Source organism: Rhododendron vialii, chromosome 10a, assembly GCF_030253575.1.
Source record: "Rhododendron vialii isolate Sample 1 chromosome 10a, ASM3025357v1".
NCBI classification, from domain to species: Eukaryota; Viridiplantae; Streptophyta; class Magnoliopsida; order Ericales; family Ericaceae; genus Rhododendron; species Rhododendron vialii.
The window spans coordinates 34,044,678-34,166,573 of record NC_080566.1 but is presented as its reverse complement, the minus strand read 5'-3'; the positions used below and the strand labels follow the sequence as shown (position 1 = coordinate 34,166,573).

Here is a 121,896-nt window from a genome sequence, read left to right as displayed (position 1 = left end):
ATTCACCACTGTTAGACACCGCCGCGTGGTGTCCAACGCCGAGAATGATTTTGTGCACCCTCTCTAAAAGAGAGTGAACATTACCCTTCCTCTCATTGGTCGAAATGGTGTAGGATCACAGAATTTGGGGTAGGGACCACAAAGATTTTGTTGTCCTTGCACCTATAAATGTAACGATTCTGTGATATCCCTATACCATTTCGACTAATAAGAAAAAGAATAATATTCACCCTCTTTTAGGGAAGGTGAACAAAATCAACAAAATCATTCTCCTTGGGTAGGTTTGGATCGATGTAGAGGCCAAGGCCATGATCCTTAAAAAAAAAACAGATAGAGCAAAGTGGCCAAAAAAAATAAAACCTCCAATGGAATCCAAAATAGTTGGAACAGTTTCCCACCAAGGCCGAATTTATCCAATCAGAAAGGAGATATAAAAGATTGAGCTGGGTAACCGGCGTTTTTTGCCCAACCGCTTGATCGATCAGGCGGCGTTTGGAAGCGTGGCCTCCCGACAAGCTTCACTGCTGGTGTCTCAGTTATCGCCTAACGGTTTGGTTGAGTGTTCGCGACAGTTTTTGGGTTTCACATCTACGGTTCGCATCTCCGGTGGTGTTGGCGTGCAGTGGCCTCGTTGTGCATCTTGGTGGTGGTGGCAGGTGGACGGCGTAGGTCTGAAATTGTATAGAAGATTAGGGTTAAGCTTACAATTTCTTGGCCTGGGATTAACCTACTTTGTTGGGTTAGTCCATTTTTTAGTTTATTGTTTAATCTGGACATTTTAGGCCCGCGGGTACTGGCATGTATCTTTCATCCTTTGATTGGAATCCTCTTCCCCTTTCTTCTATTAATAAAATTTTATTTTTGCCGATAAAAAAATTAATAAGCGAAAGAATGTTGCTAAATTGGTACAATAGAACCATAAAGAATGGTGAACTCATCCAATTACACTTTCTGAGACTAGGAAATGGGAAATCATACTCCAGTAAAAAAAATATATATAAAATAACGCCACAGAGGCCGCGGCGATCGCGGCACAAGAAGCTGAGTTTTTCTACCTAACAAAACTGTGCGAACCTTTTCTTCATGTGCAAAGGTGGCCGCCGTATTCTCTCTCGTATGAGAGAAATTCCATGGAACACCCCTGTAAGCTCCGGTAAAAGCATACTCATATGTAGCTATATCCTATATATATACACGAATCGTACTCTTAGTAGTAGTAATTGTTGTCGTTGTGGTTTACGGTATCCTTGCAGAGCATCGAGCGCACTGCCATTATGGATCGGGGTGGCTCAAGGTCTCTCTCTTGCAGTGCATTACCGATCAACTGTTGCATTTGTGATGCGAATGTGTCGTCTAATATCTGAAAACTCGATCAAGAATCCTCACATTAGTACTATTTGAAGAAGCAAAGAATAAATCGTTCAATCAGGGTAATAAAGAACCAACAGTAGAACAATTCATCTCATGTAAAGCCATGTAAAGCAACTCGCCACCATAGTATGCAACAGTAGAGAAACCCGCAAACTCAATTAACCTCATTCCGACAATGAACTAGTGCAATACTCAACCATGAACATGCAAATGTTCAATGAGCAATGTATCGCCCGTTTCTTGATGTGATTAGATGTAGGACATGCGATATGTGCGACAAGGACAATAATACAAAATTATTGTAGCCCTCAACAAAGCTTAATGGAGAAAACGTATTCATGTAGCTGACCACATTTGATTGGGACTTAAGGCTCAATTTAGTTGGTTGGTTGGTTACTACATGCCATGTGGCATGTCAAATGCACATTTATGTCTATCAAGTGACCAACTTCTTGGACACTTCACAACTACTCGAACTCCAATATGTAGAACTCTCTCCTCCTTCCCACATTCTCGGTCCTATTTGGGGATTCCAACCTTTTAAGGAACATGCAATTAATGTTTTTGAATTCAAACTTAGTTACTTAATCAATTTTTCCACTTTCAACTACCTGAACCCCAGTTGGCATCTCCTGGTCCTCCCCTTGCGGGAGGCCACGGTTCGAGCCCCGTCATGGGCATTTGGGGTTCAGGTATGGATAGCCTCTGAAACCCCCTGTGGACTAACTTACTAACCCCCTGCTAACCCCCGCTGATGTATACAATATTGGCACACAAAAAAGTACGCTTATAGCTATTTATAATGGATAGCTTGGGAGGTTATGTTGAGAGTCATCACCGACTCTCTGAAAGTCTCTGCAAATCCATCCCAACACGCTAAAACCGTCAGAAACAATGGAAAGCACTCTAGTTGGCCCCAGCATGAAAGTTTGTAAGACAAGGAATTACTTTCCTACAGAAGACCCAGGGTGCTTACCGAAACTGCAACTCGCGAACCCTTATAACAGGACTTGTTTTCGTTTCTATTCTCCAAAAACCTCAGCATGTCCTGTGACAAAGAGGAACAAATTACACACAAGATGTATGGAGAAAGTTATAAGTTTGTAAAATTGTTACAATTGCAACTTACCTGGCCCATCCGATCCCAAAAACCTCGGCAGATTATAATGAATATCTGTGTTTCAACGACGGTATGAAGGTGATCAATTGTCTTCATCAGGAGATCCTTCAAAGGCTGCATTCTATTTCTTATATCTGACTCTAGTACAGAATATTTTGACTCTTGGATTATCTTCTTCAATTTTGTTTCATTCTGCACCCTCGTCTATGTAACAGAAAAGAGACATGTCAGAAACTGATTTCCCAAACTGAATGACAATACCAAAGTAAACACCAAACCGAAGAAAAGAAAGGTCATTGGTTCCACTATAAAAGATGAATATTGGGCTCTTAACAGTAAATGTTTATGTATGAAGCGCCTTTATCATAGAGAGATACCTACATGCTACTTCTTAAAAGGATTTTTCCTTTATGTGTAAGACCACATATTGGCCAATCTTAGTTACAGTTTGTCTTTTCGGAAAATTGACCTCTAGAAGCAAAATTCATGCACAGAAAAATCAAAATGAGCGGTATATGATTGGAGAAGTGATACTAGTGCACTCGTATCTATCAGGCTCCAGTCAAGACATTGATGTTCGAAAGGCATGCATCCAAGCAGGTCCTGTTCAAATTCTAGGTGGTAACAATCCAGGTTTAGTTACTAATCTAAGCTACCTTGGAAACAATACCTATTCAACGAACACAAACCGTGCATGCAATAGTTATAGTGAATTATGCATGTAGATATTCTTCCATTTGATAAAAAGAAGGAATCGCATAGAGGAAATAAAAGTCCACTTACATAGAGTCTGGAATCTTTTTCAACTTGTTGAGAATGTCCTTGTGTCGAGGATAAAACTAAATTTATCGGGCATGGTATCTGATATTTCTCTCTTAAGAACAAGATATGAAAGCAAATTGAACTATTGTAGTAGTAGTCATTCTGCTATGCTATACACACTCTTCTAAGCATATTAATGTATGTGTCAAACACTCAACACCCATATGTACAGGGTCCGTGTCTGATGTAGAGACATGTTTAGTTGGACATTCTCTTTGCAAGCATATTCTACAGTTGGAATCTTCCCAGAAAAACTCATGTATTATGTATGAAAGGCCCCAAGCCACCTTGTAAATGCTATTTACGCAAGAAAATAAAACAGGTAGGCTATATTAATAATCTGTATCCCTGAATGAGAATAAGATGAATCAGACATACCAACACGTATCATTTGTACTACTGGTGATTGTCAACTCCAAATTATACACTTAGGTAACTTAAGTAGGGAAAACAAAATAGCCGATAAACTAGCAAATGTAAAAGTATTTTGAACTAAAGAACTTAAAAATAACGTATAATCAAAGAGGTAGTTCCGGACTGAAGAGTACCCACATTTTCAGCAAGTTTCTCCACAACTGCTTGAAGGTAATTTCTGAATTTGGTTCGAAGCATTACTGTTACTTCACTGAGATACTCTCCAGGGGCTGCATTTCCACCATCAATAGTACAAGAACCCCATGACTTCAACTGAGCTTCTATCTTGGGTCGCAGGACATCAAGCATCCATTTCAAAGAATTCAAAAGAATTCCAAGCTGAAAAATCAGGTGTAAATATTGTAGCCTGTAGCCTGTACAAAAATGCATAACCTTGCACAGTTGAGAGTAGCTCACCTCTTCAGGGACACTATACGGGCAAACAGTCCCTGTAGCGATTTTTTGTACGTATTTGATGCCAAATTTAATTGGTGATAGATTCTCCTTCAATGGGGATATAACTTCGGCGTACTGCTTGTCCAGAGTGTCCACGATGGCTTTTTCAACATCTGTGATAACCTTTAGATAGATACAGCACAAAATCACAAATTAGATTCTTAAAATTGTGTACCTGGAAGTATAGTGACAACAAAAGAAGGAAAATCTTTACTGGGATAGAACAAAGAGTTGAACTGGGAGTCACCTAGGTTGGTCAAGACTCAAGCCCTACTGTTGAAGTCATATTCCGTCTTAAATTTCATTCGTCTGCATTTCTCTCTAGGAGAAAATAGCTTAAGAAAAAGGAAAAGGAAAAAAGAAAAACTCATGGGACCAGAACAATCCCAAAAAATCCTCGCGCAACAGAATGCATGGGGTAGGTGGAGCTTCAGAATATATGTATGGGGCCTTGTTTGGAGTTGTAACCAAAAGTGGATCTTAGCTCAGGTTGAAGCCTTCTCCACCCAAAACATACAAGGTTAAAAATAGGAGAATGAAGAGCACATTTGTGACATACTTTCTCCAAAACAAATGTGTATTCTGGCCAGCGGCAAGTGATCACTTCATATTCACTCAACGTCTCCTTCAGCTGATCATACATATCATCAACAAAAGGAGTTGTGGAATGTTGTGTTTGATTATTGGACCACTTCACCTGGAAGTAAACGATTTTGAGTCAGTAATCCAGCATACTTACATGGAAGAAACGCTATTCAAAATTCATATTGTGACTGCTTTTTTCATGGGTCACTAGCCATTAAAATAGGCATTTAAAGAAGTATATTACGTAATCAATCACATAGCAGCTTTATCTCTTAACCTGAGCCACAGTTCAGTTTGGTCCATCTTTGAGAAAAAGAATAAGAGACAAAAGGGTAATGCTGGAAATAATGCCTTCAATTGATCGTCCAAGGGAACCATGTCACACTGGACCATGCAATTAAGACTTGTATCATGTACCTTATCAAGCTTGCATGATTCAAGCAAAGCAAGACGCTTATCTTGAATCCAGCGGGTTATATAAAAGTGGAACAGCTCTTTTGCATCAACTCCACCTTTGGTTGGACTGTCAGAAAGTTCGTTAGACCAAATTTATGGACAACATAGAAATAGAATAAGCATAATAATTACCTGATATTCCATAAAGCAAGATCCTTTTGGAAATCAGCTGCAGCAATGACTAGATCTGTTACAGAAGGTGAGGGCCCATTTGGTGGACATGCAATCAGGAATTCACGTAATCTTTTGCAGAGCTCCACGCTGTATATGGAGGACAGCAGACTAGGAAGTTCTATAAAACTGGAGAAGATCATTTAAAACAAGCAGATATTAGCCTCGAGAATCAATTACTCACATTTTGCATGAAAGAAAATTATGATTCAACAACACAAGCACAAAAGACAACCGCCAAATAACACATCAAAAAGACAAGGAATAAAATATATTAGGAAGACAAAAAATTAATAGGAAGGATTAATGCTGTGAACGTAGGAATATATTTTAGAGTTTTTAGCGTTCTTGTTATTTAATATTGTTGTAGGGGTAGTTTAGTCAGACAGTTAACTAGGGTTTTTCTATTTAATCACTTGTATCCTTTGAAATCATGTTATGCAATCATACGACATTCTTTTTCCTCTCATTCGCAAAACTAATCAAATGCTTCATATGTTATTGCTGGAAATAGGGTTAAATCTCACATAAAAAATGAGATTTGCTCTATCTCTACAAATGTGCCATTCAAATATCGAGGAAGTATCCTCTCTAGCATCCAGGCGTACCTCCAGGTCTCTCAATGTCTGATCTGACGTCTACAACTCTCCATTGAACCTCTTGACTCCTGGTCCGCTCCCTTCTAAAGGATGCGCGACCAATACATTAGGGAGCAAGACCAAATTTTATTCTTTGCGAGATATTTCAAGACCAAATCAGGGAGTCCAGCAGAAACAAATAAGGAAATCATCGCCTAAACAACTAATACTTTAGTCTCCAAAAAGCTAATAATCAGGGAGTCAAGCATTAAGAACTAAGGAAATCATCTTACCTGGGAAGCACATCCAGGTTGTGAATTTGTATGTCAGTATAAATTTCATTTTTCATACTGAAACAAAGAGATTTCATTTCCTGGTAAGCCGTGGAAAGAGCCACAGAATCCATCAACGCACTCCCAGTGTTGCTAGAAACAAACTCATCTGTTTCTAACAAGTGCATTCTGGACCTCTTTTTGGCTGCAACCTGGGCGGGCAAGAACAGTTCAGAGAGAAAATTAGAGGTATGATTTGCGAATGTAGAATCATGCAGTATTTAGTAGCAGATACCTGAAAATATCGGCAAAGTTTCAACTGTGCCTCAGAAGAGAGTATGTCATGCATAAGATTGTATAGCTTCAGAGCAGGTTCTAGAGCAGGTGCAGCCAATCCAGTTGCAGGCTTGAAAACATCCACCATCCCTGATTCTGATGATTCATCCAATGATTTGTAGTTCTCAAAAAGCAGAGCCAGAATATCCTCAATTCGATCATGAACTTCCCCCAGTATGCGATTCTGGCAAACAATACATGAGTTGGTCATAATTTAAAACTCAATCTGAGATAATATGCCAACCATGCAGCTTATTTTAATACTCCCTCCCCGTCACATATTGCAGGCCATGGATTCCATTTTGGGATGTCCATAATGTATGTCTATTTTGGAAAGTCATAAAAAATATAAAGATTGTAAGCTTCCAAAACTATGTCTTTTAAGTAGCTATAAACATACAAACGTGAGAGGGATAATGCTGTAATTAATGCCTTTCAATCTGAATTTTGATGCATTAATGATTAATCACATATCCCCTTACAATGTTGGAAATCCCCAAAGGAACCTTCAATATGGGGAGGAGTCATAAAAAAAAAAAAAGAAATGCAAGAAAGCAAGAAGCTTCCTAAACTAAATGACTGAAAAGATGAGGCACAGAGACATAATTTTCTGTTCAGAACAGTTCCCTCCAAATTATAAACCTGGAAAGCAAACACAAACTAATTCCCACCTCTTGATGACTCAATGCGCCCTTTACTCTGCCCTTCATAATGACAGGTGCTAGCAAATCATGCACCAAGGACAGACAGTCTGCAGTGGGTGTTGCCACATCCATTATATAAGAAAGGTATCTGCAAGACAATGTGAATTGTGACAAAAATGAAAAAAAAAAAAAAAAAACTCACAAGGTGAATTTACAATCGTGTACAACAATCCACTGTGTTTATGGGAACGAATTCAAACTCGATCCTCAAAAAGGATTTCCCAATCAAACTACAAGGAAAATATCCAACTACGTCAAAGTACCTTAGCCTAGTGTATGCATCTGAAACTCCATAGTAGGAAGCAAACTCAGTAACTAACCACTTCCATGAACCATGCAGCAATAAATTTCTTGGCTTAAAATCCTGAACTTTCATTGCAACCTCCAAAACCAAGTCGTATGCCACTGTTTCTGCAACAGAGCCACACTAAGGACAAAGGGGAATGAAGTTAGCAGCATGAAGTGACCTTGGAAGCCATAACATGTTGCTGGTACTGCATATAACGGCTATTGTCAGTTGTTGGCTTCATTAAGAGTTCATGATAGCCGGCTTCAGACTTTCATACGGACTTTCTGCTCAAAACTTCTTTTATTGGTCAGAAGTTAGAACTTGTGAGGAGGATGATCCAATTCACCAATTTTCATTAAATTCTCACATTCCAGCTAAAAGATAGTACTACTCAAAATCTGGGTTGTTAGCATTCCAAAAATATTCTCAGTTTAACAGTTCATCGACTATCAAAGTCCTGTTTTTACCTCCAAAAACTTTAAACTTGTCAATTTCCACCCAACCCTCAGCCATTCCCTTGCCTTTACCAGTTTGACTTATACTAAGAATGGCAACAACAGAAGCAATTTATAGAATTTGTAGGACTAAATCCAGAAATCTACAGCCTAAACTTTTGAAATCAAAGCCATGGGTCATTTTTCCATCAGGAAAGCCAAGAAACTTATACCATGTAGAAACTTAACAGCAAAATTCATACGGATGCTAAAAGCACCACAAATCCACTTGTGGGTTACTGTAGGGTAAGTTTCATTGAGGAATCCTCCTACAAAATTGTGAGTAAGCCATTGTATAGGAGTAGCAAAGGGAGATCAATCTTACACAAACATGATGCAGCAAACTTGTAGTTACAAATCTTGATTTCAAAGCATTGGCGATCTAATGCAGGTAACTTAAGACACAAGGTAAACAGATTAAAAGCCCTAGGGATGCCAATAAAGTGCCAAAAGATACTACACAAGCATCAGTATTACTTCACCATAGATCCTCTTGTGGGCTAACTTCAAGTTTCATATCCTTAGGAACTCTGCCATGAGAATTGTGAAGTAGACGAGAATGCAAGTAGCGGATAGTGGATCAATCCTACTCAAACTTAAAACCACTAAATATTACCATCAATTATCATATCATGCAAGTTGCCAAACTTGTAGTAGTAAATCCTAATATCTGTGCCTCCTTAGCGAGGCATTTAGTCACCAACCTTGTTGTCTCATGTTATCTGAGAAATTTCAGATATCCATCATATCATTAACTAAGTACGTAGGAACACCGTGTACCTTAGGATGATTACTCTCATCGAGACTGGTTGTGTAGCTTATGTACAATTGAATTCTTCCAACCAGTTCATGCTCTGGCTCCTGATATATGGACCACCACCGAAGCTTGTCGCCCTGAATTCAACCATCATATAAGTAAACATTTAGCCATACTTATCAATCTTCCTAACCCTGACAGTTAATTAGTGGGACCAGGGACAGGGACCATACAGGGTCTTCAGCAATGGCGGCCACCTGAGCTACGACACGACCACAATATTTTCCCTTTGAGTCGTGAACTTCTAAAATCAGATCATCTCCTAGACCATCTGGCAAGCTGTATCGTAAATGCAAATATATCAGTATAATTTGTGAACACTCCTGTACAAGCAACATTCTCCTGTTAGCAAGAATCATCTTTCAAGGAAAGAAATAAGAATAATTTTAAATAGAAAAGAACTTCTCAATCAGTCTTTTATAACTATTTTATTAATTGAGATGCAACTATAATCCTTTCTACCAAAATGTCTATAAAATTTTATGGTAACGAACATAAAAAAAAGAAAAAGAAAAAGAAAAAAAAGAAAGAAGGATGATTAGGTGGTCTTTTGTCTGTTTATTGGTGTTGGTATATTCTTTTGAGTCTTTTCTATCAGAATCTAAGTGGAAGAGTTAATAGTATTCAAGGTTATAACATGAAGCTAAAGGGATAATTGACAACATACAATACATGGGTTTCACCAGAGCCGGGCTGCATTCGAACAGCATCCTCTTCAGATGAACTTTTCAGCCTCAACAAACAAGAATATGTTTCTGGCAACAAGAACAACAGATTTTACGAAGTTGTTCACAAAAGCAAAGCAAATCAACAAAACATAACAAAATCAAGAAGGATGATTAGGTCATAAGAAGTTAAGCACTCAACGGTTTGTTTGGAACCTAGGTGAAGGAAAAGAGAGTTCTAATAATTATTTTCCGTCCTAGTTTTGTTTGGTTCTTAGTAGAAAAAACGAACAAGAAAAACTCGAAGGAAACCCAATGAAAAAACACTTTTCCTTGTGAAAAAACCTTTTTCTTCCTCTTTTCCTGTGCTACTAACATTGCCCATCATTTTTTTCCCTTCTCTTTAAAACTAAACAGAAGCAACTGTGTTTCTTTTCTTTCTTCCCCACAATGGGGAAAGAAAAAAAAAACTATTTCTGTAGAACTTCTCTTCCCTTTTCTTCCTCTTCCTTCCCCTTTCCCTTCCACAAGTTCCAAACACGTGATTTATTTGAGACGATCCAATCTAATTTTGGACTCCTATAGGACCAATGTGACTAGAGTATTATGAAATGCCTATATCAAAGTAAGAGACTAAAGCTGAAGAAAGTTTTTCGCAAACCTTGCACTTCTTCATAGGAGGATGAAGTGTTGCAGAAATTGATCACTCCGGATTTCAAAATCCCGGACACCTCCTGTACATACCTTGTGCCAGCATGCACATACGCCAAGCTCTGGCGTGAAAAAGAGCTGTTCGCAGGAATTTGTGGTGGCACACGAACTTGACGAAGAGCTCCCCATCCGGATGATAGAGTTGATTTTGCATTGGACATATGAAAACGAAGTGATTCCATTTTTTTTTCCATAGGAGGTTTCAGAGATGAAAAACTGCACCCTATGGGCAGATCTGACGCCAATTTTACTTTTCGAACTGCACAATGGCCGCAACTGCATCTTAGATGTTAAATCTCCACCCAAAGAAAGACAGTTATATTTAGAAGAACAATGTAGTACCTTGCACTTTCATTTTTCCAAAAGTTTTCTTCGGCCTTACAGCAGCTCCCTCACTGTTTAATTCTTTAGCTGGGTTGCTCAGTAGTTCTTCTTCTGGTTGTAGCACTACTTGTTGTAAACTGTGTTTATCAATAAAAAATAAAAGATACATTCGCGAGAAATATCTTCAAAGTTCAATTTAGAAGTATGGTACAAGATTGAAAAGCAATGTGCCGTGCATGCGACTCGGAAAAAGAACAATTAAGATTTGTATGCCAAAAGCAGCATTCTGCAATTCTGTACCAAAACAGAAACGAGGAAAAAAGAAGGTGACTAACTTACCCGAATGTATTTCGCAACAGCATACATTCATTCTCTAAAAACATGGGAGCTTCCTCACAACCTCTGGCCCATGAGTAAAGACATAGCCGGACGCATGCATCATAAGAAATCACAGCACACCACAGACCCAGTCCACTATATCCAATTCAAATGGCAAATAAGAACAGGTGATGCAAGCAACAAAAATTAATCAAAAAGTTAATTCAGCCATATTTAGCGTATCTAATGTGGTCAGTTAGGATGAGCAAAAGATTGCAAAATTTTTGGTTACTACATTTCATTTACCTCGCATGATATGTGGGGCGTTGAGCTGGTAAAGAACTGGAACATGTTGCAGCTTCTGCACCACCACCAGCACTATAAAGCATAATGAAGAAATAGTATTTATCATAGATTCTCCACATACAAATGAGAAGACATACTCAACAGGCTTGGAATGTCTGGCCTTTTTTGGACTTGTTTTCATCTGTACTGAATTTTTTAAGCTCACAGTCAACATTTTAGGGATTATGGATTTGTCTTTTTCAAAAATACTTCATACTTCTATTACTTTCCCAATCCCTTGCGTTGAGACAACTAAAACGTACAAATTTGGTGCATAAAACTATACAGAAAAGTCTTTAAAAAAAAGAAAAAGACGAAACTAAGCCGGACAAAGTTTAAGACATGCACAATTATCATTGATTCATTTCACTCACAGACCTACGAGATCGGTCATGAATTCTATTTGTGGTAGTATTGTGTACTGTAGTAGCTGCAGGAATGCTCCTGTTAGGGTTTGGTTCATCTGTTGTTGAAGAACAATATGAACTATCAGGGCAAGGTGCACCATTTGCAACAAAAGTTGGGATTTGATCAGCAGCTTGATTAATTTCCTCGGCAGAATAAGCACATGGAGGTGCACTCGGGATACCATCAAAAAGCACCTTATTCTGCAACCTTCTGCCATGAGAATCCTGAAACTGGTTCGAGTACAAGGAAAAAGTGGTGAGTACAAGGAAAAAGTGGCTAGTACAAGTAAGGGGAATAGGAGCATGGTATGCCATATGCCTTAACTTGGTACAAGCTATTAGAGATTGTAAAATAAGGACTTACTTCTTTCGAGCAATCAACATCCAAAAGAACATGAAATACTATTTCCAACTTGTTCATGCAAAATCCATTTCTAGGAGCGTAATCATCATTTTTTGCCATTTCCTTTGTGGAAACTCCACCTACTCTAGATTTTTAGGCTTTGTACGTTTGATTTTTCGAGGAGAAAAAAAAAACATTGATGATTGGTTTGCTCTTTGAAACAAAGGTATAACCTGTTTCAGAACATGCATGCCAAAATGTATTTCCCTAGGATAGTAGGAATCAGTAAATAAACTTGGAAGTTGGATGCAAAATAAACAAAACAATTAAATAATTGATTTGCCTTAATCATTTTTCTTATGAACCATTCAGATATCTTGCACGTTGACCAGAAATATCATAATCGAATGCCGTAATAAAACATTTAAGTTGATAAACTACCACTGAAACATTTCGCAGTGTGACTCACGTTGATTCAGATGACAGGAGAGTAGTGATTATTATTGGAATTGAGAGTGATTACCATAACATCTGACTACACCCAGAATCATCAGAAATATTATATTGCCTTAGAGAAAGCGCTCCAGAAAGTTCGGAAAGAGAGAGAATTGAAGCTAAATGTTAAGAACAGGTAAATGAATCTAAAAAGATACTACTACACATCAAATGACGTAAGGGTCCATTTGATTAGGAAGTCAACAACGATGGAAACTGAAAATGGTGGAAAGTGAAGTAAAAGAAAGGGAAAAGAAAATAATACTTATATAAGCATTTGATTAGGTTGAAACAGTCGCAGAAAAGTTTTGCAATATTTCCATAGTAGATTTTCTGATACCATGGAAATCACAAGAAAATACATGTACTTGCCTAAACAACCCCTACATATTAAAAACAACTTACGAGTAAGTCGTTGAAAAGATGAAGAAATTTCGAATTTTAAATTCCTACATAATTTCATCAGTCAGCCCAACAATCAGCCAAAACAATTATAAAGAAAAGAAGTTCCTCTACATATTTTTGATTCAAAGTTGACTATCTTTAGAGGAGATCCCAATCTCTTGAAGTATTTTCTGGAAGCTAGAGAGAGAGGCTTTCATCATCAAGAAAAATGTTATGTGTGGCTTTCCTTTCGTATAGATTGGTATAATAAAATAAGATACACCGCACTTGACATACAGATATATGACCGTTCTCCTATTTCACAGGGAAATTAAAATCTCCCCGCATATTATGTCAGACCAAAAGCTAGGTTCAAAAGAAGGCTTGAGAGGGTTGTACAAGAAACTTTACTTTCTAGAAATTTGGATTTTACTAGATTTTATGAGAAAGTATAGTAAAGTGACAGTTATATCAGTCAAGTTAAAGGTCTCAACCAGCCAAAATAAATTTAAAGAAAAGAAGTTCCTCTCCATAATTGTCATACTATGTTGAGCACCTTTAAAGGACATCCTAATCTCTTTTGAAAAACATCCTGGAAGCTAGAGAGAGGAGCTAGAGAGAGGCTTTCATTGTCAAGAAAATAAGGTATTCCACACCTGACATTCAGATATTGGAAGAAGAAGAAGAAGAAGCGAATAAGAACAGCTGGGGATAGGAGGGAAGAATTCAAAAAACTACAATGACCATTCCACTTTCACAGGGAAAGAAAAAGCTCTTTTTGGATATCGTGGGAAACCAAAAGCTAGGTTAGAAGGCTAAGAGGGGGGGGTTCAATAAATTTTACTTTCTAGCACCTTTTAGGATTCTCTTGCTAATCAAACCAAACCAAGCCTTGTGTCTCAATCAATTGGGGTTGACTACTAATCAAAATATCAAACATGGAAAAAGTTGAATTTCTTTCTCTTTTCTGCATTTTGCATCATTATCTTGCTAATCAAATATGCCCCCAAGGTAAAACAAATTTGCATCAATTATGGGAAGAAGCATGATAAACCATATCTAGTATCTACAAAATGAATCTGTACATATAACTGAATTAGGTATCCAGTTCATAATAGTCTAACCCAATTCCTGTCACAAAAACTTTTCAAAAACTTATGCATTGGATTCTAAAAATCATTAGTCATCAAAGAATAAATATACTAACCTGTTTGCCTTTTGTATTCTCATTTGGCTGCAAACGAACACTCTGATAGTGCACTCGAGAGCTAGTAACTGAATCCAATGAATCGCCATCTCCAATACCATGGCCTTGTTTCCGCACACTCACAGTTGCATAATTAGCATTTCTATTGACATAATTGGTATGCATTGGACCGACCCCAACTGGGACTTTATCATCTTGCGGTGAGGAATCAAGAGAGTATCGAGCACCATAAACCTCGTCATCATCAGAATCAGAACATGTATCCATATCCGATCCGGACCCACTGGCAATTGGGACCGCTTTTGACACCGGAATAATGCCCGATGGCAAATGCCCACTTTGGAACTTAGCCGTAGATGGCATTTTGTGACTGAGGCCGTATTTCCCAAAAACAGGATCAGAAAATGGACTGTCTCTCTTCTTGGCAAAACCCTCCTAATTGGATTTCAAAATTTCAAGCCCATGAATAAACTAACACTACCCTTGTGGCATCAAAATAACAACACTATCTGAAATACTAGAATCTAATGGTGAAATCAAGAATTCAAGCCAAAACTCACACTACCCTTTGGGCATCAAAACAACAACAATCATAGAAACAAAATACTACAGAAACACATGTGCCCGGAACCGTTTGATGCGTGGGATCCATGTTCACCATGTATGACCCAAGTGCATTGGGTTATTCCCTACATATTTGTCTCCGGATCTGCGTACGGACATTTGTGGCCATATCTAAACTCGACCCAACATGCTAAAATCAACTAGTGATGTCAAAAATGCCAGCCTATCAATAAATTCAATCTATCTGAAATGCTAAAATCTAATGGTGATGTAAAAAGTTCAAGCACGTCAATAAACTCATGCCCACGCCCACACCCACACTACCCTTTGGGCCGAACAGAAAACATCACATAAAATTCTAAAACTTAATTTATGATATGAAGCTCACCTTAACCCATCTACGGGCACCATTGTCACGAGCTTCAGCAAACATTGTCGATTAGGGTTTTGGTCTCTTCACCTAAAACCCTCAAAATGTAGAGAAAGAAAACCCGGATGAGTATCAAAACTTTTACAATACCAAACCAATGGGAAACAACCCATTTGATTATTGTTAAGCAATGTAAAGGAAAGGAAACAAAAAAAAAAAAAAAAAAAAGTAGATTCTTTGCAATGGATCCTCTCATTCAATTGGAAAGTTGGGTAACAAAATTCCATAAATATACAGGCAAAAAGGAAAGATAGTAGGAAACATTACTTACCTATGTGTGGAGAGAGAAAATCACTGTAAAAGACACAATGTAGTATCACAGTGAGAGAGAGAAACAGACTGGAAGTTGAACAGACTACACGTTGAACAGACTACTCTCTCTCTCCCTCTCTCTCTCTCTCTCTCTCTCTCTCTGAGTGTGCAACCTTAATTGTTTCTCTCTCTAAACATTTGCTGTTTTTAATGTTTGTGTTGTTTGTTTCCATATAAATGCGAGAATTCCCAGATGGGTAATGTTCCAAACGTGATTAGGCATGGAATTAAAGAGGAGATTTATTAGAGGCTTTTTGATTCACCGTTTACAAAAAAGAGACGTTGAAAGAACGATATGTACGGGAAATGGTTGGATAACGGCGGGATCTGCAGAGATAGACGGAGACGTGCGCTCAACGTGAAGGGTGACGTGGCAAAGCGAACGTTGATCTCATTCCACTCAACTTTTTCTCTAACTTTTAATATCGTCCTTACTTAAATTTTTTTCGCATTTTAATTTTGCACCAATTGTTGATTCTCGTCTCAACAAGACGAATCGAAAAAGTTCAAAATTTTTGTTTTTATCCAAATATTTTAAAAAATAACCACTTTTATGCATTAAAAAAAATCTATTTTTCTGTATTCTTATGGAGCCCACTTCCACATAAGCATGCGGCGGACCGAACGATAGATCCGTGCGATGAAAGTAGCATCTCTGAACTCCGTTAGTCCGTTAGCCTCTCTCTTCCGGTGAGCCAAATGAGCGGCGCGTAAACTTGGGGGGCCATGAGCCAAGCGTGACTATCTTTTCTTTTCTTTTTGAAGGAAACAAAAACAGACTCCAATAAAAGGGAATTGGAGGGCAGTGTTGCGCAGAGTGCCGTGCACGATAAATCGTCACCGCTCCGGTCTCATTTTGATGATCGAAATCGTTTACTTTATAGAATTCGTCAAGTAAAACAAGTGTATTAAAAATCAGCTCGATCGAATATCGTTGAGTCTTTCATCCGAACATTATTATCTTGAAATTATTAAGTGTACCAAAAAAATTGTGGATTTTATCTAGTGTTTCGGATCCATTCGTTTCAAGATAATAATATTCGGATGAGGTACTTAATGATATCCGATCAAGCTGATTTTTTATACAATTGTTTTACTCAACGAGCTCTACGAAATGAACATTTTCGATCGTTGGAACGAGACCAGAGCGGCGACGATTTACCGTGCACATTACGAAACTGCGCAACACCTTCCTTCCGTCCCCCATTGAAGTGTGACTATCTCAAAAGAAACACAACTGGGATTTTGCTGTATCCAAAACTAGGGATTGATTCCTTTCGCTTTCGTTTATTAAATGACTAATATATCCCCTTGAGGTATGCTTCGTGACTAAGCAATAGAGGAGGGGAAAACCCAGCTGTGCCCTCCATAGACTCCAAATGGCCCTTGTTTCGGGCTCTTATGCTGATCCAAACCGTTTATATTGTAGAAACTGATGCAATTAACAGTTTGGTAATAAAATCAAATTGATCCGACGCCTGAAACTTTTTGACCATTTTTACGCATTAAATGAACAAATAGAATACAAAAACTAAGCAGCTGAATATTTTTTAGTTAAGCTATTGATGTCCGATTGAAATAATTTTTTACAAGGTTGCTAAGGGCACGACCGCGTCAGATTCTACAAAGTGAATAGTTTGAATAATGTTTCCGGACCCGTATGGCAGTGTAGCAGGCTGCTATCCCCGTGTCCCTAAAAATGATTAAAAATCTCCATCGAGTTCAACTTACATTTCTTTCTAACGATTCCGGATTTAATTTTCAACCCATAGAAGAGATCATTTACATCGTATATGAAATATAAAGCACAAACACGGGACACTATATCAATTATGAGAGTCCACGCGACAATCAAACTCAATAACTCAACTAATACAAGAAATAAGCCCACTATAAGATAGGAACAAAGAAAGAAAGGAAAATTGTTCTAAGAGAAGTACACCCACATACAGATAAGAAGATTCGTACTCCTGACCTTCTAGTGAGAAGCAAGAATCTTGGCTAACTGAACTAGCTCCGGTTGGTTAATTCCGGATCTAATTTGATGAACGGAAATGTAGGAGTTTTTTTTAAACTCTGAAACAAGTGTTGGAATTGTTGGAGTTCATTTTCTCTCATCCATAAGTCTAGGTGTCTAACCATCTCAAAAAGTATTGTCGCTCCACACATGATGGGATTATATAAATTTATATTCACTCCAAATAAATTAATTCTGATTTGGTGTCTGATTTTTAAATATGAACGTTATCCAAAATCGTGATTATTGATATACCTAATAATTAGGTAATAATATGTAGACAAAAATTAGAAACAAACAATTCCGATCATCAAAGTAGATCCAACTTGAATCCAAAAATATCAAAACTAGGACAGTTCAGTTTCTTCCCACACCAAAGAAGACCCACACCCCTCTTCCCTTTTTTTTGCGGGAATGGATTCTGCAAAAAAACAATTAAGGGTTTTGTGTTATTTTATTTGCTGATTGAATGTGCAAATATTTATTTTGTTTCCTACTTTACCTTACCTTGCATGGTCTTTTTTATTTTTAGAAGGAGACCTTTGCATGTTCTTGTTTGCAATGGAATCTACTTTAATCCTTTAAATATATGCACAATAAGTCATAGTAAGTCTGTAGAAAAGGTTATATTAAAGGTACAATAATTGTAACAAAATTCTCAAAAATTGGTCAAAAGTGATACACATTGGGTGCCTCAATTTAGGGCAATACTTTAGGAATGTCTCCACCTCTTCATCTTTTTGAAATGTTTTCATGACGAAAAATTCGTACCTTTAGAAGCTCGCAAGATTCGATCGAGAGAGATCGGGTTGGCCGCAACCCGAATTTGAGGGAGATAATAAATACTCCTAGGAAATAGACACTGTCGGTACATTTTTTTTTGCCACAACAATAACAGGTGAACTCAGTTCAAAAACTACACCAAAGGTGTTCCACTTTTGTGGAAAATGAACTTTTTGAAAAAGAAGGCAATTTCAAGGTCAAAAATCATGTGTTTACGCAAATAATTTTCCTACCAATATGGATCGTGTTTGATAGATCTCATTAAGATCTTTTAAACGGTGCAAAAATAATTTTCCTACCAATATGGATCGTGTTTGATAGATCTCATTAAGATCTTTTAAACGGTGCAAAAATATTGAAAAAATATTTTTCATTTTCATTATATTTGAATTTGAAATTACCTTCTTTTTCCAAAAAGTTCTTTTTTTGGAAAGTGAAACACCACCAAACCCATCACACCAAACAGAGGTGATAGAAGCCTTACAAACAGGGAGAAATCCCACACAGGGGACACCAAAGAAAATAACCAGAAAAAAGAGAAAAATCGGTAACGGAATCGGAAGCGGACGGAGTCCGCCGTACCGGAGCAAACTTCATCCTCCCACCTAGATCTCCCACTCTGGCAAGAGGAGGATGCCTCTCGCAACCATGATCTGCAAGGCACTACATTCAAAAGCCGTCGGATTGCAAAGCGTAGGAGGGGCTGCGGATGGTGGTTTGGAGAGAATGATGGAGGTGAAAGGAAGAAAGAGAGAACACTCTCGAGACCTAGAATCGGGAGATTGAAAATTTTCACGAATGAGAGAAATCCCTCCCCTCCCGTTACCCATTGAGACATAAAACCCAGAGGGGGAGGGGAAAGAGAGAGATGGGAGGCGGCGAATTCTTTAGGGTTAGAGAGAGAGAATTGAGATTGATGTTATTAATTCTGTCGGTACTTATTTGCGAAGCCTAATACTCGTGACTTGAATTGCAAATAAGTTGTAGCAATATGCATAAAGCTCCTGACTGATATTCCCTATGTAATTTTTCAAGTCACAGGAGATAATTAAAAGCAAGATTGATTAATTAATCCCTACGGGTTGAGACAGTTGTCACCTGATAAGAAGCTTTTGATTTTGGGTGAAACTAAGAGACGTGTTATCAATTTATGTGATGGGTCAATTCATACGGGATTTTGTCCTAATTTTTCATCGGACTCCACAGTAGACGGTGAGATTAATGCCGTAGATTAATCGGCCTGTTAGACCAGACGCGGGATTATTATAAAAAGTAAGGATTAACCAAGAGAGAGGTTTGTCTTTGTCTAAGGCTCGCGCCCATAACAAGCTAAACTGGAATCTGGGTGTTGTCCCCATCCGAACTGTCCATGTTCGGCAATGGACGGCTCAAATTTCATCTCAGTGGACAGCTGAAATTTGTTCGGCGGAGATGAAATCTAAGGCATCCGTTGCCGATCATGGACGACTCGGATTGGGTGTCCCTTAAGGAAGGGACAATAGGATCCCCGAATTCGCACTTACCAATATACCAAGTCTTTTTTTGAAAATGTCCCAATGTACCAAGTCACAACCATATAATGTTGAACGATTGTAACCGTGGAAAACAACTTCACTTATGCAAAATCAACCACTTTGCATTTCTCAATCGACGTAATATATATATAGTGTCACATCCACATTTACTCATTGGTAATCACTCTAACTAACAAACCGCGTTACAAATTAAATGTATTTTTTTTGTTGTGAAAAGCTTCTATTTACTGTTGTTGGCAAGTTATACCTATCTCAATTCTGTTGATGTTGAACGATTATAACCGTGGAAAACAACTTCACTTATGCAAAATCAACCACTTTTGCATTTCCCAATCGACGTAATATATATAGTGTCACATCCACATTTACTCATTGATAATCACTCTAACTAACAAACCGCGTAACAAATTAAATGTATTTTTTTGTCGTGAAAAGCTTCTATTTACTATAGTTGGCAAGTTATACCTATCTCAATTCTCTTGAGGTGTGAAATCATATTCAGTTTCAGCGATTTCGGTCCTGATCGTGGTGGATTCGGTCCTAACCGTCATGAAGAGAAAGCAAAATCCTAAAGTTGTGTATTTACGGTCCTGACCGTGGAGAAGTCGGTCCTGGTCGTGGTAATTTCGAAGTTTCAATCCTGACCGTCGGGTACGCGAAAACACATGTTTTGAGCAGTTTTTAGGTTTTTTTGTTGAAGCTCTCTCTTTTAACTTTAAAAGTTCGGTCTTTCTATTGTCAGCCCAGTGAATTGACAATAAACACACAAGAGAATAAAGAAAACACATATTTCTATATATTTTTTTTTACACTTTTTAATACACATTCACACTTCTTATTGTCAGCCCAGTGGGCTGATTTTAGATTTTTCCTTAAAAGTTATAGCTAGTCCACTCTAAGTTGTAACTCTCTCAATCTTTCATCATAGTGAAACACTTCAGCACCAATTGAGTACGATTAAATAATCAGCTTAAGTCGGAACTGAATAAATCATCTTGTTTTTCCTTTGCTTATGATTGTTTTCTATTCTTCGATTGCGTGTGTTTGCTTGTGGGGGTAGATGTTCAAATTCCCCAACAAATTCCTCGTTCAGACTTTCAGGACTATCCATAGACGATGACAAAAAAAATATACACTCCCTAACAGAGAGAGACAGGAGGGAGGGAGGCGCAAAGCTTTGACAAACCCTAACTGAGTATATATAAGGGTATTTAAATTAGACTGGTTTTTCGAAATCCAAAACCAAAGTCACGATTAAAAAATTAGTTAAAAACTGCACTAATCGGTTCGATATGATTCGGGCGAGATTGCCATCCTTTAGCAGCCCCTCAACACATGCATGGTAGCCCTTACGTCGGTGTTGATAACCATTGTTGCTGCTTTCAGTAACCATGGTGATTTGTTGCTGCTTTCAGTAACCATGGTGATGAACACTGTAAACGTTGAAAGTATTACTACTACAAAATTGTCTACACAACACAAAGATTGACCCCTTTTGCAGCTTTTTACTTTGTTATTTTTTTTTCATTTTGTATTCTTGTTTATGCTCGGACCTTGGTTGTTTTTGGGTCTATGGACCACGCAATTTACATACCACAATTTTATCAACATAAGTTGTGTTTCCTACAAAAAAGATCGACCCAAAATGCAGCCAACACAAAGGATTGTAATTAACCTTTGATTGTAAAACCATGCACTAGATGAGGATTGACCCAAAATGTAGCCAACATAAGTTGTGTTCCCTGTCCTTAGCACTGTCTAAGACGTTCTTCAGCCCAAGGTTAATTTGTGCAATTCTCCCAGTCAGTTAAAATGACAGTTCGTAATATCGATTCATTTGCCCGCAAGGAACTGGACGAACAAATTTGAATACGTTCACAAAATTCTAAAGGATAATCGAAAATAATTTGGCAAGGACTTTGATTGTCTTTTTCAAATGTACAAATGATAGACAAAAACCTACATATCCACAGGCTGGCTTGAAAAACTGCCAGTAGCCAACTACACAACATGTTTTAAGTTTCTCACTCTACATTTGCCCACTTCATGCAGCAGTACATGGTCCCTCCCCAGGTTATTGTCAATCATCATTTCAACCAATAACCTTTTGCTTAATTTCTTCGATTTCGGCAAACAATTCCTCCCTATTTTCCTGCAAAATTCAGATAAACCAGTCGAAGTCGTCCCTTGAAACCCGAGTGTAAACTCAACCTAAAGTACACAGAAAGGCTTGGCCCCGTCCCGTTTGGAGACGTTGCCACAGCTGAAGAATGGGAGACTACCTTGAAGAGTAGATAGCGGGTGCTGAACCAGATCGTGTAGGAAAGACCCACAACTTCCATCACTTTAGGAAACTGATTTAGATTATCAAACAAAAGTTGTCAGTACAGAACCATTTAAAACACACCATTCCTGGATCCTTACACATCGTACGAAATGAACAAAATGAACAACACCGACACTCACCACAGGAATAGAGTCAATAGCACCAACAACGGCCGTTGCCAGCCACAAAGCAATCAGGGAAACAACATCTACTAGGAGAGCGGAGAATGCATATTTAGAGGCAAGCTGCAACCAATAAGAAGTATGTCATCAATACGGGGCCATCAGTAGCTGAGAAATGCAAATATACAAATTCTGTCCAGATCAGATTATGACTCTACAAATTCGGCAACACAGCTTATTATAAACTTGACACGTTTACTATTCTTTGGTTGGCATAACACATTCCATTTCTAATGCTACAGAGGCAATGAGCAGCCATTGTCATTAAAACTTATACAACATGGATTCTCAAAAGTCTATGAAGTACCTGTGCTGCTCGACCAATATTGGGATTAGAGTATGGGACATGTCAGATATTATTAGTTGGACAATGACCAATAAAGCATAGTCAGTTTTTAAGTTTACTAGAGTTATTCAAGTTTCGCATTTAACTGTGAATGCGTTATGCATTTCAAACTCTCATGTTATGCATGAAATTATCTTTGGCAACTTGTAAACACAATTGCCTAAAGCTTTCTGCTTCGTGATCATTCAATGGGAACTACATAATTCAAAGAATAAGAATCTGAAACAAGCCTCCAACATAGGATGTTGAGAAACGAAGTGAAAGAATGTTGTCTACAGACTCTACAAAAAAAAAAAATTTCCAAAAGCCTATGAAGTAGAATGTTTCTTTTCTCTTGACTTTTAACCTTAAGTATTATTAATCTGGAACTTCGAGATACATATGCTAAAACTTATAGAAGTACCACAAAGGTAGAATCGGGGTCTCAAATAGAAGAGAAAATCCAAGACAAAGTACCAATATTCAAATGGGATATAGGAATGAAAAATTAATGAACCATGGGAAGAGAGGATTTAAAAAATTCTAGGGCGAAAAGATTTTATGCTCAATTTGCAATTCACGATTGACCTGCTTGAAACAAATACATTTTTTAACTTTATTAAATTAAAATACCCTCTTCCGACCAAACACTATTTGTATATTGTTGAAGCAACACAACTTACTGATAACTGATAAGACCAAAATAGATAGTCGAATTAAGAAAAGACGGAACGGAGTGCCAAGGAAAAGATGGCCCCTAATAGATAAAGGCATAATAACAGAATCCAGCGAAGTGATTTCAAGAAAAATATTCTACCGAAGAAAACCAATAAACCCATCCAATGAATAGCTTCATAAATTGAAAATAGAAAGAGCCTTAAACATGGAGGATAAAATATTTGAGTGAAGCAACTTGAAAAATGAAGCAATATTGAACTTCAAGGCGTAGCAAAACCCATAGCATCAAGAGCAAAACAAGAAGCTGTAGCGTTGGAGGAGGTGGGATGGAGATGGAGATTGCGAATGAAATGACGAGGCTATTAAACAAACAAGATTGTGTTGCACATTGCTCAAATAACCACCAAGTATCAGCTCTAAATACAGGATTATGTCTAGAATACACTGAACTCTTTAGCATGCAAAATTGGGAATCCACATTCCATACCCAAAAAGAGAAATTAATCTGTAAACCAAACTGGTGACACAACTATCACAAAGCAAAGCAAAGCGAATCAAAGAAAGAAAGCCGAAACCAAAATCGGGAAAGGAACAAGAAAAGTAAAGGAAAAAGCAATTTTCATCATCACAGGACCTTTAAGAATATTCTAGGAAATAACTGCAACACTGTCACACTTAAGTTCTCACTCATTATTTTTTTCAATCGGAATTTCTAAAACTGGACTAACATTCCGTTGCTCAGGTAACCGCTCAGGATCGACATACTTGTCGACATTCCATCAAGCTTTAAATCAAAGCTTTCAATAATCCAAGTTATCATCACAGCAACAGCTTCTTCCTTAGGATGGTTGGCAAGACAATGACTAAAAATATAAACAAAAAACAGAAAAAATAAAACAAGAAATCGTTATAATGTCATCAGAGTGGATTTTGGACATAGGAGATCGAAAAAGTAGACCAAGGCACAAAGAAAAAAAGTATTCGTAATACATAACTGTTTGCGTAAAATAAGCGAAATGAGTTCCAATTATCCAATACCAGAAATACCGATATATAACGCAGATGTGCATGCCTAGTTTCTATGAACTTGTTATCAAATCATCCACAAGGATGATTCCAGAAGTTTGGAAGAAAAAAACAATACTCCAAGTAAAAACTTTGTCACCTAAAAAAGGAACGACATATCCTATTAAAATACTTAAAAATAACAGGGAAAATCATCGAGAAGAGAATACATCTGAGGATACAATAATAAAGGTGACTCAAAACAGGGGGAAAATTAGGTTGCTCAGGTAACCGCTCAGGATCGACAAGATTGCCGACACTTCATCAAGCATTTGCATACTTTCAATAAGTTATAGCATTCATCATGGCAACCAATTTCATTTTGAACCCCAAGTAACCAATATACAGGGGAAAGACTAACATATGTCGGACCCTCTGGACACCATTGCGACATCCGCAAGTAAACGGTGGGATTGATCTTCTAGAATTAATCGAGTTGCGCGTAAGTTGACTAAACATGTGAAACAACTTTTTCACATTTCAACAAGTATTTTCTACTGCATTTGAACAGCAGCCAAGGGCCGTAGGTTCAGAGAACAAAGTGAAACTAAGATGTTACATTGAGAGATCAAAATCAAAACCTCTTCAGTTCAGGTCTCCAATAATTTCTCCGCATAGAATTTCTCGGAAGAACGAAAGTATTGTTTGATCATCATTAGAGGCATCACTCAATATCAGGCCATGGAAATACGAAATACTAGCCCAACAAAAAAAGAAAAGAAAAGGAAGGAGAGGTAGGTATAAAATCAAAATCTCGACGAAAAGCAAAAAAAAAATAGATCTCTTCATAAGAGATTTTGCCACGAATTGAATCGAAAAATAGTCTCTTCAGTTCAGGTCTCCATAAAGCATTCCGCATGAAATTTATTCTCAGAAGAACGAAAGTTTATGTTTGATCATCATCAGAAACCAATTCAACAGCGAAAAAAAAAAAAGAAGAATGAAAAACTCAGAAATTTTGCAGATGGTTGATTTAGAAAGATAAAGATGGCAACACAACATAGAAAAGAAGACCCAAATTATAAAGTCTTCCTATACATGCAACAAAGAAAGCCCAGAGGGAGACAAAGAAGAGAGAGAGATAGAGGCTTAACTTCTTCTTTTTATAAGCTCTCGTCACTGGAAAACCCTAGGCGCTGTTGGTTTAGGGTTTCGAATGAGAGGTTAGGGCTGAAGCCTAATACCACATACATGGCTTGATTGGGATGGGCTAAGAATAGCCCATTTCGGAAGAGGCTCACGAGTCACTATGCACATTTTTTTTTTCCCACTAACCACTATGTTAGTTACTTCTATTTCACCATCATCTTTGTCCTGTTTAAGTTGGAATGAGGGATCAGAACTATCTGTTCCAGACGGGGATTGGACTGACGGGTGAGCATTGAATCCTATTGCAGTGGTATCTCCAAGTATTCGGGTCATCGCTGCATAGTGTGGGAAACCTTTTTTTCCTGAAATGCTTGGCCTTCTTATTAACCTAAGTGAAGAACAAAGTGGCTTGTATCAGACTTAATTTATAAGCATGAGTAAAATAAAAAGAGAATAGGTCACTTCTAACCTTATAGAGCTTCTCCCAGAGGGTATCATCAGCAGTAACAGTACCTTTTTCCGCACACCACCCAACGCCACTTTGGTCACAAAGGCTCTTAAATTTGGTGTGCATAGTGCGTAGTTGGTTGAACTTGTTTTTTATTTGAAGTTCAGAGTATTCGTATTTAGCTTTAGCAGAAAGACTCTTCTCATCCTAGCCCAACTTTTTATCTGAAAAGTCCCAGTATCTCGACTACCCATTGTTTTCACCTCCTCCTCCATAATGTCAATAAAAAAAGCTTCATTTTTCTTCGACCACAGGGAATCAGCTACACCTCCCACTTCAACATCATCATCATCCTCAATCTTGATACTTACATTGCCTTTGGTAGCCATTTCCTATTTATAAATCACCCCACAATTGGTCTAAATAAGATCTCAGATTTATTTGGGCAAAGTAGAACTATAGATTCAAGAAATCTCATTGATAAGTCGAAGGTGTCCACAACAATAACCATCTAACAAAATCAGGTACATGATCCGACAAATCACCAAATCCAGATTTCAAAAAATAGCTAATAAATCAATTTTAGGAAGCCAATTTCTAATCCAGCAAAAAGAAAATTTGAGGCAAATCCACATCAATTCTGCAAACCTAAATACAAGCAAAGTACTTGGCAAATCAACTGGTAATACGGTTACAGATACAAGCAATAGAGTAATAGAGTAATATCTAACCAGAGCACGTTTTCTCAAGAGAACGGTAATGCATATCAACTGGTAACGAGATTGGAGATAATGTAACAAGCAATACTGATAGAGAAACTGTACGATAAACGAATACGGTTACAGATATATGTGTAATGCATCTAGAAATACGAATCAAAAAAACGATCAAACAAGTGACGAAATCCGAGGAGTGTTGTACGAAGACCGATCGCATCCTAATCTAGCAGTTGGACTGCGACCCAAGCAAGGCACATAGAACTCCAGTTTCCCAGCGTTGAAACACAAGAAACCCCAAAATCACCAAGTTAAATCAATAAGTTCCAAAGTCTACAAAGAATAATTGCTCTCGACTTCAACTTTGCGAATGACCAAACAGATATTTAGATCACTAAGAAGCAAAACTAAATTATCCAATTTGAATTTGACAAGCATGAAGATAATTGTACTGATTGTCGGAATATCATAACTGAAAAATCACTTTCCTAATCCCAAACTCTTATCTAACTAGATCCAAAGAAGGGCGAGAACAAAATTGATAGAGACAGATCGATCGATCGAGAGAGAGAGAGAGACCTTTTCAGCCGCTTGAAACCAGTGGGATCGAGAGAGATCGATGGATCTGGGGAAGGCTCAAATGAGATAAGGGAAGACTCAGATGAGATAAGGGAAGACTCAGATGAAGACTCAGATGAGATAAGGGAAGACTCAGATGAGATAAGGCGAAACAAAACGCGCATTCCAGATTTGGTAGCCGGTTTTTTATTTTTACAAGAAGTGAAAGTAGACTTTTGGTACTTTCTCAATTTTCAAAAATTTAGAAAATTCATTTTAATTTTTAAAAATGAAAATAGACAGCCAAACAAACTTTCGGTTCTAAATTTTGAAAATTTTGAAAATGAAAACAGAAAACAGGAAATGAAATGGTTACCAAACAAGACCTTAATGTTCCTGACAAGTGATAATGGTTAACTAAAGCATATTAATGCCTGGGGTACAACAAGGGCTGGCTACAGGGCTGGTGTGAAGGGGGTGGAGCCGAAGATTCAGATCCTTGGAAGGATATATGGTTGTTAGGAGGCGCCAATGGTAGGTCTCAGCTCTCGGGTGAAGATTGAGGAAACAAGGCGAACTGTGGTACAAATACACCTTTTACATCCTCCCGAGTCCTTGCGACACCTTAAGAACAATTCGGGTCCATTGCCATTTTAATCATGCACCAAAAAGTAAAGATCAGCATAGAATGGAATAATTATCTTACCTAACTATTCGCGCAAACCATGGAATCTTCTACGACAACATTCACTAGGGAATAGAAATAAACCTCCATATCAATGTTATCTAGAAATCCAAGTGCTGCAGCTTGCCTATCCACGGAAGAATCTTGTTCAGGCTCTTTCTCTTGCACAAATTCAGCATACGATTTCTTTCCAAATGGTTGAACATCTTCCAATGTTGCTACTCCACGTTCTTTCCCAAGATATTGACTTGGACCACTTGATGCTTCTTCTGAAGATGTTGATCTTAGAGATGAGTTGGTGAAATAAACCATCCCTGAAAAGTAAGCAACGGATACAATATTTTAAGATCCTCTATCCTTTTCTGTATACAGTTATTTAGAAGCATATAGAGAGTAGACTTAATGCAACCAGAAAGTTAGAGGCCTTCAAACAACCCAAAAAAGCTAATCCCCTAAATAGTAGAGGAGAGTGTTATTCCATTGCCCATTTGAACAAAACCTCTTGCGTAGGAAAGCCAAAGCAACATCCATCCAAAATTACACCCACCCCTAATCGGTTGCAAAAATTTTAAAAAGATGAACACAATGCGAGAGCAAACCTGGATTGGTGCGACGAATCGAGGTTCGATTGAAACGGAGAGGGGTTTCCGATGGGAGATGAAAGTTGTTCGAAGTGAAGAGTGTGTGGAGGGAGAGATTCGAGGTGATGGCTTGAGAAGTGCAGAGCTCCATTTTCGGCGGATTTTGAGCCACGACCAACTACTATTTTCCTGTCTCTATTTATAGGGGAGAGAGGTCGAGGTCGAGCTAGGGTTTGGGTTATGCGGCGGCTTGAGGTTGGATATGGATTTTTGAATGAAATTGCATCGACAGTACCCTAGGGTTTACAGCAAGAGAAACTTTAATATATCCCGGGTACATGAGAGGTGGTGGTGTGCCTCTTCGGTTTGTTTTATTATTTCGGTCATTTCAATCACGTTTTGATGATCAGTTTCGTTCATTTTGTAGAGTTCGCAGAGCCACTAATCTAACCAAAAAATAAAATCATGTTCATCGGATTTTAGTAGATACATGATCGGCACACATAAAAAATTAAAGAAAAACAAAAATTGGATCCAATTTGTAGAGCTCGGCGAGACATTAATCTTATCAAAAATCATATTCATCGGACTTTAATACATACATGATCGGCACAGGTGAAAAATTAAAGAAAAAAAAAAATTGGATCATGTTATCTACTAAAATCCGATAAACATGATTTTTTACAAATTTAATGTTTTCGCCGAGTTCTACAAAATGAACGGAGCCGATTATCAAAATGTGCTCAAAAAATTAAAAAATGAACTGAAAAGGGACATCACCACCCCTCATATACCCAAGATATATAAAAGTTTCTCTGAAAGCAAAGTACATAAAGCTCTGCTAGTCTAAACGAAATTGTATCAAGTTCCTTGGGATTAAGGTGATAAATGAACCGAGTAGCTCGCCAACTCGTCTCATTAATGCTTGGCTCAAACTTGAGTTTTCGGCTTATTTTCGATAAAAGTTTGGCTCATTAAGCTCAGCTCGGCTTGATTAAAGAGGCTCGTTTAATAAATAACTAAGTTTTAGCTCGTTTAGTGGCTCGTTTGCAACCCTACTTGGGGTGCGACTAATCTAACAACCTCTTTGAATGGTGAGTTGAAAAAGGAAAAGATGAGGGTTTCTCCAACCCCAAATTTCATCATTTTTAGTGAGATTTTTTCACCTTTGAATTTCATCATTTTTAGTGAGATTTAGTGAAAAATGGGAAAAGTGGACCAAAAGAATTATTCAAGTGGGTGATTTGACTAGAAGCAATAATCATTTCTTTTATTTTTCATGAAATCTTTCCATTCAAATGGGTCATTAGCCTCGCACCATAGATTGACTAGCGAATGCCCATGCCTGAAGGCACAGTGCGACATGTTTTGACAGTATAAGTATAAATCTAAGCACACCAGCCAGTGCTCTGCATAATAAGTGAATACTTATGGATCTGAAACCTCGCAATTTAACGTACTTGAGTGGTATTTCTGCACAACTAAAAAATAAATAAACTAATTTAGTCATTGACTATGGAAATTAAACCTCCAAAATCACAAACGAAAAACGAAAAACATAATTTGTGATGTTCACAATCCTACTTTCAGTCTAATATTGAACTTTTGACATCATCTCTCCAATCAAAGCATACAAACTTAGATCATTTCATGTACTCATGAGGATTCTATGATTTACAATGTGACAGAAATGCACTCACTAACAGGTCCAATAAGGCAGCTCTTAATCCTAAAAAATCCAATACTTGTGTAGCAATCAGTTACCCAAGTGGAAAAATCAGTTCATCTATCATCTAACTATACCTATGACAAACTCCAATATCTTCAATCAATTGCTTTGCTACGTAAGCAAAAGACCTCAATGCTAAAGTATACTAATAATCTACCCATGAGTCCATGACTATGATAAAATCGAATGATTTCAATCGAAAGTTATGCCAATAGATACGAATTCGACTGAATTTCACCATAGGCAAAATAAGGACTAAACTCTTTTCTGTACATTCATCGACGAAATCAAATGAGAGAAAAAGAAAACGGAGATCAGACTTCGTTGCTAAAGTAAGCCTTGCAAGTTCGGAAGGACTTGGCCAGAATGGAATTAGTGGCAGCCCGTAGATTTATAGCTCTTCTTTTCCCAAGGGAAAGAATTCAGACCCTTGTTTTCTTCAATCATCATCACTCACTCCTAATTCAAGTCTTTAAAACTTATTTGGTCTCTCAGCCCCCTCGACTCTGCATCATTCGCATCGGAATCACTTCCCAAAGAGCTCCCAGATTTAGAACCTGCACACAATCCCTCATGATCATGTAACCACTCCACAAAAAAATTCACCAATCATTTCCACAAAGGAAGAAAATAAGGAATTTTAGATGTTACCACTTGATAAGGATGAATCGCTGCATGAACTGCCGATTGCATGACCCTTATTATCATGACCACCACCACCGGCTGCAGCGCCATCATCCTTCTCAATCTCCACTGGTGATAAGCGGGTCATTGGCATCTCATCGCCAATGTCAATATCTTCCTCCCAGCATCAATTTTTTCACTCACATAAACCTCCTATTAACAACATAACAATTATTAGCAAAACTTTCAGTGCCAACCACTAATCACAAATCAAAGCAAAACCTCTGTTTTTAACCACATTGTGCGCATGACAATGTAGTCAACAATTCTAGTGTTTTTAGCATATTGTTTGTGCCTGAAAACACTTGAAAAATATACTTCATGAGCAATACACACAACCCTGTGGTTTGAGAGTTCAATGCATAATGTCATAGAAAATAGAACACACTACAGTTCTGAATGAGAAAGCAGTAGCATTTTACTTCATCACCTTTGAGTTAACAGTAAAATGCATAGGAGATAACAACCAAAATAAGATTACCATGGCTTCCAGTTTCCGGAACATGGAGTAAAAGACTTGGCAATAAAGCACACAATACAAAAAAGGCTTCAAGTAACCAAAGAATTGGCACAGAAGGACCGAAAAATTGCTACGTAACTGATGATACTTAAATCTATGATCAGGAGCTCGCTGCATTTTGATACAAAATATTTGAACAAATTAAAAATCAAAGTAAGCGTCAATACCTTGAAGCCACATAGTGTTCTTAATCCTAACATCACTTCTCATCTGCGTCCCTGGCTCATCTACAAATTACAACAAAACCAAATCAATCAGTTAATTCTTAAAAAAAAACTCGTAAACTAAGAAAAAACAGTTCTGAGCTAAAAATGAAGCCGCATAGGGAAAGTATAAATTCCCATTTAGACTAAGAACATCAGTATGTATTTAAGGAATCCTTGAGACATTTCATCAAACAGGCAGTGAGCTATCAATACACTCCAAATCAGAAAGTAATGCAGTTTGAGAGAGAGAGAGAGAGAGAGAGAGAGAGAGAGAGAGAGGGAGGCAGAACCTGTAGCATGCTGATGTCGTTCTATGACTGAGGGAAACTTTAAGAAAATTGAAATCAGAAGAAACAATTTGGTTACAAATAAAAAGACTGCTACAGGTAACCAATAAATATAGTGTATTCGATTAAAGCTGGTGCATTACTTATGGAAGCTTACATTTTGATTTCTATAATACTACCAAGCTTCCACTTTGTGTACATAAAGTTCAAGAACAATACTCGGAATATTTAGCAACCTCTCCGATACCTAGTGTATTCAAAACCCCAACCTCTCTAATCCCTAGTGTATTCAAAACCCAACCTCTCTAATCCCTAGTGTATTCAAAACCCAACCTCTCCAATCCTTTTCAAACCCTTAAAGCCCACTTCATAAGTCTTCTAAATAACATCCACTGATGAGCAATACACGGATAAAACAGACCCTAAAAACCAAAATAAAGATAGAAAATAAAAAAACAAACCTTGATATGGAAAAGCTGCAGCTTTTCCAAATGGATGACAGAACCATTTCTACATCATGGTGAATAAATTGAACTGGTTGATACTTTACCATACCATCTCTAAACTACTTTAGGTTTTACCATAACTTCCAGTCAAGTAACATCTAGAGTTTGCTCTCTTCTTCTAAAGCATAACATCTAGAGAAATGGGGAACTGGAGAACTAAAGAACAAATGCAAAGAAAGCAACAATTTTGAATCCAGGACTGATTTTGAAATATAAAACACATAAACAAAAAATAGTCATGTGCGATCAATTAGGGAATAATCACCGAGGATGTTCTGATAGCGAGTGGCTCTGATGGTGATCTCAATTCGCATTGGAGTTACCCTGACCTCCGCTAGCTCTCTCGTCAACACGTCGTTCAGCTCAGCAACGAACTGTAAACAAAAAAGAAAAAATAGTAGAACTAAACATTAAGCTAACTTATAAAGGCACCTCATGTTGAAAACAGTAGAACTGAACACTAAGTATCTAAAAATTAGCCTTTTTAAACTGAGCACTAAGGTAGTAGTAGAACTCAACATGGGCAGCTTAAAGCATTTGGTAGTAATAGTCAAGGATGAGCCCAGGAATTGTGAACTACAAACCTATTCATGATGCACAAAAAAGGATAAGCATCAGCCCTTGCTTGCAGCTTGAGTGTTCTGTTCTTCGGTAAAATCCTGATCAAGCTATTATATTTGGTCTCAAAACAACTTTAAAAAATAAATTATATTTGGTCTTATTTTAAAGGATAAAGAAGCAGAGAAAAAAAAAACCACATAGTCAAATCTATGCGCAAATGGAAAGCGATTATGAAAAACAAAATCCATCGATTCACGCATTTTTTCAACACTTGGTGGAAAAGTGGTTACCTTTGGCCTCGGCTGTTCCTGCTACTTGGGTGAGCGTAATGTTCGATCGGTGGTGCTCGGAAAGAGAAGAAATCCCTTGGAGAGAGAAAAATCTTACCTACGACAACATTAATCAAGTATTTAGTGAACAAACCCTAGACTCGTAGTTTTTTTAGTGAAAGATGTGAATCATGCAATACTGAGATTTCAAACCTTTTGAGGTGAAGAAGAACTATATGCCATCGAATCGAACTTTGAGAACCTCGATCGCACCGGTCGACGGTTTTAGTGGTGTCCAATCGGGATCGACAGCAGGTTAAGATCGGTGACTGGTTCGAGAGAGAAAGAGAGGAAGAGCCAGAGTGGAGCGGCTGGGATTTGATTCCCGAGGGCTTGAGGCGGTGTGGTGGGTGTAAGGGAGAGAGAGAGAGTCGGGGATCAAAGAGAGAGAGAGGGAGAGGACAAAAATGATATTGGTACCGACCCCGTCGGTACCGAAATCGTAGGGACGGCCACGCCGGGCCGTCTCCGGTTCATATATACACGAAAAAAGGGTGTTTGGATCAAGCACCTTACACACCTCGGATGCCGTTGATTCTCGCATAGTGGCCCCCTCGTTTTTTTTTTATAGAATTTTTGGACTGTTCGGATCGGGCCGGAGACGGTCCGGCGCGGCCGTCTCTACGATTTCGGTACCGATGGGGTCGGTACCTGTAGCATCACTCGGGAAAGGGAGAGTCGAGAGGGTCTGTGGTGGTGCGGTTGGGGTTTCCTGTGGGGAGACCATTGATGCTAACCCTTGGATGGATCAAGTATTTATGGGGCCTGCCATTGTAGAATGGAGGGTGTAGATTTATGCAGGAGACAAATCTGAGCGTTGATTGTCTTTTGGATTCAAACCCAGTCCTATTTTATTATATAGATGGATTGTTAGTGAAAAATCCTTTTTCGCTATCTAAAAAGCTGAATCAAGCAAAAAAAAAGGAATCGAAAAGCAGTAAACGATGAACAATACCGAACACAAGATATACGTGAAAAACCCCTTAAACGTGTAAAAAGCACGGGAAGAAAATCATGCACTATAACTCATTGTACGGTTACAAACAAACCTATACTTACAACCTAGAATCGCTCTCGGTTAACCAAGGTTGATTGCTGAATCACTCGTTCACCGTACCCAGTGTTTGACTAACGCTGCCTTGAATCGCTCAAGCCTTCCAATAACCTACGTACGGAATCCACCGTCAGTACCCACCGGAATTCCACCGAAAGAATGATTCACTCAATATAATCAAAGTTTGAAAAGAACTCTTGGAGTTAATTTGAAAGTCAGATGATCAACGGATCATATGATTACTCTAAGAGACAAGCCACAATCCCCCTTAGGTATTTTTCTAATTTGGAGCAAGAGAGAGGCGGCACAAATATGTTCGGTCACTTTGAAATCCCAAGTGAGCCGCATATATATTGATGGATGAAATCTGTCAAGTTGCTTGAGTACTGGTTAAAGCTTTTTTGGAGTTGCTCGAGCACTGTTTCTGATATTCATTTTCATAATTCTACGCCCTTGATTTCTTGATCCCATTTCCTTATTGAACTGATATATGCACGAAATTCTCTTGATACAATTCCCTTGATTCCTTCCATTTCCATCTTGCCACACACACGTGATTTCACCATCCCATATTGCCTTGACAATCTTTCCTTTTCCTGATATTGATTTTATTCCATGCCAGTTTTCTAAACAATCTCTGCCACACTTAATTACATACTCCCTCCGTCCCAATTTACTTGTCATTTTTGGAAGTTTGTGCCACTTTTCAATTAATTATATCTTGTAATTTATAATGTTTTAGGTAATTTCGAAAACATTAAATTATAGAACAAATCGAGGTCTATCAAACAAGATCCATATTGGATATAAAATTTATTATCACTTTAAAGATATAACTGGTTTTTTAATACAGTTAGAATATAACTGAGACAAGTAAATTGGGGCGGAGGGAGTAATATGTTTTATTTCCTTCCACTTCCTAAACAAACATTCTAATAAATAAATAAATAAATTACAACTTGATAAATGAGAATAGAATTATATGTTTGTTTTGTTGTGGAATTTGCCAACACAAAAATACCAACGTGGCCTATGGTCCTAACAGTTAGTCATGTGGGTATCACGACCCCATCAAATTTAATGATAACATACCGACAAAACCTTCGATCCATGTTGTCATCACACAGGCTCGATTGGTTTTTGGCTCGTTAGTAAGCAAGTCAAACTCAAAGTTGCTTTTTGTTATTATCCAAATGAGCTAGGTCATTTCATCTTTAGATAGCGAATATCCATCTAGATATCTATACATTTTTTTATGGACTTCTATACACTTTAATCATTCCACATTTAGTTAGCATTTTCCTTATTATAATTGAAGTACATAACATAACTACATATGTATCTCTACAAAAAAAGACCAAGGGGTTGGCCTAGTGGTTGTGTAACTCCCTTACTAAGTAAAATACTTCTAGTTTTCCCTGAATCCAGCTATGAAGTTGACTAGATGCCACATTAAGCGATTTAGCCATTGATTCTGAGGGAAGTGAAGTTGGACAACTTAAAAGACATCCTATCTGTTAGAATATCATATCCTATCCTATCCTATCCTATCATAATGATATGATATCATTGATTGATTTATTATAATCATGTAATTTTTTTCTTTTTCTTTTCTCTCTGTTAGAATATCATATCGTATCGTATTATATCATAATGATACGATATCATTGATTGATTTTATTGTAATAATGTAATTATTTTCTTTTCCTTTCTCTCCATTCCACCTTCTGTATAAATAGGTGGCTTGTTTGTTCTTGTAATATACAATTTATTGAATACAATCTCTATTCTAACATGATATCAGAGCTATGGTTGCTCTAACCTAACCTTCTCAACACCATTGTCCCGCTTCCCCGCTTCAACACTCTAGTCGCAACTATCCCTCACCACTTCTGTCAAACCCAATCAAACTCTTGAACTTCCTAGAAACAAAAAACCAAATCTCCATTGTTTCAATACCGATAGCTTCAACTACATCATTAAACCAAATAAAATAAACCTATTTACCATTTACATCCCATACCCATCCTTGGAAAATAACAACACAGCCACTTATTGCCGCGCCTTCGCCCCGTGCTACCGCGCCGCTCCTTGTCGGTTCTCGCAGATTGGACTGCCTCCTTCCAGTTCGCCACCCTTACCATGCCTTCGCCCGTTGCCAGGAAGTTTATATGCAACCTCCCCCAGGGTATGATCATCCTCCACACAAGGTCTGCAGACTTAACCGTGCTCTCTATGATATCAGACCAGCTCCTCGCGCTTGGTTTGCCAAATTCAGTTCTACCATTCAGACATTCGAATTTTCCTCTAGCCCTTATGATTCGGTGCTCTTTATACGTCATTTTGCACAAGGCACTATTCTACTTCTTTTATATGTGGATGATATGATTATTACTGGTGACGACATAGCTGGTATTTCCGATCTCTAACTTTTACTCAACAAAAGTTTTGAGATGAAAAATTTGGGTTCTCTTTTACTTCTTGGGTCTTGAGATCTCTTCAAACACCACTGGATATTATCTCTCCTAGGTTAAGTATGCGTCTGACCTTCTAGCAAGTGCTGGTCTCACCAATAGTAAGACGGCTTCAATCCCGCTTGAGCCCAATGCTCGCCTCACTCCTTTGGATGGCACACTACTTTCTGATGCCACTCTTTATTGCTAGCTCGTTCTTGTCTATCTTACTGTTACTCGACAAGATATAGACTATGTTGTTCATCTCGTCATTCAGTTTTTGTCTGCCCCTCGGTCTACTCATTATGCTATTGTACTACGCATTCTTCGTTATATCAAGGGCACCATGTTTCATGGACTTCATTATTCTACCAACTCTTCTCTTTAGTTCCATGCTTATTCGGATGCTGATTGGGCCGGTGACTCTATTGATCACCGTTATACAACAGGATTTTGCTTCTTTCTAGGCGATTCTTTTATTTCTTGGCGAAGCAAAAAGCAGACGATTACAGTGCTTTCCAGCACTGAGGCTAAATATCGAGATCTCATTGATACTACCCAAGAACTTCATTGGCTCCGTTGGTTGCTTGCTGATTTAGGTGTTACCCACTTGTCGCCCACAGTCCTACGTTGTGATAATCGCAGTGCTATTCAGATTGCTCATAATGATGTCTTCCATGATCGCACTAAACATATTGAGATTGATTGTTATTTTGTACGTTAGCATGTTGTCAGTGGCATTGTTTGCCTTCTCTCTGTGTCCACTGCCGACATTTTCACCAAGGCACATCCTCCCGAACGTTTTCACGACTTAATTTCTAAACTCAAGTTGGTCTCCACCCTACCTCTTTGAGTTTGAGGGGGACTGTTAGAATATCATATCGTATCATATCATATCCTATCATAATGATGCAATATTATATGATACGATATCATTGATTGATTTATTGTAATCATGTAATTATTCTTTTTTTCTTTTCTCTTCATTCCACCTCTTGTATAAAATAGGTGGCTTGTTTGTTTTTGTAATAATATACAATTTATCGAATACAATCTCCATTCTAACACTATCAAACCAGCAAGCTAACCACAGCTCCAAGACCCGGCCCTTAACCAAGTCACTACCTATGAGTTGCAGGCTCATTCTTCAACAGGCACGCGGTCACGCTACCTTTGACTTTACTTTCACTGACCCAGTGTTCAAGATTTCTCATTTGCCTCTTGAATTGCTAGTCTAGGATCTGCTGCCGGTGAGCCAATTCCCTTTCTCACTTCGGGAGCGCGACTGTCAGGACACCATTCGTGCGTTCAGAAGATCCGCTGGCAAATGTGTTTTCCAGTATATATTCTCGAGTAAGAAAACAGAACTTCGCCTCTCTCTGTTGCTGAACATGGTACACAAACCTACTTTAGATCTTGGTTTTTAGAGTGGGGGTAGAAGTTTTTTACCCGTCTCCCATCTTCTATTTGCTGATGACACGTGATATTTGGGTTCGAGTCTTATCTCTGTCAATTGCAACGCCACTCCTCCTATCCTCTTCTATCGATTAAAAAAAGAAAAAAACTATACAAACAATTTATATCAATATTGTCGGCTGGGACAAGCCTACAAAACAACCAAAATGGATGAGATTAGACAGTAGCGTTACTGGACTGGACCTCAACCTGTAACACAAAGCCGCCCAAATTAAAAATATCCCAACCTCTCTCTCTCTCTCTCTACAATTTGCGGCCATGGCGGTTGCGGCACCATCTCACCTGACCAGAGACCAGTACCTCTACCTAGCCAAGCTCGCCGAGCAAGCAGAGCGCTACGAGGAGATGGTCAAGTACATGGAGCACCTCGTCGTCGCTGCCACCGCCTCCTCCGCCGAGCTCACCGTCGAGGAGCGCAACCTCCTCTCCGTCGCCTACAAGAACGTGATCGGCTCCCTCCGCGCCGCATGGCGGATCGTGTCGTCGATCGAGCAGAAGGAGGAAGGCAGGAAGAACGAGGAGCACGCGGCGCTGGTCAAGGGGTACAGGGCCAAGGTCGAGTCGGAGCTCTCCGCCGTGTGCGGCGGGATCCTGGGGATTCTGGATTCTCACCTGATTCCGTCGGCCGCCGCGAGCGAGTCCAAGGTGTTTTACTTGAAGATGAAGGGGGATTACTTTAGGTACCTGGCGGAGTTCAAGGTTGGGAGTGAGAGGAAACAGGCCGCGGAGGATACTATGCTATCCTACAAGGCTGCTCAGGTATATATCCAGTGCCGGCCCCATATTTAGGTTGTTCAAGCCAACAGTATGCTTTGTTGCTTAATTACTATTAAGCCATACAAAATTTTAAAAAAATATAAATACAAAAAAAAAATAAAAAAATTCAAAGTTTCAAAGGCTTTGTTCAGTTAACCTCTTAGTTTTAGTTTTAATTTTAGTTTAGTTTTCAATCATTACTCTATTTCTTTCTCTAATTATTACCATATTTCTTTAATTTTTACTTTCTCATCTCTCACCAATCATTACCTCTATCTTCAATCGTTACTCTATTTTTTCTATCCACCCACTATCAAAACTAAACTAAACTCTCAGCCAAACAAAACCAAAGCTTCTTTCGCTTGAATAACATTAAAAAATCAACATCGAATGTTACCCCGATTATAGTGTTTTATGATTAGCACGATTCGATTCAAATAAAATACTGTAAATTTTTCTTGCATTTTTGAATCAAATTTGTCAATTCAATCATCATGCTCTACTTATCCAAAAACTCGGGTTTGTTCCTCTAATTTTTTGTTATTCGGCTTTTTGAGCTTTTTAGTTGATAGATGTAACAAGAATATCCTGTCTCGAAAAACGTAAAAAGTTAAAAAAAAACTCCAAATGTCAAAAAATGTTCTGAGTGAAATGGTAATTAGAAGGTAAAAACAAAAACCGTATTAGTAGGTAAAAACAAAAACCGTATTAGTAGGTAAAAACAAAAACTGTGTTAGCTGTATGTTTTCTTTAATCAAAAGAACATATATACATTACTCCACTATTGTATTTGTTAAATGAAAAATTTTTAAAAAATAATTTAGTACTGTATTATTATTTTCCTAATATTGTGGGGTCTGGGGGAGGAAAACAAAAAGAGGTAAAAAAAAAAAAAGCAGAAAAGGAAAGAAGGGGGATGGAGGATTTGAACTTGGCCCGCCTTGATCCTTGATCCGCATGCAGTGGCCGCTCAACCAAGCAATTGGTTTGCAAAAGTTATGGGAAACTTTTTTATATTTATACAAAATTTAAATATTTTTTTTTGGTCGCCCCGGCCCCGGGGGTTGCCAAGCCCGGGGCTTGTTGGGCTTACCCAAGGACCGGCCCTGTATATATCTATTGTTTATATTATCTGTGATAACTAGTCTAAGTGGCTGGGCCCGCTCACGCTTACCTCGACTAATCTAGGATTAATTACTGTTCAGTTGCGGGTCCAATTAAAGCCGGAGCAAAAGCCCCCGTGCGCTGCCCATAGGAGTTGGTTGCATCTATAGTTTATATTTCCTATATATTGCAGACTAGTGTTGTGTTTAACTTGTTTGTTTTGGGGTTTTTTTATGGGGTAGTTTGATTTGGGGGCTGTTGGCACTGTTTTTTTTTTTTTTTTTTGTAAAATGTCTCGAAAAGTTTGCCAAAAAATAAGTTCGAAGGCGTCTTTTTCTCCTCTTTATGTGGATTTTTTCAGGGTTCATATTAGTACTATTCTGAAAAGTCTATTCCTTTACTCTTTCAACTCGATTCGTTTCGTTGAGACTTGGAGATGAATAATAGATTATGGAAATGTTGGCAGAAAATTAAAACAAAAAATCTGTAATTATCAATAATACCCACTATATTTAGGCCAAACACGCTCTAAGTGTTTCGTTGTTGGAGCAATTTCCTGTGAATTCGTAATGTATTAACTTACCCACAAAAAAAGAACTAGTAGGAGTTTAAATTTTGGAAAATTGGCTTCATAGGATATCATTGGACAGTTACACTAACCAATAAAACTCATTTAGTAGTTTGAGAATGCGAAAACCAATTTATTTTGGAATTGCAAAGGATATTTTCTCATAAAGATGTGGTTTTTCAAACTTCTAAGCTAGTGTAAAGCACGTGTTGGAATTTTGTTTGATGATACCACATCCCACTTGTTAGCAAGATAGACATTCAGGATGTACATCAATGTGAGTCTTGCTTAGATATGTGATTGGTGGAGTCATGGATGAGATTTTATGTTATACAAGTATCTTCCATTCCTTAGTCCAATGTTCACGTGTTTTTCTGGCTTGATTTAGCCCTCAAATTGCACCTTGTTATTCACACATGAGATATTATTTCTTTGGTCGACAAAGCTTTTATTGCTGTGTTATACCTAAGAACTGCTATTGACAGTTGCTTTAATGGGTTTACTGGTGTGAAGGACATTGCACTTGCTGATCTTGCTCCAACGCACCCTATAAGGTTGGGTCTGGCGCTCAACTTCTCAGTGTTCTACTATGAGATTCTAAATGCATCAGAGAAAGCTTGTAGCATGGCTAAACAGGTCAGCTGTGGTTAGAAGTGCTGGACTAGCCTCTTTATTTCTTCTTAGTGGCAAAAATATGCATATGAATTGGTAACTATGAAGCACAAATACTGACAGTGGTAGATCCAGTAATGCATTACAGGAGTGGCACTTTTTAGTTAGTAAGCTTGAAAATATTTTGTTGTGGCAAGCATAATATTATTTCAACTTTCAAGTCCAAGTTTTGTAGGCTTTAGATGGGTTTCTTACTAAATTGGAAAACACTTATTTCACATACAATGAATGCAAAAATTTGAAGATATAAAAATCATATGATGAAACGTGTAGCAATTAAATTAAGAATCAAAATTTTGAATCTTAAAAACACAATATAGTCAATAGGTTTTGTATAAAATTGAGCAATCAGACAATTGACCATAGATCAATCAAGACCCAAAGATTACTTTTTGAGAAAAGTTAAACACATCGATTAGGGGGTTGCTTTTTGTTCCACTTTTTGAGACTTGTAAGACTGATAGATTTGGTAGTTCCTAAATAGTAATGGGGTAATAGTGCAATTCTTCAGGGGTTAGATGATATATAGTACTATAGATTGCTAGGGGTATAAGCGAGACTGTTGCGACCCGAATTTTCCAGTGCAATGTTCCTCGTAGGAAACGGCTGGAGAAAGGCCTTGACTGGATGCGACAGGTGTAAAAATGAGTTTGACAGTTGTGACTCTTTGAAAATTTGAAGTCACCACTTAATAAGGAGTTTGAGTGTGTTGAGTCACCTCATATAGAAATTTCCGAAGAAGATATCTCTTAGAAAATTATTTGCTTGATGAGTTTATGGTCTGCAAAATCAAAGATAGGGTATAGGGTTTACTTTTACGAGTCTGGAAGGTGTTAAGCACCCCACATTGCCCTTTCGGTACTTATTTTTCAGAATAAACCCTTTTCAAAATTATCCCTGGCCGGGGAAATAAAAGACTGAATGGAGGATATGCATACAATAGGGGCGAAACTGATGGTGTAAAAAGGTAAGATGGCAAAGCCTACTTATGCCGTGTATACCTTTGATTCAACTAAAAATGCCAAAATTGATTTATGGTGAACTTTCTAGGAAATATGAAACATGGAGTAGCATAACTTTGCACTTCATATTTTCAATTTTGATGACCGAATACTAAATTCTACGGCATCAGAATTTCAAGTTCAAGGTAACCAATTTCAGATTGCAGGTTGCAATAATTTGGTGAAAACGTAGCCCGCATTCTAACGATAAAGTTGACATCCATGCTATGTTTTTGTTCTCATTGCCGTTTACTAGATTCAACGACATTGAGAATTTCTAAATTATTACTCCCTCCGTCCCAAAAAGTTGGTCCCTTTCGGGGTCCAACTTTTTAAGGGAACACAATCTTAAAATGTCATGGTTACTTTTTAAACTCTAATTCATTTTCTCTCTACTTTCGTATTTGAATATGAAAATGAGAATGAAGAGCAAAAAAGGAAATTACTTAATTTTTTCTCATTGGCTAGTAAAAATGGACAAGAATTTTGGGACATCCCAGAAAGGAAAGATAGACCAACAGTACTACTTAGAAGTCAAAACCAATTTGCATTGAATCATTTGAGTAAATGAGAGATGCGCGTTGGCACTGCCTGAATGACACATCCCATTTTTTATACCGACAACTATCTACCTACTTTAACTGTTCCAGTATCCTCAATTCAATGCAAATAGATTTTTGGACTGGTTTGATCATGATAATTATTCTTGAAGATGTGACATGCAGAATAGCGAAGTTACTCACAAACGTGTCACATTTTCATTCCGCTACAGGCTACTTATGCACCAGCGTTGGGAATTTCCTAATTATCGTGATTTGGGGAAAGGGGGAATAAGGAAATGTAAATACTCCTTCTGTCCTTAAAATTTGGTCCATCTTTCATTTTTGGGATGTCCCAAAATTCTTGTCCATTTTGATTAGTCAATGAGAATAAGGTGAGTTATTTTCTTTTTTGCCTTCATTCCCATGTTCAAATTCAAACACAAAAGTGGTGGGAGAATGAATTGGAGTTTAACAAGTTATCCTTACATTTTCAAAAGAGGGCACTTTTGAAAATCCATTTTTTTGGAGGGGTAATGATTGTGTTCCCTTACAAATTGGATTCCCCAAAAGGGACCAATTTTTTGGAGTATGGAGTATGTCCCTGGCACTTGTAGGCTCAACCTTCCGATTGCTGATGACATTGGACTAGTTTCCCGAACATAAATTCAAGTTCGAATGGAGATCGAAGAATAGGTGGGTGCTGATGCGACCATACTATGTTTCAAATCACCAATGTCAAAGAACGAGCATCTAAACTTCTTATCCGGCGTCCCTGACTCCAGGCAATGTCTAAGTTCTAGTGTCCCTGTGATGTGGGACGGGTATAGCTGTATAGGACGCTTAGCATATTGCCTCTTACAATAATAATTGTGGTGATTTTTGGTGAGGAAATAAGAATAATACTTGGGAAGTTCGCAAAGAAGAAGAAGAAAAGAAAGAATGAGAGAAGAAGAGGGAGAGAGTGCTTCACCCTCGCAAAGGTTAGGTGATTTCAGCAAGGACCGCAGCCCCCCTGATACGATGACCGCAACCTCGATATTCAAATTCAATAGTCAACTACATTCATAAAATGCAAGATCATATCACAATTTATAATCTATGGAAAAGACTTTTCTTATTCCTAGAAGTCTAAATGAACCTAATCCATGAGTACGTCAAATAAGATATGTGAATGAACTTAGATATAAATGCATACATTGAATAAATGTATATATTGAATCTACTAACAATTAGATGCGATGAACTAAAAATGTGTTGAACGCATACATTGAACCTTCCAACATGTGTTCAATGTATCTAAATGCATATTCATGCAACTACTAGATTCATGATACCCTTGAATGACTGAACTTGAACTACCAATGATGTCCTTGATTAAGATCTCTGCAATTACCAAAATACCCTTATCTAGTAAGTAGTTTTTTGTTGACCTCATCCCCTTCTTAGTGAATTTGCAGAAAATATGGATGCTTTTCATTGAATAAAAGGATATTCACATTTTAAATAAATGAAAAGGACAAGATTGAAATGAATAAGATAGCAATTGGATAAAAAAACAAATGCTCCGATGCTTGTATTACCTTGAATTTGGAATTACAATGAAACGAAAGACAATGCTTAGCTAGGTGAAACCATAATTCGAGATAGCGGCATTTTCACTATTGAAAGTTATGCTAACACTGTTGCACCCAAAAATATTTCTGGAATAAAACCTTGGAGAAAATCTGCGCTGATATCAGACTAACAAACAATCCCTCCCTTTTTTCCTCTACACAAAGGCGATGTATAGGAAAGTTTCAAGGGACAAGACTTTGGGGGCATCATTGTGTGTGAATCAGACCTTATGTGACGATTACCCTTGGGGAGTTGAATAACTTATTGGGACTCCAAATGGAATCTAACGCATCCCATCCAAATGTGACATGACTTCTGTGTATTCGGAAGGATCAAACAGTTGGTATTTTATTTTCCACACAAACTAGTTTCCAGAAAATCCACCGGCCGGGCACAGGCTTTTGTTTGCATTCTAAATGGAGAAAAGACTTCAAAAAAGGTCATTCTAAGAAGAAAAATTTGATGCATAGTTTCTCACTGATTATTTGCAGGCTTTTGAGGAAGCCATTGCTGAGCTCGACACTTTGGGTGAGGAGTCTTACAAGGACAGCACTCTTATCATGCAGCTACTCAGGGACAATCTCACTCTTTGGACTTCTGATATGCAGGTTAGTTTATATCATGATTAGGAGTGATTTGTTCATTTTAGAAAGGACTTCTGGGCTATATTTGGATTTCTGTATTTTTTACTTGTATGGGAAAAGATGAAAGTTAAGTAGAATTCGCAAATTTTCTGATGTATTTCTTGGTTGAATTAAGAGAATGAGAAGAAAATAATGGGAGTGTATACGCATCAGAGAAATCCATTTTTGTTTGTTCCCTAAAAAAATTAATTTGTAAGAGCATCTCCAGTCAGGCTGGTATATTGGCTCTCTATTTTAATTCTGATTCTTCAAATTTGAGAACACATCTACAAAATAGAGAACCATCTCTATATTAACGATTCACCTTTTTGCAATTCAGAGTTCCCACCTTACCTTTTTTGTTATTTTAATTTTAGTACTAACATATCACTTGTACTTTTTCTTTAATTTTTGTAAATTATGTTTAAAAAGGTGAACAACATATCACTTGTACTAACATATAACCTTACCTCTTTTTTTCTAATTTTTATTTTGACCCAATCGTTACGATTTGCGGTTCGGTATAGGGTCATTTTGATTCTTGATTCAATTCACGATTTGACAACCTCGTGTATTACCTACATATTATTTTCAATTTTGTAAACTATGCATACATACACGTTATTTATCCAAATTTCTTGAAGCTGATACCATCAGAATGGTACTCGATGAATCTAATGTTGAGTTTATTTTTAGAAAAAATAGATAGGAACAATTTTTTTGGTGGGATTTTGGAGGAAAACATTAGGGACGAAAAATAATATACTTTTAGTCTCTATAATAAAGACTTAGGTTTGAGTTGCTCTTAAGAAACTCCATTTATCATTCCTTTTTGTACTCTCTTGACCAATTCTAAAGGATCTCTACTTTTAATTCGTTCATTTGTCAGGGCAGAAGCTATATTTGCGTATTGTTAATTTTGAGGAGCAGTTTTACTTATTTATTTTAGTTTCACAGTGAGAAAATGGAATAGAGGAAAAGCTTACAGCCCGAAAATTGTCTCGGGAAGTTCTAAATAGTTCATTTTCTTTGCTCATTTATCATTTTTGCCTGATGGAGTTTCATTCCATTACAAATGTCGAATTTTGGGGACAGGGAACTTTTTCATTGTAATTTTCCCCAACAAACGACCCATTCCTTCTTTTTAATATTTACTTGCTATAGCATGGACAACATACCACGAGTCTATCTCTGGAAACATGCTTTTGAAACTCTCTAATAGAACTCATGGCTCTTAAGAAGCACAACTCCAGCATCTATACGGAAGTTTTAACTTTTTCAATTGGTTAAAACTTGAAATATCTAGTTGTATGCTTGTACCATGAGCAAGTGGATTGCAATGTCCTCTTCTTGAAAGCGTCAGAACAATAGTGGCATTCCAACAATATTATTGAGCATTCATATGCATTTAAAAATACCATATCCAATGCTTTTTTTGTTAGCTTTTATCGAAAGAGTATGTTTAAGGCCTTTTTAGTTTGTCGTTGTGACAACTTTCAAATTTATTTGCTAATCATGGTTCAAAGTATTTGATTTTTCTCGAAGTCTAATTTATGTGAAGGCAACCTAACGACTCAGTTGGGGTTTGTGCAGGAGCAAATAGACGAGGCTTGAGAATATGGGCTGGTCTACTCCTCAAGGGAGGTGGGCTTCACTGCCTTAATTTGGGTGTAATTTGCATATATAACTGCACATGTTTTCATTTTTCATAGCATGTACTGTGATGCTTTGCTTATTGTAATTTATGGTTTTCGAATCCGATGCTTTCAGTTTTATGTATTTCGTTAGCGTTGTAAAGTAAATTAAGAAGTTGAAAAGGTGAATCCCTGCGGTCTGAGCAGGATTAATTTCTCAGCACCAAAGTTTGAAATGAAATTCCGCAAGGCATGTAAAGTAAATTGTGATTGCTTATTCTCGATTCAAATACAGTTTTTCTTTCTTTCATACAGTTTTGTATCGTAAATGAAATGATTGGTAGAAACGGCGGGTATGTACAACGTTAATCAAAAGGAGTTGGAACTGGCAGTTCTCCATTTCTGATTCACAAATGGTGTTAAGTGGGAGAATATGAGGGGCTTCTTTAGGAGAATTTTGATTCTCATATGGGTTTTCTAATTATGGGAATTGGTACTATAACTGATACAGGACTCAACGGAGCCATTTTACAAATAATCTCTCATTGCTTGATACAGGACTCAACGGAGCCATTTTACAAATAATCTCTCATTGCTTTATTGGTGCTGCACTTTTTTTCTTGGCAGGATCGAGTTATGGTAGAATTTGTCTTGCTTGTCTCGACAAAATAGGCAGAATAGCTATCTCAATGCCAAAAATGTTCACGGGTGACATCATCCTTATACTCTCATGTCTTCCAAATGGTTAAGTAGGGGAACACTTTGCATGGAAAAACCTAAAGCTGAGAACTTGCAATTTTTCGTTTAGGGGGGTCAACGAGTCAGCTCACTCTCAACAGTGCAAACCCTTAGAAGAGTTAAGTGTGTTGGTGTGCAAAATGCATCTACCTGCGATCACTCTATGACAACTTGGCGGGTAGGATGTCAAATGTCCTAATGGTCAAAAAGCAATCCTCTCCTAACACTTATTGGGTGGAGATGGTGGAACTCGGCTCGATAATTGGAATCGGAGTCATTTTGCCATGGTTTTAAGTCGTGATAGCTAATACTAATGGAGCAATGTTGGTATATGTAGTTCCACTCAATGTGGTTGCTCTAGGCGGGTGTGATGTCGGGTATCATAAAAATGATAGGGAAAATTCTGGTTTGGGGAGTGATTCGGAGCTTAGCTATACTGCTGTAAAAAGAGTTGATTTGAGCAAGTGAGTTGTTCAAATTTGTTTTGTAAGTTTATTAAATTTTGTTCTAGCTCGAATTTTCCTTATAAATTGAGCCGATTTAAAATGTGCTTAAGCAAAGGTAATCACGAGGTGAAGTTGCGGTATCTAGGTCTTTTGAAAGTGTTAAGCTGATCAGGTCGAATAGGGGGTTGTACAAATTTGGTTGAAAGATTTTTATTTGAACGGCGAATTTGGTTGAGAGATTTGACAATTTAAATAGTACTTCATTAAAGTGGTCGAAGGTGGTTTTCAAGTGACAAATCGATTCTTGAATGAAAATCTACCGACTTGTACATGAAATCAAAGTCAATTTTCATTTAACATCTGGAGTAGCTATAAAGTGACAAGAAAGTGGTCCATTGAAACTCACATGTAGAAAGACCTCCTTGATTTTCTCCCACGTGATTTTTCATTTGAAATTAGTACTATGGACACTAGGACTACACTAAAAATCTGGTGAATCGCAAAACCAGACCGAGCCAAAACGAATTGAATCGTATGTTTTGGTCCTGTTTAATGGTCCAAACATGGATTCAAAATTAGAAAACCGTGAGATATGGTTCGGTTCACGGATTTTCATTTTGGAATGTGAATTAATTGAATCAGACCATCAGATTACATATAACGGAGTAGAGTTTGAAGCTTTGTCTATCCAAATGGCTCCAACAAAAAACCTACAATCTTCAATCCCAAACAGATCATAAAACTCCAAATCATCTAAACCAACAGCTCAAGTTGTATTAAACAACAATTCTGTTTTCTTACCTAGTAGTTAAAAAGAAAAAGAATATGCAGCGGAGAATTAATATTGGCTGCAAAGAATTACTTATGGCCGCGAAGAATTACTCTTGGCTGCAATGAATTACTCTTGGCCAGAAAGAATTACACTTGTCCACGAAAAATTACTCTTGGCCGCTAAGAATTACTTTTGGCCGTGAAAAATAACTTCTGGCCTCGATGAATTACTCTTGGCCCCAAATAATTATACCTGACTGTGAAAAATTACTTTTGGCTGCAAAGAATTACTCCTGGCCGCAAAAAATTACATTTGGCCGCAAAAAATTACTCTTAGAAGCAAAGAATTATACTTGGCCACAAAGAATGACTTATGGACTTGCAATTCTTAGCGGCCAAGAATAATTATTTGTGGCCAATAGTAATTCTTCACGGCCAGGAGTAATTCTTCGTGAACTTCTAATCTTAGCTATTGGCTTCAATGGTTGAGATGGAGTGTCTTTTTTTATTTCCCCATGACGCTTTCCTATATATATATTCTTCAAATTAGCACAGAATCTGGAAAGTTTTGGTATTCTTCTCTTTTTTTCTTTTTTTTTTTTGAAAAATCACAAAGACATTAATGTACAGTTGTTAGGAGTAAATAAACCCACACGGCAATTGTGTAATATGTGCAAAAAGTATGAGTACTTTACTGAAAGGAGGAGAATGAGTTTAAACCATTGAATCAAAGTAATTATCTATTACAACAACTTGTCTTTTGTTAAGTATGGATGAGCCCTACACCCTTATTAAGTTGAATAAGAAAATTAACTCAAATATGGAAACACAGGCACATGTATATTTTCGTTGGCTTTCAACTTTCAACCTGTTGAAGGCAAAGATGAAACTATGACTTGAATCAAGATGCAACAAAATCAATACACTTGTTGCCACCAACATATTGCAATGAATCAAATAACCAAAAATATAATTAATCAATTTTTTTTCCTCAATCGCTCAACCAACAAACAATTAGCAATCTGAACACATTTCAAAAAATGATAGGGCCCACATATATATATATAAAGAGAGAGAGAGAGAGAGAGAGAGAGAGAGAGAGAGAGAGAGAGAGAGAGAGAGAGAGAGAGAGAGAGAGAGAGAGAGAGAGAGAGAGAGCGCGTGCGCGCGCTAAACGTGTGTGTGAGAGAGATAGCAGTGTTGGATTCAAAATTAAAATCCGCTTTAGAATTAATGTGTGAGGGAGAGAGAGACCGCCCTAGATCACAGTAATCAATTTTTGACTGATAACTGTTAGGAAACTAGGGAAAATTCGAAAATAAGAAATTACAATAAAATTAGGAAACATCAATTTTAGTTATCTTTCATCATTCTTCCAAATATTCATTCTTTCCAAATATATTTCTGGTCTTACTATTCGTAAATCTCAGCCATAGAAAAAATATGTACAAATCCGAGAGTTCAAATTATGGAAATTCAAAAACCGCTGCTCCATATTATATAGATAATTTTACCTATACTTGTAAATTATTAAGTTATAATTCGGTAGCTGCACTTAGGAATATGGAATGTAATGCTTTGTTGTTGGAATCTGGAGTTAGGAATTTGGTTGTATTGTTTTTTGTTTTGTTTTTGGCTTTTTGGCTGCTGTTTGCTGCAATGAAGAAGGAATGAGTTTGTTGCACTATTAAGAATGTGGAATTTATATGTAACCGAACTTTGACTCATGGATTGATTCGGAACTGGACCATAAGATTTTTGGTCCAGACACGAATCGTAGTTTCTTAGAACCATGATTCGCAATTCGGCCCTTGGGTTTTTAAGAATTCTAATCGATCCGAATCGTGCGCAGCCCTCTAACGGACACAGATGAAATGCATAGATCCGGATTCACGGCTGTAGGTGAAGAAGATCAAATTGCTGAGCGAAGAAAGCGATTGATGGCTTGATGGAACTACTCACCAGTCCCATGTGTAGATGTACTCTACGTTTACTCTGTAGACGAAAGTGAGTAATTAATTTTCATCCAGTATCGATAGTAAGTAATGTTCTTCCATTAATTATTTGGGTGAATAAAAAAGTACAGTACTCCTAAACTAGGAAACTCTTATTCGTTTATCATGATGTAACAACTATTACGCGAGCCACTATCGCATCGCCAAAAACCATCAAGTCGTGGGTCGATGGAATGTTGGCAGGCGTTAGCTATCATCATAATATTTTTTTTATAGTGCCATTAGTGATGCATATTCCTGACTACGCCACTACGTGATAAACTTAATATTAGTATGGATTACGTATTACATAAACAGGATACGAAATGAACTCCAATGCATGAACTGAACCAAATAATGTGTTTCACACAATCTCCATAAAACAAATTCGCTGCCTACCGAAGGATGTTGAAGTGCATTGGTGTCTATTTTTCCAGGATAATTCGGCTAAAACCACAACTCACGGAATGCCACTCTGGGTGCCCTTGCCAAACTGAACTCCGTCCGCCTCCCTCTCTCACACAAGAACAATATTGGTACGTAGCTATGAGGAATTCGCGGAAGTGGTGAAGACAAACAGGAGTACTGTCGATATATATGACCAGAAGAAGAGTACCTTTGATATGCTGCCAGAATTAATACAGTAGAAACTGCAGGAATGAATAGCAGGATTGTAATTTCCGACGTACCAAAAAAAAAAAAAAAAGCAGGATTGTATATTCTGCCATTAATCTCAATCCTTTCAGTAAAACTCAACAAAATCGTACTAGTATTGCTTATGGATTTGGTACTAAAGGTTGGATTTAAGTCAATTTGCTAGAGATATATGTAACATAATTGAAGCGACAAAAAGATTTGGGAAAAAAATTGAAATAGTCCCTGTAGTTAAGTATTTGTGTCAATTTGGTCCATGTAGTTGTAATTGGCTCGATTTACACTCTGTACTTTTCATTTTGTTTCAATTTGGTTCAATTACTAACTTCCGTTAGTCCGCCGTTAGTCCTTTAAACAACAAAATCATATGGCCCTCTTTTTTGGGGTTAAAATAGACTCGTTCGGCTAAATAAGCTAACTGGCTTATTTTTTTTATCCTTATTGAATTTTTTTTCGTATTTGTTAGTTTTTCGTCAATTTTTTTTAGGGTTATTGCATCGTCATGATAAGAGAAATCTAAAAAGTAAAAAAACTATGATCGAAATCCATTTTTTTGAATAAAGACCAAAAAATTGGCTTATTGACTTATTTTTGTCTTTATTCAAAAAAATTAGGTTTCGATCATAATTTTTTACTTTTTAGATTCCTCTCATTATGACGATGCAATAATTTCCAAAAAAAATGACGAAAAGCTAATAAATACGAAAAAAATTTGAATAAGGACAATAGATGAATAGGGTTACTCATTCCCCTCTTGCCCTAATATACCTCTGAACCAAAACACAGCTCATTCTTCCATTCTCCATTGATAAGGAGGCACTTGGGAAGAAATTTGGTTATAATTTTCTACAAAAAGTTGCCATCGAATTCAGCATTTTCATGATCAGCCATGAGGGATCATAACCACTGATATTGTCTACATGTTCAACTTGGGGAAAAATATTGAGATGCCTTATTTTTCTGCATAGTACTGAAAATGCACATAGAACCATGTCCAAAAGTCACAATATGATATAGATCCAAAAGTCACAACATGATAAATAACCATGTCCAAAAGTCAAAATATTATATAAACTCAGTTCCAAATTTACCATGTCATAACCTAATACATAGACATAACAAACCACTCAACTAGGTTACAATAAACCTAACTTAACAGCCCAAGTGGTTACAGAAAATAGTGCCCTGTCATTTCATTCATTTTCCTACACTTGGCCCATGCACTGATTCTTGACTAGGAATGTTGAAAAATAAACCTAAGCCAATTTTTTGGTCTTTATTAAAAAAAAATTAAATTTTGATAGTAATTTTTTACTTTTTAGATTTTTCTAGTCATGACGATGCAATAACCCCCAAAAAATTGACGATAAACTAACAAATACGAAAAAAAATTTGAATAAAGACCAAAAATAAGGAAGTTGGCTTATTTAGCTGAACGGGTCTGTTTAAATCCCAAAAAAGGGGGCCATATGATTTTGCAATTTAAAGGACTAATGGCGGACAAACGGCGGACAAACGGAAGTTAGTAATTGGACCGAATTGAAACAAAATGGAAAGTACATAGTGTAAATCGAGCAAATTATAACTGCAGGAACCAAATTGACACGAATACTTAACTACAATGACTATTATAGTTTTTTTTCCAAAAGATTATTAACGTAACTAGGGCCCGTATATTTGGTGAAAATTGGAGGCCCAAGTCGGCGATCTTGTATATATGTCTTAACTCAATTCGGGACTAAGTCCTCCCATAGAATGCATAGAACTCATAGCAATGTGCGATTGGATGCCCTGGACTTTTAGAACGAATGAGAATGCATGTGATGCCATATTTAAAATATGGGTATGAAAACAACTGGAATATAAGTGTGACTTACGATGCATGACACGCATCTAATCAGAAATCACAATCTCAAACTAAGTGAAAAATTCGATCCCTCTTCTTCCCCGGTATAATCTTATATGTATTCCCATGCAGCTTCATGAAAGAGATCGATCGATGTTGATTTTAATCCGATCCCGCTCCTCCCTTTTAACCCCAGATTCCCGGCTCAATATAGATGAAAGACCGAGATGCTGACTCCAACAAACGTTCAAAATAAATATATGTTTACTAAAATAGTAACATCTTAATTAATGACTCCAAACAATATTCTAGTCGTGTTACTTTAATATATGAATTACCTGATAAATCAAATTTATATTTCATCCCAAGATTACTGGCAGCCAATTATCCAAAAGTCGTCGAAACCGATAATTATTCGGGACCACTCAACAAAGCTGTACTAATCTTGGACCTTCATGCATGCATATATGCCTCTGCATGGAGTGGTCCAATCTATTTTTCATTTCTTTTTTGGTTTGGTCAGATCAGATCAGCCTCATGGTGGTCCAAACTGATACTAGTAGATCAGGCAATTTTTATACTGTTTGAGATTCGAGCTCTTTTTTTTTGAAGAATTACTAATATACATCCCATTCTCTCTCTCTCTCTCTCTCTCTCTCTCTCTCTCTCTCTCTCTCTCTCTCTCTCTCTCTCTCCAGTTAACAACAGCCATACAATATAACTTCTGATTGTCCACAATAAGGGCTGATGTCTTTTGGAGTAATGTTGAATATATACAAATTGAATTTATAGCAGTATGTAGTTATATGTTTTAAGACTTTAAGGTGATGCCAATGTTTTCTTGTGGATATCTACGCCTGGGCCTGCCTTCATTTGTCTATCTCACGGCCCCTTTGGTTGGTACCACTTGCTAATTGTAAAATTCTGAAACCCTCTTTCTATTATTGGAAAGGGGAAAAAAAATTCAAGTACTACATATTACAAAAAGTCTACCCTCACCCAGAGTCGGGCCTGACTTTTTAAGGGCTCAAAGAGAAAATAAAAGATGAGGCCATTTTCTTAGATTATTATTAAGGGGTAAAAAAGTACGAAGGGCCCTTGAAATCCTAAATTTTTCTAAAGCCTAAAACGACTCCAATACAAGCTTTAGCTCAGGGCCAGCTTTGCCCCCACTGCTCCCATTTAGCGTTCTCAATCTCAACGTCCAAAAGTGTTTTGGATAGTCCGATTTTGAAATAGTTTTTTAAAGTTCGGACCATTAATTTGCGAGACGGACGGTGAGATTGAATGCTGCGGTAGAAGGAGCGGCAAAACAGAGCGACCGGGATAGACTTTATATTACATTATTGTAGTGTAGGACCACGTACCTACGGGTATGATCGAATGTGGGTAGCTATACTGTCTGCGTCGAGTTGCTTGCAGCTGGTGGTTGTGTTGACCAGTTTTATCACCCTGGAATTGAAGGTGTACGTACGTATAGACTATAGACTATAGAGTTTCGCGTGCCTTCAAGCAAGAAAATTCTTCAATAATCCCGGAGTACCACGTGGTATGTTCTACGTACGTAGTACTCTCGGCCAATGATTTATCGCCATCCACATTAAGTGGGTCAATCTTTATCTCCAATCACCCAACAAGAGAGGATAGTTACGTGCCATCCGTAAAATTATCCGCTACGTAATTGATTGGGAGCACTACGTGAAAATGCCACATGATAATCCGAGTCTATTGAATAAATTACTCCAAGAAGCATGTCGTTGGATATAAAATCTGTGATCACCATATTTACCAGATAGCTTTTCATCTTTTACCATTTTCTTCAACTAACTTTGGTGACTTGAAAGAACGTCGAGTTTATTATGTTAGGTAGTGGGCGTGTTTACTTATAAACCGGAAGCTCCATAGGCCGAACTTCTTTTTGGTTGGCATTTTCATGATCAAAACTCACGTTTGTATGTATTTTTTTAATTTTATCGAGTGTAGACACCCCAATCTAGGCTTCCAGATGAGTTTACTTACGGTTTTTGATTCCCCGATGATGAAACAGATCAAGAACACCCCAGAAATGATAAGTGTTTGAGTTTTGAGTGTTTGCAAAACCCTTGAACCTAACCTGATCCTAAGCCACTTCAAAAAGCCAAAAACCCTACTGACGCACGAGGGCGCAACCATCGGGCGCCGGGACGCACCATCGCGCGCCAGACTAAAACCATCGCGCGATGGTCAAACTGCCAGGTGGTGGTCAACAGTCAAAGCTTGACCGTTGACCATCGCGCGCCAGAGCGCACCATCGCGCGCCAAATTGACTCTTTCGTGCGATGGTCCAAGCTGTCCCCATCACCTTTATCAGGTGGAAAGCTTAACCACCAAGCACCCTCAGCCAGCCTCGTGGATTGGCTGAGCTCCTCTCTTTGCAGCCAGACCTAACTCCCTTGTTCTCCTATAAATACCTCCCATTTGTTCTCTTTCAAAGGGTTACAAAAATTCATACTAAAAAGGGTTGCAACTTTGTACTCTTTTCAGGAAACTAAAGAGATACAAAGGCACTCAAGAACATAGCTTGTTCTCACTCAAATCCTACTTTCAACTTCAAACCTCAAAATTCAAGCTCATTTCAAACTCAATTTAGGTATAGCATACCTACTGTTTTCTGTTTTGATCCCTGAGGGGGGCTGGCAGGCCAAGGCTGGTAATCTATTTCCATCTCCGGCAATGGACCGCCCGTTCATTCCACCAATCAAGTTCCTTAAGTTTACAAGTCTACTTTGTTAGTATGCTTTGTTCTGGATTGCCTTGAGGGGTGTCTAGAATTCTTTGACGTTACTTGTACCAAGTCGATGGTGCTTCAAGTGCCGTCAAAGAAGGGCTACTGTAGACACCTCAATTTGGGATTCCAGATTAGTTTACTTACGGTTTTTGATTCCCCGATGATGAAACGGATCAAGAACACCTCGGAAATGATAAGTGTTTGAGCTTTGAGTGTTTGCAAAACCCTTGAACCTAACCTGATCCTAAGCCACTTCAAAAAGCCAAAAACCCTACTGACGCGCGCCAGGGCGCAACCATCGCGCGCCGGGACGCACCATCGCACGTCAGACTAAAACCATCGCGCGATGGTCAAACTGCTAGGTGGTAGTCAACAGTCAAAACTTGACCGTTGACCATCGCGCGCCAGGGCAACCATCACGCGCCAGACTGACTCCCTCTCGCGATGGTCCAAGCTGTCCCCATCACCTTTATCAGCTGGGAAGCTTAACCACCAAGCACCCTCAGCCAGCCTCGTGGACTGGCTGAGCTCCTCTCTTTGCAGCTAGACCTAACTCCCTTGTTCTCCTATAAATACCCCCCATTTGTTCTCTTTCAAAGGGTTACAAAAATTCATACTAAAAAGGCTTGCAACTTTGTATTCTTTTAAGCAAACTAAAGAGATACAAAAGCACCCAAGAACATAGCTTGTTCTCACTCAAATCCTACTTTCAACTTCAAACCTCAAAGCTCAAGCTCATTTCAAACTCAATTTAGGTATAGCATACCTACTATTTTCTGTTCTGATCCCCGAGGGGGGCTGGCAGGGCCAAGGTTGGTAATCAATACCAGTTCTGGTCCTAAAGCTGGCAAGGTTTCAAAAACCGTTATGGTAAGAACCAGCGCGCGATGGACCCAGTCACACGCGCGACTATATCAGGTCTTGCGCGATGGTCTGCGTGGGGATTGGTGTCTTGCTGTTTTTGTGTATTTATTTGCGTATAAATCACTCTGCAAGCATGATAATAACCTGTTTACTGTTTTTCTTAGTATAAACTGTTTGTTTGTAGTTAGTTTGTGTTTCTGCTGTTATGAAGTACCACTGGAACCTTTCTGAATATATTTCAGAACCCAGAAACGTGTAAACCACACACTGGTTAAAAGTCTCAGACCATCGCGCGCCAAGGCGTGAGTATCGCGCGCCGGAGCGCACCATCACGCGCCAGAGTGCACCATCGCGCGACGGAGTGCCATAGTCGCATGATAGTCTGCCTCTGACCAGTGAGTGGCCTTGCATGGGTAGCTTGGCTTTAGGCCATTATTTTGTCCCCATACTGTTTATGGGGTGTTTTGTTAATTTGCAGGGCTCTTTTAGACTTTAAAGTGCTTAAAATTGCTTGTCAACTGCCTATAAACTGCTTGGTTTGTCCTGAGTGTGCATTGGTCCTTCCAGAGCCTAGAGGGTTTGAGAATAAGAGTTATGGGTTTGAGCTCACTGGCGCGTGCGTGTATTGGAGTTGCGCGCGCAGGAGTGAACAGTATGCAGTGACTTGTTCAGTGTATACTGGTTTCCACCTGCGTACGTCACTCCAAAATAGGGGCCTCTCAGTTTGTTTAAACTCCCACAGCAGTCTATTCTCATCCTATATTAACTGCTCATCCATGCTATCTATCACATCCTACAAACTGTTACAGTTTTAATCCCCATTAAACTGTTTTCCCGCCCTAATTGGCTAAAGAATTGATTAATCAAACAGAATTGCAAATGTTTTCGCAAATGCCTAAGTAGAGACCGATCTCTGGATTGAGCGAGAGGGGTGCCTTAAAACCCTTCTCCTCTCGTAACCTGACTTCCAAACCCAGATATGGTTATGACGGACTGGTGCCTTCACCTTTTTCAAATCAAACAGCGCAGCGAGCGTTTCAAGTTCGGTTCCTTGGATGTCGGACCTTCAAACCCAAGTGGCAACTCTGTATTGAGCGTTTGTCTGCCAAAAATGCGGGCTCATCGATTTGCCCCCTTTTTTTCGGGCACGCTGCCCACATCGAGTTGTATATTTATTTTATTCATTTTTAGAGCATTTGCACTAAGTTGTGGAATGGAATCTCACATGGGTGTATTTATTTTTTGAGTGCTGTAGTTGTTAGTCAAGTGAAAGAAGAGGATTTTGCACAAGCAACACGGGCTGTCTTTGACAGTTTGGAAAAGAGGATTTCGCTCGAGCAAAACGGGATGTTTTGTCTACACGAAAATTTGCTCTAAAAATACTAACCCATCTATATATATATATTATAAAACAGAGCGGTTTTTTGTCTACCCATACAAACATGAGCACATCTGAAACCGTCAGATCGCATTTTCAATCGGTTACAACCATTGGATTGAATCATCGATTCCAACCTATTTCCAAGCCTCACGAGTCACGGCCATCTACCTAGCGTTTTCCTCTTCTCCATCACGTTTCCTCTTCTCTCAGATACCTCTTTCTCTCCATCGTTACTCTCTCTTTCTCTCTTTTTGCAGAACCCACTCCTCGGGGAAGAAGAGTTCACCGCCCACCAATCAGCCAGAGATTGATTGCCTCAATCTCTATATGCATCTTCTCCATATCCATTATCCACGAAATCAATTTGGTTCTCCCTCTTCGGTAACACTCCCTTCATCTTCAATTTCGCACTAGGATTTTCCGAAATTGGGAATTTGTTGAAGTTATGTGAAATTGGGAATTTGATTTCCCACTGCTTGATTGGGAATTTGATTTCCCACTGTTAATACACAGCCTTTGATTGGGAGTGTTATTTCTGCTAATACACGACCTTTGATTGTGAGTTTGATTTTCAAACTTTGATTGGGAGTTTGATTTCTACTAATACACAACCTAAGAAGTTTTCCAACTTGGGTTTTCATTCGGTTTCGAACTTCAAAAATTGTTGGTGGGTGTCGCTTCCAAATTCTACGGTTTAGTTTTTGGATACCTGACAAAAAATCTTGGTCATGTCATGGCCACAAGATGGGTTAGTTTGGCTTGGTAGATTTTGAAGATTTTGTGTGTTAGTTAGGCTTGGGAGAATATGGGTTCTTCATGTAATGAGGATGACAATTTTTTTGATCTAAGTTAACTTTATTATTTGTATTTCTACCATTAATATTATTTGTCCCCAATTAACATGCGTGTCTTTCAAAGATGCCCACTTTGTGTTTGTGACACCCAACACTATGGGTATCTTTCACAAAACGCCACCATCATGGGTGGACCCCAACATTGAAATGCATGTTTGAGAAAGTGAAAATAGTAGGGAGTGAATTAATACTCTATGATTTATTTTTAGGAGCAAATTTCGTAGCTCTCTTAATTTTTGTTTTCATTGACTTTGGATAGACTTTGTGTTTCGACATTGCAAAGACATGCGACATGTCGGGAACATGTGGAGACATGTATGGACATGCCACATAAGGTATCCATTAGGTTTAAATATTTTTACCGGGGGACATGCCAGGGACATGGCAAAGTGAATTTAAAAAATTTAAAAGCTTTACCAAGATAACATATGTATCTTAAAAAGTATTCCAATTGGAAGTTTATTTGTTGTAAACTTTGTTCCTCTTTCGTTTGAAATGTATTGTTTGATCAGATCACTACATGGCCATCACATCTCTTTCCCTAGGTAACAATGTGATCAGATCATTACAGACTAGCACATCCCTTCCCCTCGCTCTTTCCCCTATTGCCAAGTGCATGACCAAAATGTGTTGCGCCGTGCCTGAAGGCATGGGCATGCACTAGTTAGGTCATAAATCGTGAGCCACACCAAAAGAAAGTTCAGAACTGATATTTCTCATCTCCTTACACTTTTGGCGGCTAGGGTTTGTGCACCTCGAAGACTAGTGAAGATTTACCAATACCTATGCTCTAAAGGATCATCTTCGAGGGGTTTTTTTACTACAACACATTCAAATCTCTACGCAAAGCCCTTTCGTGAAGTTCAAAAGGTGGTTCATTTGGAAGGCTTGAAGATTCAAGATTCGGCGATTATGCAGAGGTACGATGAACGTGGATTCGACAAGTAGGTCTTAAGATTTGTGGTGAGGATACACGCACACTGAGTAAGACTACTTGTAATCATACAATGATTTTAGTGCATGATTTATTCTTTTGGTTTTTTCCTATTTAGGGTTTTCCACGTATATCTGGTGTTCTTCTGTTTATTGCTTTTCAATGTTTGATTGAGTTGATATATCGACTGTGGGTTGATTATTGAAAAAATTCGAAACATAGCAAATCTATAAACCAAGACAAAGCTAGGATTTTTCAAAAACTTTTATCATGTGTACAATAGAATTTGTTTTCTCAAAAAAGACACATCGAACCCCAAGGGATTGGTCTAATGGTCAAGTCTTGAGACTAGAGGGTTTGCTCACTCCTAAGGTCTCATTTGAAAACTTCTCAAGTGCTATCAATTCCTTTGGGGACAGTTCATACAGAATTTAGCTCTGACTTTAACTGGGTCGACTCCCGCAATTGGACGGCAAGATTGGTCTCCAAGCATTAATCGAGGTGCGCGTACACTGGCCTGGACACCCGAATTATAAAAAAATAGATAGACACGTCAAGAGACTCAATTTTTTTAATTGTAACAAATCAAGTTGCATGTCTATCAAGAGGATGGAAGATCTCTCTGGTTTTCTTCGATCATTTAAACAATTAAGGTTGAAGTTTTCTTGTTTATAGTTTTCTCTCATATGTTACTAATGTCTAGAAATGACAACGTCCTCTTATCGATTCGTGGATGTCACCACTTTGTAGTCAAGCTACTTTCACCGTTGTCGTGCGTTGTCTGATCACAGTAGTCCAAGGTATTTTTGTGTGTGGAGATTTCAGTGTTTGTTTCGGGAGTTTGTTCCCATGTTCTTGATGTCCTAATCTCCGTAATTTGATCATTTGGATCTACTATTTAATGACAACGACTGTGACTTTGAATCTAAAAGAAAAAAAAGTTACTACTAATGATCCCTGATCACAGAATAATTTTTCCCACCATTCACAGAACAATTTTTTTCCCACCACTCTCAGAGACTTTACACAAATTTGACCAGCCAATTGGGCTAGCTAGCTGTGCCATTGGGGTTTGGAAACACACGTGACCATATGAGATGCTTAGTAGTAAAAAGTGTTTCATATTTGGTCTAACCAGAAATTTTGGGAGCTAGGTGAGGAGTACCACTTGAGGTGGTGGAAAGGTGAATAGTTTACCTCGCGGGTACACCACGGATCCAGTGAGGGATCTCTTACCAGTTTACCGTGCGGACCTCCCCTTTTCCGATCGAATTGCGACGATCCGAGCCGCTCAATGTGTTCAGAACGTGATTTTAAGGGTACCCGCGAGAAATCAGCAAAAAAAATGATCGGGAAGGGCTTGATCTGAGCAGTTTTTTACTGAACCGTTCAATAAAAAACTGTTCGGATCAAGCCCTTCCCGATCATTTTTTTTTGCTGATTCCACGTTGGTACCCTTAAAATCACGTTCTGATCACTTTGAGCGGCTCGGATCGTCCCAATTCGATCGGAAAATGGGAGTCCCGCACGGTAAGCCCGTGCGGGATCCCTTAAGGGAATCGGACTAATATACACCACGGATCTAGGGAGGGATATATATATATATATATATATATATATATATATATATATATAGAGAGAGAGAGAGAGAGAGAGAGAGAGAGAGAGAGAGAGAGAGAGAGAGAGAGAGAGAGAGAGAGTACTTGGGGGAGAATATTGGAAAAGTGGTAAAAATTTGAGATGCTAAATATTACTATTTTCTATCAAAAATTTCATTTCAAGAAAGTTCAAGCGGCACTTAAATGAGGATTTCATTGCGAAGATTGGAAAGAAGCAAAACCACTTTGATCACCAAGACGCGAGACTTGTGCTCTATTAAGACATACCGTTCATGAGGAAGCCGAAATCAAGTTTGGGAGTAGTGTTAGTCACAGGTGAGGCGGTGAAGAATCCAAAAACACAGGCAGCTTAGACAAAAAATAAAAATAAAATACAACATACATGAAATTCACGAAGTTCTCAAAGGAATACAATCTCTAAGGGATACAAAAGCTCCACACAAAGATAGGTCACTTTGTTTGGTTTTTAGTTTTGAGATTTTTTTTTTGATATAATGAGTGATAATGAGTGGAGAGAGATACATCACTCCACAAAGAGGGGAAATCAAAAACCAAATAACATAAAAGAAAATAAAAAGGTACCCCTTATCTTCGCCATGAAAATCTCGCTAGATCAATCCGTCGCTTTTGCTATCTGATATAATCCAAAGTCGTTAGAGCTGAATCATCGTTACTGTTGTTGATGATGGAGACACCAAATCTGAACCCATCGACGCCGAAGTTGAAGAGGTTTGAGGAATGAGGGGATGAAATTAATAATTTTACCGATGTGGGTATGAAACATATTGTCCAAATTAACAAAAACATGACAATGTGCTTACAATATATTTTGAGGAGATGAGAAACAGACACAACTATTTCTATGGCCACATAAGTAAATATTAAATTCAAGAAGGGTAGAATTGAAAATTTATCATTCTAAATGATTAGTTGGCAAGTTTCTTTCACAATACATATGGAGAATGTGTTACATGTCACTAATTTAGATACTTGAGGGGAGGTAATTGTATTTATCAAGATCTGTTGGTAATAGCTGAAACAAAAAGATGGAAGTGAGGGAGAAGCAGTCAACATATATAATAGCCAATGGACTTGTAGTTCAATGACAATTCTTCACCTCTTTCATATATAGGAAAAGTGAGAATTTGATTCTTGTCAAGAGTGAGAGTACTTGGTATGATGGTTAATGCCACTTTGCGGTACCCTTTCCACATCCCCTTAAGAGTAGGCTAGATATCTATTGAAAAAAAAAAAAAAACTCAACATAACAAAAACATAATTACATATATGTAGAAAAAAATATTTATGCCTATTAACTTGCACATGCATGTTTTCGAGAAAAAAAATTTTTTTTTTTTTTTTTGGAATACAACCAGATGTTCATGCTTGTTTGAGCACATCTTGACTAAATCCGAACCTCTAAAATTAACGACCCAAAAAATTCTCTATTAGCCCCAAATTTTAGAATGTATGACCTTTGTGTTTTCAAAAACATTATTTTCACAACATAACATGCACAAGTAAACAAGCATAAGTGTTGGTCTCATGGGATATAATCGACAAAATAGAATTACGATTCGAGAATCATTCATTGTTCTTGGAGCAAAGTTGAGCACGAGTTTGGACCAGATATTAAGGTGTGATCTAGATTCGTGCTCAACCTTGCCCCAGGGCCTTGAATATCTTCTCGATTCTTAAGGGCTTTTGTTTGAATAAAATTGCGGAAAAATGACGGCCAATGACGTGTTTTAATAATTAATACTCGCTAAGGACATTTTCAGTATTAATAAATATTCTCAATATGTCATTAATGGGTATTAATTATCAAAAAAACGTCATGGACCGTCATTTTCCCAATAATTGGAGATAGATTGTAATCTATAGGTGTACCAAAACGTATCTTGCAGAACCATTGAATTTACAACATGCCCCCTATGCTACTACGATTTCCAGTGGCTGACCACTACCTTTAAACATCTGCTTTTTTTAAGCCAATTGAATATTCAACTGTTGTTATTATAGTATAATAATGTTGAGAAAATTCCGTGAACAGTTATTTACGGAGGTGAATTGCGACCGTTCAAGAGTGTTTTGGACGGTCTGAATGCTTAATGAAACTTTTCCAAAAAAGAGTTTATTTCTGGAGAAGGAAAGAGTTTCGTTTAAATTCGGACCATCTAAAGCCAAAATAGACAGCAGAGATCGCGCAGCTTTGTGAATAACAGATTCACGGAGCCTCCGTGAACAAGCGATATTCAATGACGTCTGAACAATTCAATATCACAAACTATACATAACACATGTTAATCCGAAGTTGTGAACACAAATTTCAACAAAACACACTCGTTAACGTGAAAGATTCAAAGCTCAACAACCCAAAAAAAAAAAGCTACGAAACTGCTATCGAAGTTGTATTTGTTTACCAATGCTAACGTTTAGTTACACTCAACTACTACATAAAATTGAGGACATTAGGAGGGGCAAGCACATGTTCAAGGAGTGTGAGTTTTAGTTTGTTCGCAGGACTGCTAACACAGTGGCGGACAAACTGGCGATCGAGAAATGGGCTTCAGGGTGTCGGCACGAGAACGCAACAGTAGAGGCCGATTGGCTGTGGAACTCTCTTGATCGTGATCTTTCTTGATTATTGATGTATTGATTTTACCGTTGATCGTAATGCAATTTCTACCATTTGAAAAAAAAAAAAAAAAAAAACTACGACATAAAATGACTACCAATTTCCAAGCGATTAGCCTTGTGTATATTTTGACTTCACTCCAACAACCTTGTTCAGTAGTTCCTAACAAAAAATGTACTAAGATCTACCGCTGCGTCCTTTCCCCACTAAGATAACTCTAATTTCTAATATGAGAATGCAAGATGCTATGTGAACTTTACATTGTTTCTAAAGGATAGTTGAACGGGAGAACGCTATGAAATAGCTAGGAAAATTTCATGCCGGTTTCATGGCATCGGGACGTATCATTCAAGTACCCTTTTAGCAAGTTTCCAAAGAGTAAAAAAAAAAAAATGCAGTTCAAGAACATAAAAAATTACAGCAACGGTAAGTGCAACAACACTCTAGTATTCATTGAGCAACTTTTTTGAGAGAACCTTTGAAATTGCGAAAACATGTAGACGACTCATTGCAAACGCCCTTAAACTACGCTCCCCATCCGACAATTGTTGTCATAAATTGTAGTGCAATTTCGAAAGCATGGGGATATTTTATTTTTTATTTTTAAGTAACTCAGTGCATAATTTCAGAAATATAAGGATCTGCTTTTATTTGCTAGTTCATGCAACAAGTGTTTGTTTGAGTAGAATTATTCCCTGACCCTCTAGATAGATAGGGTAGTTCAATGGACCATCTGATTGATTCGAGCCCATTGTAAAAATGATCCAATTTCAGTTCATCATTTTTGTTATACCAGTATATTTATGAACCATAAAAATTTAAATCAGTCGTTGAATACAAATAAAATTATGTTTGATTTATTTTCAATGAAACAAACGATAAACATTATCTTTTCGATGTATATCCACATAAAAGGCCTAAAGATTCATGAGTTTTAGTTATCAAAATAAGCTATTCATTTACGATAAATTCATTAAGTTTATGTGGTTGGACTAAATATGTTCAAGTCGTATAAAAAAACCTATTATCATGTCAACAGATTTTTATGATCGTTTTAATGTAACTATGTTGTCGAGAAAAATGCGAACGAGCAAAATAATATTGTGCACCCTGACTTAGACTGATACGGAAGGTGTATTGCCTACTTATTAAATAGCTGATCGAGCAGACTACATGTGCTCACAGGATTAGTCCGGACAACATCTTGAACACTCTTGTTCAGAACAACTCCAACAGGGGAGCTAAATCGCCCATAGACCCCAACGGTCATACTTTACATCAAAGCTCTCTCCGATCTTGCTGTCAAACATTAAGTCAAATTTACATGGATTTGGCAGTAATCAGCTCACGCCAAACTTGACAGCAGTTGCCAAATAGTAATTCATTGCTTTCATTTTACAGTGGTGCTACAGTTCCCGACGGGAGGATTCCCGATCGGAATCCCGACGCTCCGTCGGGCACATTCCGGCCACCGGACGGCCGATCCGAGCCGTCCAAAAATTCTAAAAAAAAAACCGAGTGGGCCTTTCACAAGAATATACGGCATCCGACATGTGTAAATGGCCGATCCAAGCACTCCATTTTTGGCCGATCCAAACACAAAAATGGATTGTTTGGATCGGCCATCTACACACGTCGGATGCTATTTATTCCCGCGAGAGCCCACTCGGATTTTTTTTTTAGAATTTTTGGACGGCTCGGATCAGCCGTCTGGTGGCCGGAATGTGCCCGGCAGAGCGTCGGGATTCCGATCGGGATTTTTGGTCGGGAAGCTTAGACTCTCTGTTCATTTTATGACTTCAAGTTTGGCATTCTTTTAAGATCATTTGAGCTCCATTTATTATTTTTATATATACGATACAAATTGGGAAATTTATATAAATGGTCCTCCTAGTTTTATCCGATTCTCACTTCCGTCCTCCAAGTATCAATTACAATTTTTTTGAGCTTTAAGTTTGGTTTTTGTACCAAATTGGTTAAATTGATAACTTCTGTCGACCAAACTGAACGGAAAAAATCAGATTAATGACAATTTGGACGTTGCAATTCGTACTAAGTTAGTCCAATTGATAACGTCTGTCCTCAATCTGATTTTTTCCCTCCAGTTTGGCTGACAAACGTTATCAATTGGACCAACTTGATACGAAAACCAAACTTGAAGGTCAAAAGAGTTGCAATTGATTCGTAGAGGTGAAAATGAAACTCGAGTGAAATTAGGAGAACCATTTCTATAAATTTTCTGTACAAATTTGATACCATGGCCGAAGAGGGAGAATTTCGTAGGTTACATTCGTACAGGTTTCTCATGTCAAATTATACCATAAGCCTTCGATTAAATTTGAGCATTTTCATTTTGAAGCTGAGGGGAAAAAAGGTTAAAAGCCAATTTTTTTAACTACTTACTCCATCCGTCCTTATTTAATTGTCCATTATAGTTTTGTGTATATTTTTAATGGCTTATATATCTCGACGTATATTGCTTAAAATATGCAATATGGATCTTGTTTGATAGAGCTCATTTTTTCTATAAGACAATAATTTCAAAAACATAAAACATAATATACATAAAGAGATATAAGCCATTGAAAATACATGCAAAACTATAGTAAACAATTAAAAAGGACGGATGAAATATTGTATACAGTGTGTTTTTGTGGGAGCAGTACCCACGGCATTTTCTGCTCCAATCTCTCGTTTGCTCATTTCCTGCATAGGCCCTCTCTCTCTGCAACTCTCTCTCTCTCTCTCTCTCTCTCTCTCTCTCTCTCTCTGGTTTTATGGCAAAACACAAGTGCTATACAAAAGATGAAAAAATCTGGGGCAAGGCTTAGATAAATCAATCTCATTCCGATGAGATTTAGATAGGGTTTTTTTTTCTTTCTACAGAACAAAAGACTGAGGCTTTATACAATGACAAGCCTTCTCTGTACAGAAACCACCAACGTGTGCTTTGATGATCTTGATTCTGACCAAACCCATGATGAAACCACTAATCAAAATCTGGGTTTTGGAAATGATAGATCAGAGCCGTTGATTGGTTGGCCATTGTTAAGTGAAGAGTGTTTCTGTTTGCTGGTGGAGAAAGAGAGAGGGCATTTGCCCAAAGATGATTATCTGAAGAGGGTGAGAAGTGGAGACATGGATTTAGGTGCCGTGAGAAGAGAGGCCATGGATTGGATTTTAAAGGTCTGTTTGATTAGTTTTCTCCATGGGTTTATTGCTATTTACCCAAAAAAGACAAATGGGTTTATTGTTTTTATTTTTGTTTGGTTTTTGCTGTTTCCCAAATGGGTGCTCGTCCTTTGGTTGATTTTCTGCTTTTTCTCAATTGGGTATTCGTCCTTTGGTTGATTTTTTAAAATTCTTTTTTGTACTTTTTTATTGTGCTTCCTCCAATGGGTACTACATTCTGCCCATTTCGACAAAAGAAAATTTCGGTTGATTACTTTAATTCATTTGCATGTTTTGATTAGCTTTCCCAAATGGGTTTGTTGACTTTTCATTGGACATTGGTTTTTCCATAATGTTACTAAAATTTTAAATATGTTTCTCGCAATTGGTACTAGATTTCACCCCATTTTGATCAAAAGTTGCTCACTTGAATTCATCATACTTAACCCTTGGGAATTTTAACTTGCTTAAATTGTTCTTTAAACACGTTATTTGAATCCGTTTCGACGATTTTCGATGCGGTCAACAATTGATATGTTGATTCTATTAATGACTGGCACTTTGGCACTGCATCTAGGAATGGATTTGTTTTCATTTCTATGTTTTCCACCCATTTCCTGAAATGGGTTGTGTGTTTTGTGTTCAACAGGCTCATGCTCATTACAGTTTTGGACCACTGAGTTTCTGCCTGTCAATCAATTACTTGGATCGATTCCTATCTGTTTATGAACTGCCTGTAAGCTCAAAATAGAGACCCCTAGCTAAGAATTATTCTCTCATTACAACTTGATATGTGTTGCTGGATACTGATTACCTCTTTATTTTCTTCTCCACCTTTTTTTTTCCCCTTTCCCTTTCTTCTTTTCTGCTTTTCTTTTGGTGTACAGAGAGTTAAAACTTGGACAGTGCAATTGTTAGCTGTAGCCTGTTTGTCAATAGCAGCAAAAATGGAGGAGACTTCAGTGCCTTTGACTGTAGATTTACAGGTGAAGAGAAGAAAAAATCTAACACTAAATTTGATTCAGCGTTCACATTGCTGTTTGATAAGTAAAAAAGTGCATGAAGCTCATCTCGGAAAGGGATGATGTACACAGCTTTACCCCTTCAAGTAGAGAGTCTGTTTCCGAGTGTCTAACCCGTGTGACGTTTAGGCCATGATGGGACAGCTGTACCGCTGTTTGATAAGTACTTTATTACATTTTAGAAAAATCTTTCCTAATCTGATTTATGCTAGGGTTGTGGGATTCTGGACAGGTGGGTGAACCCAAGTTTATTTTTGAAGGTAAAACCATAAGAAGAATGGAGCTTTTGGTGATGAGCAGTTTGAATTGGAAGATGAAAGCTTGCACCCCTTGTTCCTTCATAGACTACTTCATTGGAAAGATCAATGGTGATGATCAAATCCAATCAGGGTTTCTGATCTCTAGGTCAATTCAACTCATATTAAGCACAATTAAAGGTTCTCTTTATTTTTGTGTTGGATATTATAGTTTAATTTGGTGTCAAGTCTTTTTTGAGTGTTCAATCTTGTGATGGGTGGGAAAATTGAATGCAGGTATTGATTTCTTGGAATTCAGACCTTCTGAGATTGCTGCAGCAGTGGCAATTTCTGTTTCAGGAGAAGTACAAGCAGTAGACATTGATAAAGCAATGTCTTGCTTCATCCTTGTGGGAAAGGTAAACATAGGTGGTGCCCACAGAAATAAAACCTTTAGGTACCTGCAGAATTAAAACCCTAGTCATGACAAATTTGCTTTTTTGCTGTCTATGTTTAAGGTTTTACTATTGACAAAGCAATGCCTTACTTTATACTTGTAGGAAAGGTAAATATTGGTGGCAACCACAAGTAGGGTTGCAACAAATGAATTGACTTGCTCACGAGCAGTTCGAGGCTTGCCTCATTTAGTAATTCAACCGAGTTCGAGTCTGAGTTCTACGCTCATTTAGTAAACAAGCCAACCTCAACCCTCTGAAGTTTGGCTGGGCTGGGCTGGGCTAAGCTCGGCTCATTTATGTAGGCAAATCGGCCGAGCTCGAACTTTGAAAAAATGCTCCTAAAAAATTTACTTGTCACACCTGAACTTTGGAAAAATATAGTTTCCCTTCCATTTCGCCTTCTATTCGTCTGGAAGAACTTTTCTGTAATGTTAAATTATAGTCTCCACTGAAGGATCTTTGCTTCGCCTTGCGACGAATGTCTGGTTAATTTTCTGAAAGGGGTTTTGTTTTCATTTGTGGAATTTGCAGGGAAGAGTGCAGAAATGTCTTCAACTGATCCAAGATTTGGCACTGAGTAGAGGGTCAACAAACATGGGTAGTGCCTCTATTCCATCATCAGTTCCCCAAAGCCCAATAGGGGTGCTGGATGCAGCATGCTTGAGCTGCAAAAGTGATGATATAACAGTTGGGTCATGTGCAAATTCCTCACATAATAGCCCAGACACAAAGAGGAGAAAACTATCTCAAGAGGATTTCAAGTCATGAGAAATGTGGATTTTTTGTTTTCTCCTTCACACCCTAGTCAAGTCAGTCTGGTTGGATGAGAGTTTTGGTGTGGTTAGGAAGGTGCATTCAGAGAGAGAGAGAGAGAGAGAGCATGCTTATAGGGTGAAAAAGTAAGGCACCAGCTGTTAATGATAATCAGAGGTCTCAACTGGCAACAGAGGTGGGGGGGTGAAATAAGCTGAAAATTTTGTTTTGGTAGGGGAAAATACAGTTGTAAGCTTCTATTGAAAGAGAAGAAAGTGAAAATGGACAAAAGGAAACAAGTAGAGATAAAGAGTGGAGGAGAGAAAACCTGTGTTTGAATTACCATTTTTCCTTCCTCATCTGGAATTCATTTGGGTATTTGTTACCACCCCCTTGTACTACGTCCTAAGAAAATAATAATAAAACCGTTGTCCAGAAACAGTTTTCCATATGACATTTAAATAAGTTAAGGGTTATACTCTCTCTCTCTCTCTCTCTCTCTCTCTCTCTCTCTCTCTCTCTCGCAAAATTGAAAAATGTTGAAGAAGTTGGTGTACAAGAATTTTGTAATTCACCCAAAGTGCTCAAGTATGATAAATTGAATAAATTGAGTGAAGGAAACTGTTCATATCCTTATTCTTTAACTATTCATATCCCTTTTTTTTTTTAATCACAAAAGGCCGCATTTAGTCCAAGTGATATGTGGCTCAAGTTCTTTGTATTCAATTTTCGGAGTACCCATGCACCAATTTATTTTCAACCGTAAGATTATGTAAGATTCTTTAAACAATAGAATCTTTAAACATAATCCTGTGGCTGAAAATCAGTTGGTACAGAGGTTTTCCACGTTCTCTCATTCTTAAGCCCTAATTTATTGATTGGTCTAATAATGGATATATAGTTTTATGCTACATGAGGAATCCCACTAGGTGTTCCCAGTTTCTTGGGGCATTGACGGTGTAATAGATAGTAGGAGTATCTAATATGTCCACCACCAATTGTGACCACCAGATTGGTTAATTGACAAGTACTCGAATTCCTTTGCTCAATGTTTAAGTGCAAACTTCTACTATAACCGATTGGGAGACTATCTCCTCTTTAAATGGACTAAATCTACTGGCGCTGAGCGCATGCAGAGAGATCTAAGATTCAGCCCGACATAAGTGGGATAGACGTAGGTGCGATGAGATCTCTACAAATCACTGTATCGTGTATGATGTTGGAGAATAAATTACCATATCATATAAAAAAAAAGTGTTAGTGAACCACAAGGTAGCTCAAAGCGGCAATAGAGATAAACTGCAAATCCAAACATCCTGAATTCGAAAATTTTGCAACCTCTTGGAGCTAGGCCGGTCACAAAAGAGAAATCTCTTGTAAATTCTTTAGTCTCGGGGTGAATGACCTGCCTTTGAAGGACCGGGAAAGGAGAATGCATGTAAGCTTGCCCGTATACCCTGACCGTCGGGGAAAAAAAAGGTGTCACCGTCAGGAGTGGAATTAATGCTATGTTTGGATGAATTTTTAAAAAAAATTTAAGAATTTTTTTGGAGTTATGATTAGAGAGAGAAATGTAAGTAATAATTGAAAATATAGGTAATGAGTGAAAAGAGATAGAGAGAGAAATCAGAATAACGAGTGAAGAGAGATAGATAAAGAAGAGAGATAGATAGAGAAATGAGAATAATGATTGAAGATAAATGTAATAAGTGAAAAATAATGATTGAAAGTAGAGGTAATGAGTATTTTTTGAATTGGAAATTCTTTTTCAAAAAGAAACAAACAAGGCATAAGTTTCTTGGGCCCTATAAATAGTACCATATACCTGCCCTAGTGTTGTCAATTATCAACACGAGACCCAAAAAACAGAGAAGTCTTCCGAGTGTGCTTGGTGGAGACAAGAGACTAGTAAGGGATGGTAAGAAAGTGGTTGGTCAAAGACACAGTAGATAAATTTGTCAATTCCTCTGGATTGTCAAACGAGAAAACTTCAACCCGTAAATAAAATCTACGGCGCTCAATCACGTGAGTCCAAAAGTGTCTTGGACGGTTTAGATTTCAAAAAAACTATTCGCGAGAATAGTTTAATTATTCTAGCGAATAATTTTTTTAAAATCCGGACTATTGATTGCCGGAACGAACGGTTAAGATTATGCGAAGCCGTAAATAAATTTCTCTATTGTAAAATAGTATCAATTAGAATAAGGGATGGTAAATAAGGTAATGGCAGGAACATGGTAGATACTGTTACCCATAGGGAATAGGGATAAGAGTGAAACTTCAAAGTTCAAACACTCCAACTCACACCCCATGGGAAGTATCAAAGAAAAGAATGTTAAAAAATAAATATCACTAGTTTTGTCAGAATTCAGATGATTCATCAATATGCAGTGTTGACCAGTCATATTTTCCAGAGAGAGAGAGAGGGAGGTATGCAACTATCTTATTCATTCCCATTTGTAGAGGAAAATTCAGGATCTAGATAGGGCTACTATAAATGTAGCAAAGTTTTAAGGAAAATTTTCACACTTACAGAGGAGGTGATGTGCAACTTTGACCAGAACCTAGGAACTAATATTCTAGAATATCATTCCTCAAAATGAACTCTAATTTAGCGAACCAAGCTTTAAAAAAAAAAAAAGAGAGTACAAAATACCATAAAGTAACGAACTCTTGAAAGATGGGGCTTTGTAAATGCCTGCTGAACACAATAATCAGGGTTACATGGGCCTTAAATTATTTTTTTTACAGGAGTTACAAATTTTTTTGGGTAGTTCCTATGTAATTTCTCATATCAAATAAGTCTTATGAGAATTATCTGTGTAGCAGTACCATGCGCTACAAAAATCACCGATTTTTTGAAGATTGTCATCCGCCGTATTATTTCTACAACAAGAAGCCGTGAAAAGAAGACGTACCCAGAAACCTTTTCAAGTTGGCCTTCTGTTCATCAATCTTCCCAGTTACACAACCCAGTGGTGTGTTATAATATAAGACAGAATGCTGGAAATCAGATGAAGTCCGGTTGGCCGGTTGATGTCAAGCAACGGTGCCACATGCGGCTGTTAGGGTCAACAACCCTGGGGTAAGATATGACTTCAGGAATGGGAAGGTAGACATAGTGTGTGTTGCATATGCCAACCGTGATGCCGCTATATCCAGCAAATGCACCATGAACCTACCAAGACCAAACATTGCATTGAATTAGTACCACGGGTGCAAATATTACCCAACTGATTCTAATTGATTCCTCTTATCTTTTAAAAACACTTATTCTGACGACGACGGATATACTAAAATGTAAAATACAATCCATAATTAGCCCGCGATGAAACTCAAAAACTCTTTGATGTAAGGGACCTATTTGTGGTAGCCAAAACTTAGCTGCATCTGTTGAAGGATTGAGATTGACTCAGCTATTTGTGTATGCTCTTGCATGATATGCTCACCCACTGGTTTCATCCGAGTGGGGAAGTTCAAGGCTTTACATGAGCCAAATAGAAGCTGATGTATTTCTCTTCAAATGGCTTTTACGAAATTAAGCCACCTACGAGGTCGAGCTCTCACTTGATTCAGGTGAGGAGAAACAACCCACCTTACTTGACCTTATCCCCGTTCAATTTCTTCTTGGGTTGGGTAAGGATTGGAAATAATCCACCTGGTAATCTACAGGTTAAGTTAGGGATTCAAGCCAGAGAAGTGCACTTTGTCGGAGAAGAAATGAAACTGTCAAGCGGAGAAGATTAAAATTAAACTGGTTGCATATATTCCTATGGGATACAAGCAGGGACACTTATACCTACTTTGACTTCTGAAGATAGAGTGACAGAGACCTCTAGTTTTGTAAACTGCTTCCACAGGTTGTGACAAGAGTAATCACAACCAAAGTATCGTAGTTACAGACTGCAATATATTATGGGAGGAAATAAGAAATGTAGCCAGATCTATTGGGAACAAAATAACACTGCCTCTGACTGCTCTAAAAAAGACTTGCGGTCGCAATGTCTAATGCAATAAAAGATTTAAGTGACGCCCTCCTTGACACCAATTAGTCTTCAATTGATTTTGCGAGAGATGGTTGAACTCGGTCTGACAACAACATCAATATCAATATCAAATCATACATGATGATATAAGATTGGCTTAACATCAATACCATTAACCTGGCTAAGAGTCCTGTTTTCTTCTGTGGGGTTTCTGCTTCCCTTAAGAATACTCTGCAGGGCATTCTTCCTATCCCTGAAGCTGACAGTTTAGCCCCGAGGGATAAAATTTTGTCTAGAGTTTGGTCATGGGCCTACAAAATGCTTTGTTGTGGTGGCAGAATGCAGCTTATTAGTTCTATGTTTAGCATTCGCGTCTACTGTACTGGGGGTCCATTTTCATTCTTCCTCTGAGTTGATTAATGATGTTGAGAGAACTCTTAGAGCTCTCTTCTGGAAAGGGCCTGGTCTGTAGACATCATTGGGCTAAAATCAAATGGGCTTCAGTCTGTGTTTCCAAAAAAGAAGGTGGTCTGGCTTTCAAGGTCTTCAGAGAATGGAAAAAGGCGGCATGGTAAGACACCTCTGGGCTGTACGTAAAAAGGCAGACATCACGTGGGTCAAGTGGATCCATACTTATGTTATTAAGTACCACAGTTTCTGGTCTGTGCAAATTCCAGACGACTGTTCTTGGACTCCTAGGAAGTTATTCCAGTTGAGGGATAGTGTTCAGGGGTGGATTACATGTGATTGGCAATGGCCAGTCCACTTTTCTATGGCATGATAATTGACATCCTTCTGGCCCTTCATTCAAACTCTATGGCAGGAGGGTGGTGTTCAATATGGAAAGGTCCATAGCCGCAAAAGGTGAGTTCAAGTATTGATGAGCTAGGAACCCTATAATTCAAGAGATGAGAGACAATATTCCTCCTGCTTTGGTTCCCGATGTTTCCAAAGAAGAGAGGTTAGATGGACTCTTTCTGGGACTGGTCAGTACTCTTCAAGATCTGCTTGGGAAACTATTAGGACTACCTCATGTGTTGTTAATTGGCACAAAGTGGTTTGGTTTAAAAACCACATCCCTAGATGGGCTGTGATGCTTTGGATGGCTTGCCATGGTAGACTTGGCACAAAGGACATAGAGTTTTCATGGGGAACTGTTAATAATGCCTCTTGTGTGCTTTGTGATGGAGGTGATGAGAGTCATTCTCATTTGTTTTTTGTGTGTCCTTTCTCTAGCTGGGTATGGCAGCATCTCCTTGGACAATGTGGGGTGTTCTAGGGAAACCTACGGGTTTTTATGAAGAGCTGGAGTGGATGATCCAGGGGGACAACCAAGGGTTTGTAATGAATTCTGTGTTCTACCTCCTGTTTTACGCAGCTGTTTATCACTTTGGGGGGGGGGGGGGGGGGGGAAGAAAGGAATTCAAGGATTTTCCAACCTAAGAAGGGAGATAGGGAGATGGTGCTGAACTGCATTCGTAGGGATATTAGAGCTTGCCTTGGCTCCTGGAAAAGTGCTAGTAGTTGTGTTTTATGGTGGAGGATTAGGGTAATGTTGGCTATTAGTAGGAAAGCTGATACTCTTTGGGTCCATTGTATCCATACCTACATGATTAAACATCGTTGTAGGTGGTCCATTGTATCAACTAGATTTGTTTGGTAGCAGAGTTAGCAAACCGATAATACCTATTTGTTCTATGTCACTTGAACTGCAGTTTTACCAGCCAATAAGATCAACATTATTGAGCAAGGGTTTCACTAACAATCTGAAATCTTGCTATGTAGTAAATGCGCCGTTTGACTACACATGAATGGACAATTGAGGATGAGAGACTCACAGCATTTTGACCCAGTACAGTACAGAGAATTCCATCTGATGCATTTGCACGGCATGCTCGGATCATGTATGTCGGATCAATGTACTTCACATCAGCTGTAGAACCCATATCCTTAAAGTACTTCTTTATCTGGCAGAAGATAGATAAGCTATTAGTAAGCATTGTACGTGGAAGGAAAGCAAGATAATGCAAACAAATCAAGGAGTATTTGTGATTTGTGAAGCACAGGAAGTGCCGTTACAACATACATGAGATGCTTTCATCAGAATATCAGATCTCTCTTTAGACTTTAAAAAAGTCAGTAATAAAACGAACTGATGAACAAAGTAACTTTTAAAAAGGTTCAAATGGCAAGCTGAACTGATAAGGTTCCACTTTCAACATTTTTTAAGGGAAATGTGCACTCAAAGCATGACGCCGGGAGAAGTTTTCATTGAGCAGAAAAATACAAAGGGTAGCAATAGAAGCAGCACATATCTGGTTGCTTGAGTAATATAGATAGTCCAGTAAGAAATTACAAACTTAATTACAACTGAATCCTCAACATTACCATTCAGATTTCAGACATACATTAAACAGACCATGCAATACCACTACGTAGGTAGAAAACAAATAAATTTAAACTCATAATGACATTGGCTAGAAAAACCTGCCTAATTGTCTGTAGAGGAAGCAAAGATAGGGGGCAAACTTGGTCAATAGAAGCCCTCATCTTGACAATCAAAATCAAAGAATCCTCTTGACTCATTCAGTCATATTTGTAGAGTAAGGTCAGAGTCATATTCCCAGCAAACATGACCCATGGTGAACCGACTCATACAAAAAAACAAATGCATCTGCACAAATTTCTTCTAAAGATCTATAAGCAAGGATTTGACATTACTGATCTCAATATTCACCGTCAATTTCATGTGAAAACTATTATAATTTCGCAATAGACCACAAGCCAACCGCAAATGACACTCATTACGGTGGGATAACTCTCGCATGGTTACGCAATTAGTGTTAGAAATCGAACATGAGAAACTCATTGGCCAGATTTTAAGCTTTCTTCAAACAATATAAAAGTTCCACACATTCACAACTAATAGAGAGAGCTCAGCCGACCTCTTTGGGCAACATGAGAAAGATTTTGCTTAATGTGATAACTCTCTGAAGTCTGAGCATCTCTTGATGCTGGACTCCCATTAATCTTGGAATGGTCTTAATTGTCGAGCACAAAAAAGAGAAGTTACTCGTACAGACTATCCAATTACTAGAATGATCGATTAGGTAATTAGAGAATCAACACATAAGTGACACTCAACTTACTAGACGTCTAAAGTCAATCTAGCCATGCATTGAGTTCAGTAAGTATTGAGCTAATTTTCAAGTAGATTGGACCAGGAATGGAAACTGTTCTGTTAATTACAGCGACAAAACAAATGACTGACTCATGGCCCCAGTGAGATGGTGATTCTCAAATCCTATTTACTCGTTATCATTTGGTGGATCACATCAATATCTCTCCCGGTTCAAATACTGAAGGATCAAGAATGAAGAAGAAAAAATTACAAGCTCAAACCAATATTAGCCCCTGCTTTTTTTGAATCTGTGCATCCACGTATTGAGAACAAGAAAATAAAGATTAGCACGACACCAACTTTTGCTTAGGTAATCAACTAAAAAAATACATCAGAGATATAGTTGGATAGCAGCAAGTACCATCCACAGAGATTGAAAGCTGCGTGGAGGAGCAACCACTAACCTGTTGCTGTAAATGTACACCAATATCTCCAAGTACAACATTTCCAGAAGCATCTGTGGCATTGGTTTTATGAAGAAAATCCTGCATCAAGAGGAATAACAATAAGCAAAAAATTATAGCCAGTTTTCTCATTTCTACATGATATTCTTGATCTAATCTAACATCATGCATACAGTACCAAAAATTGAAGCTCAACATAAATCTTAAAAGGTCCTAGCTGGGTTCCCAAAAGAAAAAAGAAGACAAATTAGATCGAGCAAATATGCCCCAGCACTATTGAAATTTAGCAGGGAAAAAAGGGGGGAAAAAAAAGTAAAAAACACATGTGTAGCACTCCACCCTACCCTATTAATTAAACATAAGCACAGCCACTAATTTCAGTACTTGAAGGCCATATATTCTACTAGGAAAAAAAAGTAATGAGTGTATTCTTGGAAATAGTCCCCACGGTGGCAACTGACAAGTGAAAAGATGGGTCATTCAACTAAAAATGGCTAAATTACTACGTTCTCACTCGGAAAAGAGGCAATATCTTAAAAAGATCAGTTGACGCTTGGTACATTAGAAGAAGTAAGATAGTCATTTCAAACCATTCTAACAGCGTAATTACCACAGTACAAGTGACTAAAACTCAACATAAGAAATTTTACCAGCCAAATTTCAAAATTGAAGTGTCAGAATAGTTAAATTTCTGCATTAAGAAACAAAGATTTCTTATTCCACGACGACTAGACAATATGTCATGGTGGTAGGCCCTAGGTGACTAAGTGTAGTCCTGGATTTACAGTTATTGAAAACATAAGTCAACAAAGCAAAAAAGTGGAAAGAGAAGGTGGAATGAAAAAAAATGAATGGACAAATTTACATATAACTTCATAGCTAAGATGTTCCATTTTCTAGCGATATACAGCATCAAAACACGAAGGAAAATCAAATTGGAGGGCCAAGATGTCAAAAAAGTTTCCAGAAAAGCTTCTATGAAATTTAACAAACTATAAGTAAATGTCAAAGAACAACTGCTTATCCAATTTTCAGGAGAGAGATTCTGGAACAGAAGATTTGCATAGAAGCAAATATTCCAGAAACGACGTTACTGACAAATTCCAAGGGGAAAAAATGCATAATGTTGCACAACACTATCTCAGCTTGGGTGCTATACAAATGAACTGAACTACGCCAGGAAACCATCTGCGAATTGGCGTGTCCAATACGTGGACACAGCGCCCTTTTGGAGTGTTGGTGCTTCATAGTCTGCGATGTGGTAAATTAAAAGAAGCAATTCTCCAAACACAAGTCACGAATCCAATGGAAAAGCGGCTGGTTGCAGGTTTCTAACACTGAACTTTGTTGTTCAACTCACAAATTCATAAGAAAAAAAGGCAAGCTTTCCAATGAGCTACAACATTGTCATCTAGTGACATAAACATCTTCCAAACTCCAAAGACAGATAAAGACGTCGTTTACTTTCAAACCAACTTGAGAACCTACTTTTGCCACAAAACATGTTCTACTGTCCTGTCAAAGGAATCACTCATCAAAAGGATATCACTTCAGCCACAAAAGAGGTCATGAAATGAGCAATTCAACAACTTCAGACGTCATAAAAACTGTAAGCTTAATAAAATCCTTTAGGTTGGATGTTACATGCAACAATTTCTCATGTGTTTTCTTCAGAACGTCTTCAATAAGCGGTGAAAGAAAAAGTATTAAGTACTGCAAATCAGATTACATGAGGGGAAAACATAAAAGCATTTCCACTTATACGTGACAACAATAGCCATCCATGGATAATATATGTGAATACAGTTTGACCTAGAAGCCTATGAATGAGAACACAGCATATCTGACCTGCCCAGCTCCCTCTGCCACGCAGATTACAGCTGACCCTTTTGTCTCAAGTAGGTACTTTAGATGTCTCAGGACACCATGGGGTCCATGTAAATTAAAAGGTACCTTAAAGTTACAATTATAGACTCAGTCAATGATTCAATAGCTAGACTAATATAAGCAATATTGAATTCAGTCATGAGTATACTGAGAAGTACCTCTGGGATCAAACATATATCGATTTGTCCACTAGCAAGAGACGCATGCATGGCTATAAATCCACTACTGCGACCCATCAATTTAACAATTCCAACACCACGATAAGCACTGTGTGCCTGTTAGAAGATCAACACACACACACAAAAGAAATCAAGAACTCAATAATAGGGAAGGGTACTAGACATCATCTACACAACTCACATAAATGTAGAGAACTAAATGAATATAGGTTCACAATGCCCAATGAACAAGGTCAAGGACATGGAGGAATTAAAAACCAGTACCTCAATGTATGCAGAATTTATTGCTCGCTGTGCTTCTTCAACAGCGGTATCAAAACCAAAAGTTTTATCCATCAGCAGAATATCATTGTCTATAGTTTTTGGCACACCCACTACGGCCACCTTTAGCCTTCTTTTGCGGCACTAAACACCAGAGGGTGAAAAATTAGACTTCGCAAATGGCACAGAAAAAACAAGAAGAAGCGAATAAAGGAAGTCTTCATAACTAAAAGTTCAGGAGAATAAGGTAAAACCTAGAAAAAATCAACACTAAAGAGGATGTAAACCTCCTAGCAGCACATGGTGAAGAATGCAATACTATAAGAACACGTATTACATGAGAACTTTAGTTTTTTTCATATGCATGTCTTCCCAAAGGTTGCAGGAAAAAAGGCAAATAACATGCAAAGGTTAAAATTGAGAAGGAATCAATTAAACTTGACCAAACATGTTCTACGGAACCAAGTTTACAAACAACATTAATATACATAATAACAATATAACATAATGGAACAATATGTAAAAGGATTACAACCTCATTGTGGATTGCATTAGCACCGGCATGGGTTCCATTTCCACCCAACACAAAAAGCATGTTGATTCCTCCTTCCTGAAATTGATCGGCTCACATGTGTAAGAACACATTATCCATCACACTATTCAGAAACACTAGAGAAACCATGTGAAAGATCTGTAGGTGAAAGATATACAGCACCTCCATCCTGTCCACAATGTTGCTAACACTGGGTCCTCCACGAGAGACTCCTAACAAACTTCCGCCAGAAAGATGGACATTTTGAACCACTTGCCTGGATAGCTAACAATCAAGGACAACCAAGCAAATGATTTGTTTTGCAACACATATTCACAAACAAGAAGAGGCATGCATATCTTAAATTTTAAAACATGAGAGAACCAAAAATCATCAAGCCTTGTCTCAACTCTATTGGATTGACTTCACGGAACAAGATATGACCATTAAAACATAGGGCTTGTTTCACACGCTACCACTAGCATACGTTTCAGATTATTTCACAAGAAGCTCAAACAATTACAGTTGGAGATTATTTCGTAGTTCATTGAGGTTATCTAAGCTCCCACTACGCCAAATCTTGACAGAGCTATGGGTGGCAAGACAAAGGCATGCCATAAACCATAGCCACATGCAAACGGCAACATAGGCAAGTAAACAAAGGCTGTCACAAAAGAACCAGGATAAATAAATGACCATTACAAGGTTACATATCACTTATCATCCAAAAACTGCAAAATAGTGTAGCTACTTAGTGGCTGCTTGCCTGCAAAACCCCCCACCCCCCAACATTGTTGGATAAGTTACTGATTTATTTAATGATCCTTTCAAACATCATGTAGTGACTGGTGATAAATCCAATGTAGTAAATCATATTGAAACAAAGCATGGCAATAAATGAACTGGTCAGAATAAAGGTTGGAAGAATATCTTGAACGTGCGAAAACAGTTATTTCAACTCAAATATAGTTTTTGGGTAGGCAGTTTCAAGGAAGAAACAAGAACTCACAGGCATTTCACTTAGGTCTTCGTCTGAAAATCCGCGGTAACCAAAAGGAATTCCAACAATCTTTTTCACACCATATATCTCAAGGGTGATGACAATCTGCAGCCATTACCAAAACAAATTAAAAGATGACAATCTGCAAGCAACAAGACAATTCCTCCAACGATGACAAAGTTCAAAAAGGGGTCATGTAAATCTGAAAACATATTGCCTTTTGTTTTTATCTTCTACGTTCTAAACACAATAAGTGGTGTAGGCATTCCACAAAAAAGTCTTAAAGAGCAATATACCTATAATTTTTAAAAAAAAAATGCTTGTGTTGGAAGAAAATAGTTCATTTGAAATGTGCCATCGTTCCAGAGTGTCTGGATGATTGAATACAAATCCTATGATGACAATATTGAAAGATGAATCCCGTTTTGAAGCAACTAGGGCTTTTAAGCAGAAGAGAGATATTTGCACAGAATAACTACCTGTCTGATGACATCATTAAGACCAGGGCACAGTCCTCCGCAAGTAACAATTGCTGCTTTTACTTCTTCTGGTTTGAAGTATATTTTCTCCCGAGGACCAGCACGATGAACCCTGGAAAGTAATAAGAACAACTCCATTATGCAATAACTCGGCACACATCCCAAGGAAACTAATACTTGCAGTGAAATATAAAAGCGCATACATGAATAACAACAGAATATAACATCAAACAATATGTCTAACTATGTATAGGCATAGAACTACTAAAGTAACTCTTCTTTTCATCATAGATTCAGAGTGACGTTTCCTTCTCATCGCAAAATTTGGTTCCCCCTCGGTATGGGTATATGCTCATTCCATTGGTCACTTCGATGATCCAAACTGTTCCTTTTGTCCAGATTCATTTGCTAGGAGGCTAAGACTACGCAAAAAATCACTTCAATCAGCTACCAATAAGTGTTTCATCGAGACATTTATTTCTTTTTTAAGATTCACGACTAAAAAATGCACTCCTGAATCAAGTGCTTTCCGACACCTAATTGACCTCTATTGTTGCAGTCTTGTAGCTAGTAAATTCGGACCCATTGAACAGTTTTGATCGTCAAAGTGAGACACGGAATGAAAATACCATCATCATTGATCATTTGGTTCATGAAATATTGAGAATATCCCCAAGTCTATTTGGAGAGTATCATAGACAACAATTCTGAAAGGTTTCTGTTACAAGAATATGAAGAGTTTTTGCCTATTAGTATATGAGATTACCATTGCTCCACCCAAGTACAATCAAGATCAATGCACTCAGCACCAGCTGATGTAGGAGAGGTATAGCGTATTGTCTGAAATACCAAAGAAAAAGGAAGGGGCAAATAACACATCAGCTAGAAGGAAATGCCAGCGTAATTATAAGTAATCCTCAGGTGTTGTACGAATCTCTAATTTCAAAAGAAAATAAAATCCCAATGAGGGTCAAATTATGAAAAGAATTGACTCTCATCTGTGTATCAAGAGAAGTGACTTCGAGGCAAACCTATCGTCTTGTATTTCTCCAGCTATTTTCACCATTTAAGTACAAGAATTACCAAATAATGAAAATAGGAGATCATATTACCGTTTCAGAGATTGCTTTAATAATTACATTACTTTCTAAATTCTTTTAATCCGCAAACAAACTACGGTTACACGTAATTGTTTTGAGGATAGAAATACAAATTTATTGTACGACTTCCTTAAGAGCGGAATGAATCTGTACTTGCCCCTATGACCACATCCGAAATCATGAGAACTTACAAAAGATTCTCTCTGTCCACAAACATCTGCTATCCAATTTATTTTGTATTCATATTTACGTTGTTGGACAAACTAATTTTAAAACTATATTACTTCGCGAATTACTTTAATTCACAAACAAATTATGGTTAGATGTAGTTGTTTTGAGGAGAAAAACAAATAATTATACTGTACAACTCCCTTAAAAGCTGAATGAAAAATGCTTACCCAATGACTACATCTGAACTAATGAAAACTTACAAAAGATTCTCTCTGTCCACCAGTATCTGTGATTTGCTTTATTTTGTATTTAGATGTACATTATTTGACAAAATTAATCAATCCCTCTACAATACAAGCTCTTGATTAAGATAAAATCAATTATTTGTGATAAACTGGAGATGATATACTTGTACACTTTAGCTTGAGGGGAGCTTAGGAAATAATAGTGTGAAACATTAATAGTAAGGTTCAGCATACATGACTTGACGACAGAAGTCTCTTTCCTAGTAATTCAACTCACATCTTGCAAAGTTCAATGTTTTCACTTAGGTTCAGAAACTAACATAGCAAAAATGTAATACCTACATAGTATAGCGCCTAGAAGGAAATAAAAACAATAAAAGCTGGGGGTTGGGGTAGGGGTAGGGGTAGGGGGAGAACTACATGTACGCTGAAGTCTAAGTAAACAGTGACCAGTGAGGACCAAAAAGAATCTCACATAAGTGCATATATGATGGACATTTAATCTCTATCCAATTATGTAAAAAGAAAATTAAAAATGATGCTAAGCAAGACAGTCAATTTCTCCAAAATATAAGATATCTTCATACTAAATTAGAACTTTGATTGTAGATACAAGACATTTAATATGCACTAATGCTACTAATTAGAGCTTGTCCAAAATTGGTTAATAATTACGTTCACAATTAGTATATGAGCCTGGGCGGCTTCTCAACTCATTGCCAATTGGTTTTGAGTTGGTTGCTTTAACATGGTATCAGAGCTAGACTTTCATAGGTTTGGAGACAAGACTCTCTTAATTGATTGCACCGTTGTTTGTGCCTAAGTGCACCTTGTTGTGTTATAATCCCTCGTTATGGATATCTATCCACATGTGAGTCAGGGGTTGTGCCTCTGAAACTAGTGCATGAGCCTAGGCATCCTCTCCACTCATTGCCAATTGATTTTGAGTTGGATGCTTTAGCATTACTTAGTGACATTCTACGCTGATGAAAGACTAATGCAACCAAAAAAAAAAAGGCACACAAAGTTGATATTCAAAACCATTAGGAAGAGAAGCAACTAATTCCATGACGAGTATCTGTGACAAATAAGTGAATATAACCACAATCTTTGGGTCCACAAGATGTCAAAGGTTTGGTCTAACCAAGAAGAATGACTTCTAAGGTGCTAGACCAAAAGGTTGAATAGCAGATCGACTGCCTTTTAAAGGATAAAATTAAAAACTTCAAGGCCCTATTTGATTGGTTGGACTATTAATGATAGGACATATAATCCCATAGTATCTACAGTTTAAACCCAATGAACAAACAATGATGGAATTAATAATAGCATGTCTCCCAATGTATTGTACTTTCCACATTCTGTGGGATTAATCGTCCAATGGACGAGTTACCCTTCACCAATAGTTGCATGCCCAAGGGGTAGAATTAGTTTGACGTGCAAACTGATCATAAACTTCTATCGCATCAACAAAAACACCAAAAAAAAGTCTAAGCACACAAAGATCATGAGAATAAGCTCGAACTCCTCGTACCTTCAGAAGTACTCTGTCATTGTTATTAATATACCCATGCCATGTCTCATCAGATGGATAACCATCAGCAAACTCTTCTGTGGGACTCCTAAAACAGAACATATGTATTTTTTGAGAGAGAGAGAGAGAGAGAGAGAGCAATTTGTTGCCACACATAAGACGACAAATCGACAAGGAAAACTTCTAGTTGACGAGAAACAGTTAAGTAAAGCGGGAAAAATGAAATAAAAAAGTACTTTTTGAATTAAGGCTAATATACTATCCATTTCACAATGTAATGGAGATTCCATTATAGTGCAGATCATGTTTTAACAAATGGGTGCTTTATAGATTCAAATCTCCATTACAAGGTGTAATGGAGAGAGGCCCCTTGTATTGCAGATCTTTGCTTGACAAGTCATCTATAAATGTATGGATGAATTATAGAAAGTCACTTATATCAAATATGACTACATATTTCAAATATTGAATTCAAAGTTCCCCTTTCAGTTTTGAAATATTATTAAGCTGCTCTTTGTGGCTTTATTCTCTCATATCTAGCCAATTCTGTTTCTTGCCATTTGAGGTGGCAACATTTTGCGTGTAATGGACCTCTCCATTTTTGAGTGGCGAAGTAGCTAAGATGGGCAAAATTCTACTCAATCAGAAAGCATACAACTGTACAAGCAACTATGAAGCACGGGTACTTCGAAAATGTCACCGTATGCGTACCGGGTATGGGTACGGGTACAGCGTGGATACGGCAAAAACAAACTGGATACGGCAAAATTGTGTCGGGTACTTTTGGTAATTTTGGGTACGGCAAGGGTACGGCACGGGTACGCCAAGGGTACAGCACGGGTACGGCAAGGGTACGGGACGGGTACGGCAAGGGTACGTTTTAGCCCAAAATGAATTTTTTTCAAAATTTCTGGGATTTTTTTGTAAATAATTATAAAATGTGGGCTTATTGTGTAATTTATTTGTCATTTATAAACACCCCTCTCTCTCTTTGTCCCTCTCTCTCTTCATCTCTCTCTGTATATTTTTTTTATCGATCGGAATAATCTCTCTCTTTGTATATATGTACGAATGTATGCATGTGTAATGTATATGTATATATGTATCTGAAATTCTGAATACTAATAGATATGCAGTAGATATGCATATTTTGTACTGATTTTGCTTTTTGTTGGTAAAATGGGTTTATATTTCATTTTATGCAATAAAAAAATAGAAAAACATTATATATGCCGTAACCTTGCCGTACCCGTACCCTACTTTTTTGGGATTTTGCCGTTTTCCGTACCCATACCGCGTACCGGTACCCGTGCTCCATAGACAAGCAATGTAGGTAAGCATTTGCGGAAAAAGATTTATAATTCTGACCGGAACAACTCGAAGTTAGTCAAAAAATTCAGCAGCATACAAGGCGAAATGAAGCAGAAATTCTGTATTCACTACTTATACGTAGAGGTACCCAAGTGCAAAATCCCAATACCTCAACATATTGAACTGAGGCTCAAGTGATCTTCCAGTAATCCATATTCATACGTTACAAACAAACTAAAACTTCAAAACAAACACTTCGATCACATAAAGAAATTAACCACTCAAAGTTCGTAAAGATTTTGTCACCATACAAGCGATCAAAGATGAATCACTGAAATTCACTATGCATTAGTATGAAATGAAGCACAAGTACAAAGCCAAACAATGCAAATGAGAATCCTCCAATACGTCATTGCTAAAATTTCAAAACACATATTCAATCCGTCCCAAATTGCTCATCCACTAGGAAAAGTCGTACAATTTTCGAATCCAAAGAATCAAAATGCTTATGCGCATCATCTATGAAGCACCGACACCTCTAAAGGTCGAGGTATCGCAGTGTCGGACACGGGGACACCGCGGGGACACGTACGGGACACGCCACGTGCCGTGTCCCATAATTTAATTTGAATTTTTCACGGGGACACCGTGGGGACACGGCGGGGACACAGCTGGGGACACCGCGGGGACACCGATGGGGACACGGCAGGGGCCAAACTGCAATTTTAAAAAAAATTTGGGGCCAAACTGTAATTTTTGAAAAAATTGGGGGTCAAACTGTAATTTTTTTTTAAAATTTTGGGTGCCAAACTATAATTATTTATTTATATATATATATATAAATAAATAAATATACACGTGGCGTGTCCCCCGCCGTGTCCGTGTCCGTGTCCCCATTTTTTTAGAATTCCCGTGTCCCGGTGTCGGTTTCGGTGTTCGTGTTCGTGTTCGTGCATCATCATTCAAATTCTTTATAAAATATTGCATAGAAGTACTTTATTTTCTTATTCAAAAGTTTCACGACTTGCTCGTACATGACAAGCAATTGGGGATTAAAAAAAAATATAATACTCCCTCCATCCCATTTTTTTGGTTCACCTTTCCATTTTTGTCCGTCCCAAAATAACTATCCACTTTCTATTTTAGGTTGTCCAATTTCATTAGTTTTCCAATACTATCCTTGTAAAGTGTTGATAGATACATTCAAAAAGTAGAACGAAACGGCATTTGCAGAAAAAGTTGCTTGAAATTTGTATTGAGAAATGATTTTGGCACTCCACTTTTGTTTAGGTTAGGATTGTGTAATTTTAGGTTAGGATTGTGTAATGCATTTGCAATTTTTGCCTTCATTCGAATTACAAGTTTCATATAGACCAAATCGTAAAATGATCACTTCAATGCTATCGTAATGGAGGGGATATGAAATCCCACCAAACAAACAAGCCACAAGTAAACAAGCTAAACTCGCACAATACATGACATTACCTTGGCCTTAAAACCTAACATGTCAATCAAACTTCTATCTCGTCAACTAATCATATTGCATTTGTCACTTGCTGCAGCTTCCGTCGAATCCATCCAACGTGTATGTGAGATTGGGAGGTGCTTATGGGCTCCAAGACGCATCAATTATGCTAGAAAATTGACGAGCAATTGGGAAGCTCTCCGTAACAAAGCATCTGAATTAGGTATCAAGAAACAAGACATTGTTGACAAAATCGAATTCGAGCGGCATAAAACTCTTACAAAAGAATGTGATGATCGGAGAAAAAAGGTGGTAGAAATGGAAAACAAGGTTGAGACCATAAAGCAAGAGTTCAACGTTGAGAAGAAATGTGTTATGGGATTATGTCCAGACATTTTTAGGCGTACAAAGCTTGGTGAGCGGGTGATAAATATGATCAATGACATTGACCTACTCATAGAAAAATCCAAATTTGAAAATGGATTTCTCGTTGATTCACCACCGGCTAGAGTTAGGCTAGAACCCGCTTTGACGTTGTCAAGTTCTACCCATCATACATTGGACATGTACTGAATAAACTTTGAGATGGGAACACTCAAAAGATTGGTATTTGGGGAATGGGAGGAGTAGGCAAGACTACTATAATGGAACTCTTGAAAAATTCACCTGAAGTCAAAACATATTTCAATTTTGTCCAGACATTTTTAGGCGTACAAAGCTTGGTGAGCGGGTGATAAATATGATCAATGACATTGACCTACTCATAGAAAAATCCAAATTTGAAAATGGATTTCTACCATAGGCTAGAGTTAGGCTAGAACCCGCTTTGACGTTGTCAAGTTTTGCCCATCATACATTGGACATGTACTGAATAAACTTCAAGATGAGAGCACTCAAAAGATTGGTATTTGGGGAATGGTAGTAGTACGTATGACTATTATAATGGAACTCTATTCACCTGAACTCTGGAACTCTTGAACTCAAGACAAAATCAAAATATGTTTTGACTTTAGGTGAATTGTCTGGAACTCTTGAAACTCAAGACAAAATTGAAATATGTTTTGACTTTCAGGTGAATTGTTCAAGAGTTCCATTATAGTAGTCTTACCTACTCCTCGCATTCCCCAAATACCAATCTTTTGAGTGCTCTCATCTCGAAGTTTATTCAATACCATGTCTAGTGTATGATGGGTAGAACTTGACAGTGTTAAAGCGGATTCTAGCCTAAATCTAGCTGGTGGTGAATTAACGAGAAATCCATTTTCAAACTTGGACCTTTCTATGAGTAGGTCAATGTCATTGATCATATTTACCACCCGCTCACCAAGCTTTATACGCCCAAAAATGTTTGTACATAATCCCATAACACATTTCTACTCAACGTTGAACTCTTGCTTTATGGTCTCAACCTTGTTTTCCATAACTGCCACCTTTTTCCTCCAATTATCACATTCTTTGGTAGGAGTTTTCTGCAGCTCAAATTCGATTTTTCTACTATGTCTTATTTCTTGATACCTAAGTCAGATGCTTTGTTACGGAGAGCTTCCCAATTGCTCATCAATTTTCTGGCATAATTGATGCGTCTAGCAATTGGAGCCCATAAGCACCTCCCAATCTCACAGACAGGTTATGGAATGCCATCTCATTGACTCACCTTGTCCCTCTTTTATGTACAAATGCCTTAGTCACACTTGCCTAGATAGAGATGGCTTGCCAACCAACGGTAAAGTAAGATCAGAGTTCCACAGTCTCAATGCTCCTAGATCTCCCACCTGTTGGTTGACGATGCGTAAGCTTAGTTAGATTTCTATTAGCTTATTTAAGGAAGGTAGCTCTTCTAAAAAGTAAGTGAAAGTTAATAAATTTTCATGGAAGCTGCAGCAAGTGACAAATGCAATATGATTAGTTGACAAGATAGAAGTTTGATTGAGATGTTAGGTTTTTAAGGCCAAGGTAATGTCATGTATTGTGCGAGTTTAGCTTGTTTACTTGTGGCTTGTTTGGTGGGATTTCATATCCCCTCCATTACGATAGCATTGAAGTGATCATTTTGCCATTTGGTCTATATGAAACTTGTAATTCAAATGAAGACAAAAATTGCAAATGCATTACACAATCCTAACCAAAACAAATACCAGATTTTGAAAAATGTGCTACGTGTATTTTGAAACAATGACAAGTTTTTGAGTCCATTTATCAAAATGTGAAATACTAAAAGGGAATTGATTTTCACACTCCCCTTTTTATATCCACACCCTTTTTTATCTTTTAGACAAAAAAAAAAACACGTGTGGATATCATAGAAGGAGTGTGAAAATCAATTTCCATATTGAAATCATTTTTCATTCGGAATATAGTGTAATGATTACATGTCCCCTTAAATAGTTGGATTGACCAAAATTTTGGGACGGGGAGAGTACTCATGCACGACTTGTATTTTGTTTTTTTACCAGAAAATTGCATACGTGACGTGACAAGCGATTGAGGAGTAAACGAAACCTAAAACAGACGAACGCATAGGATTAGATTTTCCAGGTACCTCATCTTGAGGCAAAAAGTGGAGGGAATGGGAACGACGTCGTCGTGGAATACGTCCGTGAGGTGAGGGATGTTGAATCGGGCCTCGAAGTCCTCCTGGAACCTGGACGGCCACTGCGGATCGCTGAAGTCAATAGTGGCTGCTGCGGTGGAGCGGGGCCTCGTGTTCTCCGCCGCGTGCGCGCGAAGCAACTTCTTGCGAGTCCTCTTCTGGTTCAGTCTCGAGCAGAGGAGTCGTTGGACGGAGGAGGGAGAGTTGGTCGCCGGAATAACGAGCTTCGGGGCGGTCGCCGCCGCGAGCGAGTCCATTCGAAGGACTTCGCTCGACTGTGTGATCGCGAGGTCAGTCGATGAGAGCGAGAGAGAGAGAGTGATCACGGTAGAGAGAGAGGCTAGAGAGCAGACACGGTCGGAGGGCATATTCTTCAATTGGGTAAATTCCATCGACACCCCTGATGTTTTCATTAGTGACAGATACCCTCATCAAGTACAAGAAATAACAATGAACCTCTGTAGTTTCTAAGTGCGTTTCACCGAAATCCCAAATCAACCAAACACATGATAAAATGAGCATAAAATGACTTGTATCCAAAAGTAATAAAGAAAACTATGCTTATTTTGGTTCAAAATGATTTTTTTTTACCCATTTGGACAGTTTATTTTTTTATCGTATAGGGTAAAATTCATTGATAACTACTACTTATTTTTTTAAAAAGTTTTATTATTAATTTTCTATTATAAAAATGGTGAATTTGTCGAGAAACTTTGGACTAATTGTCTCATGTGTTTGGTTGAGAAGTTGTTGATTGAGTATCAGCGAAATAAACATTAAAATCTCAAAGGTTTATAATTATTTCTCTTAGTGAGGGGAATATTTGTCATTAAGGTAAAGCTCAAGGAGTGTCAGTGAAAATTACCCTTTTTCAATTTCAATGATGTTACGCGGGCCGACTATTCGCAACCACTTATTTTCTCTAGGGCGTTATTATTCGTAGCCTTTTATTTTCTCCCATAACCCGCTAAAAATTTTCAATTATACTCGACAGTTAGTTACCGAAATTCAGATATATTTTCAGCATCCAATTATCGAAATATAATATTTTTTTCAACAGCTATTAACCGAAAATGTATGTTCGGCAGTTGTTTACTGAGAGTTGAACATATTTTCGACATATAGTTACCGAAATATGATTTTGTTTTCAACAGCTATTTACCGAAATGTTATGTATGATTTTCAACAACCATTTACCGAAAATGTAGTGGGTTATGGGAGAAAATAAAGGGCTGCGAATAGCAGCGCCCTTTCTCTATTAGCCCATTAAAATTTTCCAAATAATTACAATATGCGCCTTCAATGCAAAATATCCTACTTGCCCTTCTAACATTTTAGACACAAACTCATCATCTTCTTCTTCCTCTCTTTCCTCAGTTAGTTTATGCCTCTTCCATCTCCATAGCTCAATATAGCCACCACCACTCGATCAAGAACACCGCCGTAGCACCGTCACTCCTCTTTCTCTCAGTACAGTCGCCATTGAATTACCACACTGCGACCATTTTGAAAACAATTTCGGTAACTAACTGTTGAAAATACATATATAATTTGGTAATTAACTGTCGAATTCTGGTATATACTTCGGTATTAGGTTACCGAAAATTTATTTGACAGTATTATATTATTGAAGATTAGAAAAGTCATATATATATATATATATATATATATATATATATATATATATATATATATATATATATATATATATATATATATATATTTCGGTAATTGACTGCCGAAAATATATAAACATTTCGGTAACTAACTATCAAAATTATTTAAATATTACGGTATTCAAATGTCGAAAACATTACATTTTTTGGACCTGAAACACTGAAAATCTGGTTCAAAAAATTAAAATTCTTGCGTCGAAAAAAACACAGTGCTCGATCGGCTCCCAAGTGGGTTTCGTTGAGAAAGAGAGAGAGAGAGAGAGTAACCTTGAAGAGAGGAGGGGAGGGAGTGGCAGTGGTGGGACGGTGTTCGTAGCTTTGGTGGTGGCGGCGGCGGTGGCTATGGAGATTTGATGTTTTGGGAGGAGAGGGGTATAATAGGAAGATTTGGGAAAATTAATGGGTTATATGGAGTAAATGAATGAAGTGGACAAATGGAGAAAATAAATGGTTGCGAATAGTCGCCCCCGTTCTAAAGCTACCTTTCCACCAAACTCGTGAAACGGAATTGAATGGAAATAAAATAAAATAAAAGGAGCATTATGTATGTGTTAGTATTTGGTTCTTGAGGAAGAGAGAAAGTTATTTTTGAGAGTTGAGTGGTAATGAGTGGAAAGAAATAGAGAGAGAAATTTATTGAAAACTGTGTCGAAAGTAAAAGTTACTTTCAAAGTGTTGAACCAAGCGAAATGAAAATTACTACTTAGTTTGGAAGTTGGGTAAAGACAAATTATATCAGGAGATAGAAAATTGATATTTACACTCTCTTTTTTGTTATACATATTCATTTTTTTGTCTTTTAGCAAAAAAAAAATACATACATTTTCAACACTAAAAAATAAAAAAGGAAGTGTGAATATCAATTCCCCAGAAAATAAGAAGAAGAAAACTTGGAGAGATTATTTTTATCAAGTTTTCCTTTTTCGACAGAGAAAACTCAAAAACTTTGCTCTTAAACTCTCTCTTTTAATTTTCTTTGCTCTTTCCTCTCAAACAAAATAACAAAATAGGATTTTAATTGACAAAACAAGTCAGCAGAGTTGTACTACTATAATTTGTATAGCCAAGTAAGCAATTAACAAGAATATTTTCCAACTGATCCGAGACTTTTCTGATCAATGACAAAATTTAATCTAAAAGATATGTGTCCAGCACAAATTCCAGAATGTGATATATGGTCAACTGTTCAAAACCAAACCATACCACAGCTAACTAATTAACTTGCGAGCTACGTCCCCGTTCTGTTTAACTTTTAACACTTTTTATTCTTATTCAAATTCTTTTTTCTCGTTTGTTAGTTTTTCGCCAAACTTTTGTAGATCATTGATTCGTCTCGACCAGATGAATCGAAAAAGTAATTTTTTTTTTTACTTTTATCCAAATATTTTGGAAAATAATCATTTTTTAGCAAAAAATAAGTCAAATAAGTTGGCGCTTTGTTTGGATTATAATTAGAATCCTAATTCATATCTCTTTGTATGTAATTGTTGTCATTGTCTGCTTTAACATTAAACAAAAGAGCAATGCTAGGGATCCCTAAAATGTCTCCGAAAGAGAAGTCAGAGGTTCAGATTCACTTGGATGTTTGGGTTCCACGCATCAAAGTGAATCTCAGTCATTAATTTCATTTTTGAGAACATTTTCAAGGAAAATTTCCGGGGTCCATAGAATTATTGCAAACCAAACAGAAAAAACCCACTTTGCTAAAATCAAGCGCTCTAATGGGCTATAACAAGTGGGCTGGCCCCAAGCAATGGCACACAGACAATGACTCATCTACAGTCTGATTTTGGGCTGGGAAATCTGGGCTTAAATTTAATCAACATGGGCTGCTACATCTCAATGGATTTCGCATTGTCATGCTTTTAGCGAATTACGTCAAAAAAAAAAAGTCCTTCCGTTGGTGTCAAAATTTAAATAACTGTCACCGAAGTCATTTTTTTTCACTTGCTCCGGTGTCAAAAAGCCAAAAGAATAGCAATAATGTTGCACCAGCCGATTTGGTGCTATTTTGACACGATATCAAATATAGACTGTTGGTGATGCCGTAATTTGGTGTCAAATTCGGCATCATCGAAGGCTTTGCCAATCCCTTTGAAAAAAGAAGAAGATGGCTTCGCCATTTTTTTGACATCAACAAATGCCAATGGGGCCTCCTCGCTGTCTGCTCTGTGGTGGAACGTTGGCGGTGGTGTTAGTATGCGGCCATGGGGATCGGCGGTGTCTTGGTGCTGGCTGTAGTGATGGTTAGGCTTAGATGTGTGTTTGGGCTTTGCAAGTTGGGCTCTGCAAGTTGGGCTCGTCTAATGTTATTTGGGCTTTTAGGCCTATTTGGTGATCGGGTTTTGTCGCATTTGTTATGACTGCTTTATTTGGGTTTTTAGCCTTTAGGTGTTGGGGCTTTGTTCCCTTTAGGTGTTGCCTTGGTGACATCTTGCCAATTAAGGGTTTGGGTCTCAGATTGGACTTTACGTTCTCTTCTTATTCTATTACTCTTTGTAACAATTTAAAAGCTATGAATTTTTTTTTTCTTCATTAAAAAAAAAATGCCAATGGGTGGAATTAGATTTTGCTAAAACTAAAATATGCCAAATTATGACAATAGCAAGACAAGAAATGCATGATATTTTCACTACAGATCGAGGTCATTGACTATCCGAGGAGTCATGAATCCGAAAAGGATTGAGATATCCAACCGGGAGATGCTAGGGGCACATCCATTTGTCACACCTCAATCACACCCCTCTCACATACATGTGGGTCCTTAGCGGGTCTCTAGCATTTTTTGTGAAATTCTCACACATGCATGTAAGAGAAGTGTGGTTGGAGTGTGACGTCACATTGACGTGTCCCTAGCATTTTCCTATCCAAAATGATTACTAATAGCCACATCAACCAGTGAAAAGAATAGGGTTAGCGGGTAACCTCATGAGCAAGTCCAGAAATATTATCAACAAAATTATCATGTATAATTTCAGTCAACCTGGCTATATGATTACAAAAATATGGTTGTAAACAAATACACGCATACAGTATAGTGCATCCATTTCTATTTCAAAAGAGAAAAGGAGAACCTAGTGTTCCATCAAAAGTAAGAACCTAAAACTGCGCTCGACGCTATTGCATGATGTAAAATGCGTTTATATTGAAATCAACACCAAAACGCCAAGCATTGTCTTTCTGAATGTACGTAAGTGAACATAATTGCAAGGAAATCATCCTCGGACATATTTCGTAGTCTAGCCTTCATGGCTGAACAAGTTCGCTCAATATATTGTCACTGTAACCGATAAAGCTAACACAAGGCGAATTAAACTATCAGCAATAGGATAAATAATCGACTTTGTTGTTTTCGCCAATACTTGCCACAACTCAAAAATTATGAACAAATTCTGAAACTTTGAAGAATGCTTCAAAACATCGAGCTCATAATTTGGCAACTAAAACGTCAAATGTACAACCATCTCTACGATCTAAACCAGAGCTAAGAACAAGTACAAATCCATCACATCCTCCTCAAAGTGATTATCCAATTCTTGCTACTGATTATCACGTAATATAAAACAAAAAAATATCAACTCAAAAATCATGCTCAAGAGTCATGCATTTAGACCATGCTCGTTTTGAGATTTTGGATTTGTGAGATTTTCTCTCTGCGCACGGTTCCTAATAAATTCTCTCTCAACAATTATTCTCATTTTTTTTATCTATTTCTCTCCACTCATTACCCAAAATCTCAAAACCAAAATCCCATAACGAACATAGATCGTGGTCTTTACATCAGACTTCTCTCCCTACCCATCCAACTTCTCCATTCTCTCTACCCATTCGACTTCTTGCTTGACGATTTCTTAGTTCTAAATTAATAGGTTGCTCCAAGCATAGGGCGGAGACTGACGTAGCACACTATCTGATAAGATCGGAGTCGAATCCACAAAGACGGTGATATGTGCTGACTAAAAACTCGGGTTGTTAAAATTTGAATGGGCTCTTAGGTAGCCACCCCTTGTCGATTGATTGAGATTAACTAAAATCTAAGAATTGATTGTACTTTTCAAATAATTAAAAGAAAGGTACGGTCGTAGAGTTCACAGCGCTCGCAATCGGCCCGAACTCATCTACTCCAATCGGTGTTCTTTAAAATGTTTGATTTTAGACTGAAAAAGATACCCCGCAACATACAAACCCTTCTGGTCGCCGTTTATCCATGCGCATCGGAAAATGAGTTTTGGAACCCCATTCCCCCGTTCACATGGGCTCCGACAATGCTCAAGTTCATCTACGGGAAGTATTTTACGAATCTAAAATTATTTTTCTTATATTTTTCTTATTTTGAAATAGGAGCAAAACACGTTCGAGCTAATCACCTCGCGACCTTACTTATATGACCACTCACTCATTATTAAGCAAGAAATAAAATAAACTCTAGTTTAAAACATGCTTCTATTGCGCGAGACGAAAAATAAACAGAAAATACCAACTAATCAAATACCAAGCGAATAACTTTTATTAAAAACAAAAATTAAAATTAGTTACCGGAATGCAAGTAATTGAACAAAACTTGAAAACTAAACAATATTGATGGCAGCCCCGTTCTTCGTACGCAGTCGGCAAACCCATTCTTCCTATTCTTCCGTAGAAAGTGCTGCCGAAAACCATTCTTTCTCAGCAAAAGCCCTCGCTCCTTTTTTATACTCCTCTGTCGTGTAAAACTTAGAGCCACAAGCCAAGTTTTAATTCTCCTCTTTAGCCCATAATCACTCTTTTACTCTATGGCCCACCTTTTAGTCCATAAGCATTGGGCCCACGCAATAAAATAGCAAATCATCATTCTTTCAGTAATGCTCGTGGACTAATTAGTTCAGTGCTAAAATCCATATGACCTTCAAACGGACCAACTTCCAAAGCCGTATAATATTTTAATTTCGCGCTTTTTGTATGGAATCCTCTAAATATCTACAATACAAAAATTAAGCATTAAGCTTCGAATAATAATATAAATGAGACCCAACAAAGATAAATTAAAGGACGTTTATATGAACATTTACGCGCCTATCACACCCCCCAACTTACGTTTTGCTAGTCCAGAGCAAAGAAAACAAAATGTAAGTAAAGAAAACAAATTAAAACTGATTGTTCTTTTAATCCCCCAGGCGGCCCCGGTAGGACGAGCGAAGTCTAGTGAGGATTTTCAGCAGGGATCACCCACAAAACACTGTGAATCCTCTTCACATGAAACTCGAAAACCTATAAGACAGCTCAATGATATCACAAGTAAAGAATATGAAGCCATCGCAAAGAGATAATGACATAAGCAGTTCTAGATACTATCAAGTCATAAAAATGAGTCACGGCACCTATACTTAGCGTGTATGAATAAGGGCTTCGGTCACAAGTGAAAAATAACTAAAAGCTCTCTCCGGACCGAGTCTCGACTTTAAATCTCACCATTTTATGTACTCAACAAATGAAATCACTCGAAATAAGGTACATATTACTCTCAATATGTGCAGACGGACGTTATGTAAATGAAAGCAAAATACTTTCGCACATAATGACACGAAAAGAGCGCTCTATAAAGTGGACACACAATCTCATAAAAGGAATACCAAGTGTTAGAAACTCTTTCTATCCACCAATTCACAGCCCATAGCCCATAGGATCAAATATGACTTCAATTCTGGTTATAACGTCAAGTAAGGAAAAATATTTCAAGCCTAGGTAAAAATTCAAGTGTCCGAGAACGACTTACAACAATAGGGCAAATAAAATAATGTGTGCCCTTTCTTTTTCTTTTTCTCTTTTCAACTTCGCCACATCTCTCTTCCTAATTCTTTAATACAATCCCATATAAGAACAAGTATTTCTCCTTTTCACAATGATTTGGTGCCTTCCCTTTTTACTTTTTTTTTTCTTACAAGCGCATTCTTTTTATTTATTTATCTTTTATTTTTGAATAGGAAAGATCACCACCAGTCAAGCATAATTCTCAACTCCACTCATCTCCTTCTTTTCTTAATAATTCACATTCACAGCATTAACTAGCCCTTCTAAAGACATAATATTGATGGTGGAGCTCAACAAGAAAAAGTATCATGCGAGAGGCTCAAATGGGCTTACAAGAAATAAATGTATGAAAGAAAGAAACAAACCGGCTCAAAAAATCAAAGATGACCTATAATCCTCTCCAAGGGGCAATACAACCATGCAATTTTCAAACTCAAGAGATAAGTAGGCAATATAAAACATTCCCAACACTTGACAACAAAAATAATGAGATCAACAATGAATTTGCTCTTTTGTGACGATAGTTTAATTGACACCACTCCAAGAAAAGGTAGGCTCTAAACTCACATGGGTATAAGTCTCCACTAAACAAGCTATCAAAAACATTAAGTCATAACTCACAAGCAACCAAAGCCCAAATAAGCGTGAAGTGTAAAGGTGCTAGAAATAAATGCCATGACCAATTTATCGTGACAAGTTAGCAAAAAGAATTACTATGCCACCACAATATCAAAATGATGACTATCACATTTCGAACTCAATCAATCAAGAGCCAATCTCAATAGCCTTCAAGTCTCATACAAAAAGTATTCCACCATTCTTTATTTTCAAAAATTTTTCCTTTTGTTTTTTTATTGAATCTAACAAAATAAAGAACAAAGTGATCACTCCTTCCAATTTGAACTATTCAATGTCCGCTTTGAAAGTATAAAAATAAAAAGATAGGACAAAAACATAAAAGAGAGAAAATGTATCACCTCGAAAAGGAGGGGCTAAGTATAATAAACTATAGAGAGAGGGAGACCCCCCAACTTGGATAAAATAACCTGCAAAATGTTAGCCTCCAAGATAGCAAGAAAAAAAAAACTAAAAGAAATAAACAAGACAAGAAAAAAAATGAAAGACAAAAAACCATTCACTTTCTTCACGAGAAAGTTACGGGTACTACTTTTTTCCTCATTTTTCAAGCGAGAAACAGGTGGCTATACTAGACCATCAAAAGAGAGAAAAAAAAAGAGATAGAAAAAGAAAGAGTTTATGTATGTGCAGCCAAACGCGGGTTCCGAACATTTATTATGCCAATAAGAGCTAAGACAATGAACATAGCACTTCATTCTACATATTTTATCAAGAATTGAACTCGGTCATGTCACAAGTTAAGATACTGCGCATTTGCCGAATTTGTTTTAGACATTTAGGTTCTAGCAAGTGTACAACCCAAACTAGATCAATTTTCAAATTGTTGACAAAATCCACAAGATAAGGATGATAAACTAAATTAAATTCATCAACATCAAGAAAATCAATCAGTTCCACATTTAAAAACTCTTGCGAAAGTGGAAACTTAGTAGGAAGGGTGACACCATATAGAGCCGAGAGTATTTGATTATTCAGTGTAACTCTTGGCAATGACTCCTCAAAAGGCATATAGCCTTCATTAATGACAAGCGGCTTTATTTTCTCTTTTTCCCTCGCATCAGAATTGGTATCCTCAGAACTTTCAGTCAACTCACAAAATTGGACCATTTAGGCTAATTCATTTAGGTAATCCCAAGCCTCCTCAGCATTTTTATCTAGGAATTCGTCAGTGGACCTAAGATCCGCCTGACATGTCTTAGGATTTAAATCATGGCAAAAGGTAGCCAAAAAACTGTCAAGCTCACAATTAAAACTCGACCAAGAGAATACGGAATTTTTAAATTGCTCCCAACACTGCGAAAAAAACTCATCATCTTGTTGATAGAAATGTGATAGTTCTTGTAAAAACATATGAGTCTTATATGAGGGAGTGGAAGTTTTAAAAAATTGTATTACAATCTCACTTCATGTCGATCTTGGACTCAAAAAATTAAACCAATATTGAGCATTACCACGCAAAGATGTTGGGAATACATGTAAAATAGCCACTTCATCACTAGCAAAAGTTTTCTCAAGGTTAGTAATATGCTAAAAAAGATTTTCTTTGGCCAAACCATAAAGGAAGTGACACTAAACAATCAAATTATTTTGCATAACCTCCATAGCACCTTACAAAATGGACCATTTTTTTTAACAATAATAAAAAACAGGCTTGAGGTGATTGCTTCATATGATGGAGGATTGCCTACCTCGACCTATTATGACTCAAACAAATAACTAAAAAGAAAACAAATAAAAATAACTACTCGAATTCTTAACACACGTTACCGTCCCAGGCAACAGCGCCAAAAATGCTTGACGATTTCCTAATCCTAAATTAATGGGTTGCCCTAAGCGTAGGGCGGAGACCGACGTAGCATCATATCCGGTAAAACCGGAGTCGAATCCACAAAGACGATGACGTGTGATGACTAAAAACTCGAGTTGTTAAAATTTGAATGGGTTTTTAGGTAGCCACCCCTTGTCGATTAATTGAGATTAACTAAAACCTAAAAATTGATTGTACTTTTCAAATAATTAAAAGAAAGGTACGGTCGTAGGGTTCATAGCACTCGCAACCAGCCTAGACTCATTTGCTCCAATCGGTGTTCTTTAAAACGTTTGATTTTAGACTGAAAAAAATACTCCGCGAGATGCGAACCCTTATGGTCGCCGTTTATCCGTGCGCAGCGGAGAATGAGTTTTGGACCTCCATTCTCCCGTTCATATGGACTCCGACAATGCCCAAACTCGCCTACGAGAAGTATTTTACCAATCTAAAATTTATTTTTCTTACATTTTTTTTTTATGAAATAGGAGCAGAACGCGTTTGAATCGGTCACGGTGTGCTAATCACCCCGCGACCCTACCTATACGACTACTTACTCATTATTAAGCAAGAAATAAAAGAAACTCTAGTTTGAAACATGCTTCTATTGCGCGAGAAGGAAATAAACAGAAAAATACCAACTAATCAAATTCCAGCGAATAACTTTTATTAAAAACAGAAATTAAAACTAGTTACCGGAGTGCGAGTAATTGAACACAACTTGAAAACTAAACAATATTAATGGCAGCCCCGTTCTTCGTACGCAGTCGGCAATCCCTAAATCACTCTTTTAATTCTCCTCTTTAGCCCATAATCACTCTTTTACTCTATGGCCCACCTTTTAGTCCATATGCAAGGACGGAATCAGAATTTCTTAAATACGGGGGCCGAATTATTAACAACAAATTTTGAAATTTCAAAATTCGAAAATCTAAGAATTTATTTGGTTTGGATTTTGAGGGAAGTTTTTTTGGATACTGAGTAGAGAGATAGAAAGAGAAACGAGGGTAATAATTGAAGAAAAATTGATTGGAGACTGTACGAAGAGAGAGAGGTTGGATTTTAGGACCCAAAATGAACATAGTCTAAAATATTTAAATGTCTAAATAACACCTAATTCAAAAGAGATAATATATAGTTGCTCTTACCAAACAAAAAACAACTAATTGTAATATTAAAAAAAAAAAACTCCAAAACTACGCAGGGGGCTGTGGTCCCCATACGCCTTGTATATAGCTCCGGCTCTGTCCATAAGCATTGGGCCCACGCAATAAAATAGCAAATCATCATTCTTCCAGTAATGTTCGTGGACTAATTAGTAGAGTGCTAAATTCCATATGACCTTCAAACAGACCATCTTCCAAAGCTGTATAATATTTTAATTTCGCGCTTTTTGTACCGAATCCTCCAAATACCTACAATACACAAATTAAGCATTAAGGTCCGAATAATAATATAAATAGGACCCAACAAAGATAAATTAAAGGGCGCTTATGTGAACATTTACGCTCCTATCAATTCCGCCGCTACGTTCATGCCGGAATTAAATAGAGAGAGAGGGCATCCTAGATGTGGCAGAAGTTCTATAATCCTAAAGAGATTAAGATTATATCAACCTCGATCTTTTATTTTGTCTGCAAGATGAGATAGAACTCTTTATAAATAGGTCACCAGATCATGCCCACATGGGCGATCCGATTTGGTCCCGGATCTGACCCCAAATTCCAACAAGAAAATTATAAAAATTCGCTACTAGAACTGTACGAAAACGCTGCTAGCTGAAAAGCAACACTCGAACCAATTTTTCAAGCAAAAGTGAAAAAAAATACGAGGAGTGAAAAAGACTAAACAAGGGAAAGAAGTTTCCCTGCCTGGACAAACACAATGTTCTTTTTGTAGAGGTACAAGAATCATAAAAAAGCTTGAGGGTAGAGTGCACTCTGTTTGGAAACTGGGTTACCGTACGAAGGATAACAATCCCAAGTTTATAGGTGTCAGTTTTCCAATGGAGTACTGTAAATTACTAAAGGATTCACAGTCCTAGAGAGTTCAGACCTAAGTCACATGCATAATGCGCGGACGGAGCACGAGCATGAGCACGAGCACGAGTCCGACCGTAAACCCTCCCAAATAAACTTAAATTTGTAAATGTATAGGAGAATTAAAAGCACGAGCGCAGAGTGAAGATTGATAGTCGGTGCGAAGACCATTTAATTTCAAGAATAATCTGACTAACTTTGAGACCATTTAAAAGGTCGCCCTTAAGATGCAAAAGCTAACTCTGCTTTTGAAAAGGTTTGTGTTCCAAACGAATCGTAAAGACATCCACTATTCTTTCACTTGCAAAGTGTTAACAAAGGGACTCGTGGGTGCTGTAGTGCATCTTGATGTAGTGCGGTCGATCGGGCTGTTTATCTCGGTAATGGACAGCTTGAATTTCAATTCGAACAATAGACGGTAAGTTCGAGCTGTTCGTGCCAAGATATCCGGCCGTATTACACGGTGTAGTACATTAGCACCCCCCATTCCTTAAAAAAGTCCGTTTGGGTTGAGAAATTTGATAAGAGGGGAGAGAAGAATTTCGATTTCTCACTAAATCTTACCATTATTACCGAGAAATTAATGGAGAGAAACGAAATAGATTTGCTTTTTTACCATTTCTCACCTCTTTTATTCGGAACGGCTCAAGAAATCACTAGTTTGATAAAAAAAATTAACTTAACTCTACTAACTGTATTACCTAAGGCCATCCACAGTGGCATAATCAAAAGCAAATTATTTTTAAAGTTAACAATATTGGGGTAAAATATGGCTCCCAATGATATAATCAAACTTAACAATATTCTTAGAAATAATCAAATTTTGGGCTTTGGATAACCAAAACTAACAACCTTTTTCAATAATCAAAATTTGTGGATTTCACACCACATAAGTTAACTGGTTCTAAAATTTATATACACACGTGTTTCAAATGGTATTTTCTTCACCTGCTCTATATCTCATTTTCTTCAGCCACAAACTCTTTCTTTTTCTTTCCTTCCAAAAGTGAAGCTCATATCTTTCAATCATTTACAATTCAACTCATTGTCGTCGGATTAAGGTATTTCACTTTTTTTTTCCGTTTTTATTTTATTCTTTTTCGTTCCTCTCCTTGTGGTTGAGTACATGAAGAACCTTGCATTCATTTACAAATTCAAGAACACATCTGTTTTTTTTTTTTTTTTGAGTACATAATTTTTTTTTCCAAATTCATAATATGAGGGAAGGAAGTCACCAATTTTTTCTCCAAAATTAAGGAAGAAAATCGATATATTTTTGCCAAAAAAAAAAAACGTAATGGAGGGAAGTGATCAATGGTGAAAAACATTTGTCGCCGTATTAAGGAATTTCACTTTTTTTTTTCGTTTTTATTTTATTCTTTTTTCGTTCCTCTCCCTGTGGTTGAGTACATAAAGAACCTTACATTTTTTTACAAATTCAAGAACACATTTTTTTTTTGAGTACATGATTTTTTTTTCCAAATTCATAATATTAGGGAAGGAAGTCACCAATTTTTTTCCCAAAATTAAAGGAGAAAATCGATATATTTTTGCCAAAAAAGAGTGTAATGAAGGGAAGTGATCAATGGTGGAAAACACAAGGGGAGAGAGAGTGAAATTGTAGTGTATCCCTTATTTTAGTTATGGACTAGAAGTGACCATTGTGGACCTCAACATTGTTAAGCTTAGCAACCTCTTAAATGGATAATCAAAAGCTGATGTGTCAACTTTTAGTTATCCATTTTTGATTATGCCACTGTGGATGGCCTAACAATATATCCACAAAAAACTTATTGTAAGATTTTGTACGTCTTAAGAATATCTCTAATGGTTTTGACCATTTTTTTAGGAGTCAAGGTCATTTTTTGGCTTGCGACTGTGGGTGTTTGCGAAATATTATTTTGACAAATTTTTAGATACTAGCTTCTTAAAAACAGTTTAGAATGTTAGAATCTACTGCTGAGAACCTGAAAAAGAAAAGAAAATATCAAAATTTCAAAACTAGGTTTGGATAGCTTTTGAGATTCTCCAACACAAAAAGAAATAAAATTCTCATAATCTCCCAACTGCAAAAAAAAACATGTTTCTAAACTTCTTCTAAAATTCGGAATCTAAAATCTATAGCAGAATTTGAAGCTAAAATCTAAAATCTGTATCCATAGTTATAGCAAACACGCCTACAGTTCTATGTGTTCAAATTTTGGCAAAAGCGTTCCGACAGTGCTAAAACCATTACTTGACCGCTATGATCAGTACTCTCAGCCGTTGTATCACATCCACATATCACAACCATTGGAATACTCCCAAGAGCCATTAGATCACAACTCTTGCAAGAAAGGCCCCAGACCATTTTCATGGCCAAAGAAATAGCCAAGCCATTTTTTGACTCAATATATCCGAGAATGGTTTTCATTAGACGAGATAGAATTTTGGTCTTGAAGCCAAAATATGGGTTGGCTCCCAAATTGCTCTTCCTTGGAGATGTTCCAAGATTATAACCATGGAAAACATAAGCATTTTTTGGTCTTGCACTTCAATCATTTTTTTTGATCGGTAATTTTTTTTAATTAATCTTTGGAAAGGATTACAAATATCAAAAGGAACACTGGCACAACGACATACGCTACTAGAGAACCAAACCATGTATGAAAGACAAGATGCCAACCCAAACACCACATACCAAAACGAAAGCAGAAAACCTGCTAAAAACAACCCAAACGACAGCTTAACACCAAAAGAAACTAACGCCAAAGATTGCACTTAAATCATTAAGTTTGTATTTTGTTTGAGCGAGTGAGTTGCCATATAGTATATATTGGAAGCATCTGTTTGTCTTGACGTTTCTGCTCTTTAAATTCGATCGTCTGTTCCGGTTATTGATTCAAAATTCGATGCCTGAAAGTTCTTTGGATCTTATAGGAGAACAGAATCATATTTAAGAAAAGAGAATTGACGAGAACTTTGTTTCCATTGATGTCTATTATTGTAACTCCAGTACGCCTTTATATTTTTTTTGAATAGCAAAGAAAATTTATTAATTTTTGGAAACATATTACAAAGATTAAAAGGATCCAAAAGCACGAGACATCTGAGGAAAAAGAACTCTGACAATCATATGCCTCTAGGAACTATAAGGGCCTGCTTGGATGGAGTCAAAAGAGGAGTGAAAATAAAGGAGGGGGTAAAAAGGGTGGGGCCAATGGTTTTGCCGCTGTTTGGATTCTCCATTCGTTCCCCTCATTTGTTTTCCTCCGTTCTTCGTTTTCACTCGTTTGAGGGATTCACCTGTGAAACTTTTGGGCTGGTCTAGGGTTCCCCAAAATTTATCCGGGTGTAGAGGGGTGAAATTTGGACGAAATCACCCCTGGTTATCCCCCTTTCCCCAACCCCAGGCCTCCACTGCTTTCTCATTTCTGTCGCCGACCCATTGTTGTCTGTGGAGCAGAGAAAAAAGGGTTTTGGTGGCGATTTGGAGTGCAGTGCATATTTGCTTCGTGAACTCAGGTATGGCCTCCATTTTAGCAGATCTCTGTGTGCATGTGTGTGTAATGGCTCCTCGTCTGTTGATTTATTATTTTGTATGGCTCAAAAATGGAACAGCCATGTGTGTGCGCGCAAAAAAATGGGTATTCTTCTGTCTCCTCCATTTTTAGATCCCTGTGTGTGTGTGTGTGCGTATGGGTCCTGTTCTGTTGATTTTGTGTTTGGTATGCCTGAAAAATAAAGAACGCCTCTGTATGTGGATGAACTGTGTTTTAGGGTTTCGAAATGTGCAAGGGTTTAGGGTTTCTGATTGGGTTTCGAGTACAACAAGGGTTTGAACTGTGTTTTGTGTGTGTTTTTGTGTATTTTGGATCTAGGGTTTCGATTAGTGCAACGGTTTCTGTCTAGGTTTCAAGTAAAACAAGGGTTTGAACAATGAAGCATGATTTTTTTTTTTTTTTTTTGCAATACTGCTGTAGTTTAAATTGGGTTTTGATTATTGGAAGTGGTTTGTATTCTTATTATAGCATCATAGCATCATATATGTGGCTGCAATATGTTGTTTTTAAGTTATTGTTTCATGCCTGCAAGAGTTTGGATGATTAAGATGAAATCCCAAAAGAAAAACCTAAAAAAACAGCCCGACCTTTATGTATTGTGTGTGTATGAATAGGGTTAGAAGACATTAGTTTGGTTTAAGAAAATGAAATTGTAATTTAGTGTTTGTAGTTTATAATTAAGAAAATGACTTGTGTTTTATTCATGAAGCCCTTTTTAGGCTTTTTTACAATGCCGAGATTAAACAGAACAGAATTAAGGAGAAGAGAAGAGGAAGAGGCATTCATCGCAATAAACATGTACATTCGTGCTGCAATGAGTGTGTTTCGGCTTTATTGCTTCATTGTGTCCACGGTACAATATCCTCGTCCTGAGTTGTCCCCAAATCCAAACTACTACCAAACCCAAGTAGATGCTGTGAATAGGCTTGTCAATGGTAATGAAGTAGATTGCCACGAGCAATTGAGGGTAAATAGGCGTACCTTTTTTAGATTGTGTTGTCTACTTCGAGGTGTTGGGTTAGGAGACTCGCGAAATGTTTGTCTTGATGAGAGGGTAGCCATTTTCTTGTGGATCCTAGCTCACCATACAAAACAGAGGCGTACGAAATTGCACTTTTGGAGATCAACTGAAACTGTAAGTAGACATTTCAATGTCGTACTCCTAGGTGTGTTGCGCCTTTATGACATGCTCCTAGTAAGGCCCGAACCTGTGCCGCCTAACTACCATGACAGTAGATGGAGTTGGTTTCAGGTAAACTTCATTTCAATTATTGTAAAATCTTCCATTTCGTTTCCTCAACTCCACCATATTGACTTAGTTACACTAATGTACTGATTATGTCGTAGAATTGTCTCGGGGCATTGGATGGGACGTACGTGCCAGTGTATCCCCCGGCAGTTGACAGGCCACGCTATAGATCAAGGAAGGGTGAGATTGCCACAAACGTTTTAGGTGTATGTAGTCGAGACCTAAAGTTTGTCTTTGTATTGTCTGGTTGGGAAGGGTCGGCCACTGACTCTAGGATCCTGAGGGACGCCATTTCAAGACCCGATGGTTTGATAGTCCCCCATGGTATGTTCTAAATCCTAAAATTCACCTTCTTTTCACTCCATTCCTATTATCAACCCTTCCTTTAAACCATTTGTAGTGAATATCGTAACTTCCATTTGGTACAGGACATTACTACCTTGTGGATGCCGGATACCAAAATGCCGAGGGTTTTCTAGCACCGTACCGCGGGCAACGATATCACATTAACATTTGGAGGCAAGGTCACATGCCGACTAGCAGAGAGGAGTACTTCAACATGAAGCACTCAGCTGCTAAGAATGTAATTGAGAGAAGCTTTGGTGTGTTAAAGATGCGCTTTGCAATATTGAGGTCTCCTTCGTATTACCCCATTAGGACTCAAACACGTATCGTCACAGCATGTTGCCTCCTCCATAACCTCATCAAAAGAGAGATGCCTAACGATCCCATTGAGAACGAGTACACGGCATGGGAACGTGATCACATACACGATGTGGAGGTAGATGATCACATCACTACCATTGAGACTTCCAATCAATGGAGCGGGGAGAGGGATGCGTTGGCTACAGCCATGTACAATCATTGGCTAGGAAATGGCGGGGGACAAGAGGTTTTTCCACCATGAGGAACTTTGTTTAGTGTATTTGTATTAATAAGTGTCTGAATAATTTTTATGATGTAAACATTCTATTTCAAGAAGTTTGTATGAACTTTTTATGATTGTAATTGAACTCCGATTTGTAGTTTTTATTAGACTTCTTAAATAATCATTGTTGTCGAACTTAAAATGCTTTTGCAGTAATGGATACCCAACAAGGTAATGTCCCTAACAAAAAGGCTTCAAGGAGCCATAGGGTGTGGAGGAAATCCGAAGAGGATGCCCTCATGAAATGCATGGTAGCCGAAATAAGTGACAAATGGAGCGCGGATAATGGGTTTAAACCCGGGTTCTTCACGTTACTTGAGAAAGAGATGGCGAAGATCATGCCGGAGAGCAATATTAAGGCCTGCCCCCACATTAACTCCAAAGTCAAGTATTGGAGACGAGCATATGCCAAAATATGTGACATTGTGGGACTTAGTGGGTTTGGGTGGGACCATGTCAACAAAAGGATTGACGTGGATGATGATGTGTGGAAAATCTACGAAGAGGTAACTTCCAATGCTTTAATTGATATGTTATGGCATGGGATCATGTACTTAAACTTGAAATGTTTATGTAGGCCAACCCTAAGAAGGCCAAAGAGGTGGGTGGGAAGCGTTTCCCTTATTTTGATGATTGGGAAATCATCTTTGGAAAGGATAGGGCTAATGGGTGTGGAGCGGAGGCTCCTGCACAAATGGGGCGACTACATCAAAATGTGGTGCATAATGAAGATATAGAGGAGGAGAATGACGGTCTCTACCATCCATTCTTCGGTGAAGAATTTCATCCCACCGACACAAGTGGACCCTCGGGGGTTGCCAATGAAATTCCTTTGGACTCGTCACCTCTGGACTCGACACCTCTAGTCTCGACACCTCCGGTCTCCACACCTCCGATCTCCACAAGTTTGAACTCCGCATGTCGTGCGTCACTCTCGACATCCACTCCCCGGACCTCCACACCTCCGGCCAATGCCGAAACTCAAAAGGGGAAGAAGAGGACACGGATGGGTGATGTGGAATCCCTTGCTGTAAGCATGGAGGCATGGCTGGAAAAGAGTGATGTCCATATGGAAAAAATGACCAATGCAATGGGGTATTCCAAAGACATATCCGCTCATCGCACACAAGTGCCAAAAGAGCTTGAAAAGCTTGACCTTACTGATACCCAACGATTTAGGTTAGGTGCCGTCATTTGTTCGGCTGAAGATAGGCTAGACCTATTCTATGGCACTCGCGAGGATTTGAAACAAGCTTGGGCTGAGGCCGTCCTGGATGGTCTAATCTTTGGTCCCGTTTAGCTATGAGGGAGAAGTAGTAGAAGTTTTTTGAAGTGGCCGACCTTTCACTCTTACACATATGGCCCATTTTTTGAAGAGGCCGATCGATCACGCGCAGATATTTGGTCCCTAGTTGTTCATATTTTGATACATTGAGGCTGTTTGAACAATCTTTTGCAGCCTAGTGTATTGTAATATTGTGTTTATGTTCTCTTTCATCGTTAAACAATATTCTACTTATGCTATGTTATGGTAAAACAATGGTGTATTCGTGGCCTACGTTTGATTATGTTTATGGGTTGCAAATGCAGGCCTTGGATGGGTTACTTATGCATTGTACTTATGTTTGTGGGCAATGATGATAGAATTGGATTATTCATTAAGATAGATACCTTGGCGCGGTAACATTAGTTGCAGCCATGAGTACCCTATTGATTTGTATGTATTGTTTGAGCCCATTCCACTATTGAGCTGTGGTAAAAAGTATAGCAGGTGTGTGTGTGGCAATGGCTGCAGATTTTGGTTTAGATTTTGTGCCTCTATGTGTGGGTTAAAATTGCAGGTTTTGACTACTATTGGTGGGTTAAAACTGCTGGTTTTGGCCACTGTTGGCTCTGCTTATCTACTGCAGGTTTTGCTTGTGTGTTTAAACTGTTGGGTTGGTTCTGTTATAGTGCTGCAGGTTATTGGTGGCTATGATGAAAGCTTTCTGAGCCAAATCGATACATTAGATAAAACTGTGTCAGTATTTGTGGCCTATGATTATGTGTTAAAACTGGAGCAAATTGGTTCATCTTTTGTGCATGGTTTGGTTCAGTTTTCTGCCTACAATTTGGTTCAGTTTTGTGGGATAAGAACTGCATGATTTGGTTTAAACATGAGGTTATGGTTATGATTTGATTCAGTTTTGTGAGTGAGTGTGTGAAACTGCAGGGGTTGGTTATGTTTTGTGGCTGCATTTTTGGGCTGTTTCCTGCACACAGATTTTGGTTCACTAAAACCTGCAGGTTTTGGTTCAGTTTGGTGGTTCAGTTTGTGCTTTAAAACTGCAGTGCTTAGTTCAGTTTGCTTGCATTTCTGAGTTAAAGCTGGAGGTTTTTGCCACTGTTCGTGGGTTAAAGCTGCAGGTTTTGGCCACCATTAGTGGGTTAAAGCTGCTGGTTTTTGGCCTACGTTTATATGTCAAAACTGCAGATTTGTGACCTCTGTTAATGTGTTAAAACTGCAGGGGTTTGGTCCTGTTTTATGCTTCCATTTGTGAGTTTATATTGTAGATTTTGGTTCATGTGTTTGGGTGGCTATGATGAAAGCTTTCTGAGCCACAAACTGAGTCAAAATCTCCTCCATAACCTCACCAAAATGCAGCCACAAACTGGTGCTAAAACCTGCAGTTTTAACCCATAACTAGAGGCCAAAACCTGGGTTTTTTTTGGCTGTGATAAAAATTGAACAACACGCAATGAGGACTTAGGCGGGGTAATATGAGAGGGTCGTTTGGCAACTCGTGTTGCAGCCTAGTTCTCTCAAAAAGTTGTCAACTATACTCTGAGCCAAATGCCTTAATTATGTTCATGTGTTATAACTGCAGCATTTTGGTTCTATTTTTCTAAAGGTTTTGGTGTGGTTTTGTGCCTGCAAGTGTTGGTTTCTGTGCTCTGGTTTTGGCCTGTGTTTCATTTCGTTTAAAACTGCAAGTGTTGGTTTTTGTTTGTTCCATTCAAAACTGCAGGTTTTGTATTGTATTTGTGGGTTACAGCTGCAGGTTTTGGCCACTGTTGGTGGGTTAGAACTGCTGCTTTTGGCTTAAAGCTGTGTTGGTTCAGCTTTTCTGCATGGTTTTGTTCAGTTTGTGATTTAAAACTGTAGTACTTGGTTCAGTTTTCTGGTTCAATTTGTGGTTTAAAACTGCAGTGATTGGTTCAGTTTTGTGGTTTAAAACTGCAGTGCTTGGTTAAATTTTGTGGTTCAGTTTATGAGTAAAACCTGCAGGTTTGTGACCTTTGTTTTATGAGTCAATGAGTGTGTGTATGGTGGTACAGTTTTTGGCTGCCATTTGGTTCTGTTCTGTGGATGAAACTGCAGGGTTTGCTTATGTTTTGTGGCTGTATTTTTCAGCTGTTTTAACCCACACAGATTCTGATTTAGTAACACCTACAGGTTGCGGTTCAGTTTTGTGGTTTAAAACTGCAGTACTTGGATCAGTTTTGTGGTTCAGTTTATGGGTAAAACCTGCACGTTTGTGGCCTCTGTGTATGTGTGAAAACTGTTGGGGTTTGGTTATGTTTGGTGCTTGCATTTCTGAGGTAAAATTGGAGGTTTTTGTTTAGATGTTTTGTTGGCTATGATGAAAGTTTTCTGAGTCACGAACTGAAGCAAAACTGAACTGTATGTATTAAACGAAAATGCAACCACAAACTGAGCCAAAACCTACAGTTTTAACCCACAAAAAGAGGCCAAAACCTTTGTGTGTGTATATGTGTGTGTGGCTATGATGAAAAATTAACAAGACACGTTAGGAACTTAGGCTGGGCAACGTTTGAGAAGGTCATTTGGCAACTCATGTTGCAGCCTGGTGCCTTGCAAAAGTAGTCTACAAATCTGAGCCACGTGTTTCCAGCTATTTGACTGCAAAAGTCCTCCTATTTATGGTACCATTGTTACTTGTGTCATAGTCTGTGTCCTAATTGTGTCAATTGACGATGATGAAATTTGAGCCAAATGCGTTAATTTTGCTTTTCAACTATTTATTTGCGATTAAGAGGCATTTTGATTCATGCGTTTGTCATGACTTATAATGTTGTTTTCGAATAGATTACTCAATGATAGGTGAAGAAAAAGACTATTATTGGGTGGTTTTCGTTGGGCATAAGCCGGGCATCTATACAACTTGGGGAGAAGCTCAACTCCAAGTTAATGGATACTCAGGAAGCATGGCGAAAAGGTACAGGACATTCGATGCAGCCGAAGAAGCATTGCTCAAGTTTCACGAGGACAGATACAACTTGAAAAAGTTGCAAGACAAAAATTCCACATCCGCAAGTGCGTTGGGAGTTGAACATCAATTCAATGGGTGCAAGACATTTGTTTTATTTTTTTTGTTAGGTTTCGTAGGTTGTATTTTCTTGGCACTTGTTCTCGATTCCGAATGAACTTGAACGTTCTAAGTTTCTGTAGAATATCACGTTATGAACAGAGACAAGTTCTAAGATTATTTTAAATTGAAGACGTTCAAACATTACGTTTCAACATCATGAACATAGCCACCAAATGACACATCCATGGGTAATACAATTTATTCTTCCGCGATCTACACCTATTCCTCTGGCTCTTCGGGAGGGGGAATGAAGCAAACACGCCAGTCATCAAACAATGGAAATTGAACATCTCTTGCCACCATAGCTTGTCGATTAACCTAAGTCAAAATGAATTAATTAAGAACAAGAAATATTTTGATCTTAACAAATTTATAACACTAAATTAAAACTTACTTGGAGGATTGCAGTCCAAACATCGTCTTCAGCTACCACCATGGTTTGACTTGCGTCCCATTCAAATCCGGGACGATCAATTAGGTCCACAATGATGAAGCAAGTACGACGCTACTGCTTTACCTTCGCTTCAATATGCCATTCCTCAATGCCAGCGTCAGGAAAATCACTGTCCATGATACGTTTCAAATAGCTCAAGTAACTTGGACGAAAGTGTCCACTCCCGGTGGTCCACAATCGGGACTCTTCCATTGATTTCAGAACCGAAATCAACAGGATCTCCTCAACTTGAACCCAATTGTGACGAGGAGGCGGACGACCAGCCATACAACCAAAAAAAAATCTGAGACTTGTTTTGTAATTGAGATTTTTGAATGAGTTTGACAATGAATTTACTTGCTATTTATAAGCAAAATTTACCAACTATTCTACCACATATCCACCATTCAATAATATATCCACAATTCAACATTCAACTAACTTCTACTCTCCATTCTACCAAAAAAATCATACTTTTCATTCAAACCTACCCTAATTTGTCTTTTCTTTGTAAAAAAAATCACATTCCAAAATAATTGAAAAATAAATACTTACCATTCATTAAAAAAAACGTTTTTTAATATAAATTTTTTAGAATATACATTTTTAAATTCATTTAGCTTTTTATACTTTCAATTTTCCAAAATTTATTTAATATATTGATTTTTGAATTTATATACTTATTTTCATACATAATCAAATTTAACACTGCACATGGGCAAAATAGTCATTTGACAGCTTTTCCCATCATCCACTCCTTCTTATCTCCCCCATTCTATAAACCATCCAAACAAAGTCAAATTTTATCCCCCTATTTAATACCCCATCCAAACCACATTCTATTTTTTCCCCTCTCCATAAACATCAAATCGATGTGGGCCAACCCATCAAAATTAATACCCCATACTATCTTATTCCCCCTTCTTATTTTTTACCCCTGATTTTTTTCCCGCATCCAAGCTGGCCCTAAGGGAAAAATAACCACCCTTGGATGGGAGGAAGGGGGGTTGGGGACAGTAGGTTGCTATGACGGCCAAAACAACATCGTCCCGAGCCCGAAAAGTTGATCCGAAATGTTCACATTAAATATCGCATCGCTTACTATGGCCTTGAAAAAAATCAAGTCGATTGAGTATCGATAACATAGTGAAAGAATCACTTTTTTTACTTAATTTTTGGCTTAATATTTTAGACATTGATAATAACACTGTAAACAAGTGATTTGTTCACTACGTTGTCAATTTTGGATCAAATTGATTTTTTCCAGGGCCATAGTATGCGATGAGATCTTTCAAGTGAACGTTTCGGATAAAGTTTTCAAGCTCGGGACAATATTGTTTTAGCTGGCACAGTAGCCTACTGTCCCTCAAGGGGACAGCAGCCCCCCTTCCTCCCCCTTGAATGACAAGAAGCCAACTGGGGCCTAAAAGTCCCAAAGAAGAGACAAACACACCCAAGACCCAACCACCTACCTCTGAGATGACTAAAGATCAATCATGTATTTACTTAAAGCTTCCTCATTAACACCCAAATAATTCGCCCAAGATTTCCTCAATAGACCGAGCAGCCTTTGCATCATCAAGGTGTAACCTGTTAGTGTCTCCAGAAAAAAGCGGATAAAGCCGCAGCAGCAATCGCAGATCTAAACACAACACAGTTTTCTTCTTTCATCCCACTTTCAACTTAGATTTAGGAAAGCCCAACATTTTCTCAGTCGACTTATGCTTCCAATTTCCTTTCCCCATTTCTTTAGTCTTCTCAGTTGGGTCGAGGTCCACAACTAACTGAATACCAGTAATAGATTTAACCTGGGCCGGGATAAATTCAACCATTGCCATATCTGCTTGATTTAAAAAACCCACTTTTGAGAGGTTCCAGAATCCTTTGTCAAACACCCCAACATCCGAAACCGGATCATGAATCAATAATAGGGTTATATTCTCAGCTGCAATTTCCCCATCTTCCAAGACCAAATTGCTAGAATCACCCACCACTGATTTCACAACCTTGGGACTAGAGTCAACCCCAATGAGCCTAAAGTCAACCCCACCACTTACTAAAGAGTTTTCACAATGGGTTCCAATCTCTTACACAACATTAAGCTCCACGTTAGAAGATAACCTCTTGGTTTCACTAACTCGTGATTCCATTAGAGAGAGCTCACAACCTGAAAAAGAGCCGTCATTCTTAGATACATCACGGACGTCTTTATATAGTTTACACAACTTGGTAACCAAGAAATCTAGATCAATGAAGAAAGTACGCATAACAAAGAAACATAAGAGAAATCAAGAGCAGCCAAGCCATGATAAATTAGGAGTAGCCATGGAGAAAACTAGGAGAGCCAACAACAGCCAAGAGTGAGAGAAGCCATAACAGTAGAGATTTGAAGTGAAATCTAAATGCTCAGTGAACAACAACGAGGCTTAAGCTGTAACACCCAGACTTTTAAATAAATAAATAAGACGATAAAGTATATATATTCAATGCTAATAATAAACAGTGTAACATTTAATGGTCGCTTGCCGTTAGGATTTAGAAAGTATATTAGTTGTGACGTAACATCTACAAAAAAATTAGAGTATTTTTCTGCCTATGTATCAATTTTTATTGAACTCTGCCGATATCGCCCCACCATGTTAAGAACATTGCGATATGGGAGTAAGACACGAATTTCCACAAGGCGGAGAACCGTGGGTTTCAAACAGAATAATCTGGAAAAAAAAGTCAACGTCTTATTATAGGGCGAATCGGATAGAAATCCCTAATTAAAAGATTATTCTAGATTTTGGAAGATATCCCTAGATTCTATTAATTATGTTTAGATTTTATTAGATTATTTTAGATTTTGTTAGATTTTATTCCTAGAGTATTCTAGATTCACATTAGATATGATCAAAACCCTCTATAAATAGACTTCCCTTCCTCTTGACCCTCCACGTACAACACAACCTCACTAAGAGAGAGAGAGAGAGAGAGAGAGGGAGGGAAAGAAGGAGAAGGGAATTAAGAGGACAACGGGAGAGAAGAAAAAGAAAATTTGGAGGTTAGTATTTCTTTCTCTGCCAGTAGCACACACTCACACACTTGCACTCACTTTTTATGTTCCTCTTTAAATTCACAGAATATAGAAACGGAAGGATGGTCAGCAATGGCCTTCAATAAATGATTTTGTAGGATCAGCTTAATTCGGAGTCGAATCGACTCATAGGTTTGCAAAATTGATCATACATGGTTCATCCTTTAAAATTATGACTTGATTTGGTCTAGGGTTGGAAGCAAGACCGAGTTGCTCACACAACTTGTGGCTCGACTTTACTCGTTTTGTAGCCAGACCGAACTCAAGCTCGAATCTTAGGCTTGGGTTGTGATACCCCATTAGAACACCAATTCTGGCTAGATCTATTAAAATAAAATTAGTCGAGAGAATCACGGAACACGGGCATACACATGCCAGAGTTGTTTTTCACAAACATACACGAAGCATGGAACCCTACTTCATTACCACCATGTAGACACGATATGAAATATTAGTTTTACGTTGCTCAAATTGATGAATTCGTACTAGTAACCACGAACAAAAGAAAGTTTCATGTATGCACGCACTTCTCATGCCACATAGGAATTAACACAATTTATGATGAAGTTCTCGTTTGGAGTTAATAACCCAACCTCAATTTTAGTATTTCTAATTGTTTATGTACTGTTCTAGGACCCGATTCGACACGGTAAAATTCGGATGCAGAAAGGTGAGTTATGAATTATCCCTGTTACATGAAATTTTTCGTAAAAGTTATATTTTTGGCTTACTAAAGTATGGTTATTTAACACTCAAATTCTTTTGTAGCAAATATACCACGGAATTATGATATTTTGAATAGATTATGGAAAAAGTATTACCGATACATCCGAATGATGTCCCTGAATCTAGGGGACGTTAAAGATACTAGTGGGAACGGTGTAATAAGGGCGGAATGGAAGGGGGCACAGCCGGGTGTCCAAATTGAATTGATCAATTCATGTTATGCGCATTGGGGGTCACTCCCTCAGTACCGGCGGTAATCATTGGATGGTATCATATTATTATGCTATGATATGATATGTTATGTTATACACAGAAATGTTTTGGTTACAGCTCAAGCCATAAAAAGCTAAAGTTATGGTATTAGTTACAGTTCAAGCCATGAAAAACTGAAGTTATAATTCCTGCTTTTCTCTGATAAAAAGGATTTTTAAAATTCCATGATAGGTCGTGTAACTTCGATAATTCATAATCTCACACAAGCAGTGGCTTATGTTGTTAAAACCTTTCCTTTTCAGGTAATCCGAAATAGTAGAAGGTTGGGCCTATGTTGTGGTTATATAGTGGAAGGGAAAAGGAAAAAATGTAGCTCATGTTTCTGTTATTTAAGAAAATCTAGTGACTTTTATTTTTATGAATCGCTTCCACAAATGTTAAGTTTATTTCTATTTAAAAAAGAAGAAGAAGAGAAGAGCAATAGAGGCCTTTGGTGAGACGGACTCACTGGTCGGTCACGATATTCAAATTTACTGGATTTGGGTCGTGACATAAGCTGCCCGCCGAAGAGCAAATATCCCACAGGGCATAGATCTCATAGTCTCCTAGAAGAAAAAAGAGATGTTCAATTTGATTCTTGTCACCATCAATGGAGCAAAAAAGAAGAAGCTACAAGGGTGAAAAGTACAAAGATAAAAAAGCCCGAGGTGAATAAAATGCTTCAGATAGGTGTAGATTTGAAAGTAAAGCAAGCAAAAGGTAAAGATTACATTCTGAAATACCAGATTCGAATAACAAATAATCCAAGTTTGTTTTCGTATAAAAAATGTATCTTTATGTAAGCACCATTGCGTTGGAATTTTACTAGGAGCTAGCTAGCAGACAAGTACATGCACAAGATTGAAATCTTGTGCAAGCAAATGCTAAGGGTACCGACAATTAGAGCACCGATTGTGTACAGATGGTGTGTGGGCCCACTTTCGGGTCCTACACAAATAATCTGAATTGTTTACTAATTTCAAAATAATTTTTTGAGTGGCAATTTCAAAAAAAAAATTAGCTCGATTAGATATGTACAAGTTGTTGATCTAAACCTTCAAGTTTTCATTCAAAATTTAAACCCTTAAAGATTCCTCTCTCAACGAGAGGAAAATGTGTACTAAAGTTGGAAACAAAAAAAATACTGTACAAGAAGACATTGTAAACAAAAAATACCGGCTATTTGGTATTTTTTCGTTTTTAGTGAAATTTGTTTTTGCCTTTTGCCCTAATTTTCAACTTTGTAATAGAACACCGGCCCGTATCTCCCTCTATCATTCTTACACTTACGCCCAATATATACTCCTACTAATGCATTCGCAACAAACGAATCCACGAAAAATACAAATACTAGAAAGGATTAATTGCAAAAACACCCTTTTAACTATCACTTTTTAGCAATTTTACCCCCTTAAGTTTAAAACTCCCCAACTATACCCCTTAACTACCAAATTCAAGCAACTACACCCCCTCCCCCATTTTCCGTTAAAAAAATGGACGGACTGAAAGAAAAAGACCAACGTACCCTTAATCTTAAAACACGGTTTATACTTGTGGAAGAAAAAAACATCGATCTATCCCACCACCCCTTCATCTCTGTCAGAGAGAGAGAGAGAGAGAGAGAGAGAGAGAGAGAGAGGTTTATAAAGGGTGTAAAAGGGCATTTTCAATGTTGATTTAATTTTCCATCCAACATTTCATTTTTTCATCCAAATTCCTAACAGAATTGGACGGAGGGAGTGAAGTTGCTAGAATTTGGTAGTTAAGGGGGTGTAGTTGGGGAGTTTTAAACTCATGGGGGTGAAGTTGATAAAAAGTGATAGTTAAGAGGATGTTCTTGCAATTAAGCCTATTAGAAAACTAATGTGCAACCCGACCCAACAAGATGGACAAATTGCATCGAGACATGGGCACATACTGCAAAGCAGAACCGATGCAGGGAGTTCAGCACTTATTACGGAGCTTACGGTTGGCGAGATCGATTTTTGGGTTTTTAGTGTATGTATATATCCGCTAAAAACCCGCTGCCTAAAATAGTTTGTTGAAAAAGCGACAAATAATCATGTCGTAAGCAAACCCTATTTAACGACCGACAAAGGAAATTGACTAAATAATCCATCCGTTGTTTGCTAATTATGGTTATGGGCCGAGATAGATGAGATCACAATTTTCTAAAGCCAAATTAATCAATTTGTAGGACTCCTAATCTGTTTGGTTGTTTTTTTTGAAAAAGCAAATTTTTTTATTAATCTTTGAAGAGGATACAAAAATTAAACGGATTTCGGGCACACCGGCGAAAACGCCACTCGAGAACCAACACCAAAAGATGGCGAGAAAACAACCGAAGCAACACACCTGAAAGTAAAGAGACACCTAAAAACACATCACTCTCCAACACCGCAAGAGCCATTGAAGCTGCCAAAATTAAAGCAAGCGAAAGACCCGACACCTAAAACCTAACCCGAAAACAAGAGGATGAAAAAACACCTACAACCACAACCGAAGCAAAAGAAACAAACCAAAAGGAACAAGTCCTGAGCCCAGAAAACACCAAACATATCAGATGACGAATGATGGTTCACAATTCCAAAAAAAGGGAGACATCAGAGCCGTCCGTTCGATAATCAATGGTCTAGATCTCATCTTGGTCCCTGCAAATCTGAGCCGCCGCTCATTGTTGAGCTGAGATCTTGACCATTAATTGCTGAGATGGACGACCGAGATGCTGCACTACACCTGGTAATGCGCCCCGCACTGCAGGAGCCCTCGTGAGATTTTTCTTAAGAAATACAAAGTGGATTCCACTTTCTCTTTTAGCCAAACCAAAAAACTTGGTTATAATTTAGTTTCCATGCACTCCTCCACGTATGGATCATCATAATTTCCAGATTGAAAGGATTGCGTAAGATTAAACGGCAAGAACACGAAGATCATCACAGCGAGAGAATAGGATCCCAGAGTTTACCTGCCAAAGTTATAATTTGACGTCTGCTTAGTGCAGTTGGTCAGTCATTGCCTCCTCTTTGTGGAAGGTTTTGGGTTCGAGCCCCACAGAGGGCAGGCCCTTTAAGGGACCAGGGCTATGGATAGCTTCTGATCTTCCCGTGCTAACTCTAACACCCCTACTAACCTCCACTGATGTATATCGCCGTGGCCAAAAAAAAAAAAAAAATTAATTTGTTTGCCGAAATTTATGTTCAACAGTGAACTAAATTTGTCGTCGAAAACGGACAAAAAAAATATTAGCATCTGGTGTCAAATTTTGTTAGTAACTTTGACTTTGTCATGTATCGAAGAAATGAGATCTAGATGAGTTAATTTAGATTCGAGGTTCATTAACATTTGTGGGTTTTGATTTTTTAATTAACACTGGAGCAACTCCAAAAAAAAAAACAACTTTGCTACGATCATTTTGACATCAATATTGTACGAAAGAACTTGTTCTTACATGCATAGCAATCACCCCCTTAATATTTCAAGAAAACAAATCCATATAATTTTATTGTACTATTTCTTATAATTTTACGTCAAATAGTAATTAATAAGTTCGTTATTTCATTGGTAATAAGGCATCCCCTTTACTGAAGTTTTAGGTTACTGGGAGACTTAGCCAAAAATCTGTCATATTTACTGTTAGATTTTTTGGAGGGTTTCAACCTAAAACTAATTGGTAATAGATGGAGTAACTTCTAGAATATATTAACCAAGCTTGGGTGGCTTGAATGAGCGATGTGGGACAAGTCTAACACTCCCCTTTATGTGCAACCCAGATGTACGTGGAGATGACAGACCAGGAGCTGAGCGATTGACTCGGGCGACAAAGATGACAGAAACTTTTTCACGAGAGGTAAGACCACCCAAGACTTAGCTCTGATACCATATTAGAAAGGCGAAAGATGTATTATTGATTGTGTATGAAACATAACCCTAGCATGCCTTTATATAGATTATAATGTTCTTGGTCACTAAAAAATATAAATCAAATAGGAAACATGCATTATAAAGAAATCAATCCAACTTGGAAATATGAATAATAAAACCTACAAAATATGGTAACATAATATTTCTCATGTTAACATCTCCCCTCAAACTCAAGTAGATCTGCCAACTTGAGTTTGAAAAAGTCACGAGAAACCAGAAGCAGCCATGTCAAGCCAGGCTAAGAAAAATGAGGAGTAACCAAGAAAGAGAAACGGCCAGAAGGGCCAAAAAACCACTATGAGCAAGAGAAGCCTTGACAGTAGAGATTTGAGGTAAAATCCGAGTGCACGAGCAAGTTACATATTACTACGAATGCCCGGCGGACAGCAATGAAGTTTAGGCCGCCTGCCGAGAGCAAAAATTCCACAAGACCTAGACCTTATAGCTCTGATACCATGTGAAGAAAAGAGAAATGATGTATTATTATTTGTCTTCAAACCATAACCTACCACGCCTTTATATAGGCTACAAGACGCATAACAAGAAAATACGCATAATAAGGAAACCTAGACTAACTAGGAAACATAACTAATAATCTGCCTAAACTAGAAACAAAATAATAAAGCTTAGAAAATATGGTAACATAATATTTCCTAATATTACATTAATATTGTATCAGAGCTATAAGATCTAGACCCTACGGAATTTTCACTCTCGGCAGGCGGCCTAAATGTCGTCGCCGTCCGCTTGACACTCATAGTAATATGTAATTGGCTCGTGCACTTGGATTACATTTTTTGAACTCAAGTATAAGCACCTTTTGCAATCAAATACAAGGACAAATGTGCCTATGAAAGTGCCTAAAACCTTATATTACCCTATGAAAGTGCCCTAAAACCCTAGGGTATCCTATATATGAAAGTGCTTAAAACTCTCGGGTACCCTATGAAAGTGTATAAACCACTAAAACCCTATAATAAGAAAGTGCACCTTAAAACCCTATAAAAGTGCCTAAACATGTTAAAGCATTATGATTAAAAAATTCAAAAAGTTAACCTTCACTGAAAACAATTTTACCGACTTAATGGCTAATTTTCCCTTTTTTAATTTGTTCCGAGAAACTAACTTCTGGGTTCGTAAGATCTTTGTATTTGTTCCCATTCGTGTAGGGAGGACGAAAAACATTTTTAGTAAGTGATTTTTGAAATTCGCATTCAATGTTTCTTTTGAAAACAATTTTTGGAAAACTTTTAGGATAATAATTTTTGAAATGTCCC

General features: G+C 37.8%; 5 protein-coding genes, 1 long non-coding RNA gene and 4 other non-coding genes across 10 annotated transcripts; 2 read left to right on the top strand and 8 right to left on the bottom strand.

The window, feature by feature from the left end:
* Positions 1–892: 892 nt before the first annotated feature.
* LOC131302395 (uncharacterized) lies at positions 893–15,598 on the bottom strand. Its single transcript, XM_058328986.1, has 23 exons — positions 15,350–15,598; positions 15,037–15,108; positions 14,085–14,519; positions 11,627–11,886; positions 11,210–11,281; positions 10,925–11,059; positions 10,604–10,722; positions 10,212–10,520; positions 9,553–9,640; positions 9,059–9,164; positions 8,849–8,962; positions 7,549–7,712; positions 7,253–7,373; positions 6,541–6,765; positions 6,267–6,457; positions 5,357–5,524; positions 5,186–5,291; positions 4,743–4,880; positions 4,145–4,306; positions 3,866–4,066; positions 2,501–2,695; positions 2,348–2,419; positions 893–1,360 (listed from the first exon to the last, which is right to left on the bottom strand). The coding sequence occupies exons 2-23, from the start codon at positions 15,079–15,081 to the stop codon at positions 1,208–1,210; spliced, it is 3,579 nt and encodes a 1,192-aa protein (XP_058184969.1). The 5' UTR covers positions 15,082–15,108; positions 15,350–15,598; the 3' UTR covers positions 893–1,207.
* Positions 15,599–21,618: 6,020 nt separating this feature from the next.
* Positions 21,619–28,704, bottom strand: LOC131302393 (protein CURVATURE THYLAKOID 1D, chloroplastic-like). The gene is made up of 5 exons (XM_058328984.1): positions 28,397–28,704; positions 27,882–28,111; positions 22,192–22,296; positions 22,008–22,079; positions 21,619–21,877 (listed from the first exon to the last, which is right to left on the bottom strand). Exons 1-5 carry the CDS (start codon positions 28,527–28,529, stop codon positions 21,818–21,820), a joined length of 600 nt encoding a protein of 199 aa, XP_058184967.1. The 5' UTR covers positions 28,530–28,704; the 3' UTR covers positions 21,619–21,817.
* LOC131305855 (small nucleolar RNA snoR128) lies at positions 23,971–24,064 on the bottom strand. The gene has a single exon (XR_009193408.1). It is a non-coding gene; the product is annotated as a small nucleolar RNA snoR128 (small nucleolar RNA).
* Positions 24,521–24,612, bottom strand: LOC131305854 (small nucleolar RNA snoR128). The gene has a single exon (XR_009193407.1). It is a non-coding gene; the product is annotated as a small nucleolar RNA snoR128 (small nucleolar RNA).
* LOC131302394 (uncharacterized) lies at positions 24,710–27,091 on the bottom strand. Its single transcript, XR_009191721.1, has 2 exons — positions 25,860–27,091; positions 24,710–25,778 (listed from the first exon to the last, which is right to left on the bottom strand). It is a non-coding gene; the product is annotated as an uncharacterized LOC131302394 (long non-coding RNA).
* LOC131305783 (small nucleolar RNA Z159/U59) lies at positions 24,881–24,964 on the bottom strand. Its single transcript, XR_009193341.1, has one exon. It is a non-coding gene; the product is annotated as a small nucleolar RNA Z159/U59 (small nucleolar RNA).
* On the bottom strand, positions 25,124–25,211 carry LOC131305787 (small nucleolar RNA Z159/U59). The gene has a single exon (XR_009193345.1). It is a non-coding gene; the product is annotated as a small nucleolar RNA Z159/U59 (small nucleolar RNA).
* Positions 28,705–38,242: 9,538 nt separating the features above from the next.
* Positions 38,243–47,007, top strand: LOC131302392 (14-3-3-like protein D). Its single transcript, XM_058328983.1, has 4 exons — positions 38,243–38,942; positions 41,125–41,247; positions 44,932–45,048; positions 46,657–47,007. The coding sequence occupies exons 1-4, from the start codon at positions 38,442–38,444 to the stop codon at positions 46,675–46,677; spliced, it is 762 nt and encodes a 253-aa protein (XP_058184966.1). The 5' UTR covers positions 38,243–38,441; the 3' UTR covers positions 46,678–47,007.
* Positions 47,008–66,874: 19,867 nt separating this feature from the next.
* LOC131302391 (cyclin-D4-1-like) lies at positions 66,875–70,319 on the top strand. The gene is made up of 6 exons (XM_058328982.1): positions 66,875–67,389; positions 68,024–68,110; positions 68,262–68,360; positions 68,629–68,833; positions 68,930–69,051; positions 69,622–70,319. Exons 1-6 carry the CDS (start codon positions 67,114–67,116, stop codon positions 69,856–69,858), a joined length of 1,026 nt encoding a protein of 341 aa, XP_058184965.1. The 5' UTR covers positions 66,875–67,113; the 3' UTR covers positions 69,859–70,319.
* Positions 70,320–72,498: 2,179 nt separating this feature from the next.
* LOC131302390 (ATP-dependent 6-phosphofructokinase 5, chloroplastic) lies at positions 72,499–90,518 on the bottom strand. The gene is made up of 13 exons (XM_058328981.1): positions 90,118–90,518; positions 84,803–84,890; positions 82,519–82,592; positions 81,753–81,864; positions 81,283–81,378; positions 80,457–80,558; positions 80,277–80,351; positions 79,745–79,885; positions 79,460–79,576; positions 79,263–79,367; positions 77,415–77,495; positions 75,668–75,796; positions 72,499–73,021 (listed from the first exon to the last, which is right to left on the bottom strand). Exons 1-13 carry the CDS (start codon positions 90,423–90,425, stop codon positions 72,854–72,856), a joined length of 1,596 nt encoding a protein of 531 aa, XP_058184964.1. The 5' UTR covers positions 90,426–90,518; the 3' UTR covers positions 72,499–72,853.
* Positions 90,519–121,896: the final 31,378 nt, after the last annotated feature.

Excerpts from the sequence above, each read along its gene's own strand:
- LOC131302395 (XM_058328986.1), bottom strand. The coding sequence starts at position 15,081 with ATGTTTGCTGAAGCTCGTGACAATGGTGCCCGTAGATGGGTTAAG. Across the intron at positions 14,520-15,036 it reads GTGCCCGTAGATGGGTTAAG|GAGGGTTTTGCCAAGAAGAG; the intron begins GTGAGCTTCATA and ends AAATCCAATTAG. Across the intron at positions 9,165-9,552 it reads TCTGGTGAAACCCATGTATT|CTTGCCAGATGGTCTAGGAG; the intron begins GTATGTTGTCAA and ends TTTACGATACAG.
- LOC131302393 (XM_058328984.1), bottom strand. The coding sequence starts at position 28,529 with ATGGAGCTCTGCACTTCTCAAGCCATCACCTCGAATCTCTCCCTCCAC. Across the intron at positions 28,112-28,396 it reads GATTCGTCGCACCAATCCAG|GGATGGTTTATTTCACCAAC; the intron begins GTTTGCTCTCGC and ends CTTACTTTTCAG. Across the intron at positions 22,080-22,191 it reads CTATTGACTCTATTCCTGTG|TTTCCTAAAGTGATGGAAGT; the intron begins GTGAGTGTCGGT and ends AATCTAAATCAG.
- LOC131302392 (XM_058328983.1), top strand. The coding sequence starts at position 38,442 with ATGGCGGTTGCGGCACCATCTCACCTGACCAGAGACCAGTACCTCTAC. Across the intron at positions 38,943-41,124 it reads TATCCTACAAGGCTGCTCAG|GACATTGCACTTGCTGATCT; the intron begins GTATATATCCAG and ends ACTGGTGTGAAG. Across the intron at positions 45,049-46,656 it reads TTTGGACTTCTGATATGCAG|GAGCAAATAGACGAGGCTTG; the intron begins GTTAGTTTATAT and ends GGGTTTGTGCAG.
- LOC131302391 (XM_058328982.1), top strand. The coding sequence starts at position 67,114 with ATGACAAGCCTTCTCTGTACAGAAACCACCAACGTGTGCTTTGATGAT. Across the intron at positions 67,390-68,023 it reads CCATGGATTGGATTTTAAAG|GCTCATGCTCATTACAGTTT; the intron begins GTCTGTTTGATT and ends TGTGTTCAACAG. Across the intron at positions 68,834-68,929 it reads CATATTAAGCACAATTAAAG|GTATTGATTTCTTGGAATTC; the intron begins GTTCTCTTTATT and ends AATTGAATGCAG.
- LOC131302390 (XM_058328981.1), bottom strand. The coding sequence starts at position 90,425 with ATGGACTCGCTCGCGGCGGCGACCGCCCCGAAGCTCGTTATTCCGGCG. Across the intron at positions 80,559-81,282 it reads AAGACCTAAGTGAAATGCCT|CTATCCAGGCAAGTGGTTCA; the intron begins GTGAGTTCTTGT and ends CTTGATTGTTAG. Across the intron at positions 79,577-79,744 it reads TAAATTCTGCATACATTGAG|GCACACAGTGCTTATCGTGG; the intron begins GTACTGGTTTTT and ends ATCTTCTAACAG.